The 144,179-nt window shown below is 40.3% G+C and overlaps 5 protein-coding genes across 8 annotated transcripts in view; 2 read left to right on the top strand and 3 right to left on the bottom strand.

The window, feature by feature from the left end:
- The window catches only part of LOC105917585 (disco-interacting protein 2 homolog C), a 253,099-nt gene extending 236,397 nt beyond the window's left edge, over nt 1-16,702 (bottom strand). Inside the window, exon 1 of the mRNA XM_036131247.1 lies at nt 16,437-16,702. Within this exon, the coding sequence (XP_035987140.1) occupies nt 16,437-16,515 (79 nt within the window). The 5' untranslated portion in view covers nt 16,516-16,702. The remainder of the gene's footprint in view (nt 1-16,436) is intronic.
- An 8,149-nt stretch (nt 16,703-24,851) lies between these two features.
- LOC105917586 (La ribonucleoprotein 4B) lies at nt 24,852-80,448 on the bottom strand. 2 transcript variants are annotated; one of them, XM_036131251.1, is made up of 17 exons: nt 79,796-80,448; nt 67,901-68,035; nt 52,847-53,000; nt 46,802-46,975; nt 46,027-46,105; nt 41,433-41,569; nt 40,094-40,197; nt 39,690-39,800; nt 38,223-38,276; nt 34,608-34,817; nt 33,337-33,443; nt 32,997-33,260; nt 31,928-31,952; nt 31,641-31,811; nt 29,960-30,144; nt 29,755-29,866; nt 24,852-27,999 (listed from the first exon to the last, which is right to left on the bottom strand). In XM_036131251.1, exons 2-17 carry the CDS (start codon nt 67,979-67,981, stop codon nt 27,670-27,672), a joined length of 2,298 nt encoding a protein of 765 aa, XP_035987144.1. In that variant the 5' UTR covers nt 67,982-68,035; nt 79,796-80,448; the 3' UTR covers nt 24,852-27,669. The 2 variants fall into 2 exon arrangements, with proteins under 2 accessions (XP_035987144.1, XP_035987145.1); XM_036131252.1 differs by lacking the exon at nt 46,802-46,975 and having other exon boundaries at nt 79,796-80,447.
- A 7,046-nt stretch (nt 80,449-87,494) lies between these two features.
- On the top strand, nt 87,495-101,131 carry gtpbp4 (GTP binding protein 4). Its single transcript, XM_012852440.2, has 17 exons — nt 87,495-87,615; nt 88,412-88,582; nt 88,676-88,779; nt 91,395-91,531; nt 91,656-91,756; nt 91,837-91,929; nt 92,011-92,202; nt 95,036-95,101; nt 95,186-95,275; nt 95,359-95,469; nt 95,545-95,622; nt 97,394-97,445; nt 97,536-97,636; nt 97,897-98,094; nt 98,343-98,408; nt 100,376-100,519; nt 100,683-101,131. Exons 1-17 carry the CDS (start codon nt 87,568-87,570, stop codon nt 100,833-100,835), a joined length of 1,905 nt encoding a protein of 634 aa, XP_012707894.1. The 5' UTR covers nt 87,495-87,567; the 3' UTR covers nt 100,836-101,131.
- A 1,026-nt stretch (nt 101,132-102,157) lies between these two features.
- On the top strand, nt 102,158-125,963 carry LOC105917589 (WD repeat-containing protein 37). Of its 3 annotated transcripts, none has more exons than XM_036131285.1 (15): nt 102,158-102,331; nt 104,450-104,616; nt 105,895-105,930; nt 107,386-107,482; nt 107,920-108,015; nt 109,636-109,700; nt 112,776-112,911; nt 114,041-114,112; nt 114,268-114,312; nt 117,338-117,414; nt 117,501-117,735; nt 117,809-117,950; nt 120,711-120,845; nt 121,068-121,182; nt 124,952-125,963. In XM_036131285.1, the coding sequence occupies exons 2-15, from the start codon at nt 104,479-104,481 to the stop codon at nt 125,081-125,083; spliced, it is 1,521 nt and encodes a 506-aa protein (XP_035987178.1). In that variant the 5' UTR covers nt 102,158-102,331; nt 104,450-104,478; the 3' UTR covers nt 125,084-125,963. The 3 variants fall into 3 exon arrangements, with proteins under 3 accessions (XP_035987178.1, XP_035987177.1, XP_021166240.2); XM_036131284.1 differs by having other exon boundaries at nt 102,159-102,331; nt 117,498-117,735; XM_021310565.2 differs by lacking the exon at nt 105,895-105,930 and having other exon boundaries at nt 102,161-102,331; nt 117,498-117,735.
- Nucleotides 125,964-135,635: 9,672 nt separating this feature from the next.
- Nucleotides 135,636-137,462, bottom strand: LOC118560332 (tripartite motif-containing protein 16-like). The gene has a single exon (XM_036131273.1). The coding sequence runs from the start codon at nt 137,460-137,462 to the stop codon at nt 135,801-135,803; it is 1,662 nt and encodes a 553-aa protein (XP_035987166.1). The 3' UTR covers nt 135,636-135,800.
- Nucleotides 137,463-144,179: the final 6,717 nt, after the last annotated feature.

Genomic DNA, 144,179 nt, shown 5'->3' with positions numbered 1-144,179 from the left:
GTTAACGTTCACAGCACAATGCTTTCCTTATCCGCTCCCCCTCACGCTCCCCCCGCCCCCCTGATTTCTCCTAAAGTCAACTGCTCTAATCTTAAAAAGTGGCTGCAACCGGTTTGGAGAACGTACTGGAGGATGGGGGCAGTTTCAGGCAGATTCCCGGGATAAGACGAGGAAGAGAGGCGCAGTTTTACAGCGGGGGACACAGACGGACTCCATCACTCGCGCTCCTTTTCTCTGCAGAGTTCACTTTTTAAGACGCGTCCTGACTCTGCAGCTCCGCCGTGTCCATAAACCAGGGAGGCACTCGCTTTTACAAGCCATCAGTTGCCAACGATTAGGAGGACGTGCGTTTTTCAGAGGGGAACGACTGGCTGTCCTGATCAATATCAGCAGGCAGATCTGTGGGGAAAGTTCAACTCAACTCTCAAGTCTTTGTGCAAAAGAAAAAAAAAATAAGTCCTGGTCATGTGGATGGGACAGGGAGTAAAACGGACTTCTGTCTTTTCAGCAGAGGGATTACAAGTCAGGACTGAGAGGCAAAACCACAGCCCCCTGAATGTCTCTTAATGTTTCATCTATAGAATAATAATAATAATAATTTCACCTGAACACACAGGAGGGAGCAGCTCTGAATCACATAGAAGTTTATCCAATAAAACAAGAACAGCATGAACACATAACCGTCTGGTAGAGGCGGGCGATGACGACTTTAAGGTTTGTCGCATTATCCTGTGGGACTTATTGAGAAACTTTTAACTATATGTTCTGTTTTTTTTTTTCTTGAAAACAAAAACGCTTAGCAGTGTTTCTCTCTGAGATGAAGTCACTAAAGCAGCTACTGCTGTCATTACCCTTTTGCTTTTCTCTTACATAGAAAGTACTCCTGGGTCAATGTGAGCTTCTGTGCTTTCTGTGTCTCTGCTCTGTCTTCTCTAACATAGAAAGTACTCCTGGGTCAATGTGAGCTTCTGAGCTTTCTGTGTCTCTGCTCTGTCTTCTCTAACATAGAAAGTACTCCTGGGTCAATGTGTGCTTCTGTGCTTTCTGTGTCTCTGCTCTGTCTTCTCTAAGCCCCAGTGGGTCGAGGCAGATGAGCGTTCACACTGAGCCTGGTTCTGGTTCTGCTGGAGGTTCTCCTCCCTGTTAAAGGGGAGTTTTCCTTTCCACTGTCGCCTCATGCATGCTCAGTATGAGGGATTGCTGCAAAGCCATCAACAATGCAGACGACTGTCCACTGTGGCTCTACGCTCTTTCAGGAGGAGTGAATGCTGCTTGGAGAGACTTGATGCAACCTGCTGGGTTTCCTTAGAGAGGAAACTTTCTTCCTGTTGAAAGGGGGGTTTTCCACTCCACTGTCGCTGCATGCATGCTCGGTATGAGGGATTGCTGCCAAGTCAGCAAGCCGTTTTTTCAGCAGCGATTTTTATGCAAATTTTTAAGTATGGCGTTAAAAAAAAGGTTGATGGAAAAGGCAAAATCAAAAAGAGCATCCTCCATTTGGCTAAAAAGTTTTCACGCTCGCTAGAAGTGGTTTTGGGGTTTTCCTAAAAAGAGTTAATGCACAAAATGGGAGACAGTCTCACATTTGTGGAACGAGTCGTGACGTTTTGATTGTTCACCCTCACAGAACTGATCAGCTGTTTTGTAGTTCATAGAACTGAGTTTCTGTCTTTACGTCTCCGGACAGCGTTGCTAGATGACATGACAGAAGAATTACACATTCCTGAAAACCTCTCCGTTTTTCTCAGACATATGGTCCATGCTATTTAGCAATCCATACTTCCTATTTATTAAAGCCACTCGTAACATCAACTTCTGATGAAACGATGCTTTGCGTAGGCTGGGTAAGTCGCTAAAAACCAGTTTCCTCATAATTTGCACGCCAACTGGACGGAAACATGGCTAGTGATTCGATGCAATCTGCTTGGTTTGCAGATTTTAAACTAAAAACAAATCATTAACCACTCTGTTACGGTGATTTGATTGAATTGACTTTATAAAGCGCCCTGAGATGACGCCTTGTGAAATGGCGCTTTATAAATAAACTGCATTAAAACAAATATACATATATATAGGGTGACTGAGGTGGACGTCAGGAGGGATTTAGACAAATATACCTGGTTAGGTTTGGGAAGACGTCACATCTGAGGGTTTAAACGCCCTTTTTGTCAACATTAACACCTGCTGGGAAGGAATTGGCTCCATAGGAGGTCAATAAGTACCTTGAAAACGCATTAATGTTGTCTTATGAAGCCCTGGTTCAATATCAAAGCTTAGAAATTAAAGGTTTTAAAGCATCCTGTGCACCGGCACCTTCTATGTCAACGAGTTATTAAGGTATTTCACAGTTTGAACATTACTGAACGGTTTGTTTGCATAAGGGGAGCAGAGAGTGTGATGGCGTTTCGCTTGAGCAGATTCCCACAGGCTCTGTGTTGCTGATGGCCAAGCGCCACAGAACATCACTCCCCAAATCATAAGTAACAAACTCTCCTTCCTTCCTTGCACTAACTTGTTTTTAATGCCCTGTTTGTACAAGAGCGTCACAGATGGGTTTTCACTTTCACTTCCCTGCAACAAACGGCGGCTGGAGGACTGAAGACGGTAGGGGGTACCACTGACCCGGGCCTCAGGAACAACTCTCAGTTTGGATTTACTTGATAAAAACCCCAGAAGAAGAACCACTGAGGTGTTTGTTAAAGTGGCAGTAGGGCTGGGCGATATGGATTAAAAAATAAATCTCTGATTTTATCATACCAAATCCGATTAATCGATTTTTTTCCTACTTTTTGTTTAATAAAAAGAAATTAAAGAAATTATTTTAAAACCTTGTTTTTTATGTCAAGCATTTCGTCAGGGAGTTGACCTGAATTCAAAGTGCAACTAAAAACAAGCTGTAAAAACATGCTTGTAAAAACAAGATGGCAGCCGTGCCATTATAAACAATGAAAATATAACAAAACATTTGCTGCTAGTTGTATTACACATTGAGCTAAGAACAGGCTTCACTGCACTTGTGAACTTCAAACTAAGTAAAAAAAAAAAAAAAAAAGTAAATGAAGTAGCTCGTATTATGGTAAAAAAAGTTTCCACTTAACAATATTTTGACAATATATTTGCCTAAACATATATTCAGCATCACATGCTGTTCTCTTCATGGAAACCCAATGAGTGTATTGGCAAAATAAATTCCAGATTTTCCAAAAATGAAATCTTAAAGAATTGTAAATTCGAATTGATCGATTAAATCGATTTATCGCCCAGCCCTAAGTGGCAGCATGACAAGCAGCAAATACAGAAGGAATGAGAGCGAGGACGGCGCTGATGCTGAAAATCAGAGGAGTTCTGCGTCCTTCAGCGAACCACAAGAAGCCCTGGAGGCTCCTGCACCATCCGGCTCCTTTAAACTCAATCCAACCAAGCTGCACCGTGTAAACAGATTAAGCGGCTCGTTGTCCGACTGGCTGCCGACCGTCTGGACAGACGAATCCTGACTTGGACGGAGTTCAGCAGCCACAGCCTTCCTCGTGAAAGAACCGATAAACCATCAGGGTCATTAGCAGAGCAGAAGTTTAGGGGTGGGACAGAAAAAGGAGCGAGAAAGCAGCAAAAAGATGCTTTGAAAAGACCTCCAGACACCCTGAGGAACCTCTGATCAAGGGATGTAAAGATAAAAAGGGATGCCTGAAAGGTTTCACAGAGGGGAACAGAGCAAGTACTGAGCCTAAACTTTGACACCCAGGAGTTTTTATGAGTCCAGAGCAGCAGCGTCTGCAGCCACAGCAGGTGGCAGTCAGCCAGGGGAGAGGAGGATATCCTTCCCGGTTTTTAATTAAGATCAACAGTTCTTATTATTTAACCCAACAGTATTTTTATATTTAGGTTTAATGCATTTTTTTCCAATTGAAAAAAAATGCCGTCAAAATGATGAAAAAGCAAGTCGTTTGCAACCTATTGACAAACAGATACTTCATTTATCTATAGTAAAATATTCTACACACCATTTGTGTGTTATGCACATATTGCAGAACTAAATGCACCCTAAAGCTAGCAATTTTAAATGCCCTTTACATTTAGAGACGTTGACCAAGTTTCTGCGAGCCAAAGCTGACGGTGTGAAGAGCCGCAGGTTGCAGACCTCTGAGCTGCACTGGAAACCTGCAGCAGATGCAGGCAGGATGGAGGAAACAGATCTGAGGCCAGCCCTCAATGTGTGTTTCCCCCCATCGCCTCTGTTTATTTCCATCGTGGCAGAGCGAGAGGTGTTGCTGCTTTGGAAAAATGCAATCCAACAGCCGGTTTTACTTCCAAGTAGGGAGGGGGGGGCGGGCACATGTGAGCTGAAAGTGCCTGTCTGAGCCGCTTAATGATGCAATCTGGCAGAAACGCTGTGAAAAAAAAAAACACTCTCTCTTCCCCTCGCTCGCCTCCCTCCTCCCGCCGGCTCCAGCGATGACATCACCGCCCTGACAGGCAGCGTGGCAGGCAACAGTTGCAGGGCAGCGGGCGGCCGTTGGGAGACATTTTTCCGACAGCGGTTGGGGTCACATGAAGCCGTTCCCAGGATTTGATTCAACGCTTTTTCCCCCTCGGGATCCGTTAGAATCTGGCATGTTTTGTTTTTCCTTCCCTGAACCTCAGTAACGGACAGCAGCACCTGCTGCACTGCAAAAACGGAACTAGAAATAAGTAAAATGTTCTTTAAAATGAATGTATTTGTCCTTGATTTGAGCAGGTAAATAAGATGATTTGCCAATGGAATGAGAGATGTTTGCACTTAAAATAGGAACAATTCATCTTCATCATCTTGTTTCAAGTGCAGGATGTCTAATTATCTTATTTTAGGGGTCAAAATACTCATTCCATTGGCAGATAATCTTATTTACCTGCTCAAATCAAGGATAAATACACTAATTTTAAGAACATTTTACTTATTTTTAGATCCGTTTTTGCAGTGTGAACAGAAAGCAAACCAGAGCCGACGGAAATCACCGTCTTATTGGTGGTTTTGTGGTTTCAAACTGCCCACCAGCACAGCTTTGTTTTAGAAAAAAAACATCAGATTGAGGCGGGAAGTGGGCTTTCCTGGTCATGACCAACTAACCCTAATAAACCAAACATGGATCACTCTTAGGCTGCAGTCTAAAGCCCCTTTAACGAGGCTCCAGAGGACGTGTCAGCTTAATCGACCTGCCCCTCCCCCGCGTGTTGCTGTGCACTGCCTGTCAGAAGGATGGCTTAAAAGGAGGACTATGATTATATTAATTACATATTTTGTCATTTCTGCTGCAGATGGAACAACTATTGCTTTGCTACTTCAAAAAAAACATTATTTTTTTAGTTTAAGTGTTTCAAGGTACAGTGATAGTTTGGTATTTTTACCCAAGGTTATCACGCCATAGAGAAACTACAGTTACTCTTGGTTAAATATGACAAATTAAACGACCTCCTGGCTTAAATTTATATTTATCTTCATTTTTTTTTTTTAACAAACAGCCACTGAGAAATGAAATAAAGAGAAAAAAGAAGTGTGACCGCCTCCACAAAAGCAGGAGTTTTCTCAGGTGGATTTTTAACACAACGCCAAGCTGTAAAGACGACAGCAATGAGCAATGAACTGGTCGCTGGACAGTCCGAGAACTCAGCGCGCCTCAGTCAGCATGTTGAATATTAAAGTTGTTGGTGAAGAATGAACAAGTACGGCTTGTTCTTAAGGAGATGAAGGTAAAAATATATATAAAAAAATGCCTTTTCCTGGCAGAATAACTTAAGTTTGTTGCATCTGAGAGGAAGACAAAGATGTCTGGGAGGATGTCCTTTCAAGAGATGAGGCTGAAGTAGAGATGTCTGACCATGAGGAACCGCTACACTGCAAAAACAGAACTAGAAATAAGTAAAATGTTCTTAAAATTTGTGTATTTGTCCTTGATTTGAGCAGGTAAATAAGATCATTTGCCAATGGAATAAGAATTTTGCACTTAAAATAGGAACAATTAATCTCAATCATCTTATTTCAAGTGCAGGATGTCTAATTATCTTATTTTAAGGGGTCAAAATACTCATTCCATTGGCAGATAATCTTATTTACCTGCTCAAATCAAGGATAAATACACTAACTTTAAGAACATTTTACTTATTTTTAGATCAGTTTTTGCAGTGTACATGTGGGAATCAGTGCAAACGTGTCATTACGGCTGTGCTGGGTGATGATTTCAGTGGCTTTGCAGCCAAAGGCTCAGCAGCTGTTGGGAGACAATCAGCCGATTGAGGGCGTGCTGCAGGTGGATAAACCCGACCTGCTGCTGTCTAATCCAGGAACTCCGGCTTTGTTCTGTTTTTAACACATTGGGTTAATTTATCCAACAGCGCTCCAGGACGAATCCCCCCCCCCTCCATCACATCCAGGCAGCTTTCCTAGGAGACGTGGACCTGTCCTGGTCTCTGCGCTCCTGCTGAGGCCTGACAGCGCCGATGCAAACGTGCGCTCGGCCCGCTGACATTTCCAGCCCTCAGATTTGTTGCGCTGCCAGGCTGACAGCCAAGGGCCGATGAATATTAATGCGACGGCCTCCTGCGAGAAGCCACCCGGCCGGATGAGACGGCTGACAGCTGATGACGAACACGCCGAGCACGAGAGGAGGAGGGAACCACAGATTTGATTTTTTTTTTTTTTAGCTCATTCTGCTGCTGTTTATACTAGAAAAAAAGAAAAAGAAGAATTTATGTTGTTGTCTCCCTGGACTAGAGAACCCTGAGAGGGTTTTAAAACCCTCCAGGCCTTTCTAACCCATTTAAATAACAACCTAGAAGCAGCCCCACAGTTGCACTGCAAAAAGGGAACTAAAAGTAAGTAAAATTTTCTGTAAATGAATGTTTGCCCTTAAGTTGATCACATAAATAAGATGATCTGCCAGTGGAATGGATAATTAGATATACTTCACCTAAAATAAGATGATGGAGATGAGTTCTTCCTATTTTAAGAGCAAAAATCTCGTTCCATTGGCAGATCATTTAAACTTACCTGCTCAAATTAAGGACAAATACACTCATTTCAAGAAAATATTACTTACTTTTAGGTTCTTTTTTGCAGTGTGTGAGTCTGCCGCGTTTTCCTCAGGGGCCGCCTCTGTAACAAAAGGCTGATTTCTGCAGATATTCTTCCAGTGGGAGCGAGCCGAGGACAACGGACCGACCCGTGATGAGCGCCCGGCTCGTCAACAAGGCTGAGAAATCTGCCCAGAGCGTCTGACAGGAGTCAAACTTTCCCCTCAAAAGTCAACGAGTTCACAGATTGTTGTTTGTCTGGACTGTGAAAAAGTTAAATAATGAATTCTGGTTTTCCATTTCTTCTATTCCACAGCTGGAAACAGGCTTCAAATTGAAAATATTAGGCACAACACAAAGCATTCGTTTTTTATCAACTTGGCTAAATACAGCAAACGTTTTCAAAGAAAGAATGACTCAAATCCTGTTCTTATTGCTGAGAACAGACAGAAATAATTGGTTTTGGGTTTTTTAAACAGAGCCCAAAACAATCAGCTAACTGGATGGCCGTCTTTTAATGAGGCAAATGTGCAAATTTACCGTCTCAGTTTTACATCTGAATAATCAAATTTCTGACTAGCAGGCATAAAAAAAATCATAATATAATATTTGGCAATTGTAGATTTTTTATTACAGTTTTTCGTCCCTTAAGTACTTTAACACCCCTTTAGAAGAGCTCCAAAGCTCACTCCCTGGATCTGGGGTTCCCATTTCATCTTTTTAAATAATCTAATCTCAGGACCTTTATGGTTAAATTTCACACAGACTTTTAAAATCTACAAATTTACAAAAAGGATTGGATCCTAGCGGCAGGAAAGATCCTGATGCCTTCGACTAAAGTCACCTCTGTCAGTCTGGCCCAGGGCAGCGGTGGCTACTAACGAAGCTCACCACCGTCAGGGTGTGAACGACTGACTGTGGTGTAAAGCGCTGTACAAGTACAAGCCATTTACCATTTAAATCTACGTGAAAACATGAAACAAACAAGGCTGAGTCGTCCGCTCCTGACTGGTTCTGGTCCAACTTGTCCAGTGGGACTAAATGGGTTTCCCACAGAGACGCCATACGGTCACCTGAGGAGTTCCCCAAGGTCCCGTCCTCGGTCCCAACCCCTTCTACTACGAAATCTCTTTTCACAGCTCCACGAAAAACACACAACCGCTGACGACTATCTGTTCTTTAATTCATGCATTTACTGATCAATTAATTAATCTAAACAGCTAATTTACCTACATTAAAATGTATTTTATTTTAGTTTGTTTTGCTCAACTAACAATCGGATTTGTAGTCCAAACAGTAATCACCACAGCCTTTCATTAGACCATGATGATGATAAAGACTGACATACACTGCATTTATAAACTGTAAACTGCAAAAAAGGTACAAAAAGTAAGTAAAATTTTCTTGAAATTAGTATATTTTCCTTGATTTGAACAGCTGACTAACACTATTTGCCAATGGAATAAGTATTTTTATCCCTAAAATAAGATAATTAGATATCCTGCACTTGAAATAAGACGATGGAGATGAATTGTTCTTATTTTAAGTGCAAAAATCTCATTCCATTGGCAAATAGTCGTATTCACCTGCTCAAATCAAGGAAAAATGCAAAAATGTCAAGAAAATTGCACTTATTTTGAGTTCCCTTTTTGCAGTGTATTTATTAACCGTCAGTTTGATTAATTAAATTCTGCATCATCTCTCCTGTTTAATTCCATCCGTTCCTCCAGCCCTGCTCCTTAAGGGTCGCTGCCCTGCAGGTTTAGACGTTTCCCTGGTTGAGCAAGCCAGATTAAGACGATCCGGGGAAAAGCCTGTTAATCAGCAATCCATGTAAGTCAGGTGTGTTGAAGCCGGGCGTGTTTTTTGTTTTGAGACTGCATGGCAGCACGCACACACACACCCACCCACAGGCCCAGGCAACTATCCCTGCAGACAGCAGAGCGGGCACCTCAGCAGGAAGACAGCCGGACTTCTGCTGAGGAGGTGAAGTTAGGACGGGGCGATACGGACCAGAACCAGAACCCTCCACGTTCTGTGGCTGAATGCAGACATGCGAGATTTATCTCTGAACCAAAGCTTTGTCCTGAATCTCACACAGGTACACTTTTAATTAACAAACAATAGTAGATAAAAATAAGAAACAGCTGAAAAAGAACCTACTGGAATACAGAAAAGTATAATTCTAGATAACTCACCTTATATATCTATTCAAATAATATCTAGACATGTTTAAAATCTTGATATGTTAACCAGCCCTAGTTTAAGGTTTAGGTAAAACTCATAGAAATGTTTGCGTCAACGTCAGATATAAATGTTTGTTGTTGATTATTTCAGATTATGGCACCATTGGCTACAGGCAAAGGTTGGTTAGCAGCCGCTAGTTTCAAGACTTGAACATCACAACAATGAGTCGTTCGGTAAAGTTTCTGACGTGAAACCACACTGCAAAAAAGAACTCAAAGTAAGTAAAGTTTTCTTGAAATGTGTGTATTCATCCTTGATTTGAGCAGGTAAATAAGACTATTTGTCAATGGAATAAGATTTTCGCACTCAAAATAAGAACAATTTATCCCCACCGTCTTATTTCAAATGCAGGATATCTAATTATTTTATTTTAGGGGTAAAAATGCTCATCCTATTGGCAAATAGTCTTATTTAGCTGCTCAAATCAAAGAAAATTACACTAATTTCAAGAAAATTTTACTTACTTTTAGGTCCTTTTTGTAGTGCACGTTTAGTCTTTAAAATTAACCAGGCACTCAGAAGCTGACATGGATCTAGGAGGCATGTGTTTGGGATCCGTCCCAGAAACGTCAGTCGTCTGACTTCTTTCTGTCCGTGCCCTCGAGTCGCTGACGATCATTAAATAATTACTCACAGCCGATGTCACGGATAAGGTGAACGGCGTTTATTCATACGGCACAATGAGATACGAGGCGCCGTCCAAAGGTCAGACCGCACCCAGATCCAACCGCCCACCAGTCAATAAAAAGCAACGGTCTGAGCTGCTGCAGCAGAGCACACCGTCACACCTTTAGATTTTTAGATTTAGATTCAACTTTATTGTCATTACACAGGTACAGGTACAAGGCAACGAAATGCAGTTTAGGTCTAACCAGAAGTGCAATAGCAGCAAGTGCAGGATAAGCAATAGTTCCATAGTATTGTGAACTAGATTTACAGCTGGATGTGTACCGAATATAATATATAGGTGGATTTTACTATCAATAGATTTTTACAGATATGTACAATAGCATAATATACAGATGATTGTTATTATAACAGAGTTTACATGTACTATGAATATATGTACAGGTGGCTATTACTATAGGCAGAATTGTGAGCATGATATACAGGTAGCTATTACTATATTTACCTGAGATACCGCATCCTGCTAACCCCTAACAGGCCCGCTGATGCTAAAACGTAAACATTACTGCGGTCGTCTGGCAGCTGATCTCACATTTTATGTTAATTCAGAGTTAATTTACAGGAGGAAACTTTTTACACTTAATAAATCAGGAGCCCTCGGGCCGCTGAAGGCGTCCACGCCTCCATCCTAACGAGCCTCAATGTTTTATTCTTCTTTTTTCCTCTAATGAATTCATATTTGCTTATGTTAATGATTTTACACATAAACAGTCCATTTAATTTTAAATATCTAAGGGAATAACTGGAACAGCATTGATCAGAACCATGATAAAACATTTGCATCATTGCATCCTTATCCAGCATTACAAATGCTGCCGAACTCTCAGTCTTTAAAATGCATTCTTGCACAAATCATTTCTGCACATATAAATGGTTTTTAAGAAATACTCACCTGTACACTGTGATCACTGTGATCACACACTGTCTCTTTGTCCTGCATTGTTTACATTTTAATTGCTGTACTGTGAAATCACTGCTGCACTTTATCCTGTAATTTTATCCTGTAATTTACTTTATTCTGAAATCTACTGCAATTCACTGAAATTTTCAAGCTGTATGCAAACGAAATTTCGTTCTGTACGCACTCTGTGCATACAAAATAACAAATAAAGTTGTCTAAGTCTAAAAGGTTTAAAACAGCTTCATGTTGTCTAAAAGGCTACGACATGAGGAACCTGAATAATACAATCTGTGTAATTTGATTGAATTTGACTTTGCAAAGTGCCTTGAGATGACATGTATCATGAATTGGCGCTACGTAAATAAAATCGAACTGAACCAGATTTTTCATTTTCAAAAGGAATATTCCTGCTTTCCAGGTTTAAATGTCGGATTTATCATTACGAAAAATATTTTCCTTATTTTGCTTCATGCTTGGCTTGACAAAGAAAGGAGATTTTGTTTCCTCGAGTTTCTTTTTCTTTTTTTTCTTATGCTTTTCTGGAGCATTAATCTTTTCTGGAAGTTAGGAACTATTTCTGCAGACGGATGACGCAGCGGTTCATCCATCAAAGTATAGAAGAGCTTGGAAACGTCGTGGTGGACCCGTCCTGCAGACCAGTTTAGTCTTTAATTTCAAAGTTTCGCACCAGAGGATTAGCCTCATGGTCATTCAGCACAGAAGAACAGTTCAGCCTTCAACTAACCTAGTTTAACTAAAACGCACCGTACCTTTACCGTAAGTGGAAATATGAAACAATCCGGGCTGAAAAAGGTTGTTGCATTTCTTGAATCAACAGTAAGTGAGGCTTTTTGTTTAAATGAGCCTTTAGTTTAACCTGCCCTAAAATCTCTCGGCTCACCCTAAACACGATAACTACTGACCGTCTCCAGATTCACCCTCAGTTCTGCGCTCATAACAGCATCATAAATTACATTCCACAATCCAAACTACTGATCTGTTTAAAAATGCATCAGAGCGGCTCTGCAGCCGAAAACAAACTACGACTGGAAAAAAAAAAACAAGAAACAAATCAAAGATGATGAAATGAACTCACGTTCCAGCAGCAGGTTGGTTTCTGGAGGAAAACTAATTACAACAAAGGACATGCAGCCTGCTGGCAACAAAGAGAGAGCGCACAGGTTTCTGTGTGAAGCTCTCAGGTTGTAAGTTAATTCTGCAAAATGTCAGCGTCTGAATGCATCACAGAGGGGAGGATTACATAGTTTAGCCTTTTATCAATAAAACCACGTCCAAGAGTTCAGAGTTCAAGTTGGACTGACGAGAGAGGAAAGGGTCCAACGTTAAGTTCTTAGACAAAAAAGGTCCCTTTGTTCCTGAAGGACGATGGAGACGGAGGGATTTGACCCGGATGAATTAAAAAAATAAAATTAAAAATAACCATCTACCCTGGTTCTGTTTATTTATGATTAATTGCTGTATTTATACATCTTCAGGTGCTGAGAATCCCAGATTATGATCTAAACATTTTGCACAGAATACTCAAAATGTCTCAAGGTCTGCAGCTCATTCTTCGTTTTACAAAGCTCAGGAAGAACAAATAAAACAAAACAAAAAAAAAAGTTATCATAGGAAAGAACAGATTATGCGACTGAGCTTATGTTTTACTGTAACCGGACTTTGACGTGATTCCAGGACTTTCTAGGACACTTTTAAAGTTGTTTCAATAAGTCCTGATGGGTCCCAGGAGACTAAAAAGTCATGTGACCATTAAACTTTTAACATTTTCCTTGTGATGCTTATATTGTATATTATATGTTCTTTCTTATGTATTTGCCTGCCTAGGGACTACGAATGAAAACTAGCTTTGTAGCTATAATCTGGCATATTTACATTTGTTTTTATACTGATGTTCATTAATGTGCTTTGTCCCTATTCAAATAAATAAATAAATAAATAAATAAAGAAGTCCCAGATGAACGAGGACGCCTGAACGCTCCACAAGAGGCGGCGGTAGAGAGAGAAACCTGGAGTTTCAGGGTTAGACGGGAACAGAAACCCAGGCCAGCGCCGCTATATTCATTTCACAACTGCGTATTCTACCAGACTTCCTGATTTCTACCCAGGTCTGAAGGTCCGGGCTGATTTCTAGACAGACGGAATCATTAAAACGACGTAAATGGAAATACATTATGGTCAATTTAAAATAAAAACGCCTTCTGGAGCTGGAAATCATTTTAACCAAACTCCAGACCTTCCTAGACTGTGCAGGAAGTCTGGAAAAATGAAGAAATCTGCAGATTTATTTCACAGCATCTGAATCTGAACCGGCCTGAACTTTCACCTCATGATAAGCACCAGGTGGTAAAAAAAATAAAGTTTTTCTGTTTTCTTTCCCTTAAGCAGTACATATGTGTACATATGTCAGTACACATGTATGTATGTATGTACAAATGTATACAATGTATATACGCGTAGGTGCGTATGTATGTAGGCGCATAGATATATGTGTATATATATATATATATATATATATATATGTTTATATATATATATATAGACCACTATGAATGTAAATAACACATCATTTGCCCATTCCTATTTCCTTTTTTGTATTTTTTGGTATTCTTTTTGATCTATTGTATATTTGAAGATTCACTGTATATAACTGAATGCACCTTCCCTACTCTGCACCTTCTTGTATGAGCCGATGTGACGAGTGAATTTCTCCATTGTGAGATCAATAAAGACTATCTTATCTTATCTTATCTTAAGCAGCCTCATTTTACAAATCGGCCAATTAATTAAACCTATAATTTATCCCACATCTACAGTTAATTGGTATTTCAGGGAAAAACTTCTTAATTAATGTAATTAAAGCCAAAAACAGAGTCGTCCATTTGTTTTGAGTAAACTGGGGAAACGCTGTATTTAGTGGAGATGATTTAACCCGTCTGCACTTTAACGAACAATCAGCTTCCTCAGGCTGACTCAGCACAGCTTGATGGGAGCGATGCTGACGCCGCCGCCTGGAAACGGCTTCTTTCTTTCTCCAAAAAGCTCCGTGATTGAAACCTTTAAACGGCGGCAGCTTCCTTCACCGCCAAACTGGCCTCGTTCCGCTCAGAGCGACGGTTTCCACGCTCAGACCCAGATCTGCTGTAGATCCAGGCGTCTGGGTCTGGATCCAGAACGGATCAGCCGGGATGATCAAGCTGACTCTTAAACATCTCATTGATTAAACATCTTTTAACCGTCCGTCTCTTTGATGTTATTTACTACGGTATAACTGATTTCCAGTAACTCTGGGATAGTAGAGGTAGATTTATCTTTGTATCTTCCTTTCATGCCGTCAGATGTTCTTGTAATCTCTTAAAGTGGTTCAGATCATTAAGTCTCCAGGCTTTCTGTGGGTCTCTCAATGCATTTCTTACAGTTTCAGTGCTTTTCCACTTCCTGCTTTTATATTTGACCCGTGAATCGATGAGGCATAAGAAAAGTTTCTAAACTCATGAGATGAACCAGCATCATGGCATCAAATGAAAGCAATTTATCTAAGGAGGAGTTTTACACCCTTCGTTACCGGCAGCCTATTACTAAAACGCTATTTGTTTCCATTAAATCCACAAAAAAACATCAGGATATTTAGGATCCCACTGAAGTGCCTGCTATGTCTTTCCTCAAGTGCATAAAAGGATTAAGGAAATGTGAAGAAAAAGTCTTAAAGAGATAAACATCTTAATGCTTTTATCGACAAGGCTAATCCCCGTAGATTATAAAAATCACGATGTTTGCCGATGACACTGTGGTAAATTTAGGGAGACGAGGAGGAAAAATCAGCTGGAAAAAAAAACAGGAGAGAGACGGAGGACAGGAACACAGAGCGGACGACGTTAAACACAGAGGTCCATCGGCTCAATCCATCACAAGGTAAACGTATATATATTTATATCAAATCATCATCCGCTAGCAGTAAATGGATCAACTTTATTTAGAAGCTGGAAAACCTCCAAGAGTCTGAGGTTCTCCCACAAACACCAACATCAAATCCCACCTGAGCTCTGGATCTCTGCAGCTCCTCCAGAGTAACCTGGGTTTCTCAGATCAATGCAGGCGACTGTGTGTTGACGGCTTGGGAATGGGGCGTAATGCCTTGCTCAAGGGGCTCCTTGTTTCCCTCTGAGGCTCTGCAGGAACCCAAGCAGGCTTTACCTCCCCCCCCCCCCTTCCAGAGGGGGTTGGTAGGTGGAAACCAGAGAATTGGGTCAAAGTCAGGGTGGGGGGGGAGCTTTGCGTTCGGCGTGCGTCTACAGCGCCAGCTAAGCATGTAAATAATGCAGCGGGGCATCTGACCCCGTTTTCTCTTGTTTACATAAAAAAAAGAAAATAGAAATTTCACATGAAAGTGTGTCACCTTGCCCCCCCCCCCTCTCCTTACATCTTCCTAAAGCAGAGCACTGAGAGGATTTACACTCAGCTGTTTAGCAGAAGAACGGAGGGAGGAAAAAAGAAGCCCGGCTTCCTCTGGTTTTCTCCTTACAAGGCTGAGCCCCGCGGAGCCTCCATGAGAAGCAGGAGGGGTGTGGGGGGGGGGGGGGCAGCTGAAATATGACACTGAGATACTGAGAGAGGCTGCAGCAGCTCCACATATCAATCTGCAGAAGAAGAAAATAAAAGCAGGGAGGGAGGGAGGGCACTAATGAGGAAATCAATACAAAGGCTGCGTCTCTGCAACTCACAGAGAAACCCAAGTGTGCCAACTGGATGATGATGATGATGATGATGATGATGATGATGATGATGATGATGATGATAAAAATGGGTATGATGGATGGCCTTCATCGCGTCCCTCCGCCTGGCTGCAGTGTGTCATGTCTGGTACCAGCTGCACAGACATGACAGTCTGGTCCACTGGGTCTGACAGAACCTCTCTGGACCTTTGGACCCGTTTTTGGAGGAGAAGCCGGTTCTGTTAGGGGCTGAGCTTCCTACATGTGGTCCCTCTGCTGGTTCTTTACCATGCACAATCAAAATATGTGCAATTAAACCTCTAATTGGTCTGAAATGATGGCAAGATGTCACTTTTAGGTCTGTGGACTACTTTTTTATATATATATAATTAGGCGCAATGTTGGGTTTTTAGGGTCCTAATCAGTTGTTTCTACTCCAGACGTGCAGGTTTAATTAGAAAGTTTGGGGTTTTATTTCATATTCCTAAATACCTGCTATGAAGTGCTACTGGGGGTCATTTTATTTTCCCCCTCCAGAGAATGAATCGCGCAGATGCAACCCGCCTTCATCGCCACATCCTCCGCATCCAAAGCCTCGCCACCTCCGCCAATCAGCGCCATGCGTGCCTTCATTAAGGTGGACCACAACTTGTGACACTTGCAGCTCCGCACTTTTCCAGAACCGCAGCACAAACAAAAAAAAAAAGCAATAATGCATAAACCAGCACATCTGAACTGACACCCGCTAAGAACCGCGGTCCAAACAGCAGCAGCACCAGAACCAAGCTCAGCTGGAGGAGGTGGGGGGGGTTCCCCTTAGCGCTTACCCTCAGACAACTCCAGCTCCAGCTCGGCCAGTTTGGCCCGAACCTCCGCAGGAAGCGGTACCGGGTCCCGGTCCGCCATTCCTCCGAGACAAGCCGACTTTAATCTGCTTTCCGGCTCGTTACTCCTTGTTTTGTCCCGCCGGGATTCTTCCCCGGAATAACTCCCCAGGAATAATTAGAAAAGATCCAAAGTCAGTCCGCGTTCAGCGTGTGGCTCCGTGTGCGGCAGCGGAGACTCCGCACAACAAGCGTCAAGCTGGCGCAGAGACGGAGCACGCCACTTCCGGTGACTAAGTTTCAAAGTAAGAGCTCCGACGCTGACACCTGTAGCACTTCCGGCGAAGCGTTAAGTACCAAAAACACCAGAATCAGCTTCGTTTGCCGGTAATGTGACTGAAATGTACAATATTAACGATGTTTTTCCGTGTCCAATAATACACTAAAAAAGTAATGAAGTAACAGAAATCACAGTCAGCAGTATAGAAAACACATATGAACACAGTTTGAACTAGGGCTGGACGATAATTCAATAACTTTATATATCGATCGATAGACGTATTTCGATAATACAAAATAAAAAGCATCAATAAAAAGTTCAGTAGAAGAACAGTTTTCCTTCCTTTTGCATTCTAACCTATCATGTAGGTTAATACTACAGTCATTACATCCTCCCAGCCAATCACAACACAGACCCAGGAGGCGCCGACCCTTTAAAGAGTTTTTTTGTTTTTCAAAAACTTGCAGTTTTCGTAAAAAGTCGGTTGAATCAACTTTGAATTCATTGTCTGTGAGTTCTGCATCTAAAAACATGTGGCTAAGGAACAGCATAAAATGGTGCTGGAATAAATTAATATTATGTACATGAGGTAGGTGGATTTGGTATCCAGTTAAATCTGACAATGTGAACATTAAAATGAACAGCGCTGAAATAGACAATAATGGATTGATACCTGGTAAATGAGGCAGTTACTGGGTTGTTGCACAGTAATTGTTTTTTGTTGATTTATTTTTTTAGTTTGTTTAGGTCTACTGAGGTGCAGTCTTACATTTCTACGTGATTTCCGGGCTTAAAAATGACCAAAAAAAAAATGACTAACGCATCCACGTTCTCATTGTTATATCATTAACCTTATTTTATTATTCTATTTCATCTTTATATATACAGGTCTGGGTTGTAAATAAATAAAATTATTAAATGAACTTCTTTGGTGCATATTGGTGTTTATGTTCATCATTGCTAACATTACTATTATTTAAATACATTAAAAAAATAAACGATTAAGTTATTCCTTTTATCAGCTATCAGCAAACTTAATTTAAAAAAATCATCCATGTCTGTGATAAGTATTAAATAAAAATAAATACATGGAAATGTGAATAATAAGTTTAACAATGTTTTTTTTTTTTTTTTTTTTTTTTGTCATGTGTTGCCTACTTAAAATCAAAGGTTAAAACTCATTTATGGTCAACTTGTCCTAACTTTTCAATACAATGTGTGATTAAATTAGTAAAATAAAGGGAACTTGGCTTCATACCATGTTCTAACAAACCTCAGGCAGCTGAGCAAAAATAATAATAATAATAACAACCACAACAACAACAACAACAACAACAACAACAATAATAATAATAATAATAATAATAATAATAATAATAATAATAATAATAATAAATAAATAAATAAAAATACATTTCATATGCTTTTAGTTTGAAGTTGAATTCTTCACATTTCCTGTCCACATCTAGCTAATTATTGCTTACTTTACGTTATTCCCAGGAGGAATCTAGGGGATCAGAGAGACGAAACAGAAATAGATCTTGTATTTTATTTCATCAGTTTAAGGGGATAATACAGTTACTGCGTGTTAATGTTTGCAGGAATAATGATGTAGAAAAATATCCAGTCCATAATAAACTGGTAAATGAACCACCAGGGGCGCTAGAAATACACTCTTCTTTTTATCATAGTTTCAAACTATTCAGAGATTTCATGAGCAACTATTTTTAATCATGAACTAAAGGCCACACTACCTAAAACCTTACAGAACAGCTGAATTGTACGAGTACATTTAAGAAACAATACTAACAATATTTACATTTTTTTCAACTAATTTAAGAAGAGAAACTCAAATCATTTAGATTCGTGACACAGTGAACAGTGACAAAAACAACATTTTGGTCTCAGAAAATTGGAATATTGCACGGTTCCAATCAAATGATTAGCTCAAAACACCTGCTACTGAAGCTGATTGTTCACAGAGGGCTCTATCCAAGCATATCACTAGAAAGTTGAGTGGAGGGAAAATGTATGGTAGGAAAATATGTCCCATCAATGGGGAAAACCCCAACTTGTCCAACAAAGTCCATTCAAAAGAGCATTTTTACTCCAGGCTAAACACCATTGAAAAGAACTGTGGTTTTAAAACAGGAAACTAAGATGCCAATATTTAAAGGCAACATGTTCCAAGGATTGGTTAATACCACAGAAAAACCTCAATCTCCTCTAGGTTTCCACCTAGTTTATGGGACAACTATAAAAACAGCTGGCCGGCAGATCAAAGGTCCAGTAATGGAAGAGAAGGCTGGAGTAAATCAGAGAGATATAGAGGTAGACCGCTAAGGCATGTTTGAGCCAATGTTGTGGTTTTATCAGTAATTCTGTTACGTACAAGAAGCCAGTGAGGGAGGTCATGTCTGTGTTGACCAGAAACGGGCAGCAACAATTTGAACAACCGTTGCATGACTGACAAAATAATTTACTGCCTTCAATAGTTGAGATGAGTTGAGGTTAAATTCAATTTGAATTCAATTTTATTTATATTTATATAGCACCGATTCACAACACATATCATCTCAAGGCTCTTTCCAAAGTCAGACTCCATCAGATCCTCCAGGTTGGTGAGAAAGTTTCCTCTCTAAGGAAACCCAGCAGGTTGCATCAAGTCTCTCCAAGCAGCATTCACTCCTCCTGAAAGAGCGTAGAGCCACAGTGGACAGTCGTCTGCATTGTTGATGGCTTTGCAGCAATCCCTCATACTGAGCATGCATGAAGCGACAGTGGAGAGGAAAACTCCCCTTTAACAGGGAGGAGAACCTCCAGCAGAACCAGAACCAGGCTCAGTGTGAACGCTCATCTGCCTCCACCCACTGGGGCTTAGAGAAGACAGAGCAGAGACACAGAAAGCACAGAAGCTCACATTGACCCAGGAGTACTTTCTATGTTAGATGGTAATAGAGGATGATCTGCCTCCCCTGATGATGTCACAGCTAACAGAACGTCAGACCAGGTGTACCTTCTATGAAGAGAAAAATGACAGAGAACAAAAAGTTAAAAGATGATTAGTTTGTGGACATTATGGAGGCTGGACACCCCCCCATGCCTCCCATAGATGTATAAAAACAGATGAACGCGACACCTTCAGGATTCTGGACCTAAAGATGAACCAGACAGTTCTCTTCCTTTTGTCTTTTTATTATTATTATTTAACATCTTTTAGGCGTTGAAGACCTGCTTAGCCACAGAGGCGGTTCCATTTATTTCATCAAGCTTACAAAGCCATAACATCATCATCTGGGCTTTCCTGAATTCTTACTGTGTGTAAACTTGTGAATTTAAAGGGATTTATTATTATTATTCTTTATTCTAGAAATAATTTTGGTGATTTCAACTAAAACAGGAAACATTTCGTCAGACGGTGAGATAAAAAACTGTATCTTTTTATGCACTGTCCGTAAATATCTGGTTTTAACTGTATGTTAAATACTTTTAAATTTATATTAAAACCACTAAATACCACAGGATGTTTCATGAGTTTTGTTTCAAATGTTTATGTAGCACTACTGATAAAAGTAACTTCAAAATATTTAGTCTCTATAACATTGTCTAACATATTCTTAAAATTACACATATTCTTTTCATTGTTGACAAAATGCAGGGTATTTATAGGATTCATGAATACTGAATATTATGAAGAGATAAAATGATCCATTGTTCACATTTCTTGAATAATTTAGTAATCAAATGACATGACGTCACAGCTTTAATGTAACCTAAAATGCACCCACCCATTCATAATCATGCAGGTTTTATTTTAACTGTTGAATAAAGCTACTAAAATTGTACAGTAAGCTTCTGATTTACTAATTTAATTGTAAATTGTTAAAATATAAATCTAATTCTGGGAGTTTGCTGCCACCTTGTGGCTGGTCCTTTTATAGTATGAAACTTGGTCACTTTTTCAATAAATCCCATCGAAAATGACAGATTATAAATATTATAAACCTAAAATATTGTAAAGAAACGATTTACCCATATTAATCGGCACGTTTCATTGAATTTCTCTTTCTTTTGTAGCGTTATAGTTTGTTTAGAGATGACACAAACTGTCTAAACTCACTTTTTATCCCAAACTAAAAAGACATTTATACAGATTCTGGTTTGGAGTGAATATTTGTAATTCTTGAATTATAGAGGACATTAATAAAAAAAAGTTGTAATTTGTTTGCAGAAAATTGGAATTTCTCTAATAGAAAACTAGATTTTGACTATTTGACAGCCTGAAATCATGATTTTCTATGTAGGTTAGTGCAAGCAAACCATTCAGCAGTGAACCAACCCAGAGATCAGGGTAGCTCTGGAGGAGCTGCAGGAATACACAGCTCAGGTGGGATTATTTGTCGACAGGATAAACTCTACAAAGCTGCTCCTTGTCGAAATAGAATTGAAAGAGACCAATAATCTCAAAGTTATTTATTTTGTTGCTCAGAATGAAGACATTCTTTGTCTCTCAGGAATTTCACATGAAAATGTGATGTATTGCTTTATTTTGGCCCATACTTCTACACAGTGCTCCATATATGGAGGATGGAAATACAGGGAGGAATTCAGTAGTTTGAGTGATTTCAATTAAATTTTATCTATAAGCGCCAATTCACGACAAAGCACTTTACAAAGTCAGTCGATTTAAAAGGTATCTTACCGATTATATATATATATATTATATATATATATATATATATATATATATATATATATATATATATATATATACACATACACACACACACACACACCTGTGTATAATAACTGTTACGATCTAGTCTCACCAAAAATGAATTTTCATAAGCTCAACTGTTACTTTATTTTTAAATACTGTTTCCAAATAGCTTTATCACCATTCAGTGATAAGTTCTTTAAATCTAGCTCACCAATTCATGAATTTATTAGTTAACCGTCTCTCAAAGCTTTTCTAGATCCTCCCCAGAGCAAAAAATGAGCTCGTCTGCAAATAAATCTAATTGATATCAGACACGCATGATATTTATGTACAGAATAAATCGTTTAGGCCCCAATACTGATCCCTGTGTGACCCCACAGGAAATATAGAAGCTATTTAATCCTACATGTGATTAAAATTAAACACCCTGAACACAACAGGGAGCTCTTTTAGGGAAATCCTGTAGGAAAACCTGTCAGAAACAGCTGAAGACTTGAAGACTCAAATGGCTGAATTAACGCCTGCCAACAACATATTTGAATCAGACGTGTTGGACCTAAAGTTGGCAGGACTTTAGTTGGATGCCACTGGCATAGATGTATTTTAAAGAATGGTCTAGTCAAAGTCCAGAGCTGTAACCCCGTTAGGAATCTGGGTAGCGAGGAGGCTCCGGTGGAGGTTTCACCTTCCAGCAGGACACCGTGGATATAAGGCCAGACCAAATGCATTAGATCAAAGATTTTTCATGTGCTAGAATGGCCTAGTCCAAGTCTGAGCTAAGTCAAACACTTGAAAGTCGTCCAACCAGAGCTTCAGCCATTTTCTGATGTGCGGCTCACAGCTGCAATTCAAGAATGATTTTGGCCCCCAGCAGGGGCCGGTAATGCATATGGATCATTTTTAATTTAAATGAGTTAAAAGTATCACAAATTAAAATCTTCCTGCAATTGAAAATGTTAGGTACAACACCAAGTATTCATCTTTTTAATTGCCACACCTTTTGCATTCTAATTTAATAGAAAAATATGCTTTTAACTCATTTAATATTGGCTAAATACAGAAGTGTTTTCAAATAAACAGTAACCCAAATCCTGTTTTTAATGCTGAGAACAGACAAAAAGAGATTTTTTTTTTCTATCAAGATGGTCATCCAGCTAGCAAAACAATTTGCTAAATAAATGACCAGCCGACCATTATTTACCTTATTAAAGGTAAATAATTTACCTTTAATAAGGTAAATTAGCAAAACGCTGTTTAAGTTTTGGACTTAATGATTTATGCATGTCTCTCTTACAGAAAATCTGACTAATTTTATTAAAATATTGCATGATTATGTTTTGTAGAGCAGGCAAATAAATCCCAATACAACTTTGGGGGTAATAAAAAAATTTAACATTTTTTTACTCTCAAATACTTGTGACTTGACAATTTTGGCCCAGGCAATAAGAAGTTTACACACCCCTGCTCTAGATGCAGAAAACAGTAGAAAAAAGGTAAAACTATATAAATTATGACTTTTTTTCTTCCCCTTCACTACTTTGTGTCACTCTATCCTCAGTGGAAGAAAAACTTTATATTTTCCATCATTTAGGAGGATCTTCTCCTGGCAAAAGAAGATTTATTTTGTATAAAGTGGACACCTATGGGGTTTTTTAAAGCCATAAAAACATTCCTATGGTTACAGGTTCAGGTTCAGCAGGCAAACCGCAGACAGAAAAAGACAACGTTGGCTCTTCAACAGTGCCTAAATCTTTATTTTTCAGTAAGCTACATTTTTTTTTCTCCAAATTAGACAGTTTTACATCATGACACAAGAGTAACTTAAATTATCTAGAGCCGACATGTACGCTTGATTCCAGTCTCAAAGGAACAAAAAAAAAAAACAAAAACAAAAAAACATACCAGAAAACAAAAAAAACAACGAAACAACCAAAAAGAAGCCCTCTGTACTGCGACCTCCGTCCCGCTCGTGTTAAAAGTCTGGTGTGCGGACCCCCCCCGACACGCCGGGGAGTCGGCGATTGTCCACAGCCGTTAGCTCAGGAAGTGTTAATCAGTTAGACCACAGTGAGCCGACCAACCAGTCCCCAGGTTCCAGGCCCACGCCGCGCCCTCGTCGTCACGTCTTTGATAAAGTCAACTTTTCTGACGAGATATGCGAGCAGAGAGAAGAAGCCGACTAAAGAATGGCACCGTGAGAACGGGGAGGAAGAGGAAGAGGAGGAGGAGAAGCAAACATTTACAGACGGCGTCCATCTTTCCCTCCAGGCTGAGGTCCAGCTTGTCTCCTCCACCTGGGTCCCTCTGGACCGTTTTGGGATTCTTTAACAAAGTCTGAACGGCTTTTAACAGGAATGTGCCCCAAAAAAAACCCAATAACAACAACAAAATAAACAGAAAAACAACAAATCAGTGATTCCAGTTGAGCCTGAAAGTTAATCATTTGTACATGAATCATGAAACCTCAACAAGCACAAGTTGGATGTTTTTCCACTCTTTCTCGCACAAACAGGTGGGAAACGTCTTCCACTTTGCCTCATTTGATCTAATTTAGCAAATAGGATCCAATAATTTCATTCCCCCCCCCCACCAGAGGCGCCAGCTGAAAATGTGCTTTTGGGATCTTGGGCCGAGGCGTGTCCACAACGGAGCATCGCTCTCAACCAGCCGGGAGTCTGGACGGGTCGGAGGAACGAGTTGGCGTTAAACCCCGACATCCGGAGCAGCGGCTCTTCCACCAGCTTCAGATTTTCAGCTTTTTTCCTTTTTCTGCTTTCTGGGAAACCGAGGTGTTCGTTCATTCGTTCGTTTTAGGACCGGAAATTAACAACTCCGGCAGATCCAGGTGAACCAAGGCTGCCAACATTCGACGTTTTAAAGCAAAATACATTGATGTCTGATCGACTTTTGATGTCTGATCGACTTTCGATGTCTGATCGACTTTCGATGTCTGATCGACTGTTGATGTCTAATCGACTGTTGATGTCTAATCGACTGTTGATGTCTAATCGACTGTTGATGTCTAATCGACTGTTGATGTCTAATCGACTGTTGATGTCTAATCGACTGTTGATGTCTAATCGACTGTTGATGTCTAATCGACTTTTGATGTCTAATCGACTTTTGATGTCTAATCGACTGTTGATGTCTAATCGACTTTTGATGTCTAATCGACTTTTGATGTCTGATTTAAAGAAGAACAACAACAAAACAAGAACCACATCTTAGAGAAGTTGTTAGCGGTCCATTTTTGGCTCATTTAAACCATCAAAAAAAATAAAAAATCATTACAGGATCGGGGATACAGATTTGGCCAATTAATATCCGAACCGTAACTTTAATTCAAGTAATTTAATTCATCTCCTTATCCCAAACGACATTCAGACGGCACCATAATGCTTCGCTCCCTTACATTAAACCTGATGACGTCGGCGCCGGAGCGTTAGTGGTTCCTGTCGACGTGAGAAAAAGAATAAATATGTAGTGCTTCTGGTGTTCAGACGTTGAGAAGCAGAGAACGTGAAGCCAAACGCCAAAGATCAGCGGTGGAAGAGAGGCCGGGCTCGGTTAGCGGACGCTCGGCGGCGCCACCCAGACGTTTCTCCGAATTATGCTCGGCGAGGAAGAGGAGGAGGAGGAGGAGGGCGAAGATGGGGCCAACAACAGAGAAGGAATGATGAACAAACAGAAACGGCAGAAACCAAACTCTGCAAACTAATTATAAAAAAAAAAAAATTATTATTTTCCAAAAGCACAACACTTTGTTTGTTTTTGTTGTTTTTTCTTTATATCCTACATCCAGCGACATTATAGTTAACAAGGATCAATATATTTTTATAATTATTTTAAGGTACCTCTTATAGTTTTCTGAGTATTTACAACTGTACAAGCAAAGCACATACTTGAAAGTGCACATTTTTAATACAGTTTGGACTAGTTGCATTTACAAGGTTTATAACGTTTCCCCCGAAAAAACAAACAAACAAAAAAAAAAAACCTGAAACTAAAACAAGGAAACATTTTTTTCTTCTTCTTTCGCACCATTTTTACAGAAACAAAAAAAGAGGGGAAAGGAACGTAAACGCTGCCAGATTTTCTCCCTAAAGTAAGACTTAAGCACAAAATATTTTCCGCCGCCTTGCTTCGTTAACCTCGTTAAGCTCGTTAACCGCCAGGGGGATTTTTCTCGTCCTCCAAAAAGAAATAAAAACTCGATGCTTGTCTTGTAGAAAAGTTAAGGCAAAGTTATTTTTCAAGTTTAAATAAAATTCAAGTTTTTCAAACACTGGATGGATTTTTTTTTTTTTTTTTTTTTTTTTTACATTTTATGTGTACAGAGACTTTAACATGGACTCCCCCCCCCCCCCCCAATCTTCTCTTAAAAAAACGAATCACTGCTTTATAAATATGTGGAAACCATTTCAACATTTTCCACTGATAAGAAAAGAAAAATATTATCCATCCAAGTGCATCTCAGTCCTTCAAAAATGAAAAACGAACAAAAAAAAAATAAGGAAATAAAGTATTTTACGTTCTTTTAAAGTCCAAATCAAAAGCAGCATAAAAAAAAAAAAAAAAAAAAAAAAAGGTTTTCCCTTTTCCAAACGGGCTCCGGTTTTCCTTTAGTGGGATTTTTGCTGCAGGAAGACTGGATGGAGACGTGGTGACGGTTTTCCCAGACGTGTCGGGCCAAAGTGGTTCTGATTTAAAGGGTCGACCTGAGCACACGACCGATGAGCAGGAAGGGAACAACTTCCCCCAAACACACGCTTGTTTTCCCGAAAAAGAAAAAACTCTGAATTTCTATGAGATTTTGCCAGAGCGGCTGCTACAGAAAACCGATCCACCGACCAAATATACCGGAAATTCCCTCTGTGGTGGCAGACGTTCAGCAGGTGGAGTTACCGTCGTTTTTTAACTCTGCTCCCGTCTGGGAAAACTAGACAACCGGAGCGAAGAGGCGGGACAGAAAAGAAATCGATCCCACGACTGAACCCCGACCAGAGGAAGGAAGGAAGGAAGGAGTTTCACTGGTTTTCTATCTCAGAGGGGAATTTTCCGTGACTATCCTGATGTTGATTCCTGCTTCCGCCTCTTTGACACATAAAACAAACAGAAAAGTCCATCGTTCACCTTCGTCCGTTCCGCTTTCATTAAAAACATTACAGGTTTATTCCATCTTTTGCACTTTCTGGATTCGTCGGCCACAAACGTGGAGAAAAAAAAACGGGACTCCAAACTCTGCAGCATCGCTTCAACAACAACAACAACAACAAAAAAAAAAAACTGTAATTATCCAAACAAAGTCATCAGAGCAACGAGAAACCGCTTAAAAAAAAAAAAAAAAAAAAAAAATCCCCTCCAGGAGAACCAACAAGACCAAACTCCCTCCTGCCCTCCTCGTGTCATCGAGCAAGTAAAGGATCTATTGGTGGAGACCTGGTGATCAACGACTCCAGGGACCCGTGTGCCGCCGCCGCCGCGCTGCTTTTACGTCAGCGTCTGCAAACATGGTAGCTAGTGTTGCTCCCGTCCTTCAGTTTCAGTGTCGGACTGAAACCATCCGGATCTGATCCGGCTAACAGAATATAAACAGGAAAAGGCTTCCAGGCGCTTCCCAGCAGACGGTTCCTGGTTTCCCCTGAAGAAGAGACGGCAGACATTCCTCCGCAGAGTCAGGGAGAAGGAGAAACGGCGCCGGGAAGCAGCAGCCAGGGTGACACCCAGTGGTAATGATCAGTAACTGCGCCAAGAAAAAAATTAAAATAAAAAAAATCAGCAGACGGAGCGGAGGAACAAGTTAGTGTAAATAGTCAGGAAAATAGACGGGATGACGGCCAAACACCAGGACTCGTGTTTAAGAAGCAGGCACGGCGCCAACGAAACGGGTCACGACCCACAATGCCCTGCTTCTTCGCCTTGTTTGAATCCCCACACGGCTGCTCCTCCCAGAACCAAGTCCGTTTGGGACTTTAGAGGAAAGAGGGAACATAAAAAAAAAAAAAAACATTTCAACAGTTAAATAAATAAAGCAGAGAAGAAGAAGAAGAGGAGGAGACGGTGCTCTACATGCACAGTAAAGTGCTTTATGTCTGCAAGCCCTGATCCAGAAAAGAAGGCGTCCTCTAAGCTCGTCGCTGACCGCTGACTCTGGGATATTAGTTTGGTAGCCCTGACTCTCTCTGCCGTTCAGACTCGGATGTGGAGCGTAGTGGAGGAAGGAGAGGGGGGCCGCCTTACTGCGGGGACTTGGGTGGAGTGTGGTGGGCGTCTTTGCTGGAGGGTTTCCCTGGGTGTGGGGGGGGCGGGGAGGCCCAGCGCCCCGCCGGCCTCCGACCCTCCTTCGGGGGCCTGCCCTGGGCGACGGAGGCGGGGCCGGCTTTGGAGGAGGGGTGGTAAGTCTCTCGGGTTTTGTGCTCGCCCGACGGGGTGGAGGCGTCGGTGCACTTCCTCTCCTCGCCTGCGGGGGCAGTGCAGCTTGGCTTGGCTTCCTTGGGGGAATGCAGCGACGTGGGGACGTCCTTCGCTCGCTGGCAGATCTCAGCGTAGGAGGGCTTCCTCAGCTCCTGTCGGGGTGGGGGGTGAAAAAAAAAAAAAAAAATCAGCAGCTGTGAAAATATTCTGACACATCTGGACCAAACATGGCGTTAAATCCACTGATCTATATTATACACTGGAGTGCTAATCGCCCGCTGTTAGAACGAGTCGCTGTGAAGCCACCAGCCGCCATATTGGTACTCCCTATTTCCTCCAGTAACTAGGGAATATGTGCGCTACAGCATCGAATAACGAGGATTTTCTCATGCAGGGTTCCTACAGCACAAGGCAAGTTAAATTGAAGACTTTTTAAGACTTTTTAATGCCACTTGAAATAAAAAGTTAAGACCAACTTCACGATAAACAAGATAAACCTGCTTGCGACAACTTTACCCAAATGTTTATTTTAACATAAACCATTACTTTCTGGCTCAGTAGACATGTTAAAGATTTTGAAAAACATTCCATATAGGAAGAAAGCTAAAAAACACACAAATTACAGATATATTTTTAACAACTACTGAACTGAATTCACAAACTTTGTTTTGTTCCCTACTAAAATAAACTATAAATCAGTGCCAACTCTTTTTCACAGCTATGGTCCGGCCGCAACAGTTTTTATTGGTTCCACTATCGGGACGGAACCAATAATGGTTACACTGAGCTGTTCGGTAAATTAAAAAAAAACATAATTATATCAATTATTTTACTGTTTGGTAAGCATTACAAACATAAAATCCTATTTATGACCCAGTAACAATTTTAAGACCTAAGAAAGACTGATTTAAGACATTTTAATGCCAATTAAGGCCTTAGTTTTATATTACAGAATTCAATGCCTTTTAAGACTTTTTAAGGATCCGCAGCAACCCTGTCATGTTCAGGGGGGCTTAAAACTTTTAAAATGTCAACTGCCATATACTTTGATGTTATGTTCTAAAACTATCAAGTACTGAGAAAGTCATATGCTGAAATATTTAGCATTTTATTCATTTAAATATACATATATAACATTTATAAATATATAAACAACAATATACAAAAACATATATTTACATATATATATATATATATATATACATATATATATATACATATATATATATATACATATATATATACATATACATACATATACATATATATACATATACATACATATATATATATATATATACATATATATACATATACATATATATACATATACATACATATATATATATATACATATATATACATATATATACATATATATACATATACATATATATATACATATACATATATACATATATACATACATATATATATACATATATACATATATATACATATATATACACATATATATATATACATATATATATATACATATATATATACACATATATATATATATACATATATATATACATATATATATATATATATATACATATATATACACATATATATATATATACATATATATATATATATATACATATATATACATGTAAAATATTTCAGCACCTAATTTCCTAGTAGTTGATAGTGTTAGTACATCCACTGACTGTAGAATTATCTATAAACGTTTTCACACAGCAAGAAAAGAGTAGGGAGTAGCAAGATGGCGGCCAGTGACTTCAGTTTTTCGGCTAAATCAGCACTCCAGTGTATAATATAGCTCAGTGGTTAAATCAGACTAGCGCTCATTAGAAGGGCTTTAGCTAGCCTATAAAGGTTGGACATGTTAGCGTCTTCATGAGGGCTAGCAAAGGGCAGCGGAGCCTCAAACTGACCGTGGCGGCTCCGTTGACCTGCACCGATTTGCTCGCGGTGGACAGAGTGCCGGAGACGCGCTCCACCGATGGCTGCGCCTCCTTCGGCTTCACCTCCGTCACCTTCACCTCCCTGGAGGAACAAATAGGAAAAGAGAAATGAGACCTCAGCAGAGGGCGGATCAAATCTGGACTTCAGACTCTGGCCGGTCGCCGTGGTTCTTACAGTGAGGCCGAGGGGGCGGGGCTTAGCGGGGCGCCGGGAGCTGAGGTCGACGTGGAGGCCGAGGGAGCGGCCGGGGTCGTGGGTGGGGGCTGGAAGCTCGGCGGCAGCGGGGAGGCGGGGGACCGCAGAGGCTCTTTGGGACCGGCTGGAGGGAGGGCGCCGCTGCTGGAGTCTGCGTTTACATTCTGAGAGGACAAGAGGACGCAGATCACTTCCTGAAGACGTCCACAGAGAAAGACGGGAAACGAGGTTCCTGCACCGTCGGCACGTAAAACATCAGAGATGCACCAAAGCATTCTGGGAATTTATGGTTTCTACAGAAAAATTTAAATATCCTGGAAACACAAGGAGGGCAGGAGGCAAGGAGGCAAGGAAGGGTTCAGAGAGGAAACGACGAAAGGTTGGGAGAAGGAAAGAAAGGATACTGAGGAAAGATACAAGGAAGGAAGGAAGACAAAGGAAAGATACAAGGAAGGAAGCAAGCGAGGACATAGGAAAGATACAAGGAAGGAAGGAAGCGAGGACACAGAGGAAAGATACAAGGATACAAGGAGGCGAGGACACAGGGAAGCAAGCGAGGACAGAGGAAAGATACAAGGAAGCAAGCGAGGACAGAGGAAAGATACAAGGAAGCAAGAGAGGACAGAGGAAAGATACAAGGAAGGAAGGAAGCGAGGACAGAGGAAAGATACAAGGAAGCAAACGAGGACATAGGAAAGATACAAGGAAGGAAGCAAGTGAGGACAGAGGAAAGATACCGGGATGGAAGGAAGCGAGGACAGAAGAAAGATACAAGGAAAGAAGGAAGACATAGGAAAGATACAAGGAAGGAAGAATGCGAGGACACAGGAAAGATACAAGGATACAAGAAGGTGAGGACACAGGGAAGGAAGCAAGGACAGAGGAAAGATACAAGGAAGGAAGGAAGCGAGGACAAAGAAAGATACAAGGAAGGAAGGAAGCGAGGACAGAGGAAAGATACAAGGAAGGAAGGAAGCGAGGACAGAAGAAAGATACAAGGAAGGAAGGAAGCGAGGACACAGGAAAGATACAAGGATACAAGAAGGTGAGGACACAGGGAAGGAAGCAAGGACAGAGGAAAGATACAAGGAAGGAAGCGAAGACAGAGGAAAGATACAAGGAAGGAAGGAAGCAAGGACACACAGGAAAGATACAAGGAAGGAAGGAAGCAAGGACACACAGGAAAGATACAAGGAAGGAAGGGAGCAAGGACACACAGGAAAGATACAAGGAAGGAAGGAAGCAAGGACACACAGGAAAGATACAAGGAAGGATGCGAGGACACACAGGAAAGATACAAGGATGGAAGGAAGCAAAGTCAAAGAAAAGATACAAGGAAGGATGCGAGGACAGGAAAGATAGTAGGAAGGAAGGAAGGAAGGAGCTGGCCTGCCTGTAGCGTCTGCTAATACTTATATTCTTCTATCCTCATGTTTCCTGTCAACACTCATCCAGACGTTTCAAAGGTTTCTGAGACTTTACTGCCTGCAGAATTTGCTCATTTAAAAGTCGGAGCTCAGACGCGTTAAAACGCCGCCGTTCTCACGACCCGCGGCGTTTAAACGCCGTGAGAACGACGGCTGGAGACACGGAGCGCCGCCACACGTCACAGAAACCCAGAAAAGAAGCCCACAGAAAACAAGATGGCTGCCGCCATTACCCGCTCCTTTGTGGCGCCGGCGACCACGCTGCTCGCCAGCCGGCTGTCGAAGGCCTCGTCCGTCTTGAGCTGGCCGGCGGCCCCCGGCAGCGGGGGGAAGCTGGAGAGGCCGAGCTCGAAGCTGGGAGACGGAGGCTTGGGAGGCGGCGGCGGCGACTGGGGCGTCGCTCTCTGCACGGAGACAAACGACAGAACTGAGAAAGAGGCAGACGGCGGCGGGGCCGGCGACGTGCGGCGGCCTGTCTGGTGACGGCGGGAGGAGGAGGCGGGGGGGGTGGGTTACTTACTGTAAACTTTTCATCCCTCTTTTTCCTAGAAGCAGAAAGATTTTTCCTTTAAGAAAGAGAACATCTGAATTTACAAACATCTGAGACGGTCAGAGCCGATGAAAATGTTCTCATTACTGATGAAACACATCAGCTGTTAGGATTGTTTTTAAAGGTATACTATGCAACCGGGGTTGATTTTCCAGCGAGGATCCCCCCAGAGGGCGAAAGTAAAAGTGCACTGTCGTAAAGATGCTCAGCTGTTCTGGTTTCTCCGTCAAGCCAGGCGCGGTTGTTTTGAGCTTAGCAGACAGGCGAACGCAACGAAAAGTGGAAAAAACAATGACTGACACAGTGAAGGTATGAACATAAGGGTTTCCTGCAGCGCTATCTATATATATTCAAAAAAGCTATATTCAAAAAAAAAAAAAAAGATAATAATAATATTAATAATAATAATAATAATAATAATAAAAACTCGATATGCTTGCATGTTTATTTGACGTCAACACGCGGTTCTTTGTTGTTGCTTTCGCGCGTGCATATAGTATCTGCAACATTCAAAAAAAAAAAGATAATAATAATAATAAAAACTCGATATGCTTGCATGTTTATTTGACGTTAACACGCGGTTCTTTGTTGTTGCTTGCATGTTTGCACGCGCGAAAGCAACAACAAAGAACCGCGTGTTAACGTCAAATAAACATGCAAGCATATCGAGTTTTTATTATTATTATTATTATTATTATTATTATTATTATTATTATTATTATTATTATTATTATTATTATTAATATTATTATTATCTTTGGCAGGGCAAAAACACATGGAGTTCTCGCCGTAAAGCAAGACTGACTCTCGCGGTCTTGCACGAGACTTCTGAGCCTGTGGGTGCGGGCCGAGGGCTCCATTTCCCCCACAGACCACCAGGGCGACCGAGAAAACCTTTGTTCGACCTGAAATGACTCATTTAATCATCCAAAACGGTATGGAACACATTAATTAACTGAAAAATGTTGCATAGTATGCCTTTAAACGAGTAAATAAACCCAAAACAAGCGTCCGTTTCCCCACCAGGGGGCGTGCTTACCTTCCTCGGCCGACTCCCAGCGAATAGTCGGGGATTAAAGGCTCGGTGACGCGGCCGGTGCCCGCGGCGTCTCTGCGGGGGAAGGCCGCTGTGGAGGGTAACCTGGTTCTGGGCTGGCTGGAGGGGAGCCGCGCCGGCGGGCTGCTGCGGACGCCGTTGAGCCGCTCGCTGGGGAAGCTGGGGAAGAGGCTGGGGCTGTCCAGGAGGCCGGCGCTGCGGTCCGCCGTGGGCAGCGTGGGCCTCAGGTGGGGCTTGCTGTGGTTCCTGTGGGGGGGAGAAACGGAGCGGTGAACAGAGCCGCTGGTGGGACACTTATGTGACGCTTCAGCGAGAAACCGACCTGCTCCTGGGGGAGAAGTGTCGCACTGAGAGCGGCGAGGTTGCTGGTTTGAAGCTGTGCGATGTGGTGAAGCCGTTCAGGAACTGGTTGTTGTGGAAGTGGGTGACCTGGGAAATTCAGGAACAACAGGAAGTGAACTGGAGGTCGGGAAACTCTGAGTGGCTACATTTAAAAACACCCCAGAGCACAAAAAGGAAATTTCTCCTGCATCACACTGCAAAAACGGATCTAAAAATAAGTAAAATGTTCTTAAAGTTAGTGTATTTATCCTTGATTTGAGCAGGTAAATAAGATTATCTGCCAATGGAATGAGTATTTTGACCCCTTAAAATAAGATAATTAGACATCCTGCATTTGATATAAGATGATGGAGATGAATTGTTCCTATTTTAAGTGCAAAAATCTTATTCCATTGGCAAATCATTTTATTTACCTGCTCAAATCAAGGACAAATACACCGATTTTAAGAACATTTTACTTATTTCTAGTTCCATTTTTGCAGTGCAGGCGGTTATTAAACCAGGAAGTGATCCTAGAGGCCAATGCAGCACCGACTTCCTCACTTTCGTTGGAAAGACTTCAGAAAATCGTCTTTCTTTGCCAGGTTCCCCCCCCCCTCCAGGTAGGGCTGGGCGATAAATCGATTTAATCGATTAATTTGAATTTACAATTCTTTAGGATTTCATTTTTGGAAAATCTGGATTTTATTTTGCCAATACACTCATTGGGTTTCCATGAAGAGAACAGCATGTGATGCTGAATATATGTTTAGGCAAATATATTGTCAAAATATTTTTACCATAATACGAGGTACTTCATTTACTTATTTACTTTTTTTTTTACTTAGGTTGAAGTTCACAAGTGCAGTGAAGCCTGTTCTTAGCTTAATGTGTAATACCACTAGCAGCAAATGTTTTGTTATATTTTCATTGTTTATTATGGCACGGCTGCCATCTTGTTTTGCAAGCATGTTTCACAGCTTGTTTTTAGTTTCACTTTGAATTCAGGTCAACTCTCTGACGAAATGCTAGACATAAAAAGCAAGGTTTTAAAATAATTTCTTTTTATGAAACAAAAAGGAGGAAAAAAAAAATCGATTAATCGGATTTAGTATGATAAAATCTGAGATTTATTTTTTAATCCATATCGCCCAGCCCTACCCCTCCAGGATGTTGTTTTGTTGCTCCAATAAAAACAGCATCCTGGTCACTGTGGCCAATGACTGTAAACCCGTGTCCCCCCCTGCCCCCCCGGTGTGTCGCGGCCCGTACCAGCCCCGGGTCGATGAAGCTGTGCGTGGTGGACCAGGCCTGCGGCGTGATGAGGCTGTAGAGAGGGAACTGCTGCTGCGGGCTGTAGACGGGGGGGATGTAGTAGGACGTGTAGCGCTGCTGCTGGGCGTATGGGTTCACCTCTACTGGCCGGTAACCGTTCTTTGGCATGAAAGTGTTGATGGCGATGGCCTTCGCCTTTATCCTGGCCTGGGGGGGGGGAGAAAACATTATTAGATTGGTGTAACCCGCCTCACATAGAGAATCACTTCCTGTTGTCCTGGACACGTCTGGATGGCTCCATGGCTGCTGCAGCCTGAGCTGCTCCTCGCTGTAGCGTCTTGTTAGCTTTGACCAAACCGCCTGAATCCTGAACCACCGCACAGGTAACTCTATGGCTGCCTCCATATTAGATCACTCTAGCCTTTTGCCACCCGGTAACGACCCATAACCTGGTGGACATTCTCCCAACCATCTTCTGATCATCTAAACACCGCTACAATGTGGTGGGAAAGTGTCTCGTTCCAGCCCGGATCACCTGAATCGATTTTCCAGAGGACAACATGAACTGAAAACTGGGAAAAACATTTACTGAAATCCTGAAAGAGAGAAAAAAAACTTTAACTGAACTGAAACCTCAGAAGAGAATTGCTGTTTTTTTGTTGTTGTTTTTTTAAAGTTTCCTATTGGGATATTTTTTTGTCTTCCTTGAAACCTTATTTGTTATTCCTATTAGGGCTGAACAATTAATCGCATTTTCAATATAATCGTGATTTAAAAAAACGCAATTTCCAAATCGCAGAGGTCTGCAGTTTTTGGCTATGTAACAATTAGGGAATTAGACACGTCCTTTAGATGTTGGTAAAATGTTTAAAGTGGGTTTGCCTCCACATGGAAGGGAAGACAGTTGCAGCAGTGAGATAATCTAATTTTATTACTTGTTTTAGAGTTTATATAATCATACAAAGCATTAAGTACAGGTCAATCAGTTTAATACACAGACTTGCTTGTTGGTTTCACTTTATCTTCTACAAGGATTGATGTCTAATTAAATTAAAAGCTGTTCTCTTGAATAATATTCTGATCAATAGAAACATTAAAAGTTCATATTTAAAATAGTCCTTGTTTACAAACATCTTTATTTAGAGGCCATTTTTGTTGCTTGTGGTTAATGCGGAGAAAAGTCAAAATTGCAATTTTGATTGAAATATATTGTAGGCAGAACGCAATCATTTCTGCTCCGAGTTTAGATGCTGTGCGTCTTTTAGCAACTAATCCACATGGTGAGGAAACAAACAGATTTGTTGTTTGTATATATTTTGAAACACACGATAAATTAAACTGGGAAAAAAATAAATAATAATAATAATCCCATTAAATCACAATATTAAGAAAAAATAAAATAAAATCGCTATTAGATTTTACAAAATCGTTCAGCCCTAATTCCTATTGCATATTTTTTTCATTTATGTGTGTATAAACAATTTAAATATATCCATTTATGTACATATAAATTATTATATTATTATTATTATTTTTATATAGCTGGTTAATATATATGCAAATGATAAGTCTACCTTGAGAGTATTGAATATACGACTCTTACCCATAATTCCTTTTTGTTTGTCTTTTGTTCACACCCTATGACTCCGTGGCTGAACCTACTTCTGAGCTTAGTGTCCTTTCGCAGTCAGTCCTTCTCTAACGTTTATTTTAACATTTTAGCATTACATTTAGATCATTTTAACAACAGAAAACCACGTCGGATGAACTCGGAGGAGGTTCGGCTGGATTAATAGAAAACGGTTAGAATTAAACTGGATTTAAAAAGGTAATGAGTTGGACTGACTGTATCTAGGGCTGGACAATATGGAACATCGATAAAATCAAAATGATATTAATTGATATAATTATCAAAACATTCTAAATATATATATTTAAGTGCAGCTGTGGCCATTTTATGCTGCTGCTTAATTACCTATAATTAAAAACACTGGATTCAAACCCTTGTTCTAACAACGTTTTTACCAAAACTGCAAGTTTAAAAAAAAACAAAAATAAAAAAAACGGAACTGAAGGGGGGGAGCTCGTTTCCTGGATCTGGGTTGTGATTGGTTGGGAGGAAGTAACGACTACAACCGTCTATCGATTAATATACATATTGTTGAATTATCGCCCAGCCCCAACTATCTGAACCTTAATTTATCTTAAAGGACTAATATATTACATTTTTAGGTGACTGCATTGAATCAAGAGCTCAAAATGGATTAAACTGGTTTGTTTTCAGTTCAGGGATCATTTTCCTCGAGAACTACAAGAAGTTGTTTAACATAAATTCTGCACAATTTAACGTTATTTTGAAAAACGAAACACTGACACGAAATAAATTGTTTTTCATGATATCAGAAAATGAAGCTCAAAGAAAGTCGACCTTTCTAGATCAATAACCACTTAATTGTTGGTGTGCAGGTTGAGCCACGGGAAAGTCAGCAACTCTCAGGCAACGTCATTTATTTCTAATGTCACACCGTAGATTGAAATAAAAGCGTAAAGATCGGTTTAAATACATTTTTAGTATTTTTAAACACCAACATTTGTTCACCAGTATTTTATTAACCCCGTTTCCACCCTTGGTTTGTGATCATGACTAATTTTTGTTTCTTTTACCAGTTCCTCATCTTCTGTGATCTTCTCGGACTCAGAGACGCACATGGAGGGGATAACTGGACCACCTTTCTTTAGTTCCAGTAGTTTTTTCATGTGTTTAACTAAGATTTAGTATTTTATATTAAGTATTTTTACATAATTTCTTCTATTTTCTCCATCCCATCAGTTGGTTTAAGAAGTTACATTTAGCTTCTTTGACCTCTTTTATGGGGTCATTACTGAATGTTTGTAAATCTAATAACTCCCATGACGACTCCTGCTTTTCCAGTCGGTGAGTCTCAGCCCGTCGGGTGTCTACCTGTGCGTTGATTCATTTAAATCAAAGCAATTGTTGCGTGTAGAGGAGCCGGGTTTAGGGCGCCCAAACGCAGCATAACGGACCGTTTCAATGTGAAAGTGAAGCTGTGATTACGCAACACTTTTATCTCCTGACAGCATCACTAGTTATTAAATATGAATGTTTACTCTGCTGCAAACACGCTGCATGGAAAGTCGATGAGGATCTATTCGTATTTTATGGTGGCAGTTTTTATGTAATATTATCTTTTTAGGCCCATGTAGTCCATGACAAATTCCCCCTACGGGGACAATAAAGTATAATCTAATCTAAATCAGATGTTAGTAATTTAAAAAGTCGGTGGGGACGCTGCTTCGTCAGGAGGAGGAATGTATTTCTAAATAAATATATCTACCTGAGAGCAGCAAAGAAGAACCTGCTTATTAATTTCCTCTATTCCAGAGTTTAGAGAAGGTAAACAATCCGGTTGCAGATTTGAGACCAATTATTTACCAACTCTGATATCTATGCATCATTTCAGACTAGAAGAAAACATTTTGTCTGGACACCAAGTCCCACAGAAGTGACTGGCTCCCAGTTCCACAATCAAAAACATTAATTGGTAAAAACAGTGGGATTGTGGGTAATAACAGCTTATAAGCAGTAAATACCTTAATCGGCTTCCCTTGGAAAGTCTTCACTTCTTCACGAAGATACTGATATGCCTGCGGAGAAAGAAAATGATGGTAGAAGGCATCCTGATAGATTCAGGGACTGATTCAGATCTAAATCAGATCTGAATCTGATGTGAATCAGATCTGAATCAGATCCACTCGCTAGTGAACTAAAAGGTTCCGTTGCTTTTTGTAATGTTAAATTACTTTGTTTTCAATTTGGACAGTAGACAGAGAGGCAGGAGGACGGATGAAGAGACAAAGGTTACATGCAGGATGGATGAACAGCTGACATGATGAATGGATGAATAGATGAATCAATAGATGGATGAATGGATGAATCAATAGATGAATGGATGAATCAATAGATGAATGGATGAATCAATAGATGGATGGATGAATCAATAGATGGATGGATGAAAGAATGAATCAATAGATGGATGGATGAAAGAATGAATCAATATATGAATGGATGAAAGAATGAATCAATAGATGGATGAATGAAAGAATGAATTACATGCTGGATGGATGAATGACATGCTGGATGAGCGGATGAATCAATGAATGGATGGATGAATGCCATGGATGAAATGATGAATGGATGAATCAATAGATGAATGAATGAATGAGAGATGGATGAATGGATGGATAAATGAATGACATGATGGATGAATGAATGACATGACATGATGGATGAATGACATGATGGATGAATGAATGACATGACATGGTGGATGAATGAATGAATGACATGATGGATGAATGACATGTTGGATGAATGGATGAATGAATGACATTATGAATAGATGAATGAATGAATGACGATTGATGGATGGATGGATGAATGAATGAATGGATGACATGGATGAATGACATGATGTATGAATGACATGCTGAATGAATGAATGAATGGATGACATGGATGAATGACATGATGTATGAATGACATGATGTATGAATGACATGCTGAATGAATGAATGGATGACATGGATGAATAACATGGATGAATGAATGAATGACATGATGGATGGATGAATGACATGACATGATGTATGAATGGCGTGCTGAATGTATGAATGGCGTGCTGAATGAATGAATGGATAACATGGATGAATGAATGACATGATGTATGAATGACATGCTGAATGAATGAATGGATGAATGGTATGATGGATGAATCAATAGATGAATGAATAAATGACATGATGGATGAATGGATGGATGACATGAATGAATGAATGAATGAATGAATGGATGGATGAGTGAATGGATGAATGAATGAATGGATGAATGGATGAATGTATGAATGGTATGATGGATGAATCAATAGATGAATGAATGAATGGATGAATCAATGAATGAATGAATGACATTTCTAATGACCATCAGTGAACCTGGGGTCTAATCCCCATGAACTGCAGCAGCGTCTCATGAGCCCAGAGCAGCGGATCTACAGCCGTTACCTGCTGAGCGTCTGCTTCAGACTCAAAGGTGATGAACCAGTTGTCGTTGTAGGCAAATTCACAGTTGATAAACTTGGGTAAGTTGTTCCCTTTGAAAAGGCCTTCCACCTCCTGGAAAGACAGCAGCGGGGACATCGATCACTGAGGAGGACCAGAACACGTCTCCCCACGCAGAAACAGGTCAAGGTTTTAACAATATTCACTTTATAAACAAAAAGGAAAGGAATAACATCAGCGTCTAAAGAGAACGAAGCCTCGCAGCACAGAATGTAACTTAAAGGCTTAAATAAAGCCGTCTACAGAAGAGGAAAGCATAAATACCACAGAGGGCTCAGCTCTATTCTGGACGAGGCCCGTCCAACAAAGACAACAGAAACAAGGTGTGGACCAGTGAAGGCACGGACCTCTATCGGCGTGCTCTCTGGGACCTCCCGCAGGATCACGATGCAGCGGTTCTGATTGGGCCGCACCTTCTCCCCCTTCTCGTCCACCTGGACCAGCGGCAGAGCTGCAGGACGGCACACAGACAGGTGTCAGCAGAGACAGACAGGTGGGAGCTCCCGTCGCCTTCTGGGGTTCTGGACTGGCTGCACGGGTCTCCGGTTTGAATCCCGAGTCCTTTCTGTGTAGTTTGCATGGCATACTGGCCGCTGACAACGTTTTATTTTACTTAGAATTCGTATTTCCTACAGAAACCAAGACTTTTTTTTTATTATAATATTGCTTGCTTAACTTATCAGTGAGTTATTTTTTGTTTTTTCTTAGATGGCAAAAAAAAAAAAAAAAAAAAGTAAACTATGCCCATTTCTGCCTGGGGTGCAAAAAGCTCTAAATAAGATAAGATAAGATAGTATTTATTGATCTCACAATGGAGAAATTCACTCGTCACATCGGCTCATACAACAAGGTGCAGAGTAGAAAAGGTGCATTCAGTTATATACAGTGAATCTTCATATATACAATGGATCAAAAAGAATACCAAAAAATACAAAAAAGGAAATAGGAATGGGCATATGATGTCTTATTTACATTCTTAGTGGTATATATATATATATATATATATATATATATATATATATATATATATATATATATATATATATATATATATATATATATATATATATTTAAATATATACATATATCTATGCGCCTACATACATACATACCTACGCGTATATATGTGCATATATAAATTGTATACATTTGAACATACATACATGTGTACTGTATGTATGTATGTACAAATGTATACAATGTATACTGTAACTTATTTCTTTTCTCTCACTGCTGTGGATGTAGGAGACGAAAACAAAAGCTCAGATTCAGCCTGAATTATTTATTTTATTCATTTCAGCTCCAGTATCTCTTTATTTCTGACTCTTTAGCAGCGACACCTCTCCGGCGTTCATTAGAGAAATGATTAAACGGTAAATTATTAAGCTTTCTAAGTTGTCTGCTCACGGCCTACCCTGCTCAAGATCTCGGCAGGACACAGATAAAAAGATGAAAACAAGCCTTCAAGGCAGACACGGCTTTAACCGAGGCAGTAAATTAAACCCGTGTTTAAATCAAACGTAGGCAGGTAAGACTCTGAAGGCTGCGCTTTAATAATCCGTCTTGGGAAATCAGTCTGAACCACTTACTGGCTGAGTGGCTCTCAGCTGGAACCGCCGTCACGCCGTTTGTTTTTTTGCACCGCTGCTCAAACACGGAGGCGAGTGATGCATGCTGGGAACTCACAGCGTAAAATGTCCACGATCAGCTCCACGTCGGTGCTGAGCTTCTTGACGTGGTCCAGGTTGGCCACCGTCACGATTGGCACGTACTGGTCGCTGTCCATCTGGGAGATGAGGTACATGTCGCTGGCCAGGTTCTCCCTGAGGGGCGGAGGAGGAAGCAGACGGGGGTTAGGCACGCTCTGCAGCAAAATGGCTCCCGACACGACAAGCCCAAAGGAACACTGCAAAAACGGATCTAAAAATAAGTAAAATGTTCTTAAAGTTAATGTATTTGTCCTTGATTTAAGCAGGTAAGTAAGATTATCTGCCAATTGAATGAGTATCTTTACCCCCAAAATAAAATAATTAGATATCCTGCACTTGAAATAAGGTGATGGAGATAAGTTGTTCCTATTTTAAGTGCAAAAATCTTATTCCATTGGCAAATCATCTTATTTACCTGCTCAAATCAAGAACAAATACATTATTTTAAGAACATTTTACTTATTTCTTGTTCTGTTTTTGCAGTGAACCGTGTGTGCACCAAATAAAGAGTGAATCTCTTCGTCATCACCCGCTTCACTGCAAAAAGGGAACCAAAAGTAAGTACAATTTTCTTGAAATTAGTGTATTTGTCCTTGATTTGAGCTGCTAAATAAGACTATTTGCCAATGGAATTAAAATTTTTGCACTTAAAATAAGAACAATTCTCCTCCATCATCTTATTTCAAGTGCAGGATATCTAATTATTTTATTTTGGGGGTAGAAATACTCATTCCATTGGCAAATGGTCTTATTTAGCTGCTCAAATCAAGGACAAATACATTAATTTCAAGAAAATTTTACTTACACTGCAAAAACGGATCTAAAAATAAGTAAAATGTTCTTAAAGTTAGTGTATTTATCCTTGAGTTGAGCAGGTAAATAATATTATCTGCCAATGGAATGAGTATTTCTACCCCTAAAATAAGATAATTAGACATCCTGCACTTGAAATAAGATGATGGAGATGAATTGTTCCTATTTTAAGTGCAAAAATCTTATTCCATTGGCAGAACATCTTATTTACCTGCTCAAATCAAAGACAAATACACTTATTTTAAGAAAATTTTACTTATTTCTAGTTCCATTTTTGCAGTGTTCACTCCTTACGTGCTCGGCTGCTTTTCCAGCAGCAGCTTTCCTGAAAAGGGAAGCAGCGTCCTGCAGCCAGGGTCCATATTTAAACACTATTTAACTCATTTCAGAGGGCTAGCTGTCACACGGAGAGTAAATGTCTGCACCTAATAGGATGTGTTTCTCAGTAATCGCTCTTCGTGTTACGACAAACACGCACCACTGCAAAAACAGAACTAAAAATAAGTAAAGTTTTCGTGAAATTAGTGTATTTGTCCTTGATTTGAGCCAGTAAATCAGACTATTTGCCAATGGAATGAGATTTTTCCACTTAAAATAGGAACAATTCATCTCCATCATCTTATTTCAAGTGCAGGATGTCTATCTTATTTTGGGGGTAAAAATACTCATTCAATTGGCAGATAATCTTATTTACAGGCTCAAATCAAGGATAAATACACTAACTTTGACAACATTTTACTTGTTTTTAGATACGTTTTTGCAGTGTATACACAAACACTTGCACGTGTGACGCGAGAACGACGGCAACTACGCCATTCCGTTTGCCAACAACTAGCGTTTAGCTCGGGCTAATTAAGTAGCAGCATTGTGTGGAGATATTTAGCACAATCTATATTTTGACCGGTAAAAGACGTGCTGGGCCGGTGAAACAGGAAGTTTTGGGTTCAGTTCCAGCAGAGCACATCGGGGTTTTATTAAACGTTTTTAAAAAGATCGACGTAGTAAACTACTGCTGGTGTTTGCATACAGAGAATAAGGAGATATGGGGGGAAAAAAGGAAAAATAATCAGATTTAAGGAGGCCTCGACTTCTGAGCAGCAGCTTTGTCTGCAGCACTGCAGAGGCGTTCAGACCGATGAGACAGGCCTTTCATTCAGAGTGAGCCTGACGCCCACAGAGACACAATGACAAACAGATGCCCGCCCCGCCAAACACAGTCCTGTCTCACTGCGGGCCAGAACACCGGCCTAAATCAATCAGTAATCATATCTGGCAAACGCAGCAGACTGGGGTTTCTCGTGCAGCATTTCAGCCAGAAAACGCTTTCATGGCGGCTTAAAACTCTTCCAAGATGCCATCGACGACATTGGATCCGCAGGAGGAACGGACTCATTTCATGTAAACGGAGCCAGGAGGACACGTCTGACTAAACGTCTCAGTTCTGACGCCCTAACCAGCTGAGGCGGTTCTGGTTCATGACCGGGAGGAGAGCCCAGGGTGGACCCAGGACCCGCTGCAGGGACCGAGTTTCCAGGAGAAACCTGGCCGCTGCACTTCCAAAGACGACCATTAAGGGGGCGCCAGAGAGACGGATTAATTCTGCCAGCGCTGCGTTTTAGAAAAATGCTGCGTCAGCACATCTTGCCCATCCTGAGCGGCTCCCGGGGGCCAGACACCCAGCATGGCGGCCGCTTTAAACACGCGACGTGGGCCGAGACGACATTTTCACTGTATGATGTTTCCACACAAAAAATTTATCTACACTGCAAAAACAGAACTAAAAATAATTAAAATGTGCTTAAAAGTTGTGTATTTTTTCTTGATTTGAGCAGGTAAATCAGATGATCTGCCAATAGAATAAGAGTTTTGCACTTAAAATAGGAACAATTCATCTCCATCATCTTATTTCAAGTACAATATATCTAATTATCTTATTTTAGGGGTCAAAAATACTTATCCCATTGGCAGATCATCTTATTTACCTGCTTAAATCTAGGATATAAACACAAATTTTAAGAACATTTTACTTATTTTTAGATCCGTTTTTGCAGTGTACCAAAAAAAAAAAAAAAAAAAAAAAAAAAGCTTTAAGGATGAACAAATTCCTTTTAAAGCAAAATAATACTGACGACAGCAGATATACTGTCGCCCATGGTATGCTAGACCAGGCATGTCCAAACTTTTCGGCTATTGGGCCAAAGTTGTTAAATTGAAAGCGCCTGACGGCCAAAAAATATAACTAAAAATAAAAAAACGTAACCAAAATACTAAACCTGCCTTGGAGAACATGGTCATTTTAAGTATATTAAACTGTATTTAGCCTATTTTATCAAATGAATTCCAATCAGATTTTAATGCACCAAAGTCTGCATTAATTTCATAAGTAAATAGGGCAACTTTTACTCAAATGCCAAGTGTGGTTAAATGCAGAGAACAAATTTCATTGGAATGTACGTTGCAATGACAAAGACGATATGATGATTAAAAGACATGTTTTGTGTTGTACCGAACATTTAATTAAACATTTTTTAAAGATTTTGACTTGTCTATAATAAAAATTCACCCCAATTAAAAATAAAAAGTTTCCATCGGCAGAAAGCCACCAGCGCTGGTCGGCTGGGCCGCACACAATCAGCCCAGACCCAGACCATTGTTGAGAACAGAGCTGAAGTTATGTTAATTTAAACTAATTTCCACGTTTATTTCTCTGAGTTTTATCACTTCTAGCCGTTCTGCTCCTACTGGTTGGCTGATTAGACTAACTGTGGTAAGTAGGGATACGTATCGTTCAGGATTTATCGATACTGATACTCTTAAAGAAACTACTTATCGATCCGGTATTTTATATATACCATTATCAATGCTTTTTTAATCAAACAAAAGGGTAAAAAATACAATAAAAAAATCATGATCACTGGTTTATTTTTGAAACATTTGGAACTAAAGCAAACAAAATAAAAGTACTAAATAAATGTTTTTTTTAATAGCAATAAAAACAACAGAATAACTTTTTATATATAAAAAGGCTAAAACACTATCTTGAATAAAAGATAAAATGTTGTAAGAGAGAAATATCTACATTGACAAGACAAAAAATGATTAAAAACACTAAATATGCTATAAACAAAAAAAGAACTAATAATTTAGTATTGATCTGCCAATGGAATGAGTATTTTGACATAACATGAGATAATTAGATATAATGCGCTTGAAATAATATGATTAAGACGAGCTGTTCCTATTTTAAGTGCAAAAATCTTTGCAGATCATCCTATTTACCTGTTCAAATCAAGAACTAATATACTCATTTCAACAAAACTTTACTAATTTTTAGCTCTTTTTCTTTAGCAGTGAGTAAACGGTCCTGCAAAAAGACGTTTCCTGTTTGTGTTTGCACGTATTTTGAGCCGCCAGCAGATCTAGTCCCTCGAGGACACGAGCAGCTGATAACTTTAGGTCACGCAGACCACGGTGGACCCCTGAGGTTTGACTGGCATAAAAAAAAACAAAAACAAACACTGATAGTTTAGTGAGAACGTGGTTGTGTCGGCAGGCCGGACCCACGAAGGAAACAGACGGAATCCCTGCTTCGTCTGTTTTTACTCGCCGGCCCTCCTGAGGGGAAACCAATTAGCCAAACGGCGGCTAACCATCGCCGTCTGCTGGCGGCGGTGTGCGTCACGCCGGATGTTTTACGGGACCGGCGGCGGCGTCGTTTCTGGTGAAGCTGAGCAAATGTTTTTACGAGCTGGACTCACCGGGACAAGCAGAACTCCAGGGTCTTCTTCAGGTGCTCTCTCAGGCCCTCCTGGGTGTTGTCGGGCTGAGAATCATTGCCTGGTGACGGGACCAAAGAGAACAACGGTTTCAACAAACAGGGAAGATTCGCTTCTTTAAGAGTCTGGTACAAAAAAAATAATACAAAAAACAAAAAAAGAGGAAAAACTGAACAAAAGGTGAAATGAATGGAAAAAGCTTCCCTACTATAACCTTAAATAACTAACAGTGGGGGGTAAATAAAATGCTCTTCTTCGATTAAGTTAAATTAGTTTAGGGGATGAATCTAACCACCTGCAGAACATCGCTGTGGTCTGATCCGGATAATTTCTGTGAATCCTTCGTGTCAAAGCTCCGTTATCTTTGTTGCTGTGAATTAAACCTTTAAAAACAACAGACAGCCTTTCCGTGGCCACTCGCCTCCACAGAATGAATAAAACGAAGAGCAACGGAGGACGAGCGCTGCTCAGAGGAGGCCATCTTGGATCCGTCAGCCGGACGCAGAACAGAAACCGTACAGCTGAGCGGGAGCTGCGCCTCTTAATTACTTAACGATTTATCTGCTGGAGCAGAACGGGCTGCCCCCCCCCCCGCTGAGACATCGACAGCGCACCGGGGTCGTCTCGCTGCGTAAGCACGTCCTAAATCCTCCCAGTAATGAAGACATGAAGCGAGCTCAGCTGAGACGGCGCTGGTTTTGATCTGCGCGTGAACATCTGGACCCCCCACAAACCCAGCAGACCCTGCCCAGCCCACCTGTGTGCCCCGGCTGCCCAGGCTCGGGGGGCTCTGTGGAGACGGGCTCGCGGCCCTCCGGTGCGACGGCGGCAACGTTGGCCGGCTCTGCTAGCATTACTGGCGCCGGTGGAGGCTCATCTGGGTCAGTTAGCTGAGGCTCCTTGTTAGCTCTGTCCTCGCTGGCTTCAAAGCCTGCGGCGATCGACAAGGTGAGGCGTAATTATTATTATTATTATTATTATTATCATCATCATCAGAACCTGCTCTGCCATCCAAACATTACACTGCAAAAAGGGAACTAAAAGTACGTAAAATCCTCTTGAAATTAGTGTCTTTTTCATTAATTTGAGCTGGTAAATCAGACTATTTGCCAACTGAATAAGATTTTTGCACTTAAAATAAGAACAATCCATCTCTATCGTCTTATTTCGAGCACAGGACAGGGTGCTTGCTCTTTTTCCAAATTAAAATTCCAGACTTTTTCAAAACTGATATTTTTTTCCCCAAGACCTTAACTTTATGTACTTGTATACTTGTGTGCCTACTGCCTACTTCATTGGTTGAGATTGTACAAACTGTTTATTAGAAATGTTAATTTTTATAGGCTAGTATTCAATGAACAAATGCATTATTCACAGTAAATTATGCTTTTACTGATGAAAACGTTTCAAAACATGAAAATCACAAGTACATGAATTTCACATCAAACAAGTGTTTGATTCCATTAGGCTAATACAGTACGTGACCAGTTAGTAAAATTATAGTTTTATAGCCTACCTTCCTATTTCTCATTTCACAATGCCTTTGAGCATACTGTAAAATTCTACCATACATTTTTTTCCCCATACATTATTAAGACTTTCACACAAAATTCAAGACTTTTCAAGGTCTGGAAAACAGTGTTTCAAAATTCCATACTTATTAAGACTTTCAAGACTTGCGCAAGCACCCTGCAGGATGTCTAATTATTTTATTTTAGGGGTAGAAATTCTCATTCCATTGGCAAATAGTCTTATGCAGCTGCTCAAATCAAGTAAAACTATACTAATTTTAAGAAAATTGTGCTTATTTTAGTTCACTTTTTGCAGTGTAGCTCTATTCTGGCATGTAGAGGTGTTTTCTCATTCATCAACATGTTTATGGGCTCCTCCCCTTATTCATTAAGCCCCGCCCCCATAACAATGGCTTTAAAAATAAACAAATAAAAAGTGATGCGGGGCACAAATAATACATGAACACAGTGGAGACGCACCAAAGACTTAACCAGAGATCAAAATCAGACCATTTCCTATGATGGGCTCTGATCAGCAGGTCAAAAGCTGATAAATATCAAGTTGTTTTTAACTCTTATTTTATTTAATCCATCAAGATTCCTTGAATTTTCAGTCAATAAATAGATGGGGTGTCTGTATTAGCATTAAGGCTCGTCTTTGAGCTTAATGCATTAAGTTGGAGAATCTCTGGTGCGTCTCTAAAGGAAATAAAAAGCACATATATGAGCGTAAAATAAAAGGCGGTGGGAAAATGTAATGACACCTGCTTGAAATGTCTGGAAAACAAACCTCGTCTGTTTGCGTTTTGGACATTAAAAGGAACCAGATACCATAAAAGACAATAGCTTCTGTAGCAGAAATTAAACAACAGACAAACTAAAAGAAGTAGTTTCCAAATTTAATAAAAAAGGCTCTAAATTGGATAAGGCTGGGGGGGGGAAAAAATCAATTTTCAGACAAAAACAAAAGGCTGCATAAGTTATTAAGACTCAAATTGAAGACGAGAAACATCCGCTCATTTTCTGGGTAGTTATTTTTCTCTTGTTGCCATTTTACAGTTGAAACGAGACATTTTACCATCCGTGTTTTTTCTGACATTAAAGAACAGACTAAAATCAGTTAGGATCACCAAAAACATTTAGATGAGGCTAAAATCTGCACAAACTAATCACAAGACGCAGGCCTTCATTAAAGAGCCACACGCAGCATTTGATCGGCAGGTAAAAGACGTGGAAAAGGCGCCGCGCTGCCAGACCACAGGCCGGTTCTTTTTTTAATTTTTTTTTATTTAACCTTTATTTTAACCTGGAAAATATCCCAATGAGATTAAAAACCTGTTTTTCAAGGGAGTCCTGGCCAAGAGGCAGCAAAGTTACATATTGAACAGAGATACAGCAAGGTAAATACAGTAGATACAGAAACATATAAAGTAAAACAATTACAGATAATTGAGGCTGTTTCAAATTGTTCCACTTTCAACTTAAAGCATTTAACGATAAAAACTGAGTCAACTTCCAGTCTCTTTGTAAAAAAAATCCCACGCACAAAGAGCTGCGTAGCTAAAGGCTTTCTTCCCAAGCTCTGTGTGGGCAAAAGGAGCCTGGCAATTACTAGTAATAAAGTTTGCAGAAACTTTACTCTGCAAACTGGAGCAAAAATATTTAAAACATCCGAAAAGGAGGATTTTTAATAAGCGAAGCAGTGAACAGTGCTGGTGACTGACGGAGGAGTCGAGCGGACAGAAGCTGATCCTCCCTGAACATAGTGTAGCTCTGGTATCTTTTTTTAATCTACGCTTAAATTCCCAGAATTACAGCTAATCTGCTGTTACAGATGGATTATAAACAGGCTATAAAATACAACAGTTCAGGCGCAGATCTAACTCTATTACCTAAAGGTTAAGGAAGAAATGTTGCATATATAAACAACCACGTGATTACATTAACAAACTACTCTGTCACTTGGACTACATTTACCATAAATCTCCTTGATGTAGGAAATAAAGCGGGGCAAAGAGTCGATGAGTCGGACCAGAGCCAATCGATACTTTCAGTTTCCACACCATATCCTGCTGGTTCTGCTCCGGCCAGCACATTACTTCCATCATTTATGCTAAAGGGAACAGTGACTGCAACATCATTTTAAAGTTAAGCGTGATTAAAGAGGCGTTTTGCTCCTGGAGAGTAAGAAGACCTGCTGGTGTGAATGAACTGAGATCAGGGCTTTAAACCTGCTTGAATATTCAGATTAAAGAGTTTCAGGATTAAAAGAACGGCGACTCTAAAGGACTCGATAGGACAGCTCGAAGCAGGAAACCTCTACCCGGGTAGATCTCAAGGGAATTTTAGAAAAACATCAGAAAGTTCAGCCCGTTTGTGCAGAGGTTTAGGATTCTGTCAATATTCTCTTTTTGGGGGAAAAGTTGGTATAAACGTAGAAAAAAAAAGCATATCGATAAAATAGAGATATTGATGGATATCGATAATTAACACTGAATCTAACGTGATTCAACCAACTTTTTACCAAAATTGAAAGTTTTTTGAAAAACAAAAAAAGAACACGTGCGCTCTGAACTCTTTAAAGTGGGCGGAGCTTCCTGGGTCTAAGTTTGTGATTGGTTGGGAGGATGTAATGACTGTAATATTAGGCTGGAATGCAACATGAAATATATATATATATATATATATATATATATATATATATATATATATATATATATATATATATATATATATATATATATATATATATATATATATATATATATATATATCCAAGCCGATTTCTGTATATCTGTTTGGGTGTTGCTGCTAATTAGGGGGAAAAACCTTATCTTATACTGTAGCCATGTTGCTGCTTCAAATACATTTTACAGAACCTGGGGTGCTTTTCTGGTTCTGTCCTTCGCCCTTGTGTTTCCACAGAAGGTAAAAAAAATATTTACCAGCTTAGAAATATTCACTAGAAAACAGGCTTGTTGATATTACTCTGAACCTTTGGGGTTTCAACGGTAGGAAAGTAGAAAGGATTTAATTCACCAGGAAACATTAAATTAAACAGCCTGCTTCTCTCTTAACTTCCACTCTGGTATAATTCTGTCTTTCATTTAGCAAACAAAAAGAGATTAACTCCTCCAGTCAAACTGGACCCGACTCCTCATGCTGCAAAACCATTGAAATTTAGGGAAACAAATACATTGGTTATGATTTCACGGCTAGAAAAAAAAAAACAATAAATAAGAACCCTGCAGAAAGAGGAGTGACCTGCTTAGCATCTGATGCAATCAGATTATTTACATGTTTTAAAATCACTAACAGGAGAAAAAAAAGTCAAAATGTGCCTTCTATGAAGGACGGTGCCTCATAGATCCGATTGCTTTTCTCAGCATCATGTTTTTAGTCACACCGCTTTAAATCCTCTGCTTTTCATGTTTTCTGTTAACCTCGGCGGCAGCAGGCGTTAAAATCTCAGGTTTCTACTTTCAGCCGTCTGTGTGGAGACTGAGGGAGCAGGTCCTCCGCTCAACGTCAGATTTTAGGGCTTTAGGCCATTTGTGAAGGAACGTTTTCCAGCGTTCGTGTTGCAAAGCCAAAATAACAACGAAGCATTAATTGATTTATATTCAGAGAGAAAAGTCCTGCAGCTCTTTGTTCGCAGTAATTTTTTTGTGCAAAATCTTTGAAACATCTGTCGATTTTCCAGCTGTTTTCAAGGTTTGGAGTGACTTGAGTTTTGTTTTAAGGTGTAATTGCTGTTAAAGATTTAGCCTAGGGATGCAAATTATCGATTAATGAGTTAATCTAAATTTGATTGATCTCATCGACCGACTGACGATTCATTGATAAAGTGGCCATTTTCTTAAAAACCCTGGTTTTCTCTTGTATCAAGAGGCTCTTTCCATAACATGAAGGGCTTTTCTTTTTTGTTTTTTTACAATATGCTGAATTTAAAAAAATGCACAGCATTTAATTTTAACATCTTATTGAGCCATCTGTATTAAATACTGACTGAATAAACTAAAATCGTGGTTTTCTCACATATGAACCTTGGACATATTTATAAAATACAACAAAATAGACCTACTGGGTTACTGTAGGAAACAAATAAGTTGAAGAGAATAGAATATATAAAACACTAATAATCCCCATGAAAGCACCATCAACTGAGCTTTTCGCATCATGTCTTTTTCTGTCATAGTTTTTTGGTGGATGTTTTCCACTTTTCTGCCATCACATCCAGGTCTTCTGAGCACATCAGAGAGTTTTGGTTGAGAAGTTGACTCTGCTCCGCCATGCAGCCTGGCTGAATGGGAGCTATTTATCTGATAACTTAAGGAACTTGCTGAGTGTTTATATTTAAAAACAGAATAGCATGAATAGCAAACAACGCAAAAAATAATCCCACACCAGACTCCGTTGGGACCGCTTAATGTTGCGTCGGCCATTACTTTTTCCTCTGACTACTGCATTGTGGCTCCACTTTAGAATGAAGACAGCAACAAGAGCTAGACCTTGTGCTGTTGTTGCATTTTACAGACGAGAGCCATCAATCTCCATATGTAATACTTATCCCCCCCTGACAATTTTCTGAACATGAAAAGTCGCAGTGGGTAGAAATTCAACATTTATACATTATAGAAACGGGCTCTGTGTTACTGTGTGGCGGGTCGCTTACTGGGCTTGTTTTCCCGATAGGGTTTTGCTGGTCTTGGACCCAAGGTTTTCTAAACATGCCAATGCAGCCTCCATTCTTCACCAAATGCAAATAAAAATGCTCCCAGGAAACAAAAAATAAAAAAACTTCCTATTTACATATTGGATCCCGCCCATTTCTGTCCACATCACAGAGATGCTGATTTGCATTGGATCAGTTTTGTCACAGGACCTCGGTTCAGCAAAATATAGTAGGCAACTTGTGGGGGTAATTTTACTTTGCAAATTACTGACACGGCGCATTTGCATGGGATTAAAAACACAATCTCCAGAATTATTATAAATCACGTGTGGTTCCTAGGTGAAACAAATCCCGCGCAAATAAATAATTAGTCATATTTTCTAATAAACATGAATTATTTATGCCCTTATAGACAGTTTTTGTTGAGTTACAGGCTTCATCTATTTGGTTGCTTTATTGTTACTGAAGAATGAACAAGTTTGTTATTATTGAAATAAATACGGCATCAAAAAAAATTGTTGCAGAAACTTTACGTGGATCTTAACACTTTAAAACTTTAAAGCCCTAAATGTGCCCTGAGCGCCAAAAGAGCGGACAGAGAGATTAGCAGACTGACCTTCTGGGCCGGGGTCGGCCGAACTATCGCAGCCTTCCTTCCATGGCTGCAGGGCAGCAGGCGTGGTGTCAGCAGTCCCGCTGGTGTCCAGGCTAAACATGTGGTTGGCCCATGCTTTCGCATTGGGGTTGAGGTCTGAAACCTTGGCTGATTCCTGCGAACACAACACAGTCTGGTCAGAGAGGCCACGGTTGCTGCTGACGCAACGCCTCATCAAAACACAATTATCCTCCAAACCATCAGCGCATTGCTTACTCTAGTTCTCCCTGACTCTTCAAGCCAAAATGAGACCATCTCAAGACTCGTCTCTGAAATTAACAACAAAAATAACTCAGGCCAACTCTGTTGAACTTTGATTTTAAAACAAATCTACAGAAAACAAAACCTCCCAGAATATAAGGAAACCTCCACCTCAGACCATAGCTGTAATGCTTAGATAGAGAGACAAAGAGACAGATGTAAATAAAAATGTGACATTATTGCCATAAATGTTGATTTTAAATGCATTTTGTTTTGATTGGTGTTTTACTTTCAGCTCCTAACGGTGCAATGAATGAAAAGAATAAATCTCAGGGTCTGAGTCCACGAGCCAGGAAGCCAGACGATGTCCTGGTGCGACTTATAGTTCACCATTACGGGCAATATTTCAAGACTCTTTAGTGACAGAGAGCAAGAAAAACAAACAAATAACTTTAACTCCTCACCCAGAGGAAATCTAAATCAACCTGAAGAAAGACGGATCCAACAGAGACGGTAACAGACATACAGAAAACCTTCGACTGTTGACCGTATGAAAAACACATAAATCACAAATCAGCCTTTTTATTCATTTTCATAGTGGATCGTTTAAAAGCTGTTTTCTATGAGCAGTCACACACTAAACAGGACAGCCCTACTCTATAAAGGAAGACGCTAGTGAAGAGGATGAATTCTCTATGTTGTAAATCCGTTTTATATAGGATTATGAAACAATTAAATCCTGGGTTATAAGAGAGAAGCGACAACCTAAAGCTGACAAATAAAGACAACACAGTTTCTACCATGGCTACGACAGCAGCAGAGGAAACAAACCCCAGAGGCTGCTGCTTGTAGACAAAGTTAAACAAAGGTAAGAAAACCTGCGACCAATAATCGGCTGTGGCAGCAGACGTTTTACAGAGTCTGAGCAAAACCAGAGAGAATTTTTCGCCCTGGAGATGAAAAAAATCTATTGAAACTAATTTCTGGAGCCAAACAACATGTTCTTGTGGGGGAACTCACTCCAGATGGACTTGAGGAGTTTGAACGGTGTCCTCAGAATGTGCCGACAGCTACATCACCGCATCGCAGCTCCACCCTCACCAGTAAAACACTGATTGATTATGTGGAGAAAAGTGAGACTTACATAATCACCGCATGACCCCCCTATAGGGCTGAACGATTTTGGAAAATAATCTAATTGCGATTCTTTTTCTTAATATTACGATTTAATGCGATTTTTTTTCCAGTTTAATTTATCATGTATTTTTAAACATATACAAACAACAAATCAATTTGTTTCCTCGCTGTGCAGATTAGGTGCTAAAAGAAATATATCGTTCTGCCTACGATATATTTCAACCAAAATTGTAATTTTGACTTTTCTCTGCATTAACCACAAGCAACAAAAATGGCCTCTAGATAAAGATGTTTGTAAACAAGGACTATTTAAAACAAGAACTTTTAATGTTTTTATAAATCAGAATATTATTCAAGAGAACAGCTTTTAGTTGATTTAGACATCAATCCTTGTTGAACATAAAGTGCAACCAACAAACAAGTCTATGTATTAAACTGATTGACCTGTACTTAATGCTATGTATGATTATATAAACTCTAAAACAAGTAATACAATTAGATCATCTCACTGCTGCAACTGTCTTTCCTTCCATGTGGAGGCAAACCCACTTTAAACATTTTACCAACACCTAATGGACGTGTCTAATTCCCTAATTGTTACATAGCCAAAAATTGCAGACTCTGCGATTTGGAAATTGCGTTTTTTTTAAAAATCGCGATTATATTGAAAATGCGATTAATTGTTCAGCCCTACCCCCCTAATATAAAGTTGTTAGTTTCAGTCATAGGGTGAAATGGGATGGTTCCCACTCCTGTTCAGAGTAACAATGCTGGTCAGAACTGGAGCAGAAGTCATGGAGGTGTCGGTCTTTTACGGTTTCCGATCGCAGGTTCTGTCCCCAGCGGTGAATCAGGAGCTCGAACCTTCCTGGGGTGCCGGTTTGTTACATCTCCAAACTACAGCACTCAAACAAAACTGCTTACTTCCTCCTTCTCCTCCCTGGACAAATCACCACATAAACATTCCCTTTAGGGACTTGACTTTGAGCGTGAGACTTTGCTATCACTACTTTTTTTAAAGGGAGGACACTGTGTCCGAGCTTTACATCATTACTCTTCAGCAACATCCATGGTCGTCATGAACTCATCTTTTTTTTTTAACCCTTTTAAACAGAAAATTCTATTTAAATTGTACATAAACATTAATATAAAAGCTATGCCCCAGTGGGTGGAGGCAGATGAGCGTTCACACTGAGCCTGGTTCTGGTTCTGCTGGAGGTTCTCCTCCCTGTTAAAGGGGAGTTTTCCTCTCCACTGTCGCTTCATGCATGCTCAGTATGAGGGATTGCTGCAAAGCCATCAACAATGCAGACGACTGTCCACTGTGGCTCTACGCTCTTTCAGGAGGAGTGAATGCTGCTTGGAGAGACTTGATGCAACCTGCTGGGTTTCCTTAGAGAGGAAACTTTCTGACCAACCTGGAGGATCTGATGGAGTCTGACTTTAGAAAGAACCTTGAGATGACATGAACTGCCACTATACAAATAAAATTTAATTGAACTACAACCCTGAACACAGTTTAAAAGTTGTAACAACGACATTCTAAATGACCAAAGAACTCCTTATATTGTTGAAAACTATTTACTTTTTCCCAGTTACAAGCAGAAATTTAAGCGTTTGTCATTCCTGCTGTACAGAAGAACTCATGAGTCTCATCAGGCCAACATCATCAGACAGGATCAGCTTCAGACGGGGGACACGGCGGCCTGAGCTGGGCGCCGGCTTCAGAGGCGTGCTGGAAATACTCACGGGATCAAAACAGTAGTTCAGCCTGCACGCCTCACAGGCAAACAGACCGTAACCCAGAGCCGTGGTCAGAGCCAGCGCGTCGTTTAACTCCTCGGGCGCCGGGGGCCAGGAGCTTCCTGTGGAAGGTGGCAAGAAGCTCCACTCCATCCAGTCCATGATTACAACTCAGCAACAAAACATTCCCACAGGCAGGTGGAGGAGGAGGAACTCTGATCGTCCCTGTGTCTTACGCCGGACTCCTCCGCGGCTGCAGCTCTCCGGCTCATCGCTGCGTCTGACCCAAGCTGCTCCGTTGATTCAACAAATCTGGTGACAGCGCTGAGGCTCCGCTGCCCTGGTGGCGTAGGCTGACGTTGCACAAGCTGAGTGGCCCTCTCCTCCCGTTCGGCATCCGCGTCTGCTTTTGTTTTTTTTGGGGGTTTTTTTGCCACCGTTGCACTGAGTCATTCTCCTGGAAAGCGTCGGATGTGTCCGTGGGGCATTGTGGCGCTTCACAGGCACCGGCCGTCCAGGAGGAGCCTGATGTCTGAGCCCGGCTCCGGTGCTCCCACTCCTGTCCGAGCCGGCTGCCATAGAAACCCCCTGCTGACATCACCGGACACATTTCTTTTTTTTTTTTTCTCCCACTGGGCTTTGCTTGACCTTTAAAGCATTTTTTAATGTTCCCATTCGTCACCAAAAGGTTGCCCGGCTCCCCTGCTGGAGAGAGGCCGGCCGCGCGATTGGTCGGGAAGAGACGGAAGGGATCCGACGAGCGCCGTCGACAGAGACGAGTTACTGCCGGTGTCATCGGAGGGCAGCTGATGCACAAACGCGTTTATTGCCCTGGTTTTCTGATGGAAACCAAGATTAGCCGTGCAGCAGAGATAAGACGAGCGTCTCCAAACAGCTGAATCCCCAACTAATCTGCTTGTGTGCAAACCCAGGGTGCTTGTTCTTTTTCCAAGTTAAAATTCCAGACATTTTTAAAACAGATTTTTTTTTTTCCCCATGACCTTAACTTTATGTACTTGTATACTTGTGTGCCTACTGCCTACTTCATTGGTTGAGATTGTACAAACTGTTTATTAGAAATGTTAATTTTTATAGGCTAGTATTCAAATGAATAAATGCATTATTCACAGTAAATTATGCTTTTACTGATGAAAACATTTCAAAACATGAAAATCACAAGTACATGAATTTCACATCAAACAAGTGTTTGATTCCATGATTGGGCTAATACAGTACGTGACCAGTTAGTAAAATTATAGTTTTATAGCCTACCTTCCTATTTCTCATTTCACAATGCCTTTGAGCATACTGTAAAATTCTACCACGCATTTTTTTCACATACTTTATTAAGACTTTCACACAAAATTCAAGACTTTTCAAGGTCTGGAAAACAAGTGTTTCAAAATTCCATACTTATTAAGACTTTCAAGACTTGCGCAAGCACCCTGAAACCTCAGGGACACCAGGGTGACATCGGGTGCGTTCCTGGACCCGGAAGGGGGGGGGGGGGGGGGGGTATTTTTCTAGGCTTACGCTAAAACACGGACGAGCAGGACGTCTTCTGGATCAAAAGTCTGGAGGTTAAGGCTGAACGATTTTGGAAAATAATGTCATTGCTATTTTTTTATCTTAATATTGCGATTTAATGCGACCCCGCCCCCAGTTTAATTTATCATGTCTTTTTAAACATATATAAAACAACAAACCAATTTGTTTCCTCGCCGTGCGGATTAGTTGCTAAACCAAAATTGCAATTTTGACTTTTTTCTGCATTAAACCACAAGCAACAAAAATGGCCTCTAGATAAAGATGTTTGTAAACAAAGACTATTTAAAACAAGAACTTTTAATGTTTCTATTAATCAGAATATTATTCAAGAGAACAGCTTTTAATTGATTTAGACATTGATCCTTGTCGAACATAAAGTGCAACCAACAAGCAAGTCTATGTATTAAATTGATTGACCAGAACTTAATGCCATGTATGATTATATAAACTCTAAAACAAGTAAAAAAGTTAAATTATTGCACTGCTGCAACTCTCTTCCCTTCCATGTGGAGGCAAACCCACTTTAAAAACATATTACTGACACCTAAAGGACGCATCTGATTCACTAATTGTTAAATAGCCAAAAAATGCAGACCTCTGCGATTTGGAAACTGTTTAAAAAAAAGAAAGGCTACAATGATATTTTCAAATCCCTGACTTAAACCCAACAGAGAATCTGTGGACGACGACTTAAAAAGAAACAATTCTGCCAAGAATTCATTCGTCCAGCAACATTGAAGCCAGAAGCTTGATGAAAAAGCCCAACGCTGAGCCACCAGCGGGTCGTCTAAATACACAGGAAGTGATGGATGCATTTATATTAACCTGCAGGTGTAATCCTGACAGTTTAAGCCCAAAAATACTAAATCCAACCCGTGCACTCAGAGATTAACGCCAATCCTTGTCCTACCCACCGACTAAAATGTTTGATTTTGCCGAACCAGGCCACAACGAAGTCACAACCTCCTTAATATTCACCCCTCTGATGTCTTATAAGTCCAAACGTGAACCCAGAATACGTCCAGCAGTACGCGCCGTCACTCTGTTCAAATGTCTCAGGAGGATTTTCATCCCCAACAATCTACAAATGAATGAAACAAACATGTCGGCATATAGCTGGAGTTAGGGTTTAAAACGTCGCTCCCACCTCTTCTTCTGACATTTTTAAAACACCTGCCAACCTAAAGTTAACCTGATAACCTTGGATGATTGTTGCGTTCAGCGTTGACTGAAGAACCTCCCAGTTCTCCGCTGGTGACCAAACCAAACAGAAATAAACGACCCAAATTAAAAACTTTAAAAATTTTTCGGCTATAATTGGGTGACAGTCACGTCCCAGAGCCTTTCTAACATGTTTCTACGACACATGTTGTCATGTGGAGGCTAAATCTGGAATGAGTCTGAAACACAAAGGTTTCAATCCTTTGGGCCAAAGGACCAGGTTTTACTTTATTATATTTTTTTAGGTAAATTACCATACTAATTTACTTTGTAAAACAGATTAAACTCTAATAATCTGATAATCTGTGTGACTGGAGTAACAGTAGCTCCATGTCCCTTTTTTTCTAACACACTCTGCTAAAGCATCTATGAACTAAAATCCAACTAATTAAACTAATTTTTAAACAGAAACACAGGTTTAATGAAAAGTATGCTTAATATCTGCTTAAAAGGTTATTTTAAGAAGACGCGCTCCTTTCCTTTTCCAAATTTCGCATCTTTCGGGATGTAACCTCTTTCTACGCCTGAAGGCGCTCCACTGAACTTCCTCCCATTAGTTTTTATTAATTATTTATTTATTAACCTGATCCCAGACCCTGAACCGCAGAGCAAAATTTCTGGAGACTGCGACAGCACCGACTTCCCATTGCAAACTATAAACCTCTGAACAGCGCTCCCTGACGCCGTGCTGCAGGACTGACACATCCTCCATTCAGCTGCAGGAAGAGAGCAAACTATTGAACTCCGTGTGTCGCCTTCAATCCAACCTGCAGGTCTGTGCGGCTCCACGGAGGAATAATGAGCCACGCAGGCCGTTCGGATGACTTGAGGAGACGCTTCACAGTAAAAACCGTCATAATCACATTGGCAGGAACCATATATACTTTTTAAAACCTGCGGGTGTTTAGGTTTCAGTTCCACTCCCCGGATTCAAAGTCACTTGGCAGAGTTTTGACTCTTATCTCTGGGTGCCACCGTTTCTTTCTGGATGAGGTTCTCTGCACCCTGGGATCCTGTAATCCTGTTTTGTGGTGGGACTGCATGAGCAACCAAAGCTACCTCTGGACTTTAACATGCACACAAGCAGCAACCGGTGCGCCTGCTGCGCTACAATTCATCATAAAAACCCGCCAGGGCCAACAGATTCTCCGACTCTGGATATGAGGCTTCATGAGAAACAGACCAAGCTGAAATCAGACCCTTTTTTATTGGATTAATGCAGCAGCTGTGTCGGCATCTACAGTTTATTTCACATCAATTTTACAATAAAAATATCTCAAGACACTTAAAAAAGATCCAATTCAGTCCGAATTCAGATAAATTCAACAAATTCTGATATAATCAGAGCAAATAATCCGGTCCAATTTGGTTGTAAAATAAAATTGCTTTAATTAATCATCCCAGCAGGTGGAGAGATGGTAAATATCTACGACAGAAGTGTTCAATCTTAATCATGTTGAAAATGCTCGTGGGCCACAAAAATGACATTTATTTTTTCTAATTAAGAATTATTTTCTTTCTGCTCCGCAATAAATTAATAGAACAAAAGTTTTGTGAAACAAATGTTTTTGTAGGAAGGCGATTTGCACATAAGAATCTAAAACTAGGAAATCAGAGAATTTAAAATGCAGGATTAATAAAAATATTTGATATGTTCAATTTTTGGATAGATATATATATATATATATATATATATATATATATATATATATATATATATATATATATATATATATATATATATATATATATATATATATATATATATATATATATATATATATAATGTTAGGTTGTCAGTAATCACAATCATCTTTTATCAGATAAAACTGTCGTCCATTAAAACAGCAAGAAAGGGAAAAAGGCATTAAACCAGAAGATAAAATAATGCAGACACATTTCCTTTTTCAATTTTCTCTGGGTTTTGATTGGTTAAGAGGAAGATACACCAGGCATGCTGATGTCTAATCAGAAATCCCGCTCTACCGCAGATTAAAGTCAAACACATACAGGGTATCCTGCTGCAATATTAACGAAGACACTTTCACTTTAAACAAAACATCTATTCCTGCTGCTGATGAAAATACAGTAAATATTAAACACAGTCTTGCTTATTGCAGTTTTAACTGTGAAACTGAATGTGCTGCACGTGCAGAACAGGAAAATCTACATCGCTGTCATTCTGCTTCCTGGAGTCTAACCTGTCTATGTTACCTGGTTCTTTATTCACCAGCATCACATTAATTAGAGCGACGCTCCTTTAGTTCCCACACCATCACCCTACACGTGTTTCAACACAGCAACAGGTGGGGGAGGAGCCCTACTAATCGCTGATTTTGAAACCCTAACTTTAACCCTTGTTTCATCTCGATGTCGGTCAGTGTCTTAGCGCTGGACGATAGAGAAAAAAAGCATATTGATAAAATAGAAATATTGATCAATATAGATAATTACAAACAAATTCAAAACATATATTTTATGCTGTTGCTTAGCGACACATTTTTAGATAAAGAAACAAACACTAAATTCAAACTAAACCCTTTATTCAACCAACTTTTTACCAAAACTGGACGTTTTTAAAAAAGAAAAAAGAACGTGTGCTCTCTGAACTCTTTGTAGGGGGCGGAGCTTAGTTTCTGGGTCTGCGCTGTGATTGGTTGGGAGGATTAAATGACTGTAATATTAACCTACATGATAGAATGCAAAAGGAAAGAAAACTTTTATTCTATTGAACTTTTTTATTGACCCTTTTTCTTCTATCATCAATATACGTCTGTCGATCGATAAATATCATTATTGAATCATCGTCCAGCTCTAGTGGGGCTGCTACAGGAGTCTGTCGTCTGTCCCTGTGCGTATACAGGTTCTCTCTGGGTACTCCGGCTTCCTGCTGCTGTCCTGTCAGGTTAGTCCCCATAAGTAAAACCGGGCCAATATTAACAACCCACTGCCGTTTCAGAAGATGGTTGGTCCCTGTGGCGTTTGTTTGGTCATGTGACTGCGACAGTGATGCAGCACGGGATTGTGGGACGTTTAATTAAAGCAGAGAAGCGGTGTTTTGATATCGGCGCATCCCTATCAGAGACCCAACTTTACGGTACTGGAAATCACAAACTAAGGCTTAGCTAAACAAAATATTCATCCCGCTTTATAAAAACAGACGTCATCTGAATAAATTAGTCATTTTCAATCAATTAGATTATTTAAAAGTTGTTTTTTCCCCCCAGTAATTTACTTCACCAAGTGAAACAGATTACATAGATTATAATAGACTAATGTTTTTAAGCCTTTATTTCTGTTAATTATGATTTTTCCGCTTCCAGCTAATGAAAACACAACGTTTAAGATTCAAATAATGTAGCAGAGCAATAAAAAAAAAACATTTTTAAAAACAGAAACAAAAGGCTTAATGAAAAGTATGTTTAATATCTTTAATGGTTATTTTCAAGAAGTACTTTTGATCTGACAAACGAGCCTCATCAGAATCTATATTCTACTAGATTGATTGTTTTTAATCAAACAAAAATCCTCTGCATTAAATACAGCTCAAGGGTCAATCATTGTGACGTCATAAATGTTAATACAGTTTAAAATTTAGTTGCAATAACATGCAACTTTCAGCCATGAGAGGCAACATGTACAGTTAGCGCAATTTATTCCAAACACCAGAAATAATCTAATTTAACCATCGCTTTTTTTTAGTCAACTGCACTAAAGGTTCAGGAGGTGAAGAGAGAGAAGAAAAAAAAAAGAGAAGACAGGTCAGAATTTAATGTCCTCGTTTAATCTCCGTTTTAAAATTCATACCAAGCGGCTCTAAAAATAAAATGGCCGGGCAGCAGATCGAATTACAGCGGGAACTAACGGAGCGCTATAGTATGAATCACTTCAACGAGTAAAGATTGTTTCTAGCCCAGAAGCCATTTGTTAAACGTCGCTCTAACGACCATTTCCTCAACGTGTGTGTGGACAGAAAGCGACTGACGGCTGCAGCGGCGTCTCCTCGGATCAGGGCGCTAAACTTTATTGGCTCAGACGGAGAAAGGGAGGCTGAGAATGGTTTCTAAAATAATAACAGGCTGGGGCTTCTCCTCCACCTCTGGATTTAGGCGATGAGCAACAGCCATGCTGCCCTTCAGCTGCTGCAGACACACGCATCAGACAACAGGGACATCATGATGTCACACGTTAGCAGAGCTCCTCATTACGGTGCTAAATAACCCGCCACCAGGGGGGAAAACACGTCCAGTCACAACCTGTTGATTATTATTCTAATAATTTATGAAGGACATACCTGGAACGTCTCAAATGAAATGTGTTTTCAGTCGTTTTGCTGAAATTTAAACAGATTTTAGTCACACGTCTGACGGTTTTGGAAATATTTGCTGCAGCAGATCCAGACAAACTTCCCATAAAAAGGCCCAGAATAAGTTTCTTGATGGTGATTTACTTCCTGGTTTCTCGACACGTTGACCTCAACCTACGAGCCGCCACGAAACCTTCAGACATTGTTTGCTTCCTGTTACAGTCAGCACATATTTTAGTGTCAAAGCAGCAGTTTTCCCAGACGGAAACGTCCAGACTTTTCACGCTTGTTGTTGTTTCTGCAGCTGAAAGGCGTGACAGGTGCCACGACCAGAGAGAAAACAGGAGGATGGATGGCGACCAGACAGAGGGACAAAATGTTGTTGGTTGAAACCCAGGAGGAAAATGGTTTAAAAAAATAATAATAAAAAGCTTCATACCCATGGTGTTTGTTTCTATAAAAATAATAATAATAATAATAATAATAATAATAATAATAATAATAATAATAATAATAATAATAACAGGGTGTCTACAAGTATAAACAAGTTAAATTTAATACTTTTTAAGACCTTTTAATACCACTTCTAAATGAAATTTAAGACCAAACGTACGATGGAAATACAAATCAAAATGACTGTTGAGTTTAAGAACATCGACTAAATGTGTGTAATGCGAAAAGACAAACATGTCATTACAGTCCCATGAACAAATGCTTATAAAATCAAGTAAATATATAAAATACTGTTCCTTCAGAACAAAAATAAATAAAACAGGGGTTGCGGGGGTTGCTGGAGCCTTTTTCCTGATATAAAATAATTGTAGCCGTCCAGTGGTTTCAGGGGCTTTCGTGCTCTCTCGTGTGTACTGGCCTGCGTGTTTATAAGGCAGCTGTATGTCGCGGTACGAAACACTAGGCAGCATTTCCCAGACTCCCTCCGTCCCTTCAGGCTTTTGCTGTGTGGATCTGGCAATATGATACCATCAACCATCAACTTACTCTCATAACGATCTTGTGATATGTTATCTGAAGAAGAAAAATACGTGGAGAACTCGTCAGTTTCTCTGTTTGCGTCCGCCATTGTGTTCGCCTTTTGCCAACCAGTCCGGCGTGCATGCGCGAAAAACCCGCATCAAAACAATAACAATGAACTACCCTATAGGCCACCGCTGCGATGCCGGTGTTATACATTTACATGTACATTTGCCAAAAAACGCACCCCCTGCTATTTTACTGAAATATACACTTGTAGCTGATTAAACATTTTCTACATGTTTACAAATGTGTTCTAAGCTACCAGTATGAATTTCATGAGTCTGGGACAATTTTTAGATTAAAAACATAGGGGGTGCATTTTTCGGCAGCCATTTGCCAAAAAACGCACCCCCTGCTATCTATGAGGGGTTGGCACTTGTATGACTTTATTCCTGTATATCCATGTGTAGTTAAAGGATAAGGGTCAGCAAATGCAAATTCTGCCCGTTAAAACAATGACAGGGCAATTGTTGCTGTTTGATCTGCAGCCCAATTTGGAACTTTTAAACAGGCTTTTGAAGAACTTTGATAATTTGCTGCTGTAATATTATAGAATTTTCAGAATAAAAAGCTAGCAGATGTGCAGAATCAAAAACAATTTAATAAATACAAGTATAGAGCATTAAGTATTGTTAGAAAGGTCACGCTATTTTCTGAAAAAATACATTATTGTATGAGTTAAGTTCTTTTCCGTTTTATGCCTCTTTCCTTGTAAGTTTAAAATGTCCCATGCCCCTGAAAGCACCATAGCTTTCTAACAGTAGCGAATGCATCACACTGGTCTATGAACGCTGTGCTGTTTACTGCAGAAGCAGTCTGATCTTCCGTTTAAGACAAAGCTTTGCAGTTTCAAAACTCACGTCGGTTCTCACGGTTTATTGTTGTATGTGAATGACGAGAGACCACAACAAATAAATCAGCCGTACCTCAGATAAAAACTTTGGATTTAATGGTGTTCATTAAACCCGTACTTTTGTAAACGAATCTGCCAAATAAACACCGTTTTTTTCACACAAGAGGTATATTCAAACGTTTTGATATCACTAATATAAGAACAAGTAACTCCGTTGGTCACATTTTAATCCGTTTTCTTCGTCGATATTCAGCTGTACAGAGCGAGGCGCGCTCCCGCGACACCGGCCGGCCGGCGGGGTTCGCGCACCGCTGCGGTTGCTGTCACGCATTTTCCCGGCCCGTCCACCGGGCGATTCACACGAACGCGTTTGGCGTATGTTGTTCCACAGTTCTACCAGTAAAATGGGCGCCTGGACATCCTCTTGCGATAGTTTAACAGCTGAAAAGTCGGTCATATCGTTGTTTCTGTTGCATGTGTAACGGCTGGTTGCTACGTGCGCTCTCACACCATTTGTCCTACCTTAGAGGCAAGGAGCGTTGCTCATAAGATGGTGACGTCACGTGCGTACCGCGCCAGCAGTGCTCGGTCTGTGGCTGATGACGTGTCACGAGCACACGAGCCTGCTCAAGAACGCATATTGAGAAACGGCCATCGACAACGCAGCGCATAGGCTACCAGAAAAAAATATTCGACCTAGCAGAACAGATTTCCCGTATTTTCACGGTGACGTGACACACCAATATTTAAGACCCAGGCAAAATTAATTTAAGACAATTTAATACTTTTCAAGGCCTTATTTTGAGGAAAATTGATTTACGACTTTTTAAGACTTTTTAAGGACCCGCGGCCACCCTGAATAATAATGAGGCCCTGACAGTCACCCTTGACCACGGACAGGACAGACTCAAGAGGTTCAGCTTCAGGAAACTTTACTGACACTTAGACGTAGATTTGTTTTACAGCGAGATGAGAAAAGAATGACATCACTGCAAAAACGGATCTAAAACGGATCTCAAATCAAGGACGAATACAAATACAAATTTTAAGTCTGCAGCCATTTTAATTTTATCAAGGCATTCATCACTTTAAAATCAATAACGTTTATTCCTCCTTTTTCTACTGATATTACTATGTCGTTTTTTTATTATTCCAGATGGAATTGTGACAATATTCTTCCAAAAATTTAGCCAACTGTCAAATATTTGTTGATTTTTTTTTTGTAAAATTGCTTGAATATTTGTTCCGTCATTTTCAGTGTGGTCCTTGTTAATCATTATACCTAAATATTTTACCTCATTTTTATCAATTAAAGTGGGTTGTTTATTCTGAATTGCTAATATTTCACATTTTTCTATATTCATCTTTAAGCCTGAAGCTTTTGAGAAAAAAGGAACCGCTAAATTAACTAAATAAAAATTGATTCGTTAGAAATGCAGACCGCGGGCTCAATGTAGTTTGTTTGAGTGGCGTTGCCATAAAGTGACGTCATCGGGAGGCGCAGTGACCATGGAGAATTTCTTCGTAAAATTGTTTGTTTACATAAAACCTACACCCCGCTATAATTACTTTAATAAGTTGTCCAGACCAATCACAATGTTTTGCGTAATTGTGCAAACGTTAAACCAATAATGTATAGTGACGTACCTACACCGGTTATCCTCTGGGTCTCTGTGAAGGACGGTGCTGCCTGGGAGCTTTTAGCTTTTACGTTCACGCAGCTCAGGAAGTGGAGCCGACCGGCGAGGCTAGCTTAACGTCTTTGTAGGAGTCCAGATAAATGGGACGAGATTGGAGCAGCGCGTTATTATCAGATTACAATCGGTAACGGTGTGAAATGTAGCTCACGCAACAAGCGTGGATGCAGTGCTTGGTGGCTTGAAGAGGCCATGAATGCAGACAGCATGTCAGTAACAGGTTTGGCTCTGATGATGGAAAATTAATAAGGAACATGTGTGTTATTCATAAAAACCTGCTTAGTTTCCTAATATGGGCTCCAGTCTGGTTTCACTTCTTGGTTAAAAACAACAACAACTATCTAGAGCAGCGTGGCTGCAGCTTTACAACGACATATTTTATAGTTATTTGGATCATTTCTGGTTTTGTTCAGTTTCTTTTTTAATGTTTTTGATCAATCGTGAGGTCAAAATTCACAAGTCAGGCTTGAAATGAAACGTTAAAATAGATACCATCACATAAAACTTTTTTTTTTTTATAGCTCGGTTTCTTCTTAACTGTTGGCTAAAAGGTAAAGTTAAAAAAAAAACTCAAAGATCTTCATCTTGGTGTGGTTTTCTGTCATTCTGTCATATTATATTCCACTTAAAATATTTTATAATATTCAGAGGAAATATAAAATTGAGCAAACAACCCTGTTTCCCTAAAATAATCATGTATCCAGGGAATGAATGAATAAATAAAAAAAAAAAAATATATATATAAAAATCACAGAAACGGCAACAAGCCCAAAATTTACACAACCAGCTTCAGTCCGTTTGGGTCTTTTTGCGTCCTGCAGTCAGAACCTGTAAAAACTTCTGAATCTCCTCTCTGTTTTCCTCTAATCCTGCACGGTTCAACAAGCAACAACAACGGAGAAAGCAGGATGGAGCGTGGCGCTGCAGCCCCGTGAACGGGCAGAATAAAAGCAGGTCATGCTTCTTTAGTTACCGGAGCTGCCCTCCTCATCGCTAACCAACGGCTCCTTTACAACACAATCAGTGTGGGAAATCAGCCGCAGGCACAGGGCTCAACGCAATGTGGAAAAACAACAATTAGGGCCGCATACATATTCACACGTGAGGGTTACCTTTTACCGTCCTCAGCCTAGATATGCAGAAGGTGCAGCTTATTTAAACGCCGCTCCAGTTTAGAGCCGGCGCACGTCTAAGTCGCTGCAAGCCAAAGCTAAATCCGCCCGCCGCGGAACGACAACCTGGCGTCTCGCCGCAGGAATGACGGTGAAACTCACCAAATGAGAGTTCTCTTTTGCCTCTTGCACTTGCTGCACCTGTGGTTCAGCTACAACTTTCGTGTCCTGGTCAGAAGTCATGAGCCGTCTGCTTCTTGGCTCCTCAGGGAGAAGTCTCTGTGTCACCAAGTAAGCCTGGGGGGGGGGGGGGGGGCAGATGGAGACAAAAAAACAACACGTTAGATTTATATGGGGAAAATTAATCATGTGATAATAAATATTCATTTAAAAGCAGATAAACTGGCCACATTTAGATAGAGCTGGACGATATAGCAAAAATGCACATCGATAAAATAGAAATATGGATTGATATCAATAATTATCAACAAATTCAAAACATGTATTTTAAGTGCAGCCCTGGTCATTTTATGCTGTTGCTTAGCGACCTATTTTTAGATAAAGACACAAAAACTGAATTCAAACTAAACCCTTTATTCCACCAACTCTTTACCAAAACTACAAGTTTAAAAAAAAAAAAAAAAAAAAAAAAAAAAAAAACACCTGCTTTCTGAACCCTTTGAAGGGGGCGGGGCTTGCTTCCTGCGTTGTGATTGGTTGGGAGGATGTAATGACTGTAATATTAACCTACACGGCTAGAATGCAAAAAGAAGAAAAACTGTTATTCTATTGAACTTTTTATTGATCCTTTTTTCTATAAATCGATATATATTGTTATTGAATTATCGTCCAGATCTGAGAGGTTAATTTTAGAGCAGCATTTCTGATTGTTGAGAAAAAAAAATTACTAAATACTGGGTTGTTTCTCCTTATTCTGGGGGAAATTTATCATGTGATAATAAAGATTCATTTAAAAGCTGATAAACTGGTCACATTTAGATAGAGCTGGACAATATAGCAAAAAAAAAAATACACATGTGTGCTCTCTGAACTCTTTGAAGGGGCGGAGCTTGATGACAGAGCATTTCTGAGTCTGCGTTGTGATTGGTTGGGAGGATGTAATGATCTAATGTTAACCTAGATTGAACTGTTTTGACAAGCGCTGTTTTCATTAAAGCACCTTTAAACATCAAGATCACTTTAAAGCAGCATCTCTGATTGTAGAGCTGTGACATTTTTACCCTTACTAGCGTTCTCCATGTCTGGCAGAAAAGGCAAAAACCAAACATGTTTCCGTAGAATGCCTTATCCACTCTGTCTGGATGAGTCGAGAAACATTGACTTTGTATAGTGCAGTGAGATGACGCGCTGTGGGTTGATGACATTTTAATAAACTGAAACTCGTGTATTTAAAGTTAACTGTGGAAACGACAGATAAAAATATCTCTTCAGGTCCAGGGTTTGTGGCGCACCGCCACGGCAAAATAACAGCTGCCACACCTTCAGAATGAATTAATTTTTTTTAAATATGGTAAAACAATGTAAATCGTGAGATATATATCCTATATTGTGTATAGCCTACATTTTGTCCCTTATACTAACAATAATCAGAGTTTGAAATACATTTAAATATCATTAAATATCAATATGCGCTTTATTTTGAAAAACCAGCAACAACAGTCCAGTGTTGCCAGTTTAGTATCTTTGTTGTTATATTTAGTGATTTTTCAGACACTTCTAGTTATTTTCTTTCAAAAAGCGACTAGCAACACGACTTTTAGTGACTTTTTAATTTTAATGGCGACTTTACCAAAAGCACCAGTTGTTTCAGAGTCACCGTACGGAGGCAGCAGTGAGAGCTGGTAGGAGAGTTCCTACTTCCCTCAGTGCTGTCTGACAGGCACACCACAGCTGCTGCTGCCTCGTCACGTAAATATAGTTTTTAGTCTTTTTTCTTTCTGAAAAGGGTTGAGCTAAAATAATCCCCTGAGTTTGATTCACCCACAGCTTGAAGCGCTGATTTACCTCATTTACTTTGTGTGCCTCTGATATCTGCCTGTTTGGTACAGTTTGTTTTATGCAGTGTGGATTCAGGCAACGTATTAAAAATCATATATAATTTTTTATTTTTTTAAAAAAAGGCAATTTTTAGTTCCAAACACATTTAATCACTTTTTTGAAAAGCTTTTTTTGTCTTGGCAAAACCTCCCCTATAGCCTGGGCCACAAATATGCAGATTACATTACGATTAATAAAATAGAACCCTGACGTCACTTTAACATGATGTGAAGCCATCGGTGACATTATTTGTGGCCTAAAACAAAGGGAACACTGATTGAACTCAAAAGAAAAACTTCACAGCAGAGAATTTTTTTTAAAATAGTATTCAATTTTATTTAGCTTCTATTCATATTCATAAAATCTGTTACTTCTAACTACCATCAACCTCTACGTCGTGGTAAATGAATCTTATTGTGACATTTCTGGGTTGTTGTTTTTTTTTGCATCGGTTGTAGGGCTGCGCCTCCCTCTGCTGCTCACAGCCGACAGAACCAGCAGCTTTTATTCAAAACACGAAAAGGTTTCCTGAAAGGTGGAAACACCTGTTTATTTCCTGCCCCGCTGAAGCTGTGTGTGAAGCGCTGATAATCCCCGCCCAACAATCGCTGCCTGTCCCTGATTGTTTGCATACAAAGCGCAGAGAGAATGGGCCGGCTGTAAAGCTGGTGACCTTTGAGCCACATAATGATGATGATGATGATGATGCACCGCCAGCGTTAGTGGGTCATTCCACAGATATGGGAGGAAAAAAATAAAAAAATAACTAATTTCAATCCGAAAAGTTCTGAGATGCAAACCTTCCTGAACGGTGGAGTTGAAACCTAATTTAAGAAATAAACATGGAGGAAACAAACAACAGTTTAGCAGTGTATATTCTGCTCTTTTAACGTAAACTGGGATTATTTAATAATTGCACCATAAGTATAAACTTACAAGATGGAAATCTGTTATTTTGTGTTTTTGTAGCACTGATTCCTAAAATGACCGAACCAGGAGCAAGTTTCAAACTTTACACTAAACTAAAAATATTTACTAAATAGATTTATTTCTGATCACCAGTTTGTGTAAAGCTTTTACAAAACTATAAGGACTTCATCAGACTTAGATTCCTCTTTACAAACTATAAGAAGCTGTAAGAAGATCATTAAAAGTATTTTTCTCCAGCCTTCCAGCTTTAAACTAACAATTGTTGTTTCGACTGAGCCGAAACGTATTTTCACTCATTCATTATCTGGGGTCTGTTTGCTATAAACCCAAAGTAGAAAAACAATTAATACCTTTTAAAATGTTGTTTTTTTTAATCATCATATCAATATCAAGACATTCACTATTATTGTTTCCTGACATCCTGCAGCCCTCGTCGAAAGCTCAAAAACGTTGCCGTACTTTCAGCTTTATCTGCTTAAAGCCTCTCCATCGCCCTCTCTTGCATCCTGAAGTAATGTCACAGGGAAAAAAAAGCTCCAAATGTTTTTGAGAACAGCTCACAGAGTCTTCTTCCTACAGTAACAACGTCCACACTGAAGAGTGTTGACAGAAAAACCTGGCAGCGCTTTATTATCATGGCTTTCACCATCAGAAAAAAATGTAATTAAATTGGATTTTTCCTTTAGATCAGGGGTGTCAAACTAATATTTATAGTGGGCCACTTTGGCATCATGTAGTCATTAAAAGGGCCATTTGCACCTGTATAAACTTTTGATTTTTTTGATCATTTCATTCCAGTTCACATAAAAATGTAAAACATTTCACAGTGACATAAAATGAGCACCCTTAGGCTCATTTGAACAGTTTATCTGCAAAATAAATAAATAAAAGTTGATATTGGTGTGAGTAAATTTTAAACATGTCATTCTGCATCACTTTTTCTATTTTTGGACATTTCTGGGTTATTTTAATGTGTTGTGGAAAATTTGACCTAGTGGCCGGATGCTGTTACTTCAACTTTCGCTACAGGAGGCACAGTTTCAGCTACTTTATACAATTTAAAAGGATATATGCCTCTACTTCATGACATTATATGCCTTTTTTGGCTCTTGAGGGCCAGATAAGTTGCCTTGATGGGCCGGATCCGGCCCGCGGGCCTTGAGTTTGACACGTGTGCTTTAGATGATTTAACACAGAGCTGGCGACAGCCCCGGCCAGAACAATAAGGCAACAATCCATTTAAAACAGGATTGGTTTGCTATTTCTGTTAACACCCCTACATGACATTATTTTTTAACTGCAAGTAGAAGCATTAAAACTGTAATTTCCCTGCCACACCACTAGCAGGCGGTATATTCTTCCCCGTCTACATGAGCACGATGAAGGAGAAGTTTTCAAATCGTGTCGTTTTGACAGAAAACTCGTTCTGTTGTGGTGTAAAACGAACAGTACAAATGTTCCTGTTTTCATCAAAAAAATAAATAACTTTTTATGTGATCCCGATCTAAAACTAATACGCTACAAAGAGTAAACATGTTTTAAAACTACAGTTTGGCAAACAAATATTTTAAGACAGAAAACAAAAGTTTTCAGATTGTGGACTTTAATAAAAAGCTCAAACTGGATTAAAATCCTCCAGCACTTCATAACGAGGGGAGGCCGTTCCCAACCGCTGACTTTAAAGAATAGATTAAAAATAATTATATGACCCTGGTTAAGATGCAGCAACAGCAGAGCAGGGAGTCTATTGTCTAGACGAGGCCTGGACCAAAACATCCTCCTCCCTCCCGCCTTTTTCCACACCTTTGTTTTCCTTCTGCGTCATTTTAAAACAGTAATTTATGACCCGATGGGTGCAAAACATGCAACAGTGGTCCACCAAGGATGTTTTTAGCCTGAATTTTTACAAACAAACACATGGTTCACTTTTCAGAGTTAATGACTTCTTGAGAGCTCAGACAAATCTACAGCAATCGAGAATCAAAGCGGACAAAAAGAGGCGGAGAAGTTGTCTCACGGGTCTAAAGACTAAGATGGACCAGGCGCTTCAGAACCAGGCGCTTCAGAACCAGGCGCTTCAGAACCAGGCGCTTCAGAACCAGGCGCTTCAGAACCAGGCGCTTCAGAACCAGCTGAACAAAGCAGCAGATATTTATTAATCTAGAAAGGCTGAGATTTTTTAAATATGTTCATTAGAAAGAGATCATTTAAGAGAGCAAAATTCTTCCAAAAACACATAAGTGTACGTGATTAGAGGTAAATAAAGCAGCTAAACTTCAGATTAAAATCGTAATTACAACGCAGCAGAAAATAAAATTAAAAAGTTAAACATGTTCGCTAGAACCAAACCTAACCTAAAAGATTCATCTAACATAGTTCTGTCATTTGTGTGCAGAAGAGCAGAAACTCTGGTACGTTAGTGTGTAAATAAAAAGGTTTATTCATTGGGTTTTAGTTCAGAAAACATTGTGCTTACTTTATGTAATACAAAAGCTGTTTTTAAGGACACACAACTTGGACTAATTTGTTTTATTTATAAATAACCTGAAAATGCTAAAACTGTTTAGTGAAAATTCAAAGATCTTTGGACTGAAACCCTTAATCTTTCCCCCATCTCCTCTGGTTCCTCTGACGGTCCTCACATTTCAGCCGTATGATAGAAGCTACATTTAAACAACTATTTTAGTTTTTAATCTTTTAAAAATTTTAAAAATCTGGCTACTATGTAGACAAGCTGTAACAACGCTGAGTTTCCCAAACTAATACAGAGTTTGAACAGTTCTCAGTGAACGAGAAAAGCTCGGCAACGGTCTGATAGGCTGCGTCTTTATTGCCTATTTCCTGATGTCGGCCTCCATCTTTAGAAGATCATCTGTAGAACTACACTTCTCAAAACACAAACATCACATCTAGCTGCCAATTTTACAGTAAAGCAACGTTGCCTTTAAACGCACACAGCAGCTTTTTCGCTAGAAATTTTAACACCAAGAAACTTCTCCAAACTTATTTAGGTGTAAATATTGTCACCAGAAACAGAGCGGAGGTCTCTGCACTGCAAAAAGAGAACTAAAAATAAGTTAAATGTTCTTAAAGTTAGTGTATTTGTCCTTGATTCCAGCAGCTAAATGAGATTATCTGCCAATGGAAAGAGTAATTTAACCCCTAAATTAAGATAATTAGATATAATGCACTTGAAATAAGTTGATGGATGAGTTATTCCTATTTTAAGTGCAAAAATCTCATCCCATTGGCAGATTATCTTATTTACCGACTGAAATAAAGTGCAAATACACTCATTTCAAGAAAACTTTAACTTATTTTTAGTTAAGTTTAGTCTGTTTTTGCAGTGTGGCTGCATGTGTGCAGTTTAAGCTCGTCTTTGTCTGATTTACGCAGGAACAGCTGCGTCTGCAGAAACACGACATTTACCGAATATCGCCAAATATCAGCAGACTGCTGAGCTGATTTCCACTGGTACAGCTTTGATCAGTTCCTACTAAGAGATTAAAAACTAAAGACTAAAAACGTCTCCCTCTCGTAGTTTTTGCACAGCGATAGAAAACACAGCGGGTGTTTTTAGCCGGTCTTTTTGCTCGTGTCCCAGACCTACAAGCAGTTTTCACTGCAGCTTTAAAATGTTTTTCGTCATCAGGAATATTTCCAAAGAGCCAAATCTGTCTTGCAAATCAGGGAAACGGGTCGTACCTAGAGAGGTTTTGTTGAGGCAATACTGATTACTTTGACTTTAGCCTAGCTCAGAGGTCTGCTACCTGTGGCTCTTAAAAACTTAGACCAAAAAACTTGGTCAATGTTTCTAATTTAGGTAATTTAAAATCATTAACTTTAGGATGCATTTAATTCTTCAATATATGCATAAAATTTCCAGAAAGAAAGAAACTAATGGTGTATAGAATATTTTACTATAGATAAATAAAGTATTTGTTTATCAATAGGTTGCAAACGACTTGCTTTTTCATCATTTTGATGCCATTTGCCATAAAAATCAAACGTCCAATTGAAGAAAATGCATTAAACCTAAATATAAAAATACTGTTGGGTTAAATAATAAAAACTGTTTATCTATAATTAAAAAAAATGTAAACAAATTTCCTACAGTATACTATAAAAACAAGCTGTTGTTTCAAAGAGATGTCTAACTTTAGTGGCTCTAAACAAATTTAGTTTAGCAGGATCAGACGTGGGTTTTTATATAATGGATCGGCTGATAGAGGAAAATAAACGCTAATTTCAGCCAGTCGGGGTATCGTTGTACCTCTAGTCGTATCCATCCTCCATCTTTTTATTCTGGTAACAGACCTGAAACCACAGGAAGGGTATGACGGAACGTTGTTGACGTTTCAAATGTATCATTGTTGATGGAAATCACCAGTTTATGTCCCGATACGACATTACATCGATTTGTTTGGGTGACGACACGATGTTACCGATATAACAACATCCGTTACAATTTCTGAACAATGCGATCGATATGATGCCATGTGGTCATCTAACACCAATATTTACATCGATATCAACTCACAGAACAAAAGCAACATGCTATTTGACCATTTTACTTCTAAGCTGCTAGGTGTTTCTTCTAGTTTTATAATAATATATCATCTATTCACTATAGTCATATGCCTGAATTTCAAAAAAAATGGCGATATGGATTGATAATTTCATACAGCATCGGTGTAATTGGATCTTTAATCATTTAATTGCTAGCAAACATAAACCTGTGGTGAAAGGGAAGAGACGCTGGTAATAGATGTGGCGAAGCAGCAGAGCTGAGCTCGTTCCCATCAATTGTGCTGGGCTTCATCTTCAAAATGATTTTATTTTATAGATTCTGAGTGGAATCACAAGGAGGTTACAACCTAATAATTAAAATGTAAAAAGAAATGTTAAAGAAGGGATCTCTAACCTCTCCCGGTTATAATCTATTGATTACATCATGGATTTTCAGCATAAAAGTAGAAAAATTACAGATTTTTCCTTATAAAGCTGATTTGACTTCTCATTTGATGCCTTTGATTTAAAATCTGCAGTTTTTTTGTATGTTATACACTCTAGAACTTTAAAATGAAAATTATTCAAATGACTTAATTCAGTTAAATCCAATTAAATTTATTTATAAAAAGGCACCATTTCACCTCACATATCATCTCAAGGCTCTTTCCAAAGTCAAATTCAATCAGATTATAGAAGTTGGTCAGAAAGTTCAACCCAGCAGGTTGCATCAAGTCTCTCCAAGCAGCATTCACTCCTCTAAAAGTCAAAGTGTTTTTAAATCTTTGAAAAGAACACGCAGAGCAATGAGGAGTTTTCTGCAGCCGTATGGAGCAAAGCAGCACCCCCACCCCCCACCTGTTGCTGCACGCTGCTGGTCAGCTGGCTGAAAGGAGGCCTTCAGCCTTTTCCCCTGCCGAGCTTACAACTCAAACAGCCTGACGAATATCAGCTGTTATTTGGGGTCCTAAATAAAGAGCAAAATGGAAAAGAGTATATTCTAATATTTAGTGTCTCAATAAACTACTTCCCCGAAAAACGTCTGAAATCAAAACAAATTGTCATAACGTAATATAACATACCATGAGAATCTTAGTCTTGTCCAAAGCTTTAAAAGATTATTTTATTGATTATTTTAAAAATAAAACATTGACAGTCTAACCTTTATTGACTAGAGTTATATCACAATATATACGTTGAATTATTGTCCGCCCCTCCTGATAATCATGCAATTGCTGGATTATTCTGTTTTATGTGGCTGGTGAGAGCATGGATAAACATCAAAATATTCTGCGCCTATCCTAGATTGATAACTTTATAGAGCCTATGAAAGTTATTTTTCAGAGCCCTGGTCCAGTTCAACCAGAATTTAATGTGTCTAAAAGCCATAAAGGTGGTTAAATTACTCTTCTTAAAACTTTGAATGGATCAGCAAGTAAGATAAAATAAAGAAATAAAGAAATATACATAAAGATTGGTAAAATGTTAGAATCCGATGTGACAAATCAGATAAATATAATTTAAAAAGATCAAAGTAATCACCACCGCACTTAAAAATAAATATTACTTTTCTTTTTCACTAAAGGAATGGGAAGTATAAAAAAAACTAAAATATTTTTTAATAATTTTATTGTGTCATTTGTTAAAGATCTGACATATAAAGCAAATTCCACGCTTGTCAACATTGATTTGAAACGCTGCAGTATTATTCTACACAAACTTTAGATTCATTGATATTTTTAAATGGCAGCTGCACTCCTGAGCCATTTGAATTTGCGGTTTTAGTTTACATCTATTCTTTGACATTTGCCTCATAAACACAAGTTTAGTTGAGGTTTTAGGACTGGGTGAAAAAAACCTAATGACAAAACTTGGAATTCCTAAATAAAACATGCAAAGCATCAACCTTTAGTGAGAAACGGGGCTGTAAACATTGAGGCTTTCCAAAAACAGCAGCCATGTTTGTTTGAATTTAATGTGTCTAGAAGCCATAAAGGTGCTTAAGTTGCTCTTCTTAAAACTTTTAATGAATATGTATTCAGCAAGTAACATAAAATAAACAAATAAATAAATATACTTATTTGTAAAATGTTAGAATCCGATGTGATAAATATAATTTAAAAAGATCAACGTAACCACCACCGCACTTAAAAAGAAATATTACTTTTTTTCACTAAATGAGGGGGGGGAAATAAGTCTAAAAAACAAAAAACAAAACATTTTTGATAATTTTATTGTGTCATTTGTTAAAGATCTGACATATCAACATTGCTTTGAGTATTTTTAAATGGCAGCTGCACTCCTAAGCCCTTTGAACTGGTTGTTTTAGTTTACATCTATTCTGTGACATTTGCCTCATAAACAAGTTTAGTTGAGGTTTTAGGACTGGGTGAAAATAACTTAATCACAAAACTTGGAATTCCTAAATAAAACAGTGGAAAGCATCAACCTTTAGGTGAGAAACGGGGCTGTAAACATTGCGGCTTTCCAAAAACAGCAGCCATGTTTGTTTGAATTTAATGTTTCTAAAAGCCATAAAGGTGCTTAAGTTGCTCTTAAAACTTTGGATGGATATGTATTCAGTAAGTAAGATAAAATAAACAAAAAAATAAATAAATATACATACTGATTTGTAAAATGTTAGAATCCGATGTGGCATATCAGATAAATATCATTTAAAAAGATCAATGTAATCACCACCGCACTTAAAAAGAAATATTACTTTTTTTCACTAAATGAAGGGGGGAAATAAGTCTAAAAAACAAAAAACAAAACATTTTTGATAATATTATTGTGTCATTTGTTAAAGATCTGACATATCAACATTGCTTTGAGTATTTTTAAATGGCAGCTGCACTCCTAAGCCCTTTGAACTGGTTGTTTTAGTTTACATCTATTCTGTGACATTTGCCTCATAAACAAGTTTATTTGAGGTTTTAGGACTGGGTGAAAATAACTTAATCACAAAACTTGAAATTCCTAAATAAAACAGTGCAAAGCATCAACCTTTAGGTGAGAAACGGGGCTGTAAACATTGAGGCTTAAGTTGCTCTTCTTAAAACTTTTAATGGATATGTATTCAGTAAGTAACATAAAATAAACAAACAAATAAATAAATAAACATACATACTGATTTGTAAAATGTTAGAGTCCGATGTGATAAATATCATTTAAAAAGAGAAACATAACCACCACCGCACTTAAAAAGAAATATTACTTTTTTCCACTAAATTAAGGGGGGAAATAAGTCTAAAAAACAAAACAACAAATATTTTTTGATAATTTTATTGTGTGATTTGTTAAAGATCTGACATATAAAACAAATTTCACGCTTTTCAACATTGCTTTGAGTATTTGTTATTTTTAAATGACAGCTGCACTCCTAAGCCCTTTGAACTGGCTGTTTTAGTTTACATCTATTCTCTGACATAAACACAAGTTTAGTTGAGGTTTTAGGAGTGGGTGAAAATAACTTAATCACAAAACTTTGAATTCCTATATAAAACAGTGCAAAGCATCAACCTTTAGGTGAGAAACGGGGCTGTAAACATTAAGGCTTTCCAAAAACAGCAGCCATGTTTGTTTGAATTTAATGTGTCTAAAAGCCATAAAGGTGCTTAAGTTGCTCTTCTTAAAACTTTTAATGGATATGTATTCAGCAAGTAACATAAAATAAACAAATAAATATACATACTGATTTGTAAAATGTTAGAATCCGATGTGGCAAATCAGATAAATATCATTTAAAAAGATCAATGTAATCACCACCGCACTTAAAAAGAAATATTACTTTTTTTTCACTAAATGAGGGGGGGGGGGAATAAGTCTAAAAAACAAAAAAATTTTGATAATATTATTGTGTCATTTGGTAAAGATCTGACATATCAGCATTGCTTTGAGTATTTGTTATTTTTAAATGACAGCTGCACTCCTAAGCCCTTTGAACTGGCTGTTTTAGTTTATATCTATTGTGACATTTGCCTAATAAACACAAGTTTAGTTGAGGTTTCAGGACTGGGTGAAAATAACTTGATCACAAAACTTAATTCTTAAATAAAACAGTACAAAGCATCAACCTTTAGGTGAGAAAAGGGACTAAACATTAAGGCTTTCCAAAAACAGCAGCCATGTTTGTTTGGATCAACTTTCCGAGTCAACACAGCAACTTGAAGCACAGACGCAATGCAGACTCACTGAGCCGAGGAGGACCGCAGCTCCCGGGCTAAAGGCCACGGCCAGCACCGGCCTGGGGGACAACCGGGACTACCGGGACTCGGTCCGGCCTTGAACGCGACCGTTAAGCGTTTTAAACAGAAACGTATTCCAGTTGTTGAAAAACAAACAAACAAACAACAACAACAACACTGGTGTAAAGTTAGCCTAGCTAAGAAAGTAGCCGCCGCGGCTAGCTGCAAACGGGGAAAGATGGCGTGATTCGGCGGGTTCCCCGGCCCCCTCGGCTGTCACAGACACCGCAAACAGTCGGCCACAGTCCCGGGAAACATGTCCGTCCGCCCACGGTCCCTCTCGGCGAGACGACAAACGCAGTTCCTCACTCACCTGTCAACTCTTCACTGCGCGGCGGTACAGACACTGGCGGAGGCGGCTCTTGGTTGTTGCGGGACTCGGGCCTTCACTCTTTGGCTTCCTTCCGGGCTTTTTACGCCGACTTGTCAGCGAGTAGCCGATATGGAGCGCCTTAGCTACCGACAGCAGCTCTAGACCTCGCCAAAAGGAGCATTCAGGTGTAGCTGCTAGCTGCCGAGAGCCGAATGTGGCGCAAAACGACGCCCCCCGAAGCTGGAACCCAAAAAAAAGAAGGGGGGGCTGCAAGCTAACAGTTAGCTAGGTGGCTAACTATCAACTTTGTGCACTCGGGCTCAATAAATCTGTGGCGCCTCAAATCTCAAGCGGAGACGGGTTTCTCTAGGCCAGCGGCGGGCTCTGTGCAAAGGGGCAGCCGAAAAGCGACCAGAGGAAGCCCTGAAGCCAAGGAGTGAACGTCGTATGAAGCTCCAGGTCGACCAAACAAGCCGTTGGTGCTAAAAGATGAGGCAGAGGGGATTTTGGAATGGAGAAGTCGGCGTTTCCTTTCCCTTTCGTGTGCAGCACCAAGATCGTCTAATGCCGCGCGGAGGAATCACTCCGTCCGGTTTGGAGTCAACGTAGAACATTTTCGCCTGAACTGTTTCCTCTGCTAGGGCTGCACGATATATATATATATATATATATATATATATATATATATATATATATATATATATATATATATATATATATATATATATATATATTAAAAAAGGCATATTGATTAAAGTAGAAATAATTTGGATTGATATCAACACATTGAAAATATATATTTTAAGTGCAGCTCTGGCCACTTTATGCTGTTGCTTAAAAACTAGTTTTTAGATACAGAAAATAAAACGCTTTTTTCCAACTCAACCCTTTACTCAACCAACTTTTTTTATTTATTTTTTACCAAAACTGCAAGTTTTTTAAAAAGAAAAAAAGAATGGGTGCTCTGTGAACTCTTTGAAGGGGGCGGGGCTTGGTTCCTGGGTTTGCATTTCTGATTGGTTGGGAGGATGTAGTATTAAACTACATGGCTAGTGTTATGGAAATATATAATCAGTTTTTGTATTAATTGCGTATTTTTCTTAAATCAGTAAGAATTACCTAAGTTCTAATTACTACTGGAAACTTTGTGGCCTGGAGTCTACGTCGGATGGAGTCTGCCGGGTCACTCACAGCTATAAATTCACCCAGCTTGTCTTTTGGGACACTAGGCAACACTGCAAAAAGGGAACTAAAAGTAAGTAAAATTTTCTTGAAATGAGTGTATTTTTCCTTGATTTGAGCTGCTAACAAAGACTATTTGCCAATGGAATAAGAGTTTTGCACTTAAAATATTAACATTTCCTCTCCATCATCTTATCTTGATTCAAGTGCAGGATATCTAATTATCTTATTTTAGGGGTAAAAATACTACTTCCACTGGCAAACAGTGTTATTTAGCTACTCAAATCAAGAAAAATCTACAAATTTTAAGACAATCTTACTTACTCTTAGTTCCCTTTTTGCAGTGAAAGTGGGAGTCACATGATGTTTTATGGGGGGTACCTCTCAAGAAGGTTTATGATAAAAGTTTTTTTTTATTGTTCTTAATGTTTTTCTTGGTAGAATCCTAGAAACACCTGATCAATGGAATAAAAGTTAATGCCTGCGTTGAACTGGGATGCGGATCTGTTTTGCTTGTGAGAAGATAAGCACTATAGAGACTGAGGGTGTATGGAGCCACTCACTCGTGGAGGGGCCGGCCTACATGTGTTTGGGCGGTTTAGGGAGACATCGCTTGCAGCCTCCATGGGAGGGTGGACTCCGTGCTTTACTAAAATGGGATTTTAGGACAAAGTTGTAGGTGTGTGTCTCCCCTTGGAATTCCAGTTGTAGTAAATATATGTATATTCCGGGTGTTTTGTCTCTGATAATTGATTTCTTCCTTTGCTGCCAAATCTACGAACCGGGTGAGGCGGGCCTTAGTGAGTGAGACAGGAACGAGAGGCCACCTGGTCACTAGAACACATTAGGACGGAAAACTGTTATTCTATTGAACTTTTTATTTACCCTTTTTTACTATCATCAATATACGTCTATCGGTCGATTTGTATCGTCATTGAATTATCGTCCATTATTAAGATATCACTCATTCGGCATTGAAAGAATGCATGTGTGAAAATTTCACAGTGATGACAAAAATTTAGGAAAAAATATGAAAATCTTTTTAAAAGTATGTGCTGTGTTAAGAGGAACATAGATATGTTCAAACCACTTTTTAAAAAAGTGGTTTTAATTTTTTATTTTTTAGGACTTCGACACGGAAGGCCAGTTTTCTCCAATCTGCCTCTGAAGTTTGAATTTGAGGAATTTTGTGTGTGTGTGTGTGTGTGTGTGTGTGTGTGTGTGTGTGTGTGTGTGTGTGTGTGTGTGTGTGTGTGTGTAAATGACTGATTGTAGGGTGAATCACTTTAGTGCAGGGGTGTCAGACTCATTTCTATATGGGGCCACTTTGCCGTCATGAAGTCATTAAAAGGGCCGGTTGCACGTTTACAGACAATACTTTTCATTTCATAATTTCATTCCAGTTCACATAGAAGTATAAAAAATGCAAAGTAACATAAAAGTAGTACCCTTAGGCCCAGTTTATCTGCTAAACAAGTTGATATTGGGGTGAGTTACACTTTAAATTCATCATTCTGCATCACTTTTTCTCCTTTTAGACATTTCTGGGTTGTTTTAATGTGTTGTGGGGAAAACTGACATCTAGTGGCAAGATGCTGTTACTACACAGTTACAAAATAAACATTCACTATAGGAGGCACAGTTTTAGCCACTTTATATACTTTAAAAGAATATATGCCTCTATGACACGATATGCCTTTTTTTTTGGCTCTTGAGGGCTGGATAGTTTACCACGACGGGCCAGATTCGGCCCGCGGGCCTTGAGTTTGACACCTGTGCTTTAGAGTCGTTGGACTATGCACCAAACAAGTACAAGCCATTTACCATTTAGTCAGATCTGGGCCTACAGCCTTCTGAAAATGAGCTACAAAGTGTGCGCTCTCTTCTCTCTGGTCATTTTCGTTAATTCTCATGAGGTGGGCTGTTCTCATACATCATGTCACACAAAGCATTGTAGGATTCTTTACAGCTTCTTAGCGCCTTTAAAGGACATCGCCAGTGAGAGGAAGCATACCGGCTCCTTTTACTACCTCCTTCCTTACTGTCTGCACCATTTGGACAGCACATATCATATCACTTCCGCTTTGGCTAAAGAGTCCTTACTCTATAAGGGTATTAGGATGGACCCATTGAACATTTTCAGCAGAGCCAATGTCTATGTGAGGACCATGTCAGGTCTCAAGAAAGTGGTTCTCAGGACCCAGAAGTGATCCATAGACGGCAGTGTGGTTGAGGATGGCGAGGGCAGACAGTGTAGGGGGAGTCCTCCTAACCCCCATCTACATTAACCAAAGGTTTGATTCATTTATTCATTCATTCATTCATTCATTCATTCATTTGACCACATTTCCTTACTCTACATTGTAAATACAATCTTAGAAATAAAAACTGTTGTCAAAGCCGGTACAAAACGTCTCCCCGGATGATACAAACTCAGGTTTGGTCGGTACTGAATCTTACATTTCATATTTAAAAAGATCTCTAATGCGAAGCTGACGAAATTTCTAAGAAATGAAAAGGCGAAGAAGTGAAGTGATCAGCATCCATCTCTTCATTGCTCTTTGTTGGACTGGTGACCTGTCCAGGGTGTCCCCTGTCTTCGGTCCATTTACCACAGGTGATTGGTCCTGGCCACTCCACAGCCCTGCAAGGACTGTGCACATAAAGAAACAAAGTTAAAAAAATCAATGGGTGGAAAACAGGAGGTCCACATAATTAACTTCAGTGACAGCAAGGCCCAATCTTCAGCATTTATGCCTCACAATAGGAATGTACTTGATTCAGAGTCAAATTCCTCATACTAAAGCTGATTCTGATTCAAAGCCCACCTGGGAAACGGACTTGGAAAATGTAAATAGCTCTTATAAACAGTTCTTAATCTTGTATTCCTGTTGGCCTCTGTGGGGGTGGTCCATGGTTTACCCCTCGGTCTTTATGAACACATGAATTAGGTTCTGCCAGCACAAGTTCTCTCTTAGTTATTTCGGTTTGACCAAAGGAAATATTCTCTCATGTTTCACGCAAGTCAGCTGGAAAACTACTAAAAGTCTACTACTAAGTTTTCTGGAAATACCATCCATCCATTCAATGTCTGCACCTAATTATTTGTGCAGGGTAAGGTGGCCGGTGCGCCTCTGGAAATACCTTTAAATTAAATTAAAGATGAATTTATTTTGGCATTGTCTTGCTATTTTTGTCAATAAATTCATGAAGATACTTCACAACAAAGAACTACAAACTGACACAGCATTGCTTATGTACATACTATAAATGAAATAGAGGTAGGAAGGATCAAAGTGAGTATGCGTAGCCAGAAAATGGTGACCCAACTCAGCGAAGGGGCAAATTGACCAGAAGCCGTCATCTGTACTCGTTCACCAAAATGTACAAGTTCAGAGATGGAAAAAAATATTATAGAATTAATATTATGGACAATTAGAATGCCTCCTTGGAAAATCAGTGGTTCTGCCAGATATTGCATATCAGAATCAGCTTTAGACATATTCCAGGTGTAAACATACGAGGAATTTGTAGAAAAATGTAGCGATTGTTGCACAAATACACAGTTTATTTGTGCCTCTCCTGGGCTGTGGTTCATTAAAACAGTGGTATACATAGTACTGAACATCTATATGTTAGAATGCATAAAATAGGAAACAGTTTGTAGTTCATGAGGCCACCGACCGTTAGCAATTCCTGCTGGTGTTCTGATGTAGACAGACAGGATATGCTCAATAGCAGCTTAAACTTCCTGTGAAAATCAGATGCATTATTTGTCCGGCAATTAGAAAGGCCACCGGTTCAGGTTTTCTGACTTTGACTCTTTCTCTCACTTCTCAGTTGGGTGTGACGTCACTGACAGCGCCAGTTTCCTACAGAGGGAGCAGAGAAAGGCAAGAAGTAAACAGACGCTGCTGTCCTGGCCTCAGAGTGGGACCTCTCTGCTTTTTCTCCCTCTTTGGTTGCAGCAGCGAGCTCGGAGCTGTCACAGGGCTCCGCTCGACCCTCAGTCCTCGTTCTAACAGCGGGCCATCCTGATTGGTTCACACCGGCAGTGGGCACGCGCGAGCCCCGCTCGCATCGAGGAAGGTGGGTGTGGCTGTGAACCATCGGGGCTCTCTGATTGGCTGGTTCCTGGTCAGCGCGGGTCGCAAGAAATTTGTGTTTTTTTTTTTCTCAGCCGTGTTTTAGTGTCCAACTTGGGGTCCACGGGCCATTTAACGCCGCTGGACTGATTTTGGTTGGACCCTGATGGAAATTTCAGAATTACACAAATTATGCCCCCCCCCCCCCCTCCAGCACAGAGAGTTGATGTAGATGAAGACTTAGAAAAATAATAATAATTAGAATAATTTGTGCAAAATTATTCCTGAGGTAATAAAATTGACTTACAATGTAAAATGTTACATAGGGCTGGACTATATAGAAAAAAAGCATATTAATAAAATAGAATTCATATTGATCTATATTGATAATTATCAAAAAATTCAAAACATATATTTGAAGTGCAACCCTGGCCGTTTTGGGCTGTTGCTTAGCGACCTACTTTTAGATATAGAACACGCAAACACTGAATTCAAACCAACTCCTTATTCAGTCAACTATTTACCAAACTTACTGAAAAAAAAAAATGTAAAAAAGAACGTGCTCTCTGAACTCTTTTAAAGGGGGCGGAGCTTGGTTCCTGGCTCTGCCTTCTTATTGGTTGGGAGGATGTAACGACTAATATTAACCTAAATGACTAGAATGCAAAAGGAGGGAAAACTTTTATTCTATTGAACTTTTATTGACCCTTTTTTTCTATCATCGATATATACATCTATCGATCAATATATATTGTTATTGAATTATCGACCCGCCCTGATGTTATGTATAAAACAAAGTATTTACTTTTTGCCTTCTCTTTAGTTTGACACTTGACAGGGCAACAACTATCCAGTCACTTTTACTCTTATTGCCTAGAACAGACTGAATTTACTTCTATTTTTTCAGCTCAGGACAAAATAATTTGGAAATTCAATATCTTTAAATGGGGAAATGCGCAGAGAGTTTTAGATCTAAAATCAGACTATTTTATTTGTTTAATGAAAACATATAATGTGTAAAACAAATAGTGAATGCTTAGTTTTAGAAGTTAATGTATATTTTCTGGCCCACAGGATTTTGGCTATGTGACAAAAAGTTTGCTTTCACCCCCAGTTGTACATATCTAGTCTGTAATAAAAGTCATGTTTAAAATTCTAAATAAATAAATGTAAACGTGGCAAGTAAAAAAAAAAAACAAGTTAAATGTTGGGATTTACTTTTAAATCAGACTTTAAAACTGCCTGGGGCTTGTGTTGTTACTTCCTGTTGTCAGACATATTTTTTTGAAGTGGGTTTTCAAAATTAATTTACTGGTCTGGCAACAATCAGACCTGGGTGTGGCAAATTAACCTGAACCAAAAAATGTGCTTGATCACAACTCAATTATGACTGAATTACTCCTTCACGCAGAGCCAGGTTTGTTTGGAGAGCTTTTTTTTCCTTTAATTAATTCAAACATTTTCCCCCCAGGCTACCTTTGCTTGATATCAGAAAAGGTGTTTCATGATCTGAAACATCTCAGTGTGAAAGAATTAATATACAGTTTAAATATTTGTTTTGCTGTTATTGTTAAAATCAGATTTAGTCCATTGTTAAAATCCGATTTAGTCCAATAAAGTCTTGTTGGATCAACTAAAAGGCAATTTTGAACAGTCAAAGGCGATTGTTTATTTTCTTAACTAAGGAAACCAATAGACTGCAAAAGCTGTTCAGTTAGCCAGAGCAAGCACAGAGCAACAGTGCAGAAGAACATTTCTTCATAACAGGAAGAAATTGGTAACAAAACTTTAATTTACATTTACATTGGAAGGGATTCTGCTTTTAAAGACTCTAAATCTTATTTCTAAAATAACTAAATGCTTAAGTTAGCAGGAATCCACAGAACACAAGGTGCCCCACGTTGTCTCAGCTTAGTCCTTTATTATTATTATTATTATTATTATTATTATTATTATTATTATTATTATTATTATTATTATTATTATTATTATTATTATTATTATTATTATTATACTAATAATAACAATAATAATAATTATTATTATTATAATTATTTTATTTTTTTAACATCCTGATGATAGGGTCGAGTATATGTGCATTGTTCGATGAAAGCACTGCTTTTAATTATGAAAATATTGTTTATTGAGTCCTTGAAACGTTTCCTTGTTAAAAAAAATCCTGAAGGCCAAACTACACAATATAAAAGGGAAAGCCTTTGACTCAACAGAAACTTCTCTGAGTAGAGATGCAGCTTAAAAAAATAAAAGATGAAATAAAGCTATGCAGGTCGAAGCATTTTTAGCGTACACATTTTGCCCCCATAAGGATTTATTGGTTTTTAAACTGATAAGATATTTTAGAATTCCCGGTGCTGTGCGTGTCTCCTGCCGCTAGAGGGCGATGTGGAGAGAAAGAAAACTTCTCCACGACTCTCTGTTTTGACGTCTTTTCCGGTTCCGTTCTCTTCTCCGTGCCGTCCGTGGACCTAAACGTGTCCCGACAAAATGGCACTTTATAACTTTAAAAAGATTATGGTGGTTCCCACCGCCAAGGTGAGTTTTATTCTTACTCGGTTTCTTCTGTTTAAGACCATTTCCGCTCGAGTCGCCGCGGGAAATTATCGAAAGAGGGGAAAGAAAACACGGGAGGAAAACACGTGTTTTACTGCGGCAGCTCACCGAGCTTTTAAAATACAACCCAGAGGCTAAAATCTACAGTTTACAGGAGATTTATTATTATCTAGGGGGGGAAACCGTGACTTTCAAGGGTAGATTGTGGAAATTTGTGGAATCAGCAACTATATTAACATTTTGTTGGCGATCAGAGAGAAAACCTGTGATTACTGGACCTTTAATGAGGAAATAAGATAAATCAACATATGTATGGTTATAAACAAGTGAGGAAAAAGCAGCAAACTAATCTAAACCGATTTAGTTTAGAATAATGTAAATAAAAGTGTCCTGAATGCTTAGTAATTAAATGTTTAGAGCAAAACATTTAAACCACATGGAGTAAAGTTTTATTTTTAGTCTGTCTTTTACTAAAACAGTTAGAATGAGTGTTTATTTCTCTCAACCTGTGAGGAGTTCGTTTAAGGAACGACTAAGACTGCAGTGGGGCGTTTTAAACCAGCTTTAGACTCTAGATTTTGGGACTTTTGTTGTTATTCTTTGTTATCTAGGCGGTTTTCTGGCTGATTTTGAGTAGAAAACTCAGCGTCAGTGCCCTGTTGGATCGTGTGAGCTGTGATGGGTTTTCAGAAATGTTCCCTGGTTCTGAAAACCGAACAACCGGTGTTCGGTCTGAGGTCTCAGACCCACGAGTCACGTCTCCTCTCCATGCCCGCAGGAATTCATCGACATCACTTTGTCCAAGACCCAAAGGAAGACGCCCACGGTGATTCACAAGCATTACCAGATCCACCGCATCCGACACTTCTACATGCGGAAGGTGAAGTTCACGCAGCAGAACTACCACGACCGGCTCACGCAGATCCTCACCGACTTCCCCAAACTCGACGTAAGGCTCTAAATTTGGCTGCTCCTTTGTGCAGTGTCGTGATTCTGGCCTGATTTCTGATGGTCTCTTGTTTTTTTTTTTTTGTGTCTCCAGGACATCCACCCGTTTTATGCTGATCTGATGAATGTGCTGTATGACAAAGACCACTACAAGCTGGCCTTGGGTCAGATCAACATCGCCAGGAACCTGATCGATAAGTAGGTTTAATCAGATCATACCACGGGCTTCAAAGGTCTCTCTTTGTTTCTTTGCTTTCCTTCTGTGATCCAGAGATTCCCTCGGATCTTTTAAACTTGTCCTGAAGGTCCTCCAGCACATTAATCGGGTTTTTTCTGAGTTCTGTGTAACATTCAGCTTTTTGCAGCGACTGATCCCACTTTTATTGGACATACATTGAGTCGTTTTAACCTCATACGGTCTTTGCTTGCTTTTGATGACGATGACCCGCTGAAATTTGAATTCGGCTTTGCGACGTAAAATCAAGCCTTTTTAAGATTTTGCCGCCAGGAGCTAAAATCACAGTTGATGGTATCAGCTTGCAGGTTGGCTTTAGTACATAAGTTGGTTTCTTTCAATCTCTTTACAGCAGGGGTGTCCAGAGTGTGGCCCGGGGACCATTTGTGGCCCCTGGACTGATTCTGTGCGGCCCCCGATGGCAATTCAAAAAAGGTTTATCCCACCAGCACAAATGTTGATGCAGATAATGGCTTTTTTAGCTTTATTTAGAGCAAATTTATTAAAGTAAAGTTAAAATCTTACAATGTAAAACGGTACAACACAAAGTAATTGTCTTTTAATAACCTTGCTTTTTTACATTGTCTGTAATTTCATGGTAAACAATGACTTTTACTCAAATGCAGACTTTGATGCACCAAAATCTGCCTTAAAATCACTTAAATTACAGCAAGTGTCTTCAAAGAAAGACTGACTGAAATTCACTTTTATTGCTGAAAATATCCTCTATTTCCGATCAATTTTTTTTATCCAATCAAGCACAAAATAATGGCAAACTGGAAGCCCATATTTCCATAAGGCAACTATATAAAACACTTTAGCCTTTATCTGCAATCATTATTACATCCCGTTCCTAAAGAAAAGCCATCTAGTTTGTTTAATGATAAGATTGTAAGGGTTAGTAATTTTATTTTTTCAATATATATTTTTTGGCCCCTTGAATCTTCACCCAGGTTTATTGTTTTTAGCTTGATTCTAATCACACTTTGTTCAGCAACAACAAACTCCATCTAAGTTATCTTGATTTAATCTTGCTCATTGGATACACAATAAGCTATTTTAACGAAAGGTAATTTATGGTAATGAACCTACAATAAAAAGAACAAAAATATCGTAAAGAAAATTTTTATCGTACTTGTATTGATATAGATTTAAAATGATAAAAAGCATTAAAAACATGTTTATATTGGGGCTGGACGATACAAAAAAAGGACATCTAAAAAATTTAAATCATATTGATCGATATCGATAATTATTAAAATAAATCTCAAACGTCTATTTTAAGTGCAGACCTGGACAATTTGTGCCGTACATAAACACTGAATTCAAACTCAACCCTTTATTCAACCAACATTTTACCAAAACTGTAAGTCTTAAAAAAAATACTCGTGCTCTCTGAACTCTTTGAAGGGGGCGGGGCTTGGTGATGGAGCGTTCCTAGGTGTGCGTTGTGATTGGCTGGGAGGATGTAATGACTGTAGTATTAACCTACATGGCTAGAATGCAACAGGAAGGAAAAATGTTCTATTTAACTTTTTATTGACCTTATTATTCCCCCTATTGATCCACATGTCTATCAATTGATATATATGGTTAATAAATTAACGTCCAGCTAGGGCTGGGCGATATGGATTAAAAATTAAATCTCCGATTTTATCATACCAAATCCGATTAATCGATTTTTTTCCTCCTTTTTGTTTCATAAAAAGAAATTATTTTAAAACCTTGCTTTTTATGTCAACATTTCCGTGCCATTATAAACAATGAAAATATAACAAAACATTTGCTGCTAGTGGTATTACACATTGAGCTAAAAACAGGCTTCACTGCATTTGTGAACATCAAACTAAGTTAAAAAAAAGTAAATAAGTAAATGAAGTACCTCGTATTATGGTAAAAAAAGTTTCCACTTAACAATATTTTGACAATAATTTTGCCTAAACATATATTCAGCATCACATGCTGTTCTCTTCATGGAAACCCAATGAGTGTATTGGCAAAATAAAATCCAGATTTTCCAAAAATGAAATCTTAAAGAATTGTAAATTTGAATTAATCGATTCAATCGATTTATCGCCCAGCCCTACGTCCAGGCCTAGTTCATCTTACATAAAGTTAAGAAGTTATAAGTTAATAATAAGTTAAGTAACGATGAAGTAGCTCTTGACTTGTAAAAAGTTTGTGATCCCTGCTCTACACTGCAAAAAGGGCACTAAAAATAAGTACAATTTTCTTAAAATATGTATATTTTTCCTTAATTTGAGCAGCTAAATAAGACTATTTGCCAATGGAATGAGAATTTCTACCCCTAAAATAAGATAATTAGACATCCTGCACTTGGAATAAGATGATGCAGATGAACTGTTCTCATTTTAAGTGTAAAAATCTTATTCCATTGGCAAATAGTATGATTTACCAGCTCAAATCAATGAAAATTACACTAATTTCAAGAGGATTTTACCTATTTTTAGTTCCCTTTTTGCAGTGTACGGGTTCCTTTAAGTGTAGCAGAGGGTCTGGGTGTAATCTGAGTCCCAGAGACTTTATTCTGAAGGCGTTTCCTCTCTGAATCGTCCAGTGTTGCCAAGGATTACGTGCGTCTGATGAAGTACGGAGACTCCATGTATCGCTGCAAGCAGCTGAAGAGGGCCGCTCTGGGTCGGATGTGCACCATCCTGAAGAGGCAGAAATCCAGCCTGGAATATCTGGAACAAGGTGGAAATAATCCGCCTGCACCTCAGATTATTCTTTTTTATTATTTTTAGCTTGTCCTGTTGGTTTTTTTCCCCGTTTTTTTGGTGACGTTTGTTAAACTTCTTCCTGCTCCGGGCCCACACAGTGCGCCAGCATCTGTCCCGTCTGCCGAGCATCGACCCGAACACCAGGACCCTGCTGCTGTGCGGCTACCCCAACGTGGGGAAGTCCAGCTTCATCAACAAGGTGAGATCCGCCCCGCCCGGCTCCGACGTTCCTGTTTAAGGCGAGAACCCCGTGAACCGACCTTCTCCCCCCCCCTGCAGGTGACCAGGGCGGACGTCGACGTGCAGCCGTACGCCTTCACCACCAAGTCTCTGTTCGTGGGTCACATGGACTATCGGTACCTCCGCTGGCAGGTAAGACCCGGCGTTCGGTGATCCTGAGGCTGAAAAAGCTGCCGGAGCGGCGCAGAAGAGCTCAGCTGGGTCTGTGTGCAGGTGGTGGACACGCCGGGCATCCTGGACCACCCGCTGGAGGAGAGGAACACCATCGAGATGCAGGCCATCACGGCGCTGGCCCACCTGCGGGCGGCGGTGCTCTACGTCATGGACCCGTCGGAGCAGTGCGGCCACACGCTGCAGGAGCAGCTGGAGCTGTTCAACAACATCCGCCCGCTGTTCGCCAACAAGGTCAGACCGCTGGCTGCGGTTAAATGGCTCCGCTGTCTGTGTCTGTGTCTGTCCTCCGTCTCTGCCGCAGACTGAACGATCAGCTCCTGCTCCGGTTTTTAGAAAAATCATTAAGCAACATGTAGAGTGGAAGTTTGGACTCTTGTCCTGCTGAGGTGCACGTCGGCTCCGTTTCTCTGAAAATGCAGAACTAACCCGACCTCAAACACGAGGTTACACCATGCTGGAAGAACCCCATATTTATTAGACTATAAGTTGCATTTATTTAGACATTTATGTCACACAATCCAAGACTAAAATAGAGATTTAATCTGGTAAGGCCACTTATTCAGTCACAGCTTCTTCCACGGTCGGCCCGGGAGACATAAGAAGTCAGCAACTCCAACCGGCGAATTTTTCAGCAACGCTGACAATAGTCAAAATTACGCTGAGATTAGTAAATCAGTGACGATGACGATGTGCGTAGCGGTGTGGGTCTGAGGAGGCATCTCCATGGATACCTGACGGCACCACGGCTGACGTTAGGTATCAGGGTGAAGTTCTTAGAGCTTTCTCTGCTGCTGTGGGTCCTGGGTTTCATCCTGGTGACTGAAACCCAGCAGCAAAACTTTGCAGGTGGATCCTGGAGGACGAAGGGATTGGCACCTTTGACCTGCCTCCACACTGCACGGCCCTAGACTAGGGCTAAACAATTAATCGCATTTTCAATATAATCGTGATTTAAAAAAAACGCAATTTCCAAATCGCAGAGTCTGCAATTTTTGTCTATGTAACAATTAGGGAATTAGACACGTCCTTTAGGTGTCAGTAAAATGTTTAAAGTGGGTTTGCCTCCACATGGAAGGAAAGACAGTTGCAGCAGTGAGATAATCTAATTTTATTACTTGTTTTACAGTTTTTATAATCATATATAGCATTAAGTACAGGTCAATCAGTTTAATACATAGACTTGTTTGTTGGTTGCACTTTATGTTCAATAAGGATTGATGTCCAAATCAATTAAAAGCTGTTCTCTTGAATAATATTCTGATTTATAAAACCATTAAAAGTTCTTGTTTTAAATAGTCCTTGTTTACAAACGTCTTTATTTAGAGGCCATTTTTGTTGCTTGTGCTTAACGCAGAGAAAAGTCAAAACTGCAATTTTGGTTGAAATATATTTTAGGCAGAACGAAATCATTTCTGCTCTGAGTTTAGATGCTGCGGGTCTTTTAGCACCTAATCTGCACAGCGAGGAAACAAGTTGATTTATTGTTTGTATATGTTTAAAAAGACATGATAAATTAAACTGGAAAAAAAATCGCATTAAATCGAAATATTAGGAAAAAAAATTGCAATTAGATTATTTTCCAAAATTGTTCAGCCTTAGCCTGGACCCAACAGGACGTCATGTTTGGGTCCGTTTGACGGCACCAGGTTGGAGCTCAGAGATCTGGGAGGAGATGCTCGTTGGATCATTAATTGTTTCTGTTTCTGTTCAGAAGCTGAATCCCGTCACCGGCTCTTTAGTTCTGTGTGGTTTTGTTTTGTTGAATAATAAATAATTTGTTGATCGCTGCTGATTTGGGTGGACTAAAACAACGACCTAAACCCAATCCACGTGTGATTATTAGAGGAAGGCAGTGTTGTAGTACTCGAGTCCGAGTCATTAGCTAAATTTAGAGACTCGTGACTTGAACTTGGACTCGGACTCCTACATTCAGATCATTCTGACTCGGAAATTGAGAAAAAAAACTCGACTTCTTTTTATATCATTAGGCTATAGTTTTAATATGTCATTAGAATATTATTTGGTGTATGATTCAATTCAATTCAATTTTATTTATATAGCGCCAATTCATGAAACATGTCATCTCAAGGCACTTTACAAAGTCAAGTTCAATCATATTATACAGATTGGGTCAGATTATACAGATTGGTCAAAAATGTCCTATATAAGGAAACCAGTTGATTGCATCAAAGTCCCGACAAGCAGCATTCACTCCTGAGGAACCGTAGAGCCACAGGAAGAGTCATCTGCATTGTACATGGCTTTGCTGCAATCCCTCATACTGAGCAAGCATGAAGCGACAGTGGGAAGAAAAACCACCCATTAGCGGGAAGGAAAAACCTCCGGCAGAACCGGGCTCAGTATGAACGGTCATCTGCCTCGACCGACTGGGGTTACAGAAGACAGAGCAGAGACACAACAAGAGAGACAAAAAAGCACAGAAGCACACATTGATCTAGTAATCTGTTTTACATTAGATGGTAGTAGCGGGTGAGCCGTCTTCTCTGGATGATGTCACAGTTAACAGAACGCCAGACCAGGTGTACCTACTATGAAGAAAAAGAGAGAGAGCAAAAGTTAAAAGCTGAAATGACGACAGTCATTTCAATGTAATACAATGCAAAACTGAAGAACAGTAGAAATCAGTAGAGTGAGAAAATTAGACCCTGATGTCCTCCAGCAGCCTAGGCCTATCACAGCACAACTATAGAGATAGCTCAGGGTATGAGCCACTCTAACTATAAGCTATATTCTAATATCTAAATTATTAGTGCAATGTGGTGGAGTGTGGATTTTTTTTTTAGTTTAAAACCATGTAGGCTATGCTTACTTTAGTGCGGAACTTGGACTCGACTTGATCAATAGCGACTCGACTCTGATTTTTTTTAATGACTCGGACTCGAGGCATAATGACTTGACTACAACACTGGAGGATGGTGACCGGTCCAGACCTGCAGCGAGAGCTAAAGTTCACAGAACGGCGCCCGGAGCCGTCTGGACCCGAGCGATGTTCTGTTGGATGAACCGAAACTGAAATCTGAATCCTGTTGTGCTTTTCCTGCAGCCTTTAATTGTCGTGGCGAACAAATGCGACGTGAAGAAGATCAGCGAGCTGTCGGAGGAGAACCAGGTGAGTTCCCGCCGTTTTCAAACTCATCGGCGAAGCGAAGCTGCTGGGTCCTCCTGACGGTTTTCTCTCTGCTCCTGCCGTCAGAAAATGTTCGCAGACCTCTCTGCAGAGGGCGTCCCCGTCATCGAGACGAGCACGCTGACGGAGGAGGGCGTCATCCGGGTGAAAACCGAGGTGAGAGCCGGCGACGGGCGGGGCTCGCTCTGACCCTCTGGGGTGGGGGTACGCGCGGTTTGTGACGGCGCTCTGCTTCTCAGGCCTGCGACCAGCTCCTGGCTCACCGCGTCAGCACCAAGATAAAAGGCAAGAAGGTCCACGACGTGCTCAACAGGCTGCACCTGGCCATGCCCGCCAAGAGGGACGAGAAGGTATGCCAGAACCGAGCCGTGGTTATCAGCCTGACCCGAGGAGGCTGCAGGCTAAAGCTGCTTTCTGATTTCCAGGACCGACCGCCCTTCATCCCAGAGGGAGCGCTGAACAGAAAGAAAGCCATGCAGGTGGACACGCCCAAACGCAAGCTGGTACGTAGGAGGAGCGGCTCGTTCTCTGTCATCAGTCAGCGTGACAGTCTGAGTGTCTGCGGGGCTTTGGAGGCATTAAAGGAGGGATTATCCACATTGAAATAATCCAAAAACATGGATTCAGTTCAGGAGACTACTTTACAAATGTTGTTTAAATGTAAAAACACGGAACGAAACAGGGAAGAAGTGAGTTGCACAAAAAGACAGAAGACTGATTTCTGTGAAGCTCAGGAGGATCTATGTAACCTGACCCTAGCCAGATGAATGTCGCTCCACTTAGCTCCACTTACATCCATCTGGAACTGATCCATAGGAATGGCGTTTCAGAAGGCTGGGCCTTATCAAAAATCCTTGCATATGATTGGATAAGCTAACCTGACTCTGCCAGATGGATTTGCTCCGCATATCCATCTGGAAACCTTCCGTTGAAGTAATTTTGGGAAGGGGCGAAAATACTGGTTAGCTGATTGGCCTATGTTGGTGATAGACGGGCCAAATAAACCAATCAGATCAACGAAGCATTTGACGCACTAACACAACCACAAGCTCTTGCCAAAACCAGTCGAGAGAAGAGCAAAAACATCTTTTCCTCTGAGAAAAGCCTCCAGAGCAGTGTTTTGCTCTTCTTTCAGTGAAGAAATACTCTTTAATTCCGATAAAACTTGCTCGATAGCCGCGCTAACGCTAGTTTCATCGGCTGAAGCCACCATGTTCTTTAGACTGAACTGACGCGCTTCCCGTTGCGTCACACCTCAACCCGCCTCAAAGCCAACGCTGATTGGACGTTCGTTTGGTGAACGGCTCCAAATTTTCTTTAACGGAGAGTATCCAGACTGATCTGCGAGTGAAACCTTGAAACCTCGCGAGATCAGGATGGTCTCACGAGGCTAGGGATAAGCCACTTGTCTGTCGTCTTTATCGACGTGCTATTTCAACCACTCACACCGAAGCTAACCCGTGACGCTGATGAGAGCGACGCAGGAAAAAACAAAACAGAACAGCCAACAAAAGCCTTCAGAGGCGTTCTCTGATGTTCTTTTAATGAAACAATATTAGGTAGATTGGACAACATGGAAGAAATAGCAGCATCAATGCTAACGCTTGCTTCCTCAATGCTAGCCGCCATTGCTATCAAAACAGTCTCACGTCACGGTCGCTTCTCCACTACGTCACATCTATGAAACTCCAGCCCTGCGTCCTGATTGGCTAGACCATAAAATTGGTTGGAGAAATCACTCTCTATGTGAGATGTCCCAGATGTATGTGAGTGAAGCTAGGCGGAGCGATATCAATCTGGCTAGAGTCAGGTTAGGAGCTATGATCTCAGTCTGCTTGGTTTTGGTAGAACGCCGTCACCAATCAGAGAGAGACAGTGGACTAGGCTTAAAAGACACACAGCCGAATATCTTCTGCATGAAAGTGATAAAAAGTCGATAAAAGACTGAATGAAGAGAATAAAAAGCAACTCAAAATGGACCTAGAACCGTGGAAGCCCACGAGTTAGATAGGAGGTGCTATGGGTGTATGAGGGTTGATGGAGGACTCATTCCTGGCTGATCCAGGTCCGACTTCCGGTCTCTGCCATGTTTTTTTTCTGTCAATTCACTTTCTGATCAAGGCAACCAAAAAAAAAAAAAAAGAGAGAAGTGAACTTGTTTGCTATAACCGAAGAAGATTATAGATAAATAATAAGGAAACCCGAGCTGGTGCAGAACCGTGAGGAACAGATTTGATTCCAGGATATTAAACCTTTTCATGTTTCCTCTTCCAGGAGAGAGATCTGGAGCTGGAGCTCGGTGACGATTACATCCTGGACCTCCAGAGTAAGAAACCTTCCCCCCCCACACACGCATCTGTAGGTGGTAGCTGCTTTTTTTATTTCTTTACACTGTTTTATTTGTATTATTTTACAGAATACTGGGATCTGATGAACGAGGACGAGAAGCACGATAAGATCCCTGAAGTGTGGGAGGGCCACAATGTTGCAGATTACATCGACCCCGACATTATGAGGGTGAGTTTAAATCTGGAAAATATTAGAGAAAAAATAAAACCTAAAAAATAAAAAGAAAGCTCTTTATCATCTGTCAAAATCTTGTTTCTGGTCATCTTTTTCATTTAATCTCTGGGTTTTTGCCTGGAATACAAAGTTTTGGCTTCATTTTGACCTGAAATGCTTCAGCAGCAACAGGAGAAGTTTTCTTTTAGTTTGGTTCTGATTGATAACTCACACAACCGTCCGAGGATTATGGAGATTTCCGCTTTTCACCACAGAAACTGGAGGAGCTGGAGAAGGAGGAGGAGCTGAAGGAGCGAGCCGGGGAGTACGAATCGGACGAGGAGAGCGAGGACGAAGAGATGCAGGAGATCCGCACCCTGGCCAAGCAGATCCGGGAGAAGAAGCAGCTCCTGGTGCTGGAGTCCAAGGAGAAGGACGTACACGGACCCCGCATGCCCAGAACGGCCACCAAGGTGAGAGCATGATGTCTGCAAACGTTTAGATTAAAGCTAATTGAAGGGGAGGTGTTGGCCTGGTGGGTAGAGCCGTCTGAGAAGGATGCAAGTACCCGGTTTGATCCCCACTGCCTGCACTCTGGGTCCCTGAGCAAGACCCTTAACCCGTGATTGCTCCCCAGGGGGTTAGGGTTAAGATGCAAAAGTGAATTTCTCCAATGTGAGATGAACATGTTCAATTATTTATTTATTGTTTTCCTGCAAAGGTTGAAAAGAAGAAGCTGGAGAAGGAGATGAGTAACCTCGGCCTGGACATGAACGACAAGAACGATGTAAGTTACTTTTATTTTTTTTTTATAGTGTCCTGTCTGGCAGTGTGGCGATAAGAATTATTGTCTTAATGCCAAAAAAAGAGCCCAACAGATTTTTATTTTTAGATTTCTGACATATTACAGCTTTCATCTGACCTTAAAGTCTCTAGCTTCATTTAAAACTAGGAAAATAAAGGGGGAAAACGACAGGAAAAAACAATAACTTAGTAGGTAAAACTGGTTTATTTTTATTTTTATTTTATTTTTTAACAGTGTCCTGTCTGGCAATGTGGCAATAAGAATTATTGTCTTAATGCCAAAAAAAAGAGCCCAATGGATTTTAGCTTCCGCCATATTGCTCCGTTTGATTTATACATGCAAGAAGCTTTATTATGATTTATGCAGGAAATATTTTATCTTATATAGACTCTATAACAAGAAGGTAAAGGGGAAAAAAGGGAGAAACAGTAAAAGAGGACAGAAAAGGGAGAGAACGATACATCCTCAGTCTGCTTCTTCACCTGCAAAGATAAAAAGAACAGCAAAACCAGCTGATAAAGTATTAAGATACAAACAACCAAAGCCTCGATACATCACTGAAGAATATACATTTTTAATTAATACAACATGTATAAAGTGACAGGAGAAGATAATAATATAGGTTTCTGTATGGAAGTGAGTCTGTAAGCACCTGAATCCTAAAAGCATTCATTATAACAGGATACACCTGAATTATTTGGTGTTTTTTTTTTTTTTTTTTTTTTTTAGGCTTTTATATGTTTACAATGGAATTAAAAACTGAAACAATAAATGGACATCAGCAAAAACCTGGAATAGGATATTGCTCAATATGTATTCAATGTTGAACTCCACAAGGATTTATAGCTGTTATGAGGCTATAGAGTAAAACATCGGCTCATTTATGTGGTTTAAAGCTAAATACAGACCTTTATAATACTAAAGTAAAACATCTAATTGCTGCAGAGTTTTCTGTTAATGGTGGATATGTGGAAACGTAGAACTGTTGATTTAGACTTTTTTAATGGATCAGCGTGTTGCTGAGCTTATAATTGTCACTTCATGACTAACAAGGTTCCCTGTGCTATAATAAATGTGGCAAAGCACAGAGGTCCACATAACTTGGCTAACTCCTCAAAATGGGAAAGACAGGAAAGAATTCTGCTCATGTTAGTGAAATGTTTGTTGATCTTCAGAAGTAAGGAAATGGCTACAGGAGGAAAGCTGCAACGCTAAAAATGGCTGAAACTACACGGCCTCCAGAAACCTGTACACAAACGGCAACAATTAACAGATTAATGACCTGTGATGCTGTGATTATGGTGTCAGCAGCTGAAATATTAATGAATTCTCTGTTAGAAAACCAAAAGCAGAAAATAACTGAGAAGTCGAGTCAGTTTAAAGTAGCAAATATCACTTTAAAACACCGCAAAATCTTTAATTTTGTCAATACCTACAGCACAGATTTATTATTATTATATTAAAAAAACAACACATAGCCCCAACACTATTAAATCATTTAGGATTATTTTGTGCACTGAATAAATAATTTCACATTAAGGCTATTGTTTTTTTATTTTTTGTAGTGTGTGATTATGCAGCTGTGCTGAAAGATGAACTTATTTAAGAGCTTTTTACACATTATGAGTAGCGTCAAGGTTTATAGTGTCAGTGATTTAAAAAAAAGCTTTATCTAGATATTTATCCTCTGAATAAATTAACTGAAGTTAAAAGTTAGGTTTTCTTTTGGTGTGAGATTATGCTGGGGAATTAATCTTAAGGCTTTTTATTCATCTTTTACCAGGATTGCTATTTAACTGTAGAGGCCGCTGTGTTGTGAGACCCTAATGCTGTTTTTTCCTATTAAACTTATGGAAAATTGGATTTTTTTGTTTTTGCATTTCAAGCAGAAGTTTATTTGTGCCGATGACGAACACGTTTGAGCGTTTTTTGGTCCTTTGTGTTTTCAGAGCCACTACGCCCTGCAGGCCCGACGCTCCCGCAGCGCCACCAGGAAACGCCAGCGCGAAGCTTCGGCTCCTCCCACCTCCAGAACCCGCAGCCAGAGCGCGTCCCGTCCTCCGCGAGACCAGTCCGGCTTACGCGATGGAAAGGTGTGTGACGGCGTAGCATCTAATCATGTTTGGCGTTCCAGCAGAGGGGGGAAAAAACAATCTTCTGTTTGAAAGCCAAAAATCAACGATGCACTAAAAAGTTCAGGAAAATCGATTTTGAAGTTGGAAACTTATTGTCGTTTTCGCGTTGGGTGTTTCTCAGATGGTGAAGAAGGCGAAGAGGATGATGAAGAACTCCCAGAGAGACATGAACCGGCAGGCCAGGAAGGGAGAGTCCGACAGACACGTGTTCGACCTCAAACCCAAACACCTGCTGTCCGGCAAGAGGAAGTCGGGCACCAAAGATCGCAGATAAACACGGACTGAAACCAACAACCCGACTATATTATCAGTTATTTGCCTTTGCTCCCGAGACAGAAGCAGAGACCCAAGAACAGCTATGAAACGCTTGATTATCAGAGTTACATGATGATGTCAGAAATCAAATCTTTCTCCAAAATTTCATGCCGAACAGCTCGTTTATTTGTGTGTGGATCGGAGAGTACTCGGCGTTCTCTGGATCAAACCACAGCGATGTTTTCTGTAGAGTCTTCTGTTGTGGAATACTCCTTGACAAGGAAGCCGAATAAAGAAACGCCTGGACTCAAGTGACTTCTGCTTCATCTAACATCTTCAAAGCTGTTTGGCATGATCTGTAAAGGAGATCCATTTTAATAGCGGGTTATGAGGCAACAAAACATGAAAAACATGTCCAGGGAGTGGGAATAGTTTTTATAGGTACTGTAGCTCAAAAGAGATCACCAAATTAACCTGGCTGAAACTGCCTCACTGCTACCACACACCTCATTAATCTTCTTACACATCATCAGCAGCTCTTTTCTCACATCTTTACCAGGCATGTCCCTCTATAAATAATGCTGCTCTGCACATTGTGACAGCTCTACAAAACGCAAAAATCTGAATCTTAATTTGAAATTTAATCCAATAATCAAGTACAAACCTTTTGATTGATAGGTCACTATTTAAAAAAAAAAACTTTTCCTGTCTAGTTTTATTTGCATTATACATTTTTACTTTGGTGAAATTAAGTTGCGCTGGATCTCTGTTCTGCCAACTGAAAGGGAAAAAATGGTTCCCGATATTTAATGGCAGAATGAAAGTTGTGATTATGAGATAGAGTTGCAGTTATTGCTTTGTAACGTAAAATTTGGCTTTATTACATAACTATGATTATGGAAAAAAACTGGCTTTGAGTCATACAATTTTAAGTTTGTATCTTATAAATGTGTAACTACCAGTTAATTGTCTTCACGTTTTCACTTTTATTTGAGTTATAGTTAATCATGTGTTTTTTTTTTTTTTTTTAGTATTCGAATTAAATGTTTTACTTGCTGTATGGTTAAACATAAATACAAAATCAGGAAGTAACTTTGTTGTTGGGGGGAAATTGACGCTTTTCGCACCCTGCTCTTATTGTGAAAACCTTGAGACCGGAAGGAGCACGGGGTTCTCATCGGCTGTCAAGGCGGATTTAAACCAACAGCCTGCGCAGCTGCTTTTCGCCCAAATAAAAAAAAAACAATGAGAGGTGGAACAAAAACAGGATGTAACTGTATTTTTTTTTTTTTTTTTTTTTTTGCGCCCTGCTCTTATTGTGAAAACCCTGAGACCGGAAGTGGCACGGTCGTAGCCCCTGTAACGGTTCTCATCGGCTGTCAACACGGATTTAAACCAACAGCCTGCGCAGCTGCTTTTCACCTAAATAAAAAAAAAAACAAAAAAACAATGAGAGGCGGAACAAAAACAGGAACAACTTCCCGGAACATAGAGCAGCGTTAGCGGACATTTGGGGTGAGTTTGCTGCCCTGCTCGCCCGGACCGGTTGTCTTTTTTTCCCGTTAGCCTATTAGCAGCTAACGGAGGATAACGTTAGCTTGATTTAGCCTAAATGGGTCCCGTTTCCGTTTTTTTTTAGCTACAGTTGTGTCTCTTAACACGTTTATTTTTACACTAAGCAACAGATGTACAACATTTAGGATGTTTTACGTGGCGTTTCGGTTTAGTTAGATGAACAAAAGAAACCAAGCAGGCTGATAAGCCAGACAAAAGGTGTTTTATTCTGTTGGGAGAGAAGAGGAGCAGTGTCTGCAGGGCTGTCACACAAGACTGGAGACTAAAAAAAAAAAAAAAAAACACTTTTCAGTCTCCAGATCTTCTGTTGTCAGTTCAAGGGCAAATATAAACTGTTTTAGCTTTAAATCTGCCGCTGCAATCAGAACCACTTCACCCAGACATTCACTAATCTAGAAATCTAAAACAGGGCGTTTCCCCCCCAAACCTTTACTCATCACCTTAAACATCCAGCTTACCGTGTCATATTTAATAATTGATCTTTAAAAGTAAAAAGATGTTTTAAAAATGACGGTATTGTGTTGAAATAAACAGCTGGCTTGGTGTTGGATGGCTGCATTTGTGGTCAGGCTGAAATAAGAAATGTGAAAATGTTGCTGCTCTATGAAAAGAAATGCAGCACGGATGTAAAATCTTTGGCTTTAAATTCATCTAAGTGATGAAACTAGGTCTGTCGGATGTACATTTACAAAACAAATCCTAATGTTTAACTATTTATAAATTCTAATAAGCATTATTATACGACGCTGTGTTTATCCTCTGATTCTTTCAAGGTAGTTCATGATGGAAACACCTCGTCCTGCAGACCCACCTTAGGCTCGTTCTGGAGGACTGCATCGAATTCTCATGACCTTTTTTATTGATTTTTTTTAAAATAGTTTATTTATTCAGGACAGTGCACATTAATAAACAATCACATACAGAGTGTAAATGAGCCAGGTTATACCATGGTTAATAATTTTCATCTGTAGTCCAGAGGCGGGAAGACATGATGACATGTTGTCCTCCCTTTGACTCCTACCAGTGTGTCTCATTATGTTTATAATTCACAACAAATGTCACCCCAGGCCTAGTTGCCTTATAATAAAATAAGATAAATATGTCCCATAGTGTAATAAGAAAATATCTCCCACCCCCCCCCGCCGCACCGGTCGACTACATCCATGTTTTTAATGTTGCTCCAAATTCTTACAGTTACTTGTATTTTGTAGCTGAAATCCAGATTCAACAGACCAGGAAAAGTGCATGTTTTCCTGATATTGTGGTCAATTTACAGACCAGACAGTTTAATTTATGCCCCCCATCCCCCAAAATGATGCAAAGAAACTCCTCAGAAGATATTTTTTGAGAAAAGTTATAAATCTCTGATAAAAACGACTCAGAAATTGTTCATTGCTCTCAGTCTTTAAAGCAGAAATCCATTTTGTTTTGTCCTATGCTTCCTGCCGAGGCGCCGCAGGCTAAACAGGCCATGTGGCCTTACTCAGTCTTTTAACTAGGGCTGTGCATAAAAATCGATAGATTAATATCACTTTTTTGAAAATGATTTAACATTGATATTCTGGCTTTCAATATAGATATACCTCCCAACCCCTAGGTGGCGCCATTACTGTTCACGGTGAGGAAGAGCAAGTGAGACAAATTTGCAGAACGGCCGACAGGATTTTAGAAGCACCTTCGTCCCTAAAATCAGATGTTTGGGCACATTTTTGGTTTCTGTGATACGTTAAATTCATTGAACCAAATGCACTTTATTTTCCTGTTAATATGTCAGTGTTCAATAAATTGAACATAAATATAATATTTGGTTGATTTTGTTGATTGAATGACTTTGAACATTAATTTGAAAGTAATAAATATCGATATTGTAGTCAAATAAAGCTGGGGTGTATCGAGAATCGTATTGGATCGGCTCCTCCTATATGATACCCAGCCCTAATTTTAATGCGTTCACACGAGCCCAGCAGCCAAAGTCCAGCCACCGCCTCGCTGCCGGTCCAGGTTTCCCCCTGAGCGTGTTCCTGAATGAACGCTCGTGCCTCTCTGTGTTCCCCGCAGACCGGAGAACATCAGCGTTGGAGGGAGCCATGCCGGTGGAGAGTGGGAGCAGCGCTGCTGCCCGCCAGGCCAAGCAGAAGAGGAAGTCTCACAGCCTGTCCATCCGCAGGACCAACAGCACGGAGCAGGACCGGCCGGGCCTGCAGAGGGACCTGCTGGAGGGACAGGTGACCGTCGCTCATCCAGATCCGTTTCTGGAGCCGCTGGCAGCAGCTGGTGTCGCCTCCATAAGCCGCCCGCTGTTCCTCTTTAAATGTCAGACGGCTGTCTGCCGCTGCCGCTCGTTATTAGCTCGCTGTCCTGCTGTTGCTGTCTGCGCCTGTAAGCGCTCTGCTTGTAAGCCTCAGCCAATTAGGTTTTAATGCACCCGCTTAGAGGACAGTACTGCTGGCTTAGGCACGACACAATTAGTGCGTTATTGATGTCAGGTTATTTTCATTTAGCTGAAAACAGCTGGATCTGGGACAGGTTTAGGCGTCAGTGCTGAATGCAGGCAGATCTGCTCCTCTGGGGGATTCAGGCTGTTGGAGCAAAGGTCAGGATGAGAAGAGCTGAGGAGGTTTGGATGCAGGATAAATCAGATTTCATCATGTTTGCTCTCAAATGCAGAGGAAACCAATAGTAGATAATTAGTTAGTATTAGTTCTGTACATGATCAGGGAACCCGTCTGCTGAATTCCAGCCTTGTTGGTTAGTTACTGGGGCTGAAACGCAACACTTATGATCAGAACTGCCAGGATGAGCTGAATCCTTTAGTATTGCAAGTACTGAGTAAGCAGTTTTATATCTTTTAAAGGTGCATAGCCACGTTATTTTACTTTATTTATTTATACATCAGTAGCTCACTCTGGTTGCATACAAAGTTTTTATGAAAGATTATCATGTCCTGCTGGCTTATTAGTCATTATTTTGGTGTTTTACGTTTTTTTTTTTTTTTTTGCTCAATTTGTCATTAAATAAATCCTTTCGTGTTTATTCACGATTTTAACGTAACTGCTATTAGTATCTCCCAGCGAAAAATTAAGAATGACCCAAGATCCAGTGTAAAATGGTGTATACAACCTTATTTTATCATGATCAAACGGTTTTTGGTCTTTTTATGAGCATATAACGTGGCTATGTACCTTTTTAAAGTCTTAGTTTTCTGTTCAATAAAGGCCTAAATAGCCTAATAGAGAACCTGAAGGTCCAGAAGGCTGTAGTAGTCTGTTTTTCTAATGGCGTCCGTTATTTACCAGTGGGAGGGAAAACTAAATGCCTAATATTGTTTTTAACAATATAAAACATATTTTATTGTCACTGTGGATTTCTCACAGGTTAGAAAGGTAGTTTTGTGTGAAAGCTGAAAAGCTGATCCTGCAGTCACAGGAGATAAAGATCCAGAAACGTGCTGTAATCCGTTCCTCATGACTTTATCTTCTCCCTCTGGTCCCGTCTGGTTTCAGTCTTCTGATAATCTGGACTCCTTCATGAGAGTGGAGGTAAGTTTTAGCTGTCACACCTCCTGTGTTTCAGACAGTAGCGCCACAACCCCCCTGATAGCTTCCAGACTCCTGTAGGTCGTGTTGGTGCTGAGAGTCGGCGTTGTGCGGCGGCTCTGAACCGACCCAGTTCTGTAGAGTCTGTAGAGTTGGGACGTTGTATGAAAATGAAAAATTATGAACTTCTGTTGAGCAGGAGTGGAAAAAGACATCCAAATGACAAGAAAATGTAACAAAGAAATAAAAAAACAAACTAAATAATGGCCCATATTTTGCTTTAGGAACCTTCTTCTGTGATGTTTGCCTTTAATGATGTTTATTCAAAATAAGCCCCCGTTTTCCTGAATTACTGTTATTTAGCCGCTATCCCAGCAGGCATTGGGTCTGAGGCAGGATACACAGATTATACGCCCACAGTGACACCAAGTGGCCAAATCTAGAGTGACAAATTATCTTAAAGTAGGTGTTAGGACTGTAGGACGAGGCTGAATGAATCCATGAATGAATCCATGAATGAATTCATGGAGGAAACTTGCAGAGCTCCTAAATTTAAGACCAGCAGAGATTTCTGGCAGGAGTTTCTTGCTGTGAGACAACAGAGCTGGCCCCTAAACTCAGCAAGCAGCCCCCAGTGCCCGTCCAATTATGCTTAATAATGTAATAATAATGCTTAATACGTATTAACATATCATTACAAATAACATGTCTTACACATTACTGGATACAATATATATATTTTGCTATATGGAAGGGATACAAGCAACATCCCCATTTTTTTTTTCTAGTTTCCATCGAAATATTTGAATTAAACGTGTCTCTATGTTGTGAATCTTCCTGTTAATAATCATACTTGTTATCAGCTTATTTCAGGTAATCACAAGCGTTCTCGTCCCTCTGTTGTTTGTGTTTTTATTTTATTTTATTGAGACCAGGTGAATATTTTCACCTTCCCCTTTTCAAGATCAATTTCAGTGACATAAATTTCCCTCAAACCTTTTTTTTTTGTTTGTTTGATCAGTTTAGTATCATCTCTGATTATTTACATCAACCATGGAGAGTTTTATACGACCCGTTTTAAAATGATCACGACTAAAAGAAAGGAAAGAAAACGTGTTGGTGCTGTCGACTGGGAATAATGGAGGGAATCAGTGTTTCAGAGCTAAGCTGCTGAAACAGAACCATAATCTATGGTAGAGAAGGAAAAAAAAAGATTATATATTTGGACAGAGGTGAAAACAGCCAGTGAGACTTCAGCTATAAAACATTTTGATGTACTGAAGTCATATTAGATGTTTAACTATAAATCCAAGCTTGACTATCGGGTCTGTGAAAAACATCCAGTCTGCTCCGTTAAATGTTCTGGAGTTATTATAGCAGCCGGATCGCCTCGTCGATGTATCTCCTCTGACGGACAAAGCCACATGCTTATATTTCCCGTTCTTCTGGGTCTTGCAGGAGACCAAACTGCCTCTGTCACTCAGGACCAATCTGTTGGACCTGTTCGGTCAGATCGAGAGGGAGTTTGAAAACCTCTACCTGGAAAACATCGAATGTAAGTTTCCCAAATCAACCTGCCCCTCCTGGAGGATTTTTGATTTTTGATCCGTTCTGTGTGTCGGGGGGGGGGGGGGGGGGTGCTTTTCAAACATTTTAGTCGTAGTTTGTGCTCTAAAAGTCTCCAGGAAACACCCGACCGTTTTATAGAGCAAGTGTGGTTCTGTTACTGAACCTAATCAAGGTGGATGTTTGATAGAAGGCTTCCCCCCTCTGATGTCCAGGAAGCAGCTCTTTTCTTTCACATTGAAGATCTTATGTCAATTTTAGTAAATGAAACACGACATGTGACATTTTTTTTTACATAGATTTGCTTTCCTGGTTGGTCTTTTTGTCCTAAGTCTTCACACTCGGCGCCAACACGAGACTTTTCCAGCATAAAACCCTCTGCGGTTGTCACAAACGTCCCGTAACGAGACATGTTTTAACTTTCAGTACGCAGAGAAATCGAGTCCCTGAACGATCGTTTGGCTGCAGACGGACAAACGGTGGAGGGAGCAGATTTAGCTAAAGGAGCCCTTAAAACAAAAGGTAAGTCTTTTTTTTATTTATTTTTTTATTTTTTTAAACACTCAGCTGAAATTAAATCTTTACATCGATGAGTTAAACGACACTTAACCTTTTAATTTCTCACCTGATAATAAATTAGACTAAACTTTTCCAGTTAGGATCACCAAGAGAATTTCTGTTTACTAAATGCTTGAACAGTGACCTAATTTGTTTACTTGATGGTGATGTCATGGCTTTGTTTTCTGGACGTATTTCAAAAGCACTTCTTCTTTTGTTTTTGCATTTCAAAGCTCATTTCGTGTTTTTAGGGTTTTGTATAATTAAACCCCACTTAGGCTGCGTCCACACGAAGAGGATTCGGCTGTGTGCGACAAACGTCTTGATCGAATAGGGGGTTCCCGTCCAGACGAAGCAGCTGCGACACCGGCTCCCAGAGTAGGAAAGTCTGAAGTCTGGACGCCCCTATCCGCATACCGGCCTACAAACAGCCGTGTTAGAGAATGCGAGCCAACACGGACCTCGCCTCTGCCCTAAAACAAGAACTAACACAAACAACAAAGGCGGACTTCAGGGTTCGGTTGTGTTTCAGACATTTATTCAATTTATAAATTCCCCCAATTTACACCAATACATGTTGCTCCTCTCCTGCGCTCGTTGTTTTTGCCCTGTTCTGCTTCTTTCTTTACCCCTGCGGCATCGTTACAGCGCCACTCACTGGCGTGGGGTGGTATTACAACCCCTATTACGGCTCTGTATGTTCACCCTTTTCTGTGCGGATTCAGAATTCCTCTCTGTGTGGATGTAGCCTGAGGGACGGTAATAACAAAGTAACTTAGGCTGTAAATGGTGTTTTTTAACACTTTGGAAGAGAAAGAGGCCAATAGCATCAGATATCCTCTACCATGCTCACCATTGGGCCTGAACAAACCAATTCAAGCCAAATGTGCGTCTCAACTGCAGAGCAAAAGCCAAAGACAGTTTGAAGATGCTGCCTGAAGCTGCTAAGAGTGTCATCATCCACAGTAAAACGGGTCCAGTACCGACATGGAGTGAAAGGAAGAAGCTATTAGTCCCAAAGCATCAGAAACGGGCTGCTTGCAGATTAATTTGGGGAGTAAAAGTGGTTTGCTGTAATGATCATCATGACGTTAAAGGTGATAAAAGGAACCCTCTGAGTCTCAAAACATACTTTGTAGGGGTTATTTGGTGTCAGAGGGACTGGTACGTCATGAGGAAAGAGGATTATTTGCAAAAATGTAATCTCTGGACATCAAGATCCAGGAAGTTGAGGCTTGTGCGATGACTGAAGCAATCCTTAAGGAGATCAACTTTATACCAAATACTGAGGAAATTTATGGAAACTTCTGAATTTGAAGAAAGTCAAATTGAAAAAGCTAAATTCTGTCTTTTTTCAGACATTTAGTGAACAGAAATCATTTTGGTAATGATCTGAAACAGGAAACCCAAAAGCTGATTTCATGTTAGGAGGTGAGAAAAGAAAAGGTTTTCTGTCTTCTTGTGCCGTGATGTAAATATGATGTAAAATTTTCTGAGTCCAAGCTCTCTGTGGTTGAGTCAGTGTGAAGCTGTTGACCCGTTGTTGCTCTCCTCTGTCCTCTCTCGTCTTGATTTGATGGACAGCGAGTCACAGCACCAGTCAGCTGTCTCAGAAACTGAAGACGACCTACAAGGCGTCCACAAGCAAGGTACAGACTCCCCGCCAGGGAAGCAGACACCATCTGTCAAATGATTTTATTTTTCATTTCCTGGAACATTTCCTGCTTTTTCATGTTCTTCAAACGTCTCTCAGAATAAATAACTAAATGTTAAACTGACTGATCCAGATCTGGGTACAAGACAACTGTGAGCTCATCAGTGAAATGTGAACGTTAAAGAGTGGAACTGCTGTCTTTTCACCTTTTTTTACTCCTAGCCGCGTTCAAATTCTTGCCATGCCAGAGTTGTAGGCGGAGCCCGCAACTTCAACGTGCCCAGTTGGGAGTTGTGGGGTGGAGACTCATGGGTAACTTGTACATTTCTCCCCCTTGTGTGCCAATATGCATGAGCAGCCCACCCAGGGGGTCGACACTTCCTCCCCTCGAGACTTGGTCATTCAAATGTAGGAGTTTGAGCTTTCCTATCAGTTTCTGCGTGAGATAAAACTTGACTTCTGTTATCTCACTAACAGGCTTGTTTTCAGTTGCAACTCCCTGACTTTGATTTAGCTTCTTGTTGGCATTCACATAATGGTACACTGTGGAGACATCTGTAGCGTGAAGCAGCTGTTATTTCCATAGCTTTTCATTCCCAAAGTAGAAAATTCATGCAGCAGGAGCCTTCCTATTCATTTTAGGTCATTGCTCAAGTCATAAGCCGGTGTGCAGTCTGCTCGGTCGGGCCACATTTTCACATTTTATAGAGTTACAACCTCCGCCGTCAGGTGGCTGAGGGGTGCAAACACACTGCGAATACATAAAAGTACTCCAAACACAAAGAAAGAGGCTAACACCTACAACACGAGCAATGGAAACATTCAGCAAAAGAGAAACGCTGCAATCACAGAATTTAGACACACAAAACACACACAAAGGCAAAACGCTGCTAGTAGAAAAAACATCTGGAAATTAAGAGAAACGTAACGGTAATCCTCCAGACCACTAGGGGGAGTTGACCACCAACCAAGTCATGTGGATCTACAGGCCTAAAACTGCAGTGAATGACACATCAGAAATGCAAACTACTATAATAAATTAAAAGTCTCAAGCATGCTAATGCTAAATATGTACATATGCCGCTGTTCTGTAATATTGTAAAATATTAAATGTTTAAAAAGACTATTGTCTTTCTTCCCGTAGCTTCTGGGTCAACTCCCCCTAGTGGTCTGGAGGACTACCGTTATGCTGAGCTAGTTTGCAGCTTTTCTTAACTTGCAGATGTTTTTGCTACTTGTAGCATTTTGTCTTAGCGTGTGTTTTGTGTGTTTGTGTTTGCAGCAGTTTTATGTTTTTTTTGCAGTGGGTTCGCACCTCTCGGCCACCGTAGGTTTGCCTGAACTACAGAACAGGACCGGTCCAGAATACCAGAGCAATCAGGCCTGCAGGGAGGATCTTTCAGGGCTGACCTTCCCTCCATCCAGAACTTGGAACATGTCTAGGGTTGAGACCAGCTAAAATCTCTGCAGAACCCACACATCCTGCGCACAAACTGTTTAGACTTTTACCTTCAGGGGGGCGATACAGAGCGTCATTTGCTAAAACCAGCCTTCACAGAGATAGTTTCTTCTCCCAGGCTTTCAATCTGAATAACACCTGACAGCCTGAGTAGTCAGCTACTCTCCTGTGGAACAGAATAAGGTGTTTTGTTGTAAGGGGAACACCTCAGAAGACCTTGCCCAGACCCTGCATGGACTATCCACGTCTGGATTATTTAACATTTCTGCACCATGGGGATCTGTGTGTTTCCTGACAGGCCATCCCGTTCTGCTCAGGGCTCCTGTGTGGATGAGAATTCATCCGAACTGATATTGTCATCGTAAGAACACCTGAAACTAGATCAACCTGCCTGTGGCCGCGCAGGACTGCACACAACGATGCTCTAAACTGTAGCTTATTAACAGCTGGCTGCTCAAAGCTTCACTCTGCAGAGCTAAAACCACGAACTCCCTCAGTCCCTGCTGCTGCTTTCTTTAATTGCATCATCATGTTGAATATGAATCATTTCACTGCCGTCTTTGACCAGTAGGTCTATTCAGCCTAGAAGAAAAAAAGGATTTCTTTCACTGCATTTGCGTCCCATAAAATCTCCTCGGTTTGCTGCAGCTGGAGTCTCGCTAACAATCCGCCCCTATGGCTCTCATGAGACGTAGCAGCGGCGTTTTCCATCTGCTCGAGTTGTTTAATCACGTATATGAAGAGGAAAGTGTTTGTACAGATTGTCTCTGCTAAACAGGAAGACTGAACTCTTCTTTATTTTTTATATGAATGATGCCTTTTTTTTTCTCCTCCTTCCTTTCAGTCTGAACCTATTTAGCGGTCTGTGTCCAAAGCGCACCAGGACGCCCGTTTGTATCATTCCCATCTTTAATGTAAACGCCTCCATCAAAGCGAGATTCGACTGATATGTTAATGATAACATGTTTGTTGTCTCACCAGCTTTGACCCTCTCCCGATTCCTTTATTTTTTTGTGCTGTTTTGGCTTAAATTTACCTCGATCTACTGATGCAGAATAATTGAACCCATTTATGTTTCTTTAACCTCTATGTTGCAGATCTGTTTTTATTTGCCGTGAGCTGACGCTTTTTTTTTTATTATTTTCGGCCCCAGGTTTGCAAGGTTTATAGCTACTCTAGTTGTTTGAAGAATAAGACAGTTATTGTGATGAATGACCTCAGAAACTAATATGAAATGTAAAAAGTAAAACAAGGAGCCTGCAGAGCATCTCCTCAGCAACCCCCAGTTCTGCTGACCTGCTGCCTCCCTTAGTGAGAACAGGATTCCTGCGCAGCTCTCAGGAAATAAAATGGGCTCAGTTAAAAACAAACTCTGATAAACCTAAATAATCAAATTAAGTTAAATGGAAGAATATTTTCCAGCTTTTAAAATCAGTAAAATGATTCGAGGTGACAATGAAAGTAAAAAAAAATGTCCATAGGAGGATTTCTAGACCCTCAATAGGGGAAATAAAGTGAAATGCTGATTCCATTTTAGGAAGCTGCGTTCAGGAACCCTGTTGTTGTGTTTTTACCGCTCTGTTTGTAACGTTTGTCTGCCGTGGGTGACAGATCGTGTCCAGTTTCAAAGCAACCACATCCAGGGCAGTTTGCCAGCTGGTCAAGGAGTATGTTGGCCACAGGGACGGCATCTGGGACCTCAGCGTCGCAAGGACCCAACCTGTGGTGCTCGGGACCGCATCTGCAGGTATGCTCTGACAAATTCAATGGGTTGGTCCCCTCTGTCTGTTTTCTTTCTTCAGAGCTTCAATATTTCAGCTTCTTCTGCTGCTTTTATAAACGGGTTGAACCAAAATGCAGACCTGGATGGATGCATTGTCATCTCTGATGTGTAGAAAGCCTCAAGATGAATTTCTTATTGCAGGATCAAAATTTCAACTTCTGTTTGAGAACATTTTTGCAGTTGAGAACAAAATGAATAATAAGCAATTTTTTTTTCATACCATAAGGCGCATTAAATATTCTCCCCTGAGTGTGTAATATAAGTCCGCACTCCAAAAGGGGAACATAAAGTAAGTAACATTTTCTTGAAATGTGTCTTTTCTAGATTTGAGCAGGTAAATAGGCTTATTTTGCACTTAAAATAAGGACAACTTATCTCCATCATCTTATTTCAAGTGCAGAATATCTAATGAGCTTAATTTAGGGGTAAAAAATATAATTTCATTGGCAAATACACTGCAAAAATGTATCTAAAAACAAGTAAAATGTTCTTAAAGTTCGTCTATTTGTCCTTGTTTTGAGCCAGTAAATAAGATTATCTGCTAATGGAATGAGTATCTTTACCCCTAAAATAAGATAATTAGACATCCTGCACTTGAAATAAGATGATGGAGATGAATTGTTCCTATTTTAAGTGGAAAAATCTCATTCCATTGGCAAATCATCTTATTTACCTGCTCAAATCAAGGACAGATACACTCATTTAAAGAAAATTTTACTTATTTTTAGTTCTGTTTTTGCAGTGTAGTCTTATTTTGCTGCACAAATCATGGATTTAGTTCCCTTTTTGCAGTGCGCCCCTCTGCATCCACAGCTCTCTATCCGTCTCTGCCGGGAGGAAAAAGTAGTTGGACCACACTGCCCTGTTTATAACATAAGGCCAAAATAAATGTAACTTTTTGATTTAATTAACATATTTGGTCTATTATTGCTACTGTGTACTCCGGGTGCGTACTGCCTTATGGCAATGCACATCTAGTCTTTCCCAGGAAGGTTTTTTATATTGTTCAGTTCAACAATAATTCTGCGTCTATCATGGTTGTCTGGTTGTTAAATAAGCTAACAAACTCTAATTTCTTGATTACTCCCGACAGACCACACTGCTATGCTGTGGAGCATTGAGACCGGAAAGTGCCTCCTCAAATACCTGGGCCATCAAGGATCAGGTAGCTTTCAAAAAACTTGATGTCAGGTCTGTTTGCTGTTAATTTTTTAATGTGTTACTGGCTTAGTGAACGGTGTTGGATAGTACAGAAACTAAGCTGCACATAATTAATACTTGTTCTAATTTAACACGATAAACTGTTCTGTTTTCCTGCAGTCAACTCCATCAAGTTCCACCCCACTGAACAGATGGCTCTGACAGGTAATTGTCAGGTTCAAATAGAACGTTCATTAAACAACACAGGGGAAAAAAGACAACAGACGTTAGTTTCTTTACTTGCAAGGAGAACAACAGAGAGATGTGTTCAGTTACATTTCTCCTACTGCTCTGAAGCACATTCTGCTGCTGCCTTACTTTTATTTTCACAGGGAGGTCCCTAATTACAGAACTGGGGCTTAAGGAAGTGGTAGCAGTTCAGTTATGCAGAACAACCTTAAACATTGAGCATTCAGTTCTCAGAAAAAGGAGTAACAACAGATTACTGGGTGCAATTCATCACAATCACAGATGGTGCTTGCAAAAACAACATTTATCATGAGGCTTTTTCTGTTCACACAGCCTTGCTCTGTAACATAAAAGAGAAAGATTAGTAATCTAAAACACCCTTTAATATCTGAATAAACGCAAACCTTGAAACCTTTTTAATAGTAATGAGTAAATATGTGATAAATGCAATAAACATGGTAAATAAAAATAAAACATGTAGAGAATAATAAAAATAATTCTAACAGTAATCGTCCCTACATGAGTCATTCAGGTCATGTTTCAGTTTAGGCCCTCCAGCTGCTTCTCTCAACTGCTATTGAAATGTATTTGGATTTAAAAACAAACAAACAAAGAGATTGTACTGTTCATATGGACACACAATCAATTAATCCGATCAAAATGTGCGTTTATATCAGGGGTTCTCAAATGTTTTCTGTCTTGCTCCCCTTCCCAACAAAATGAGTCTACATTGTAACTTTTTTTTATCGTTTTCTGTTTTAATGCAATAAAGCTATTATTCTGATAATTACCCAGAATCCCTTTTTAAAATCTATAACTTATAACAATGGTTTCTAACAGCTAGAATGTTTTTTTTTTAACTATAAATTAACAAAAAATTGTAATTTGCACCTGAGTCAGTTTGCCACAGTCAGAATAATTTGATCCTGACAAGCGTTTATATGAACGTTGATCAGATTATCAATTGGCATAAACCACCCGTCTCATTTGGATTGCAATTTAAATCTGATCGAGCCTAATTTGATCACAATATTATTATTATTATTTTTATTCCGATTATTTTTGTCCATATAAAAAAGCAGCTAATGATGTCTTTACAGCCTCGTTCATAGAGACTTCCTGCTCTGTTCAGTTTGTTGCATCTTATTACAACTTAATTCAGGGCTGTAATCTGACGGCTCATCGAATCGACAACAAACTGCACTGGTTAAATAATTCCCAAACTCCTTATCTGTGGTGGTGCTTTAAACTTTTTGTAGTGAAGCATGTTTTCCTACCAGCCTGTTGCGTTAAACTACCGTATTTGTCGGACCATAAGGCGCAAATGATTATAAGGTGCACTAAATATTCTTGCCAAGTGTGTAATATCCCTCCTTCGCGGCCACAGCTCTTTATCCGTCTCTGCCGGGAGGACAGAGTCGTTGGACTACACTGCCCTGTTTCTAACATATGGCCAAAATAAACATAACTTTTATATTGTATTCATTTACTAGGTCTATTGCTGCTAGCGCATACTCTGGGCGAGGGCTGCCTAAAGGCTCCCACTTACTCGGACATACTGTGCGCATATTGTGAGTTTGGTGGACTCCGCACTGACTCTCCTCGGACGTTTTACCCTTCATTGTCACCTACTGTTGCCTACATTTGTTGTGGCAAATTCCAACAACTCCCAGACCTTCTGCCAGTGGGACGAAGCGGTGGGACGGATGGTAAAATAAATGATTAGCTCGCTGAATCCAAAAAAGCTTTAAAAATGAAACAACTGGACTTCTGTTCCTAAGCTGAAGACGTTTCGCTTTCCATCCAGGAAACTCAAATCAAAATGTCTAGAGTAGTGTGGAGGTCCAAGCTAGGGCTGAACAATTAATCGCAATTTCAATATAATCACAATATTAAAGAACGCAATTTTCAAATTGCATAGGTCTGCAATTATTGGAAATGTAACAATTAATGGATCAGACACGTCCTTTTGCTGTTGTTAATATGTTTAAAGTGGGTTTGGCTCCACATGGAAGGGAAGAGAGTTGCAGCAGTGAGATAATCTAATTTTATTATTTGTTTTAGAGTTTATGTAATCATACTGTTTTTCACAGAAACTTTCAGGAATCTCACCATAGCATTAAGTGCGATCAAACTGATTAATACATAGACTTCTTTGTTGGTTTCACAAGGATTGATGTCCAATTCAACAAGCTATTCTCTTGAATAATAATATTCAGATTAATAAAAACTGTTAAATTACTTGTTTTTAAATAGTCCTTGTTTACAATCATCTTTACCTACAGGCCATTTTGGTTGCTTGTGGTCAATGCAGAGAAAAGTCAAAATTAAAGCACAATTATGGTTGAAATATATCGCAGTATAGATTTTTGCCAAAATCGTACAGCCCTAATATGTTTAAAAAGATATGATAAATTAAACTGAAAATAAATAATTGCATTAAATCGCAATATTAAGATAAAAAGTCGTACTTAAATATTTTAACAGATTTTTGAGCACATTGTACCACATAAAATCAGTCAGTAAGCACAACGGTAATCAGGTTTAAGGCGCATCATCAATTGTTTAGAAGATTTAAGGATTTTAAGTGCGCCTTATAGTCTGACAAATAGATATATTTTTTTATTCTGCCCCATTTAAAATGCTCTGAACAAGAGACGATGCTTTTTTATTTTATTACATGATTTTTTTATTTAGAAAACTGAGCACGAGCAGAAAATGCAGTGGTCATTAATTCACTGCATCTGCTGCAGAAGTCTTCAGGTCGAAAGGAAATCTTTTTTTGTCTCAAAGGTTACAGTGTGTGGAAGGCTGCATATTCACAGTGAAAATCTGAATCCTAAAGCTGCAAAGTTTGTCACACAAACACTGAAACATGTGGAGATTATGGAGATTTTAAACCCAACCTGTTCCTGAACCTCATTTTAACACGTTTAGCTGACTACCTTTTAGTTTCTGTTTAACCCTAATGGTCATTAAATCCTTTGCCTCTTCCCTGCAGCCTCTGGAGATCAGACGGCGCACATCTGGAGATACCTGGTGCAGCTTCCTACTCCCCAGCCTGTTGCTGACACTGTTGTAAGCCTGAACCGCACCTGTTCATCATGACTGTAGCTGTTTCTGTGGCCGACTTCACTCACCTGTCCGTCCCGCCGCTGCAGCAGACGCCCTGCGAGGACGACCTGGACTTCTCAGATAAAGACGACGCGGACGGCGAGGCGGAGGGGCCGAACGACTGCCCTTCGGTCCGCGTACCGACCACGACGCTCCGCAGCCATCAGGGCGTGGTGATCGCTGCTGATTGGCTAGTGGGGGGCAAACAGGTGGTGACGGCTTCCTGGGACCGAGCCGCCAACTTGTACGACGTGGAGACCTCAGAGTTGGTCCACTCGCTGACCGGTAGGAGGCAGAGGCCCTTCCAGCGCTGCAGTTGAGTTTAGTTTGAGGCTTTGAAACCGTTCTGTTTGTGTAGGTCATGATCAGGAGCTGACCCACTGCTGCACGCACCCCAACCAGCGCCTGGTGGTCACGTCATCCAGGGACACCACCTTCAGGCTGTGGGACTTCAGAGACCCGTCCATCCACTCCGTCAACGTCTTCCAGGGACACACAGAGTCAGTCTGACAGCCACACAAACCTGTTTCACGTCAGAAGTCTGCCAGAAAACTCTGATTGATGGTTAAAATCTACTAAACTGTAAAAAACTACAAGGAAATTAATTTGGTTATTGCAGTCTCATGCAAAATGATTTCTCACTCCTTGATCATTTCCTCAATTTTTCACATTATGACCTCAAATTTCAGTGCCTGGGGTTTCCCATCCTCTCTACGGTATCTCTGGCACCTTGTGAGATTTCTCAGACATCTCACAGCGAGATGCTGAGGACATCCTATAAAAGATGAAACCGGCCACCTGGAGCCTGTCTCCACAGCTCTGGTAGAATCAAGTCTCTGTGCCATAACTCAAATTATCACAAAGCTCAAACACCACTTGCTCCAGCCTGGTCATGTTCCACTGTCAATTAATATGTCACCGTCATCAAACCATTTCTTAAAGGTACATAGCCACGTTATATGCCTTTAAAAAAAGACCAAAACCATTTGATGATTATAAAATACGGTTATATACACCAAGCATCCATCCTGATAATGTTTTAATAATCCTTTAAACACTCCTCATCGGGCGTGATGAGCAGACATAGACAAACGTGGCGCTATCTACTGGCAGTACCGCAGAATTATCAGAAAGCCAGATGGCGACTATAAATCACTAATAAATAATGGCGGACCAAGCGTGAGCCTCTGCGATGCCTCGCGGTAAATTAGCAGCTCGCCGTGATCAAAGACCAACCGTTATCCATTAAATAAGCCGATCTACAGCAACTTTAAGAGCCTCATATCAGAGCATCAAAGAGAGAGAAAATTCCCATTCATAAACGGAAACAGAGACACAGCATCAAGGTAAGAACCAATCGAGGCTTTTATAATGTTGTTTGTACTTAAGACTGTAGAGGCTAAGAAGAACATTGCTATTACTATTATCACCATATTAAATTAAAGAACCTTTACTCACGTCAATAAACTCTGTGGTCACATCTAAGCCTCAGCAGCTTTAGCGTCCACTTCAGTGAACACCAACGTTCATTCTGTATTCCCAACGACTTTCCTGTTTTTTGCCTCTTGGATTCATATATTTTCTGCATTTTTTGTTTTTTACATTGGATCTTTCTTCATTGTTTCCACACTTTGCTGGGAGATGCTAATGACCGTAAGCTGGTTCCTGCACATGCGCAGTGTCTTACTTTCGTTGTTAATATAAATAAACATAAAAGGCTTTATTTACTAACAAATTGAGCAAAAGCAAATTTTAAAACACCAAAATAACGACTTCTACGTCAGCAGGACGTGGTAATCTTTCAGAAAACATTTTTATGCATCCAGAGTTCATCACTGACGTATAAACAGATATAATGTCAAATAACGTGGCTATGTTTGTTTAAAAAAAAACCCACCTTAGACCCAGGAGTATTTCCAACTATAGGCCCATTTCCAACTTTCCATTCCTTTCTAAAGTGTTGGAAAAAAAGTAGGTGCTGCACAGATTCAGGGTCATCTAAAACAAAATCACTTTCTTGAGACACTTGAGTCTAATTTCCTCTCTGGCTACAGCCCAGAATCAGGTTGTTTCTGACTGATGACTGCAGACGCTGGCTTTCTACCTTGTCTCATCTTCCTGGACTTGACTGCAACTTTCAGCGCTGTGGACCACAACATCTTCTTCTCCTTAGCCGTCTACATTCCACTGTTGGTCTTTCTGACTCCGTCCAGGAGCGGTTCTCGTCCCATCTCATTAGGACAACTGAACATGTCGCCTTGGAAGAGGCTAAATCGCTGACTAAATCTTTGACACAGAACTTCAACTGTGGTGTCCCTCAAGGCTCAGTGCTCAGCCTCATCTTGTTTATACTCTACATGCTCGCCCTTGGCCATGCCATCAGTCGTCCGGCGATTTAATCTCGCTGCTTCACTAATGAGACTCTACCTCAGGACAAATCCCGCCCCCTCTGCCGCCCTGTCATGATCACCGCCTCCCGGGAGGAGATAAAGGCAAAACTTCAGGTAAACAGCTCCAAGACTGAAGCCGTCTTAGTTGTTACTCCACACCAGGTCTGGATATCTGACATTACCTGCATAATTTTCTCAGGACAAGTCATTCCACTAACCTGGGTGTTAAAGGAGACTCTCCTCTGACCCTTAAAGCTCACATCTAACATCTCTGCAAGACCTCCTTCTTCTATCTCAGGAACATCGTCAAACTCCATCCCACACTCACTTCTGCAGATGTAGAAATGTTTATCCACCCCTTTGTCTCTACCAGATTGGAACTACTGCAGCGGTTCCCAGAATTTTTAGCCACACACCCCCTTCTGTGTCCCTGCTCAGTTGACTGACCCCCAATCTTCAAAAAAACAACAACAAACAAAATGCAACAAGCTTTTTTCATAGCCAAAATAAAAGTGCCATGTTTAATCATGCTCAAATGACCAGAACATACATAGCAAAAAAGAAAAGGGAGGAAAAAATAAATAAAGAAAGATAACTGCAGTTGGTGTCACAACAACACACCTATTATAACAAAGGTTCCCGAAATAAACTTAATAATAAAGTAATTTGAAGTAAATTGCAATAAAGTTGACTATGTGTGAGAAGATAGTCAAGAAACCGCGTCTTACAACAATTTTCCCAGCAGCAGCGGTGGGAACACAAATTGAACACTTCAGTCTATACCAGTAAATATTTCAGCAGATCTCTTTCTAAAAATGTCTAAAAAAGTTTTAAAGCTGTTTGAACAAAGCTGTCTCCTGTCCTCTGCAGCACGGTGACGTCCGCCGTCTTCACTGTGGGAGATAACGTGGTGTCAGGCAGCGACGATCGGACCGTCAAAGTGTGGGACCTGAAGAACATGAGGTCGCCCATAGCAGCCATCCGCACCGACTCTGCTGTCAACAGGTATGTGAGCTGAAGGCCTGCCGGTACTCAGTGAACGCCCAGAACCACAGAACCAGGAGGCCTTAGAGTGGCAGAAGTTCTGTCCTTATATTCTTCCACACGTCTTTGAATCATAATTACAGCAATAAGTCAAAGTCTGCTGTCCTTCCCACGAGTGCAGCAGGAAAACAGCAACTATTATAATGACTGTGGATGAGTTCTCCACTTCCTGTTTCCCATCAGGATCAGCGTGTCGGTGAACCAGAAGATCATCGCTCTTCCTCACGACAATCGGCAGGTCCGACTGTTCGACATGTCCGGAGTTCGTCTGGCTCGACTCCCGCGGAGCAACAGACAGGTCGGTGGGCAGGAAAACGTGACGACGCTAACGCTGAAAAGGTTAAACCGGTTGGTCAGAAATGTCCGTCTGTAGACACGTGGACGATGAGAGGAGTTTTACTGGAAACCTTCACACAGTGGATGGATCCTTTACTGTTGTCTTCAATTGAGGATTTTACAAGTATATTTTTACTCTGTGTAAAAAGAATTATGAATCTTGGATATCCGATGTGTGAATGTCCAATCCAACTTTATTTATAAAGCGCTTTAAACACACAGAGACCAAAGTGCTGTACAACAAAAACACACAAATATAAACAGCATAAAAATCAATAATATTGATGGTAAACATTATAGGATATAAACATAGAAAGAAATTAAATTAATGAAGAAATTAATTTTGTTTCCTTGGAGCGTTTTTATTTGCTTTTGGTGAAGAATGGCAAAGGCAAGGCAAGGCAAATTTATTTATATAGCACAATTCAGTACAAAGACAATGCAAAGTGCTTTACATGATTAAAATATAGCAAAAGAATGGAGGCTGCATTGGAAAACAAGCCCAAAAAGCAGCACCAGGTAGGATCTGAGGCCCTGTGCCAACTTGAAATGGGAGGCCCTGCTCTTTGATATGATGCGTAATTACATGACAGATCCCACATTACCTTAATCTATCTCTAGACAGGCAGCCTGTTAGTTCTTCTTGTCTCATTCATGAAGGCACGCCTCACCCGGTTCATAGATTTGGCAGCAAAGGAAGAAAACGATTATCAGAGTCAAAACACTTAAAATATACATGTATTTATTACAATTGGAACTCCAAAGGGAGACAAATACTCACGTTACCATAAAGCTTCATGTAGTATATTACCTAACGTCCCCTCCATGGTGTTGTGAACCTTTGTCTGCTCGAACGCAGCCTAGAGTCCCAATTTAATAGACTGACCGGCCCCTCCAGGGGTGTCCAGGGAGGGTGAAGTTTCCGCAGACATTCAGTGTCCAGGGGCTCATCTGCTCACAGACAAAGGAAGTCTGTTCTCCCATGTTAACTTCAGGAACTAACTTTTAATTAATAGCCCAGGGGATTTGATTGTTGACGATTTGGCATGATCTTGGATCGTTTGGTTCTTCGAAAGACATCCTGCACTTGTTGTGATAGCAACATGTGCGCAAGCTTAAACCTGCTCGCGAGCAGGCTTATTTCATGTAAACAAGATTAGATTGCAGCTCTATAAGCGGAGGAGATAGGGAAGTCTGCCGTAGCCATGTCCATTATTACGACTGCAACCTGCTGCGGAAGGTGCAAGAATAATTTGAGCTTTTCGAATTAATTGTGTATTGCGTAATAGACAGGATCCTTTAGCGCAGTGCGACAGTGTAATTGTAGAGAGATTTTTCTTGGCTGTTATAAACAGACAAGCACATCATTTAACAGTGGCTTTTAAAGAGGAAAAAGTTGTGTTAGAGTCATAAATAGAAAATATATATGTTATTGTTTGATGGTTTGCTTTTTTTTATCATATTCAGTAAGAAGATTTGTTCAGGCCATTTTATTGTGAAGTTTTTAGTTTACTTTGAAAGGCTTGCTTCCTGTTGAGCCGTATATTGTATTAGAAAAAAACTATGGATGGATTATCTAGACACGGAGCAATGCAGTTTTACCGTTTAAACTGTGGATGACTTGGAAAATGAAGAACTTCATTTTTTATAGATAAAGATTTTTTTTTGTTAAAATTCCTAGTTTGCACACGTCCTTTACTTCCAGGGTCTAAGGAATGACGCTGAAATTTGGATCTCTTGACTTAACAAGTGGCTTTTTAAAATAAAGTATAATAATTAAAGGCTACCATTTTGTAGAATATTCTTGTATTTCACTTTTACTTGTCCCCATGTTCTAGCGGGTCCTGTGGAGGCTCTCATATAAAAGAACAACGTAAATATGAGATTATTAAAATGCAAAAATACATACTGTAGAAAGTGATAGAAACATCTAACATGGACAGTATTTACGCATTTAATTTGTCTGCTACTTTTTGCCAGCCCTCTCTCCTGGCTTTAGCCGACTCTGAGGTGTTCCCTGTCGTTTCAATTAATGACTCAATTTCGGCATAACTTAATTAAAAGCTCGTGTTCTGCTTGAGAGAAAAACTGTGGGCGTTCTTTGGCCATGCTGAACAGCCAATAGCAGCGTTGCTGATCATTGTTTCTACTATCGATACATTTCCCCTTTTAAACAAACGCATAAACGTGCAATTGTCTCAGATAACTCAATCCAGCCATACTAATCGTAAACAACAGGTGTGTTTGAAGAACTCAATTAGCCGGATCATGATTAGCCGGATGAAATCATCTTGGATGTCTCATTTGATCTCGGATGTTTTAAGCAACGTACGAAGAACGGACCCCAGGTGTCCCTTTAGGAGTCCACCGAGATAACATCAAGAACTGTCAGGTCTAAGCACCTAGAACATCATACAAACAGTAATAGGATTATATCAAAAGCTTACATTACTACATCATAACAAGATGAATCGGTTATTGAAGTATAAACATTAATCCCAACATTTCCCCCCTCTTTATGGTGTATAATGTCAGATGAAAAATACCATTACAATTTTCACTAAACACTTCATCAACGATTTTCGGCTGCTAGATCATGGACTAACAGCAACATTACCACGTACACTCGGAGGGGTTGTGAGTTCACACCTGGTTGACAAATAAAGTTTCTATGTTACAATTTTCTTCTTCTGCCTGGTCATCTGCATCGTCACTGGGAGCCAAAAGAGGATACTGTTCCTGCGGAGGAGCTATTGCAGTTGTTATTAACTACTGCGTTAAACCTCGAAGACATGGGATGCAGCAGCACCCACAAAGGGTCAAGATGGCGGCAAACACAGCTGTGGACACAGGCACTGACGAAGTTTACAGGACTCCGCCGTCCTCCTTTGTGCCTTAATCCCTCGGATCACCGTCAACCTTCAGAATCCTAGGGGACGGGAGGAAACCCAGTCCCGTTAAAGGGTCTGAAGGACTCTTCAGTCCTGCTGTGGCCACAGTCTTTCTGGTTAGAATCTCCAACCCACTCTGCCGGTCTCAGCGTTCTCCTTGATTTTATTAAGTTTGGGGCGTTTCCCTAGTTACATGACTGAGGCTGTACTGAAGGGTGGGGAAACAGATAGTTACAGCCTCAGTTGTCAACAAAGATACACAGCTGAGCAATCACGTCCAGTCAGCACATAATCTTGTAGCTGAGTCTTCTTGTTTCAGGAAGGGAAGAAAAAGAGTGTCTTCTGTTTCTTCACAGGGACATGATTAAGCTATCATGTGAGTAATAGGATTATATCAGAAGCTTACATTACTACATCATAACAAGATAAATCGGTTATTGAAGTATAAACATTAATCCCAACAAGAACCATAAAAAGGTTTTCAAACTGTATAAAACTCTGAAAGGTACCCCCATAAAACTCTGATGTCTGTTCATGCCTGGTATCTACAGAGCTTGGATGAATCCACTGCTGCCATCTCCGCCTCTGTAGACTCCCAGCCAGTTTTAGTGATAACAAGATAACTGTTTGGGCTTTAAGGAAAATACATGTTTAACACAAAAATGATTCTATATATCCATAACAGGGGGTAACGTCTTTATTACACGGCGTATCCCGTGTGAACAGGGCTTTAGAGACGGTCCGGTAGATTTCACAGCATTTGAGCTGCGCTGCATGTTTGAATGACAAACTCTGCAGATTGTCGTGGGATCAAAGCTGATGGCCGGATGTTGTGTTCAGGGTCACCGTCGCATGGTTTGCTGCTCCGCCTGGTGTGAGGACAACACCGCCTGCAACCTGTTCACCTGCGGCTTCGACAGGCAGGCCATCGGCTGGAACATCAACATCCCGGCTCTGTTGCAGGAGAAATGACCTCCTCCTCTTCATCTTCACGTTGTTAGCACACAGTGAAAGCTCAGCCACAGTGTTGGTGTCTCGTTGGTCTTCAAGAGCGACGGAAACAGTTTAGTTCAGATGTTGGTTTCTCTTGGTGTGACTCGCTGAGGCTGACAGGACGGAGTCCGTCTTTTAAGCCTCGGGAGACTTTAAGTCCTCAGACGGGACTTTGCACAGGCTGAGGGGCTGAAGCAGCATCCGTGTCGCTTTTCATCACTGTTAGGAACAAAAACAAACCTCAGAACCACTCCGCCATGAAAGCACAAACATGTAGAGATGCTCCTTCTGACTGGAAGTCAGCACAGGACACATTAGTCTGAAGCTGAAAGCGTAGATTCTCCGTGCTGCTTGTCTCTGCTTCCTGCTGCTTTAAGCTGCAAAACACCAAATCTAATGTTTGCCACTAACAGCAGATTAAATGAAACATCTGAATTTTTCTGCTTCAGTGTTGCACATTTCATTCGTTATTACATGTTAACTTTGAATTTTTTTTTTTTGGGTGTGTATAAATTTCATAGAGCATTTTCCAGCCACAGCCAGAAGGAAGATCGGAGCAGTAACAGATTTTTATTATTTAGACACTTTTCTCCTCCTTGTGTTATCTGATCTTATTCATGAAACGTTGCACCTTGTTTGTTTTGTAAAAGAAATCCCAAAAAACAACGTCTGTTAGAGATTTTACCTTTGTTAAGGGAAACAAGCGTCTGTACTGTTATACCTGTGGTGATGGATTTACTGTGGTTCAATGTTTTCTGTTTCTGGACTCCGTTTAGTAGCTGAAGCAGTTCTAGAGTCATGATGTCCAAAAGTCTTAATGTGCCTTGAATTTCAGTCACATTACAAAATTAAAATCCAACGTGCTTCATTGGGATTTCATGGGATGGAACAACACAAAGCAGTGAATATTTTTACAGTTCAATTCAATTTATTTATATAGCGCCAAATCATGAAACATGTCATCTCAAGGCACTTTACAAAATCAAGTTAAATCATATTATACAGATTGGGTCAGATTATACAGATTGGTCAAAAATGTCCTATATAAGGAAACCAGTTGATTGCATCAAAGTCCCGACAAGCAGCATTCACTCCTGGGGAACCGTAGAGCCACAGGGAGAGTCGTCTGCATTGTACATGGCTTTGCTGCAATCCCTCATACTGAGCAAGCATGAAGCGACAGTGGGAAGAAAAATTCCCCATTAACGGGAAGGAAAACCTCCGGCAGAACCGGGCTCAGTATGAACGGTCATCTGCCTCGACCGACTGGGGTTACAGAAGACAGAGCAGAGACACAACAAGACAGACAAAAAGCACAGAAGCACACATTGATCTAGTAATCTGTTCTACATTAGATGGTAGTAGCGGGTGAGCCGTCTTCTCTGGATGATGTCACAGTTAACAGAACGCCAGACCAGGTGTACCTACTATGAAGAGAAAAGAGAGAGAACAGAAAGTTAAAAGCTGAAATGACGACAGTCATTTCAATGTAATATAATGCAAAACTGGAGAACAGTAGACTGAAGAACAGTAGAAATCAGTAGAGTGAGAAAATTAGACCCTGATGTCCTCCAGCAGCCTAGGCCTATCACAGCACAACTATAGAGATAGCTCAGGGTATGAGCCACTCTAACTATAAGCTTTGTCAAAAAGGAAAGTTTTAACATTAGTCTTAAAAATAGATAGGGTGTCTGCCTCACGGACCAAAACTGGGAGTTGGTTCCACAGGAGAGGAGCCTGATAGCTAAAGGATCTGCCTCCCATTCTACTTTTAGAGACTCTAGGAACCACCAGCAGACCTGCAGTCTGAGAGCGAAGTGCTCTGTTAGGAACATACGGGGTAATCAGAGGCTCTGATATATGATGGAGCTTGATTATTAAGGGCTTTATACGTTAGAAGGAGAATTTTAAATTCTATTCTTGATTTAACAGGAAGCCAATGAAGGGAAGCTAAAATTGGAGAAATATGATCCCTCTTGTTGATTTTCATCAGAACTCTTGCCACAGCATTTTGAATCAGCTGAAGACTTTGAACTGCATTTTGTGGACTTCCTGATAGTAAAGAATTACAATAGTCCAGCCTTGAAGTAACAAATGCATGGACTAGTTTTTCAGCATCACTCCTGGACAGAATGCTTCTAATTTTGGCGATATTCCGGAGGTGAAAAAAGGAAACTCTGGAAACCTGTTTAATATGGGATTTAAATGACATGTCTTGGTCGAAAACAACACCAAGATTTTTAACTTTATTACCAGAGGCCAAGTTAATGCCATCCAGATTAAGTGATTGATTAAGAACTTTATTTTTTTAAGACTCTGGCCCAAAGATTACAACTTCTGTCTTGTCAGAATTTAAATGCAGGAAATTTAAAGTCATCCAGCTTTTGATGTCATCAAGACATGACTGCAGTCGAAGTAACTGATTGGATTCATCAGGATTTATGGATAAATATAGCTGAGTGTCATCAGCATAACAGTGGAAATTAATCCCATGCTGTCTGATAATTTTGCCAATCGGAAGCATATATATAGTAAAGAGAATTGGTCCAAGGACTGAACCCTGTGGTACTCCACAAGTGACCCTAGAGTTTGAGGAAGATTTATTATTAACATGAACAAACTGGAATCTGTCCGACAGATAAGATTTAAACCAGCCTAATGCTTTTCCCTTAATCCCTACAGTATGCTCAAGTCTTTGTAGGAGAATATTGTGATCAACTGTATCAAATGCAGCACTGAGATCTAACAGGACAAGTATAGACACAAGTCCTTTATCTGAGGCCATGAGAATATCATTGGTGACCTTCACCAGAGCTGTTTCAGTGCTATGATGAGCTCTGAAGCCTGACTGAAACTCCTCAAGTAGGTCATTACTTTGTAAATGTTCACATAGTTGATTAGCAACTACTTTCTCAAGAATTTTAGATAAAAAAAGATTAGATATAGGTCTGTAATTTACTAACTCATCTTGATCAAGAGATGGTTTCTTAAGTAAAGGTTTAATAACAGCTACTTTAAAAGCCTGTGGTACATATCCATTTAATAAGGATAGATTAATCATGTCTAAAATAGGACCACTGATCAGAGGGAATACCTCCTTAAACAACTTGGTTGGGATTTGGTCTAACATACAGGTAGAAGGTTTAGATGAAGCTAAAATTTTAGATAGCTCAGAAAGCTCTACTGCTTTTAAACAGTTCAGACACTGCGCAGGTTCTAAGGATTCCTCCAATGCTGCCTCACTTATTGAGGACGAGGTAATCATGTTTGGGAGGATGCCAATTATTTTATTTTTAATGGAATCAATTTTATTTATGAAGAATCCCATAAAATCATTACTGCTAAGAGCTAAGGGAATGGATGGATCAACAGAGCTGTGGCTCTGGGTAAGTTTGGCAACTGTACTGAAGAGAAATCTAGGATTATTCTTATTCTCCTCAATTAATGATGAAAAATATGCTGCTCTAACTCTGCGAAGGGTCTTGTTATACAACAATAGACTGTTCTTCCAGATTAGGTAGGATTCCTCTTGGTGTGTAGAGCGCCATTTGCTCTCCAATTTCCTAACATTGTGCTTCAAGGAACGCAGCTCTGAATTAAACCAAGGAGCCAGCTTCCTGTGAATAATCACCTTCTTTTTCAAGGGAGCTACATTGTCTAATGCAGAACGCAATGACGAAGTCATACCGTTTACAAAGACATCTATTTGTGAATTGGAAGAAACAACATTGCTGCCATCTACAGGGCATTTCTGCAATACGGAGGATATTAAAAAGGGGACAGACTCCTTAAGTTTTGATACAGCTTTATCTGATAAAGATCTACTATAATGGAACCCTCTTTTGGGGGTGGAGAACTCAGTTAGATTAAACTCAAATGTTATTAAAAAATGATCAGATAGGACAGGGTTGTGAGGAAATACTGTTAATTTTTCACAATCAATGCCATATGTCAGCACAAGGTCTAAAGTATGGAGCCAAGAGTGCGTCGGTTTATGCACATTTTGAGCAAAACCAATTGAATCTAGGATAGTTTTAAAGGCTACACTAAGGTTATCACATTCTGTGTCAACATGGATGTTAAAATCACCCACTATAATAGCCTTATCAGTATTTAACACCAAATCAGATAAGAAATCTGACAACTCATCCAAAAACTGAGTGTAAAGGCCTGGTGGACGATACAAAACAACAAACAGAAGAGGTTTTATTGCTTTGCAGTTTGGATGAGGGAAACTGAGGGTTAAATGTTCAAAAGAACTGTAGTTATTAATTGGCCTGGGACTAATTAATAAATCAGACTGAAAGATAGTTGCCACTCCTCCTCCTCTTCCCACAGATCTGGGAATGTGGAAATTTGAATAATTGGAGGGAGTTGACTCATTTATACTAACGTAATCCTCTTGTAGCCAGGTTTCTGTGAGACAAAACAAATCAATCTGTTTATCAGAAATCAATTCGTTAACTAACAAAGTCTTTGGAGGGAGAGACCTTATATTTAATAGACCACATTTAATTATTTTATTTTTAGGTTCAAGGTGAACCGTATTGATTTTTATTAGATTTTTATGATTTGTTCCTTTTAGATAAGTTTTTGATCTGTTAAGTTTTGGCCGTGGGAAAGACACCGTCTCAATAGGATAATGGATGGGTAACAGTACAGAAGCTGCAGAGAGGTGTGTTAAACTACGGCTCTGCTTCCTGGTCTGGACCCTGGGTTGTCAGCATTTAGGAGGACTAATAAATCCGGCCAGATTTCTAGAAAGAAGAGCTGCACCATCCAAAGTAGGATGGATGCCGTCTCTCCGGATCAGACCAGGTTTTCCCCAGAAAGTTCTCCAGTTATCAATGTAGCCCACGTCGTTTTCAGGACACCAGCTAGACAACCAGCGGTTGAATGATGACATGCGCTAAACATGTCATCACTGGTCAAATCAGGCAGGGGACCAGAGAAAATTACGGAGTCCGACATTGCTTTAGCAAACTCACACACCGAAGCAACACCAACTTTAGTGACCTCCGATCGGCGTGATCGGGTGTCATTACCGCCAGCGTGAATAACAATCTTACTGTATTTACGCTTATCCTTAGCCAGCAGTTTTAGGTAAGATTCTATGTCGCCCGTTCTGGCCCCTGGCAGGCATTTAACTATGGTCCCTGGTGTCTCTAGTGCCACGTTTCTGACTATTGAGCTCCCAATAACCAGGGTCGGCTTCTCAGCAGGTGTGTCGCTGAGTGGGGAAAATTTGTTTGAAACGCAGACGGGTTGGTGGTGAACTGGGGGCTGAAATCTAGAGCTATGCTTCCTACGAACTGTCACCCAGCCAGCCTGCTTACCCGGCTGTTCGGGTGCTTCTGGAGGACCACTAAGTGAACTAACGCTATGTCTATGTGGCTCCGCGCTAGCAGAGGGGCGGCTATCAGCTGGTCTTTCCATAGCACGGAGCCGGGACTCTAATTCTGACACCCTCGCCTCCAAAGCTACAAAAACACTACATTTATTACAAGTACCATTATCACTAAAGGAGGCAGAGGAATAGCTAAACATCTGACACAGAGAGCAGGAGATAAGGGGAGACTTAATCAGAGACGGAGAAGCTGAAGTAATAGTAGGAGAGGAAGCCATAGTGGAGCTAAAGCTAGGCTAGCGCCCTTCTACCACGCCAAGAGAGCAAACCGTGAAACACGAGGAGTTCCCAAGCGTGATGTGCAGCAACAGAAAATGTTTTAAAAGTGCTTATGTGTTAGAAACAGATGTTACAGCAAAGAGATTAAAGATAAAAGCGAGAGAATCTGGAGCAACAAACCGTTGCTCACGCAGTGAAAACAGGAAGTGATACAATACGCCTTACCGCAAACAGGAAGTGACGTCAGCCAAACGGAGGTAGTGATAAATAGTTTTCAGGATATTTACTTGTTAAAAAGCTGAAAAGTGTGGCATGTATGGATTTTAGTCGCCACCCAAAGGCAACACTTTATACCTTTATTGATGCAATTAACGCTGCATTTCTCTTGGAGCTCGTCTTTAGCAGCGCTGCACGTCTAGAGACTGAAATGTTGGTCATTGTGCTTTGAAGAAAAGCTCAAACTGGGTCAGACTGGACGAAGACACTAAAAGGCGGGTTTAGGTCAGGACTTTGGGTCATTCTAGCTCATGAAGATGTTTAGATCTAAACCACGAAGCCATTGTAGCTCTGGCTGCAGGTTTCTGGTTGTCCTGATGGAAGCTGAACCATCATCGTACCCCTAGCAGGTTTTCTTCCAGGGTTGCCATGTTTTTAGCTCCCTCCACCTTTCCTGTCACTGCTGGAAAGAATTATTCCCACATCATGATGCTGCCACCGCCATGTCTCACCATAGGGATGGTGGTTTTAGTTTCCACCACTCTTAGCATCTTGCTTGTAGGCCTTAGAGGGGAAGGTTTGGTCTCATCTGTCCAGACCTCCTTATTTAGAATATGTGCTGTGAGGCAAACTACAAATAAGACTTTTCTGAGGCTTTTTTACAATAATGCTGTTGTTACTGTCACTCTTCCACAAAGGACAGATTATTTAGTCTCTACCAGGCTGTAACAGCGCTGCTTCTATACCAGCTTGACTTGTTTACCTGTATCTGCTGCAGTGACTGGCCTTATGATGATTGTAACCAATGGAGGGAGTTTTTTTCATTGGTTCTCCTAAACCCTGAAGATTGGTGAGAAATGTCAGTGTTGGATACGAGCTTGTAACCCAGAGGACTTTACTGTGGAGTCTGACCAAAGACACCTATGTGCTCTCCACATTTTCTCTTTGGTAAGGAGCCAACATCTGAATGTCCAGACCTGATAGCAACGACTGTAGCGTCTCTGCAGGTAGGCTACGTTTATTTGGCTTTTTCTCAGCTAATAGAAAACCATAAAATTCATGAGGGCTGTTTATGTGAGCTTCAGTGTTCCAGAGTCAAAGATTCAATGATTTTTTTTTTTATTGTCATACCAGTTCACATTTTCATGTTTGTGGTACAAAGTTAGAACTCAGATCTCGACTCAAGAAGCCAAATAAATAAATATAAATATGTAAAAAATAAATTTAAAAGTGGGAGCTGTGTTTAGTCCATTGAGTGCGACTTGAGTTCACCGGTTGGGTTGTTGGCCCAGGGCATCAAACAGGCTAGGACCGCCCCTGGATGTGAGGATCCAGAGTGGACTGGGGAAAGTTGGCTGAAGATCTGCAGAGAATCCAACAGGCTCCATTCTCTGGATCTGTGGAGGTGAGTTTCAAACATCTGGTTCCAGTCAACAACAAGGAGCTGATTAGATGTTTCTCCAGGTGTTGATGTGGTTTCAGAGATCCTCCTCTGATGTGGAAGCTCTTCCTAAGACCTCTAGTCCTGATGTTGTTTCTACTTGATGATGGTAAAAACAACTTCAGTTTTTATGGCAGCACCTTTTGCTCATTAGTGTTGGACTGTTGGGAGGATCTTGGCAGCGTCTCGCTGGTTCTGCGTCTGCAGAACAAGTCCAATCTCTGAGGAGCGACGCAACACCTTCTCCATCACCTGCTCAGCTTTCTGCCTGGAAAACACTCAGCAGAAGCTGCGTTCAAGGGAAATGGGACATTCTGCTGTTTGTGGGTGTTTGAAACGCTTTATCAGAACAAAGTCTGTGTGTCTGTTCTGGTGAGACGATCCAAAGTGGGATTAAATGTGTTTGGTGTTGGAATAAGGAGCAGTTCTGCTGTGTTTTCCACAGGCTGCATGAGTCACAGCAGCAAGACGAGCAACAATCAGTTCATTTCAAGCTGCTGGTGAATCTGACCTCAGATCTGTAGAGCATGTTTATTCACAGCAGGACGCTGACATGAAGGTTTCCTCTCTTCAGCAGAACAAAGCCAGGTTCTGTGGAGAGCAACAGCTTCTGGTTTTGGATATTCAGTCACACTTTACTGCTGCTGTCTGCAAACTTAAGCAAAGAAATGTTTCCAACAGCAAAAAGAGTTCAAGATCAACTGAATTAGAATGAAAAGCAGCAAAAATCAGCTTTAAATCCCTGCAGTTCTGGTCCAAAAACAAATGGTAAATGTTGAGCTGCTCAGAGTTTGAAAGAGTTTGAGTAAGAAAATAAATTAATTACAGAAAAGTTTTTTAAAAAAATTTTGAAAGATTATGTTAAAAAACTGTTTAATGCCAACAGAAAAATAAAATAAAGTGACTCAGTAAATAGAAACAATGTCTCACTTTAATACTTAGGCCTTTATTTATTGAAACCACATTAATTTTCATCAGAAATATTAGATTTAGGTCATAATTGTGGTAAAAACCTGTAACACCTCATTCAATAAAACACCATAAATTCACATTAGATCTCTTTATTACAGATTTTGCTGCTAAACACATGCTGTAAATTTTCAAATAAAACTATATTGTACAGCTGAATTGTCATTTTTACTGAAATACTAATTAGAGTTGTGGTGATTTTGTTGTTTTTCTGGTTATTTACCTTAATATTTTTTAAACGAAATATTAAACATAGTAAAGCATTAAAATATGATAATTCTCAGATGAGAAATTTACAATATCAGATGATATCTGTTGTCTCATGTGTGTCTGGACTCAACAAAATGGGTCCAAACCAGAACCGGATCAAAGAACTGGTTCCACTTTTTAAACCTGGGGAATCATTTGACATTTTACCATACCATACCATACCATACCAGCTTTATTTATAAAGCACTTTAAAACAACCACAGTTGATACAAAGTGCTGTACAATCCAAAAACACAACACAATAAAAATTATTATAATTAAAAGTAGTTTAAAAACAAAGACATACACTTTAAACTAGATCTCACTGGTGTTGAAAGCCAAGTTAAATAGATGGGTTTTAAGACAAGCTTTAAAAATGGACAGAGAAGGGGCCTCTCTGACCTGCAAAGGTAAGTCATTCCATAATTTGGGGCCCATAACAGAGAAAGCCCTGTCCCCTCTGAGCTTCCTTTTTGTTCTCGGTACCTCCAAGAGCAGCTGATTTGCTGACCTGAGAGACTGATGGGGTATGTAGGGATGAAGAAGCTCAGTGAGGTAAGCCGGGGCAAGATTATGCAGTGATTTAAAAACAAACATAAGAATTTTAAAATGAATCCTAAAATATACAGGCAGCCAGTGAAGTGAGGCCAGGACAGGGGTCACATGGTCCCTTTTTCGAGTACCTGTCAACAAACGTGCAGCAGCATTTTGTACTAGCTGCAGACGTGAGAGCAGCACCTAACTGACTCCCAGATAAAGTGCATTACAGTAGTCCAATCGAGTTGAAATAAAAGCATGGATCACTGTTTCAAAATGCTGCCTGGAAAGAAAAGATTTCACTGACGCCAACCGCCTTAAATGATAAAAGCTGGACTTAACCACAGCTCTAATTTGGCTTTCCAATTTAAAATCACTATCCACCTTAAAACCAAGATCTGTAATAAAAGGTTTAAAATATTCCTCCAAAGGTCCCAGGTCAACAGAGGAGGACTCACAGGAGCCACTGGGTCCAAACACCATCACCTCTGTTTTGTTTTCATTAAAGTTTAAAAAGTTCAAGGCCAGCCAAGCTTTAATATCTCCTAGACAAGCCAGGAGATGTTTGATTGACCATACATCCTGCTGCTTCATGGGCAAATAAATCTGACAATCATCAGCGTAAAAATGAAAAGAGATCCCATGTTTCCTAAGGATAGAACCCAGAGGCAGTATATAAAGAGAGAAAAGCAGTGGGCCAAGAATTGAGCCCTGTGGGACACCATAAGACATTGAGGCAAGAGATGATTTAGAGCCACTAATATTCACTGAAAAAGTTCTCTCCTTCAGGTAAGACCTGAACCATTTAAGAACAGTGCCATCAATACCAACAATGTGGTGTAATCGCGATATTAAAATGTTGTGGTCTACCATATCAAAGGCAGCAGTTAGGTCAAGTAACATCAGAACAACATGGTGACCAGAATCACATGCAAGAAGAACGTCATTAAAAACTCTAATCAAAGCAGATTCTGTACTATGGAGAGTTTTAAAACCTGACTGAAATACCTCCATGATGCCATTGTCATCTAAAAACTGTGTCAGCTGACAATACACAATTTTCTCTAAGACCTTAGAAAGAAAAGGCAGCTTCGAAATAGGCCGATAGTTAGCCAGAACAGTAGGATCAAGGCCAGGTTTTTTAAGCAGAGGCTGCACTACTGCATGTTTAAAACTAGCGGGAACCACACCCAAAGACAGGCTGCTATTTATAATTGCAAGAACAGGCTGCCCTATACTAGGAAAAATATCTTTAAAAAGTCGTGGAGGCACAGGATCCCGGGGGGAACCTGATAGCTTAATGTGGCCAACCACATCCTCTAACAGTGAGACAGTCACAGGCTCAAACTGATTGAAAGCAGCCGAGCAGGGGAGCTGACCGTACATCTTTTATTGCTGAGTTCACAGTTTTTGCTGCTAAAAGCAACAAGGAGGGAAAACAGCAAATATTCTGGTGCTGATCAGCTGGTTTAGAAAACAATGTTGACAAATGAACAAACCCAACCGAACCAGAACATCAATTCTGAAGGAAAACAAGTGCTGACAATCTCTGACTATTGATTTCTGAGCAGTTTAGACATAAAACAACAATCAAGAAAATAATCTGCTGGAGATTAAAAAACCAGAATCAAACTCACTGAACCTTCAGTGGATTCTGTCTATTTGGGTTTACAGAACTCAGCAGAACCTTCAGGATCAAGATATACTCCAGCATGTAGCGGCTGAGTGAAGGTGGTCTGGACTCTGTAGAGGAGAGTCATGGTTTTAGAGACGCTGTAAAAGGAAAGAATACCTGCTCTGTGATCCATGTACACTCCTACTCTGGAGGAACTAGGACCTGAAATGATGGTCCACTTGTTATTGTGACCAAATCCATAACCTCCTTGGTAACAATCTAATGCCCAAGATTTGTCATTATTTCCAAATCTACATTCATTCCCTCCTCCTGCTCTGCTGATATTCTTGTATGTGACTGCTACATAAACTCCATTTCTCCTCTCCACCTCCCAGTAACAACGTCCAGTCAGACTCTCTCTACTCAGAACCTGAAGATGATTAGTGAATCTGTCTGGATGACTAGAATAAGACTGAGGTTGTTTCATCAATGTCACCTTCCTGTTCCCCTCTGATAGTAACAGATAACTGTGTGCTGTGTTTGGATCCAGTGTGATTTTACATGAAAATTTAAAGAATCCAGCTCTGCTCTTTGGTTCTGGTTCTGACAGTGAAACATCCACCTCAGTGAGTCTCAGTGAGATGTTTGTCCATGCGTCTCTCAGGATGTCCTGTAGTTGATCTCTGAGCTCTGACACAGCTGCTGTCACATCCTCAAAGTAGCTGAGAGGACGGATCTTGATGCTGGATGAGTGTGTAGACTCACTGAGTGCTGACAGTGAGGGGTAGTTGTGGAGAAACTGGTTGTGATCCTCTGTGTCTGAGAGCTGCTTCAGCTCAGCGTCTTTCCTCTTCAGCTCAGTGATCTCCTGCTCCAGCTTCTCCTGAAGCTCTTTGACTCGACTCCCTTCAGTTTCCTGCTGGGATCTGATCTGCTGCTTCACATCAGAGCTTCTTTTCTGCATGAGACGGATCAGCTGAGTGAAGATCTTCTCACTGTCCTCCACTGTTTTATCAGCAGAGTGCTTGATGGCCTCCAGCTCCTGTTGAAGCAGCTTCACATCTTTCTCTCTGTCCTGGATTCTCTGCTGGATGTTTTCTCGTCTCACCTCCAGCTCTCTCTGCCTCTCAGTCCTTTCTGCTGCAGCTGACACTGTGTCGTGGCCTTTATGTTCATCCTCAGGGCAGAGATAACAGATACACTTCTGATCAGTACGACAGAACATCTTCATCACCTCATCATGACCAGAGCAGATGTTCTCCTGGAGGTTCTTGGAGGGCTCCACCAGCTTGTGTTTCTTTAGTGGAGCCACATCATAATGAGGCTGAAGGTGTTTCTTACAGAAAGAGGTCAGACAGACTAAACAGGACTTGATGGCTTTCAGTTTTCTTCCAGAGCAGAAATCACAGGCCACATCTTCAGGTCCAGCATAGCAGAGATCAGCAGGAGCAGCTTGGAGTCCAGTCTTCTTCAGCTGCTCCACTAAAGCTGCTAACATGGTGCTTTTCTTCAGAACGGGCCTCGGTGTGAAGGTCTCCCTGCACTGAGGGCAGCTGTGGATTCCTTTCTGATCCTCTTCATCCCAGAAGTTTTTAATACACTTCATACAGTAGCTGTGTCCACAGGGAATAGTCACCGGATCCTTCAGTAGATCCAGACAGATCGAACAGGACAAGGTTTCTCGGTCCAGCTGGTTCTGCTCCATTTCTCCTCTCGGTCACAGTGACTGTGTGAGTTTCATTTCCTGAAAACAGCAACAGCTCTGAGCTCTGATCTACGAATCACGTGTCAGAGCAGAGAGGCTGCAGCCAATCAGCTTTCACCTCCAGCAGATGTTGCTCCACCAGCTTCAAGGTGTGTCTGAGAGCAGGAAGAACAGGGAGGGTTATCAGGTTTTACAACCTGCAGAATAAGGAGGAGAGGACGCCTTTATAAAGCTTGCATACGCACAAAATGGGCCTGAAATGTTTGAATCCTCCTTTCCACGCAAAATTCAGATCTATAACAAGATAAAACTTGTGGGAAAAATGTTTGGTCCTCACAGCAGCTCTGACCCAGGCTGACGCTCATTTTGGAGACGGTGGAAATGTCTGAAAACGTTTGATTCCTCTCAGACGTTCAATTTCACTCCATATCAGACTTTAACGGCAGATCAGCTTCATCATAACCCTTCAAAACCACAAAAAGACCTTTAAATAAATAAATTATTTGTAACTTAAATCTATGAAATTAACTTAAACTGCATAGCTGTCACTGATGTCAGCCACAGGGATTTTTCAGAAATCAAAATCTACTTCTGGTTTAAAACCACTTCATGCCACAAGGGGGCAGCACCAGTCCACAAAGTCCCTCTGGTTTAAAAGCGCACTAAGCATGAAGGTCGTTATGTGCAACACTTAGTTTGGTTGACTAATATTTTCAAGAGATACAAATAACTTTCCTCTTTACAAAGCCCCAGACCAATTAAATCTTAGTCAAGTGGTATGAAACACATTTATTTATTTTAATTATTCCTTCTTTCACAAAACTGTTGTTTTCCTCCATCTTTCCAGACCTTCATTCCACTTATGAAGAAACCTTAATTTTTTCCTGTAATGAATGAAACATTTCTCAGCAGTCTGTTGTTCAGCACTGAGCATGTGAGCCAGTAATGCATCTTTACTATTAAACAATTGCTGTGGAGAAAAAGCTTTTAACTTCTAGGGCTTAAATAATAACACAGACCTTCATCCATCCATCCATCCATCCATCCATCCTCTTCCGCTTATCCAGGGTCGGATCACCGGGGTAGCAGCTTCAGCAGGGAGGCCCAGACGTCTCCAGCCACTTGGGCCAGCTCCTCAGGAGGAATCCCAAGGCGTTCCCAGGTCAGCAGAGAGACATAGTCCCTCCAGCGTGTCCTGGGTCTTCCCCTGGGCCTCCTCCTGGTGGGACGTGTCCAGAACACCTCACCAGGGAGGCGTCCAGGAGGCATCCTAACCAGATGACTGAGCCACCTCAACTGGCTCCTCTCGATGTGGAGGAGCAGCGTCTCTACTCTGAGTCCTCCCCGGATGACTGAGCTCCTCACCCTATCTCTAAAGCCGGGCATATACTGTACGATATTTTCAATCGTTTTACTCATATAAAGCTCAAACTGTACGACGAACCCGCAGGGTTTAAAGGTTCCCTGCTCACGATATCTGTTCTTACGCTGTACGACACGACGCTCGGATGCGATCTGAGTGCTCACACTGTACGTCTAAAACCACGTCGGACTCAGCGCCATAGGGAGATGGCGTTTGTCGGACTCGTCTATCCAGAAGCCAAACATAAACAGTAAAAGAAGAAGAAAAAGACAGAAGTGTTAATGCCCCCTGTTAAATATGAAGCTCACTAAAGCGACGCGCTGCCTTGGCAATTTGTACAATTTTGTGTGCTGAAAGCCCTAAAAAGAAAAGGCAACGACATATTTGGACAAAGACATGGCTGAGCAAATGTGGCGACTACGGTCTGTCAATTTTACAGGAAGAACTTGAGGTAAGCTAAGCATTCGTGCACATTTGACAGCCCAGCCTTTTCTGCTTTGTTTATCAACAACGTTCACGACAGTCAGTTAAATGCAGAAATGAATATGTTTTTGTCTAAAGCCTGCTGTTGTTATAATTCTGTCGACTATTGTTATTGCTGTTAATTGCATAACTTGTCACCAGATGTGTGGATGTGATGAATTTCATTTTGAATGATTGTCTAAACACTAAATAGCATCTACATTTGTTTTACATTTCAAAACATGCCAAATTAGGATTTGTGATGGTTAATTTTTAAAATGAAATTTCATTTTTACTGCATAAGTCATTGTTGTTTTATGGCTTTAATAGCATCAGAAGGTTGTAAACATAAATATTGAAAGTTCTAAGTGTGTGTGTTTAATGACACCTCTATCTATCAATAGGTAGATGATATGAAGGGATTTCGGGACCTTCCGTGGATGTATGTTGTAGACTTTTCTTGTCTCCTGGAGAGGGTGACTCCACACATAATAAAGAGAGACACACACCTAAGAAAATCCCTCAGCCCCAGGGACAGGCTCTCTGTGACCTTATGGTTTCTGGCAACAGGTAAGTGTGTTTAACAAAAAATACACTCCTCATTACATCTAAGGGAGGTGGACATGAGGCAAGGTCTTTTATCCACATCACATTATAAATCACTTCACCCAAGTACATACAGCCATAGCTATAATCACCCTGTGAGTGGACATTTGTCCTTCATATGTCCACTACATTCTATTCTAAAACAAATAAATAGATATCTGTTAATCTATCAAGCTCCATCCATGCCCACTCTCCTATACATAAAGCATCAGTCATGTGGTGCCTAAAACCCTGTAGCATGAAAAATGTGTTTATTTTACATAAAGTTAGGATGAATGCAGACTCTTCTAGTTCAAAGGTCGGTACAGGTAGCCCTTCATATGACACTACACCGATGAAGGAGCTCTCAGTTTCAAAAACACTGGTGACCCCTGATCTAAATCCACCCGACTATTTAAACCACTTTCTTTATTTTGACAGGTGTGACCTTCAACTTAATAAGTTTTCAATACAAGATTGGAAGCACAACACTGAGTAGGATAGTAATGGAAACCTGCACAGCCCTCACTGCTGTGCTGCGTGATGTTTACTTGAAGGTAAATTGTAATGGAAAATGATGCTACTGCTATTTTGATGCTGTTTAACGGTTTACTGCACATTTGTCAAATATGTTCTACAAGTTAGCCAAAAGTCCTAGATGCATTTCTCCAGTCTGTGTGAAACGTGTTACGAAAACAATGTTTAAGACATAAAAAACATGTTTTCACAAAATATTTATTTCATACATCATATTTTGTGTCTGTCATGCTTTGTTTGATGAACTCGAACACAGCCACACGCAGAGCTTTGTTTGAGAGTTTTATTGAAGGTCGATGGATAGTGGAGGAAGAAACCAACAGTCTGTACCAGGCTGGAGCAGGAGGATGGTGATGGCAGGAACTGGAGAGCTAGACGAAGTTGGAGCAGGCAGGCTGGGATGAACACAGGCAGACGGAGACAGGGAGCACGGGCAGGTAGACGGAGGAAGCACAGGCTGGCAGACGTAGTGAGCTCAGGCAGGACAAGGTAAGAATGATGAACGTGAGCAGACAATCTGGCGGGGAAGAGCAGACTGAGGGAGGTTTATGTAGGAGTGATGGCAGGTGTGCTGAGTCCGGGTTTGATTAAGGATGACAGGTGTAGATGATGAGTGGAGCGTGGAATCAGGGCTGTATGGGAGGAGGAAGGTGCCAGAAAATGTCCATGGTGCAGCAGGCAAGGCTGCACCATGACAGCGTCCCACAAACACCCTCACATTTCTGAGTGGAAGGCCATTGCCACAGAGACTAGAAACAAACACACTGTTTAGGAGCAATAGATGGGAAACATGTCTTCATTCAACCCCCTGGCAACAGTGGAAGCATGTTTTACAACTATAAGTCAAGGTTTTCCATCCTACTAATGGCAGTTGTTGACGCCATGTATGCAAGCGCAGGGACACAATGAAGAGTGTCTGATACTGGAGTGTTTGCTCATTCTGACCTTAGGGATGCTATGGACACAGGCACACTGAATTTCCCCCCTCACGACACCCTGCCAGGCACTGATAACGCCATGCCCTACATGCTCATTGGTGATGAAGCATATCCCCTCTGACCAGATCTGATGAAACCATATCCCTTTCAGAACCTAAACAACAATCAGTGGATCTACAACTTCTGGATCCAGAAGAAAGTAGTCACCATTGTCTTCACATGTCTCTGTCTCCATAACTTTCTCCATATATTACTTTAAACAAATATTTACATATTAACAAAATGTGGAAATTCTCCAAACCCGACGTGGTTTGCTAAGTGTCACATAAAAACTTTGAAAGTTAAACTTGACAACTTTGTTTTTAGCAACCCAGCCACTCAGAGTTCAGCATTCTCATAAATGACATAGGCTGGGTAGATGGGCCTGGTAGTCTTTGGAGGGATACAAAGATGGCCTAGCCAGCTGACTTGCATACTGGCTTTGACCAGTATGCTCTGCCTCCTGTGTATCATATTTCATATTCATGATATTTCTTCGAAGCCTCAATTGTACTTCTCCGTCTTTCATAATTCTCAACTGCGGGGCTACTTGCTGTCCAAATAGCTCCTCAGAGTCTGCATTAGACAAGAGAGTGTTTTGTATCTGCTGAAGCAGTGAAAGTTTGGCCATTTCAAGGCTGTGCTGAGCCGATTGTGGCTTTAGTTTTTTGACTCTTTGTTTGTTGACAGGCTGACATGTGACAGGCGGACTGCTTTCCTCCTCCTGCACTGCTGACACTGGACTAGTTGTGTTTGAAGAACTTAAAACAACTGCTTCAATTTCCACAGTGGATGGATCCTCATCTCCCTCACATGTGTCCTCTGACTCAGTGCCAGGCTGTGGGAAACAGGACAGAAAGCAGTCAGAAGTTAAAAGATTACAGTGAAGTAACAAATATGATCAGTTACTCACGTCAGATAATTTCACACTTAATTATCACTAGACGTAGGTTGTCAGGAGTGACTTTATGTAATATAAATATCGTAAAGGTGTTTGACTATGTACATTTAAGTGTGCATTTCTTTTTACTTTTACATTATTTCCACCATTTCCCCACCAATATACCCTTTATACTATGGTTTTATGAACTTACTTTATACTATGGTTTTATGAACTGTAGGTTCTGTATGTCTGTGAATGACATGATCCTTCAAAAAATCTAAGTGTTTAAGTATCCAGTTCTGCTTTGGAGTCAGTGGTTTCTGGCCACTGCCGCTAAGCTTGGGTTTCAGTAGATTCCCATATTGCGTCTGGAGTGATGCCACGCGGGTTTTAACCTCATGCACTGCAAATGAAACAAAGCTGAAAGTCCCCCAAAGCAACAGTTAAACCTTGTAGTGTGTAAATGGAGAGTACAAAGGCGACGCAAACCTGTTTTCACCGTGTAATCAGAGCCAGAGACGGTACTACAGTGATGCAAGTGTATCCAGAGCATAGTTGTTAATTATAAATAACTGTGAATTTGAGCAAATTTCAAGTAGGGGATTTGCTTTATATGCATAACTTACCGTGTCACTCCTCGGTGCATAAATACATTCCTCCGACAAATGATGACTTCTTAAAAAGAAAGAAAGGGTGTCCCTCTGTCTTCATCTTCTCCATGACACTCAAATATCCCGCGAGCTGATGCCGGATTATGTTGCGTTGTAAAGAGAAGAAAATTAACTCGTTTTAGCAAGATAAGACTCTAATTAAAACAAGAAACTTTTGCCGTTAAAACGAGAAAGTTATCTAGTTAAAACAAGTTGCCTTGTCAGCCATCTGGAATCAAAACGCTTTGGTACGATCCTTGAAAGTCATGTGACCTCCAGCAGCCGGAAAAGGAAGCCTGTGAGCCTGTGAGCCTGTGAGCCTGCGCTCAGGGTTACAAATCGAGAACTTACACATACAAATACTTTTACGCATTTGTGCATCTGACGCAGCAGAAGTGTAGCAAAAATCACGTGTGTAAAGAGAAACAACCGAGAAACCGCTTGACTTGTAACCAATGATTTGTTTGTATTTCTGGGTCTGGAAGCAAAAATACTTCAGACATAAGTTTCTTTGTGTGTGCTTACAGATTTATCTACACATTTGCAAATCTCAGTACACATTTGTAGATCTGAATACAGATTTGTGGATTTTTTACACATTTGCAAAACAGATTACACACAAGTAGTTTTACACATTTGCAGATTGTTGTACACACAAATCTCCCCACACATTTACAGATTTATTTACACATTTTCAAATCCCACTGCACATACACAAATCGAGATACAGACACACAACTCTCCACACACATTTGCAAATGATAAAGCAACAATAATAGCCCCATACTTGGAGGCAACATCAAGGAGACTGGGGTGAGCTTGCCAGAGTTCCCCGAGTGGCTCCTCCGTCACTCGTACCCCCGCCATACTTCTCTGTTTTCGTCTGAGAGGAAGAAGAATTCCCTTGTTTGCATATGTGCAGTGCGCAAGGTTGGGGGAAATCGTCTCATAGATGCTCATAGCTCTGCTTCAACAGCAGGAGGCGCTCACGATCACCTCATGATGGCCAACTGAATTTCAAACATGTTTGATTTTCATCCAACCATCGGAGGTGGTCGTGAGAGGCTAATCGACTATCGTTACCCCATATATACTACATGACGCAGGACGCATGATTAACTTAAACTCGGCCCAATCCCAAAAAAAGGGTAAAAAAATCATACAGCGTATGCCCTTGACAAACATCATTCACTCCTCCTGAAAGAGCGTAGAGCCACAGGGATAGTCGTCTGCATTGTTAATGGCTTTGCAGCAATCCCT

This window comes from Fundulus heteroclitus, unplaced genomic scaffold (assembly GCF_011125445.2).
Source record: "Fundulus heteroclitus isolate FHET01 unplaced genomic scaffold, MU-UCD_Fhet_4.1 scaffold_42, whole genome shotgun sequence".
NCBI lineage: Eukaryota > Metazoa > Chordata > Actinopteri > Cyprinodontiformes > Fundulidae > Fundulus > Fundulus heteroclitus.
Note: the sequence above shows the minus strand (reverse complement) of the source record. Positions and strands in the feature narration are given on the sequence as shown.

Excerpts from the sequence above, each read along its gene's own strand:
- LOC105917586 (XM_036131251.1), bottom strand. The coding sequence starts at position 67,981 with ATGACTTCTGACCAGGACACGAAAGTTGTAGCTGAACCACAGGTGCAG. Across the intron at positions 38,277-39,689 it reads CTGAAGCAGACGCTCAGCAG|GCATATCAGTATCTTCGTGA; the intron begins GTAACGGCTGTA and ends CTTTCTCCGCAG. Across the intron at positions 28,000-29,754 it reads AGGTCAACGGAGCCGCCACG|GAGCTGAGGAAGCCCTCCTA; the intron begins GTCAGTTTGAGG and ends CCACCCCGACAG.
- gtpbp4 (XM_012852440.2), top strand. The coding sequence starts at position 87,568 with ATGGCACTTTATAACTTTAAAAAGATTATGGTGGTTCCCACCGCCAAG. Across the intron at positions 88,583-88,675 it reads CCGACTTCCCCAAACTCGAC|GACATCCACCCGTTTTATGC; the intron begins GTAAGGCTCTAA and ends TTGTGTCTCCAG. Across the intron at positions 95,276-95,358 it reads TCATCCGGGTGAAAACCGAG|GCCTGCGACCAGCTCCTGGC; the intron begins GTGAGAGCCGGC and ends TCTGCTTCTCAG.
- LOC105917589 (XM_036131284.1), top strand. The coding sequence starts at position 104,479 with ATGCCGGTGGAGAGTGGGAGCAGCGCTGCTGCCCGCCAGGCCAAGCAG. Across the intron at positions 108,016-109,635 it reads AGGAGCCCTTAAAACAAAAG|CGAGTCACAGCACCAGTCAG; the intron begins GTAAGTCTTTTT and ends TTTGATGGACAG. Across the intron at positions 112,912-114,040 it reads GCTCGGGACCGCATCTGCAG|ACCACACTGCTATGCTGTGG; the intron begins GTATGCTCTGAC and ends TACTCCCGACAG.
- LOC118560332 (XM_036131273.1), bottom strand. The coding sequence starts at position 137,462 with ATGGAGCAGAACCAGCTGGACCGAGAAACCTTGTCCTGTTCGATCTGT.